The 143593-nt window shown below is 44.1% G+C and overlaps 5 protein-coding genes, 1 long non-coding RNA gene and 2 pseudogenes across 15 annotated transcripts; all 8 read left to right on the forward strand.

The window, feature by feature from the left end:
- The first annotated feature begins 3856 nt into the window (after window positions 1-3856).
- LOC139405782 (zinc-binding protein A33-like) lies at window positions 3857-9778 on the forward strand. Of its 2 annotated transcripts, none has more exons than XM_071148202.1 (6): window positions 3857-4794; window positions 6972-7067; window positions 7539-7769; window positions 7927-7949; window positions 8042-8160; window positions 8347-9778. In XM_071148202.1, the coding sequence occupies exons 1-6, from the start codon at window positions 4366-4368 to the stop codon at window positions 8883-8885; spliced, it is 1437 nt and encodes a 478-aa protein (XP_071004303.1). In that variant the 5' UTR covers window positions 3857-4365; the 3' UTR covers window positions 8886-9778. The 2 variants fall into 2 exon arrangements, with proteins under 2 accessions (XP_071004303.1, XP_071004304.1); XM_071148203.1 differs by having other exon boundaries at window positions 4239-4794; window positions 6972-6989; window positions 7650-7769; window positions 8347-9091.
- Window positions 9779-16575: 6797 nt separating this feature from the next.
- LOC139389757 (multiple epidermal growth factor-like domains protein 8) lies at window positions 16576-54476 on the forward strand. 5 transcript variants are annotated; one of them, XM_071136727.1, is made up of 43 exons: window positions 16576-17150; window positions 18272-18523; window positions 18718-18881; window positions 19150-19359; window positions 19713-19893; window positions 20321-20409; window positions 21376-21589; window positions 24362-24545; window positions 24825-24970; window positions 25147-25257; window positions 25354-25505; window positions 25941-26042; window positions 26187-26334; window positions 26995-27158; window positions 28163-28366; window positions 28495-28698; window positions 28850-29095; window positions 29210-29328; window positions 29446-29577; window positions 29757-29954; window positions 30191-30430; window positions 30586-30770; window positions 32955-33168; window positions 33421-33664; window positions 33782-33914; window positions 34043-34293; window positions 34461-34571; window positions 35675-35793; window positions 35993-36230; window positions 36408-36579; window positions 36857-37020; window positions 37198-37333; window positions 37429-37660; window positions 37836-37962; window positions 38043-38259; window positions 38384-38598; window positions 38745-38940; window positions 40759-40927; window positions 42024-42216; window positions 42422-42592; window positions 42938-43068; window positions 51515-51647; window positions 51840-54476. In XM_071136727.1, the coding sequence occupies exons 2-43, from the start codon at window positions 18349-18351 to the stop codon at window positions 53334-53336; spliced, it is 8631 nt and encodes a 2876-aa protein (XP_070992828.1). In that variant the 5' UTR covers window positions 16576-17150; window positions 18272-18348; the 3' UTR covers window positions 53337-54476. The 5 variants fall into 5 exon arrangements, with proteins under 5 accessions (XP_070992828.1, XP_070992805.1, XP_070992797.1 ...); XM_071136704.1 differs by having other exon boundaries at window positions 16958-17150; window positions 18337-18523; window positions 25354-25517; window positions 25941-26051; XM_071136696.1 differs by having other exon boundaries at window positions 16969-17150; window positions 25354-25517; window positions 25941-26051.
- Window positions 54477-57236: 2760 nt separating this feature from the next.
- On the forward strand, window positions 57237-58739 carry LOC139389800 (zinc finger protein 678-like; annotated as a pseudogene).
- Window positions 58740-64741: 6002 nt separating this feature from the next.
- On the forward strand, window positions 64742-67896 carry LOC139389788 (gastrula zinc finger protein XlCGF57.1-like; annotated as a pseudogene).
- Window positions 67897-69734: 1838 nt separating this feature from the next.
- On the forward strand, window positions 69735-73816 carry LOC139389795 (zinc finger protein 436-like). The gene is made up of 4 exons (XM_071136751.1): window positions 69735-69794; window positions 71465-71840; window positions 71948-72023; window positions 72282-73816. Exons 2-4 carry the CDS (start codon window positions 71535-71537, stop codon window positions 73664-73666), a joined length of 1767 nt encoding a protein of 588 aa, XP_070992852.1. The 5' UTR covers window positions 69735-69794; window positions 71465-71534; the 3' UTR covers window positions 73667-73816.
- Window positions 73817-80058: 6242 nt separating this feature from the next.
- On the forward strand, window positions 80059-83799 carry LOC139405783 (zinc finger protein 436-like). Of its 3 annotated transcripts, none has more exons than XM_071148205.1 (4): window positions 80059-80206; window positions 81462-81841; window positions 81949-82024; window positions 82264-83799. In XM_071148205.1, the coding sequence occupies exons 2-4, from the start codon at window positions 81494-81496 to the stop codon at window positions 83646-83648; spliced, it is 1809 nt and encodes a 602-aa protein (XP_071004306.1). In that variant the 5' UTR covers window positions 80059-80206; window positions 81462-81493; the 3' UTR covers window positions 83649-83799. The 3 variants fall into 3 exon arrangements, with proteins under 3 accessions (XP_071004306.1, XP_071004305.1, XP_071004307.1); XM_071148204.1 differs by having other exon boundaries at window positions 80110-80292; XM_071148206.1 differs by lacking the exon at window positions 80059-80206 and adding an exon at window positions 80353-80809.
- A 681-nt stretch (window positions 83800-84480) lies between these two features.
- LOC139389809 (uncharacterized) lies at window positions 84481-95904 on the forward strand. Its single transcript, XR_011629428.1, has 3 exons — window positions 84481-84769; window positions 92543-95205; window positions 95351-95904. It is a non-coding gene; the product is annotated as an uncharacterized lncRNA (long non-coding RNA).
- A 3786-nt stretch (window positions 95905-99690) lies between these two features.
- Window positions 99691-103561, forward strand: LOC139389816 (zinc finger protein 436-like). 3 transcript variants are annotated; one of them, XM_071136798.1, is made up of 3 exons: window positions 99691-99993; window positions 100356-100863; window positions 101273-103561. In XM_071136798.1, the coding sequence occupies exons 2-3, from the start codon at window positions 100410-100412 to the stop codon at window positions 102694-102696; spliced, it is 1878 nt and encodes a 625-aa protein (XP_070992899.1). In that variant the 5' UTR covers window positions 99691-99993; window positions 100356-100409; the 3' UTR covers window positions 102697-103561. The 3 variants fall into 3 exon arrangements, with proteins under 3 accessions (XP_070992899.1, XP_070992891.1, XP_070992884.1); XM_071136790.1 differs by having other exon boundaries at window positions 99836-99867; window positions 101273-103524; XM_071136783.1 differs by having other exon boundaries at window positions 99842-100021; window positions 101273-103524.
- Window positions 103562-143593: the final 40032 nt, after the last annotated feature.

Here is a 143593-nt window from a genome sequence, read left to right on the forward strand (position 1 = left end):
GTTAGGGTTTTTAAGGCAAAAAACAGTATAAATGTATAGCCCTCTATAGCCCTGTGGCCACTACATAACTCATTAGTGACACTTGCTAGGCTCATAATCTGAGGTGGGCAACTGCGTCAGATCTACAAATCAATGAGCTAGACCTATCCATTCAATTTTGCAATTCTGAACCTGCGCAGCATTCGCTCCATTCGATGCCCACTAACAGACTGACGCATATCAAAATACTCAGCAGCTATTTAGAAACAAAAGTTATTTTTTTAAATGAAGTAATTTCTCAATTAAAACATGTCTTACGGCTGTTTAGATCGGCAGCATCTTGCAAATAGGACAAGGGCATGCGTTTTGTTTAGGTGTACATTTTTTTTTGAAAGAAAAATATGGTTAACAATGACCAGAAAATGTTGAACGTTTGATGGCTATGCGCCCAGCCATCGTTAGCACTGTGGGTCACAACAACGTGTACCTAGGAGAACAGTTAGCTTATTGTTAATAATACATTACTTGAGGTAAGCCTATGTACAGTGCCTTGCGAAAGTATTCGGCCCCCTTGAACTTTGCAACCTTTTGCCACATTTCAGGCTTCAAACATAAAGATATAAAACTGTCGTTTTTTGTGAAGAATCAACAACAAGTAGGACACAATCATGAAGTGGAACGACATTTATTGGATATTTCAAACTTTTTTAACATATCAAAAACTGAAAAATTGGGCGTGCAAAATTATTCAGCCCCTTTACTTTCAGTGCAGCAAACTCTCTCCAGAAGTTCAGTGAGGATCTCTGAATGATCCAATGTTGACCTAAATGACTAATAATGATAAATACAATCCACCTGTGTGTAATCAAGTCTCCGTATAAATGCACCTGCACTGTGATAGTCTCAGAGGTCCGTTAAAAGTGCAGAGAGCATCATGAAGAACAAGGAACATACCAGGCAGGTCCGAGATACTGCTGTGAAGAAGTTTAAAGCCGGATTTGGATACAAAAAGATTTCTCAAGCTTTAAACATCCCAAGGAGCACTGTGCAAGCGATAATATTGAAATGGAAGGAGTATCAGACCACTGCAAATCTACCAAGACCTAGCCGTCCCTCTAAACTTTCAGCTCATACAAGGAGAAGACTGATCAGAGATGCAGCCAAGAGGCCCATGATCACTCTGGATGAACTGCAGAGATCTACAGCTGAGGTGGGAGACTCTGTCCATAGGACAACAATCAGTCGTATATTGCACAAATCTGGCCTTTATGGAAGAGTGGCAAGAAGAAAGCCATTTCTTAAAGATATCCATAAAAAGTGTTGGTTAAAGTTTGCCACAAGCCACCTGGGAGACACACCAAACATGTGGAAGAAGGTGCTCTGGTCAGATGAAACCAAAATTGAACTTTTTGGCACAAATCTGGCCTTTATGGAAGAGCGGCGTAAAAGCAACACACCATCCCCACTGTCAAACATGGTGGTGGCAGCATCATGGTTTGGGCCTGCTTTTCTTCAGCAGGGACAGGGAAGATGGTTAAAATTGATGGGAAGATGGATGGAGCCAAATACAGGACCATTCTGGAAGAAAACCTGATGGAGTCTGCAAAAGACCTGAGACTGGGACGGAGATTTGTCTTCCAACAAGACAATGATCCAAAACATAAAGCAAAATCTACAATGGAATGGTTCAAAAATAAACATATCCAGGTGTTAGAATGGCCAAGTCAAAGTCCAGACCTGAATCCAATCGAGAATCTGTGGAAAGAACTGAAAACTGCTGTTCACAAATGCTCTCCATCCAACCTCACTGAGCTCGAGCTGTTTTGCAAGGAGGAATGGGGGAAAAAATTCAGTCTCTCGATGTGCAAAACTGATAGAGACATACCCCAAGCGACTTACAGCTGTAATCGCAGCAAAAGGTGGCGCTACAAAGTATTAACTTAAGGGGGCTGAATAATTTTGCACGCCCAATTTTTCAGTTTTTGATTTGTTAAAAAAGTTTGAAATATCCAATAAATGTCGTTCCACTTCATGATTGTGTCCCACTTGTTGTTGATTCTTCACAAAAAAATACAGTTTTATATCTTTGTTTGAAGCCTGAAATGTGGCAAAAGGTCGCAAAGTTCAAGGGGGCCGAATACTTTCGCAAGGCACTGTATTTAATGTGGTCATGTCTGATTGCCAACAATAGCGAAGCAGGCATTGTGACGTGTAACAATGGACAGGGAATAAAACTTTCGGAAGGCGAGTTGGTGCTCAATAGAACTAATAGGAGCTGGCAGGGTGAAAAAATTAGTACAAAACTACCGCAAGTAGTTGAGACAGATGGTAATATTATGAAACTGGGCTCTACGGCGGATGCAATGAACTACTTATCAGAAAAAAAGCGTTAAAAATGTAATGTGTCCAGCCTACCTGGAGTAAACAAATAACGTTCTGTTCTCTCTCAGATGTGCGGTCCTGAAACGATTAGCTAGCTAAACTAGCTAGTTTACTGTTAGGGTTGCGTCAATTCGAATCTGGTATCAGAACAAGTTAAAACACTGAGTCACTGATTGTACTCTATGTACTTTTATTAGCTAAGCAATAAATGGCAAATGCAACTTTCCTATATACGGGCTCACTTTAATACCACGCAGGGCAGAACAGGGAACTGACAGGACGTAAGAAAACAGCTGTTCATATACTGTGATAGACATAGTTCCAACCCGTCTGTTGGCCTATCACAATAGAGTCTGAGCGTGGTTTAGACTTGCTCAGCCTATCGCAGGCGCTCAGTCTGGTCCCCGCCTCTTGGCGCTTCTTGGAGTCCACCCTCTGTCGATGTATCTCACTGTTCTGGTATCACCCCCTAGTTATAACAGTTGCTCAGTTCCTGCTATTGTGTTGTTCAGTATTTTTCCATCTCAGTAAACCTTGTGATGACCACCCCTCCCTATACCTAATTAACCACAACTTTGTAAGATACAGCAAGTCACACCATGTGCTCAATATTGTCACATCCAAACACAAGGACAAAGCATCTGCTGGGCTGTTATGCAACATGCAGCAGTCTCAGCATGTTGCTCAGTTCTTGTCACACACACAAACAGGCAAGTAGATGTAGCAAGCAGTTGTTTAATCTCATGATGATGCTCAAGTGCACAAAGGCAGATACTTCACACATCCAACATCAGATAATATTTAATCATATAATGGCTATAATGTAAAACACAGAATCCCACATTACTCTATTTCTGACACGTGCATAATCGGATTTATGGCGCTACAGTGTTAGCTGAGAAATATATAATAGTGTATATATCGCGCTAGCTACTAATGTTATTTCTCTCTTCTTGCCCATGTGAAATTATAAAATGTTTTAAGAGAAGAGTAACCGGTTAGCTATTAATAACCTCACTCAATTATATTTTACCAATAGTCTCCAGTATTGATTCGCAAAATGACAACTGTTAACCAGTCGTCAGTTTCTTGCATGTGCGGAGCCCAGCTAATTTAACGTTATTGATTTAGATAACTTACCATTACTGTTCCTCAGCATGTTTTAACGGAAAATATCTAGCCGAACAGTTAATGCCCACTACAAAACGTTTTAATATCTATTTTATATGTATAACATTAAACGATATATTTATAACTTACTTTTCTATCTCGGTGGCGTTATAAAAGTCTCAACAACAAATCTTTACTTAACGTTCGCTACATTAAAACAAGCGTTGAAGTCTCCAAATCACCTCCAGTCCAACGTCTGCATCTCATTTTAAACCTAATTTAAATATGATGACGATCTATTTTATTGACGTTACTAAGCCATCTGACAGACCAATAAACGCGACTTTGAAAAACCCATCTCGACACTTGATCCCACCTACTCGGCTCACTTGCCTGCCATTGGAAACGGCAGGATGTGGTCTATCTTAGTAGAACATCATTGGTTGTGTACCATATTAGTGAGTGTCGTTATTTATTACATTTTTCAAGCAAAGTATAAGGGAATTGTACTCCAGTCAGGTAGGTTGCGGTAATGCAACAAATTGGATACCAACCGCCGTTAAAACCTCAGAAGAAGGTTGCGCGCCATACACACACACACCCACTTAATTGAGGAAGGAAGGCAGGTTACAATCGAAACTGCAGTCAACGGCTCTACAAAAGCACATTTTACCTGTTTACAAACTAAAGTTTTGTGTTGGGGTCAACAAATCTAGAAAGAATACAGGTAAACCGTCAACCAGAAAGGAAGAATGTCTCTGGACAACTGTCAGCGTATAAAAAGGAGAATTTTGAAGAAAGCGAAAGTAAAAACTTGACGCGTTTTCTGAAGGGGCCTGCAGATTCGACAGCGACGCGTTTTCTGAAGGGGCCTGCAGATTCGACAGCGACACCATGGCTGAATGTGGTTGGGATGAGGAGATGTCAGAGGTTCCATCCCTCCTTCAGGAGGACCTGACCTGTCCGGTCTGTAAAGATCTCTACCGGGGGCCCGTTCTTCTTTCTTGCAGCCACAGCTTCTGCAAGGAGTGTTTGGAGAAATGCTGGAAGGGGCCGGGGCAGAACTGTCCCGTGTGCAGGAAGAGCTGTGACGGCGAGCAACCAATATCCAACCGGGCGCTGATGGATGCGACAGAGTCGTTTCAGAAGGAGAAGCGTTGGCGGGGACCGAACGCAATCAGTAACGTGCCTCTTTGTAACCTGCATCGTTTGGCGTTTCAACTTTACTGCGTAAAGGACGAGGAGCCCGTGTGCGTCGACTGTGTCCTTCTACATCGGGCTCACGAGCTGCTGCCGCTCAACGAGGGGACGCGGTTGTGTCAGGTGAGATTGAGGAGATTAGATTATCTGGGCCGGGTTTCCCAGGTGAGAGGAGTTTGTTCTGGTGAAAAGTGGTTGCATTCGTTCTGGAACCGGTTTGACTCCCTGGCTTGAGCCAGATGCCCCGCTTTTGCCGACGGCTAAATCGGCTCAAAACAAAAGTGGCAGGTTAAGTATGTGGAGTATTAATATAATGCAGTGTTTTGACATGCAAAGTGATTGCTTTTAATTAAAAAAACATTTTTCTGCCTTCCCAATTAAAACGGTATGTTTCTGAACGATGCACCATGCTGCCTTGTTGACATGACCAAGCGCTGCAGATTACTGTTCAGTTGAGAAGGGCACTTCTCCCTCACCGCTTTTGCACTTTATAGGTGGTTTGAAGTCAGATATACAAATCTGATTTCAGGCCTTGCGACTTGTCTGAACTGCTGTGGCTAGCCAAAAAGTTGGATCATGTTATACTTTGAGGCTTTAAGTGTTCTTACACTGATTTTGAACATTCAAAGCAACTAAACGTCCATGGCAGGCCTTTTTCTTGAAGACGTTTTTGGCGGACTACATCCAAAAGGTGTATTGTCACCACCTACTGGGTGGGGTAGAACGGAAATAAAATAACTTAATAATAATACAAAATAAAACACTCATATTATTCAAAAAAAAACTAAAAAAAAGTCAATGTACTCCTTCACTTAGTCAAATGTACTCAGATCCCTACACAGCTTCTGGGGCCTGAGAGTGGGAAGAATTTCAGACATTCCCTGGAATGTTTCAGATGTGAAATCCTGGAGTTCTAAGAACCTTAGCTGCTTTCACAATGATTTCCAGTTTCTTTTTTTTCCCTGTACAATTAATCACCTGCGCAATGAATGCAACAAAAATCAACATTCTCCACGATTAGTGTTTCAGGATCTTTCAACTGACTGACATCCAGACTGTTGGGCATACACTGCCATAGCTTCATCGTCTCTACTCGCTGCGTCAACAATTTTCACTGACTGCATAAGAGACCTTCTCAACAACCCTGATCCTTTCTACTTCAACCTCCTCCATCCGAACAGGGCACTCAGGGAACTGTGGAATGTGATTCCCATCACAATGGCAACATTGTGCATCCTCAGACTCTTCAACAATGATATTCCGTTTGCAAACACTTGACACATGGCCAAACCTTTTACATTTATGACATTGAAGTTGCTTTTGTACATAAACTCGCACCACATATCTCATATATCCCAGCTTTACATGGGTTGGGAGAAATTCTTCATCGAACATCAAAAACCCAAATGCTTTCCTCCTTTCCATTCACCGTGCGGGTTAAGCGACGTGAATCAACTGTTCCTGGCATGTTAATCTTAAACCATGACGCCTCGATATCCATAGAGACGCCAGATATGACACCTTTTATTGGTGACTTACTCCGATAATCATTCCACTAAATGTGTTGATAATTTGTGCATTATCCTTTTGTTCTTTTGACACACATGAAATCAACATCATACCACTCCTGGTCACTCTGACTCCACTTCTCCCAATGCATCCTTTGCCATCTTTGTGACCACAAACGGTTTTCCCCAAAAAACATCCTTGCTCGTGAATCGCAGTCCAACAACAAGTGAGGCAGTATCATAACGAGGCTTATCTTGATTTTAAAACTTTTGCCCTTTTTAGCTCCGTTCTTAGATGAAATGATTGGAATACTGAAATATCTATCTTCACTCGCACCAACAGAATCAAGCATTGCTTCTGGTTCCACCATTGCTCTCCCTCCCCAAGTTAGTGCTTACAACAATACCTTAGCTTGCTACATAACTTCTGAGTGAAAGGAACTACGAGCACCACCACCAATCAGCCAACACCATTGTGGACACACCCATCGTTACTACGACAACTAGCATAGTCAGCTAGTCAGCTAATGACTGCTGTCTGAACACACATGATTTGGTAATTTGTAACTTGCTGTTTGGACAGTCAGTATTCCTAAACATATTTGAGCATTAAGGCCTGCAGTGTGAACAAGGCTTTATTGCCCTGATTCCCTTAGTCATCACCCAATAGCTTAGGACCTGAAACAATACTGCAAATAAGTTGATGTATGTTTTTGAATGTTTTATTATCTGGTAGTCACTAGATCACAAACTATTATGCATATTAATTGTGTTTTATGTGTTCTATTGCAGGAAGAACTGACCATTAAAGTCAACATATTGGAGGAGAAAGTGGAGACCTTCAAGAGAATGAAAAATAAATACTCTAACACAGTTGATTTCATGAAGGTACTATAATACTGTATCTGCTTGACCTGCCTACATCTACACTGTAGGGCATATCAATGACCATGACTAATGTCATGTGGACAGATCGTGGTGACGGTTTTGTGTAAGATAATGGGATTTGTTAGAGCTCTTTGATGCCCTCACTAGTTCTATCTAGATGTGTGTAGCCTATCTAGCGCCCAACAGTTTGATGTTCATCATTGTTCTGTAATGAGATATGTGAACCAACCTGTTTGACTGGTTATGAGTAGGGACAGACTGAGATTCCTTGAGCCACCAGAAATAATTGGAAATAATAAAATAGTTGACTGTAGATCAAACCTAGGGCCTGGAGTCCTGACAAGGAAAGCCTCTAGAGGAAACTATAATTCTAGCCTATAGATGAGTAATGTTGTGTGAGATATGAATGACGAGAGGAATGTCAGTATCATTACAAAATGTCACTCTTCCTCCAACCTCTCTCGTACCCAGAGCCAGGCCGAGAAGGCAAATATGCAGATCAAGGCAGAGTTTGAGAGGCTCCGTCAGGTGCTGTGTGTAGAGGAGGCTGCCAGGCTGAAGGCCCTGGCAGATGAGGAGGAGGACAAGAGATCCGGTATGGAGGAAAGGATCAGCTCCTTGACCAGTGACATCGCTGCCCTCACTAAGCTGGTCCAAACAGTAAAGAGGGAGATGGGGGCGGAGGATTTAACCTTCTTGCAGGTAAGCAGGAGGGGTCTCCCTCATGGAGGGGGGGGGTCGCCCTCTCTCATCCTAACTGTACATTGTCATTATGCATGACAGTGAGACCTTTTTGAATGCATGCATTCGTCGATCTTATTCACAATGAACTAATGGGTTCATTTGCGTTGTTTTTCAGAACTTCCAAGCCTTAAAGAAAAAGTAAGTACAGTAACATCCTATCAGTTGCCCAACAGTTCGGGTACCCTCCCTCTAATATCATGGTCATCTTCTATGATGTCATGTTTTCACAGAGCCCAGTGGCCTCGTGAAGACCCCCAGAATCCCTCAGATGCTCTCCTGAACATGGCCAAACACGTGGGCTCTCTGGACTACAGCATTTGGAAGAGCATGCAGGTGCACGTCACATGCAGTGAGTACATGTACTGAAGGGTTAGGGTTCTAACTTGCTACATAAGTTATGACACACAATAAAATGGGTGTGGATGGCTATATAACATGTAAGGGATCAATGTTTTGAATGAAGGAGGAAACACTTTGAGCAACAGTTACACTTCAATCATAATGTGTCGTAACACGTCTCCCTCTCTCTCTCCAGTCCCAGTGGTGATGGACCCTAACACAGCCTCTCCCTGGCTTTCCATGTCCCCAGACCTGGCCAGCGTACGGGACAGCTCAGAGCGCCAGTCTCTCCCGGACAACCCTGAGCGCTTCGACCCCTGTGTCTTTGTCCTTGGAGCTGAGGGCTTCCGCTCCGGCAAGCACCGCTGGGAGGTCCATGTGGGAGACAACCCGAAGTGGATCCTGGGAATCTGTAAGGAGTCTGTGGCTCGCAAGAGGAAGTTCACCGTGTCCACAGACAGGGGCGTGTGGACCATCGGTCTGAGCAAAGGGGTGTACAATGCCCTGACTGGCGAACGCACAGTGCTGGTCGTGGAGAGTCGGCCAGAGAGGATCCGGGTAAAGCTAAACATGGATAAGGGGGAGGTGTCATTTTGGGACACAGGCAACGGTGGGAAGCACCTGTGCACCTTCAAACACAAGTTTACAGAGAGAGTGTTCCCCATATTTGGTCCTGGGCTCCACACCACCCCGATGGAGGTTAAGCCGGCCAAGGTGACCATTCATACTGCGTGACAGGGCAGTGTGACAGTCACTACAGCTTGCTAAGTGTCTGGTTCAATAGCCGATGGGCAGTAGTAGTACTCGCTTGGATAGAGATCACATGTTATGGTCAGAAGGTAGCCTAATACGTGCACTTGAATAGATGGGGCATTCCACTGTTTAAGCTATCAGGCTGGTGTGGTTGTATTCTAGTAGTTTTACTGTGGCTATAGGTTTGCGTTGAGGTTTGGATCAAGGCTTTTTGTATGGTCACAATCATCTTTGAAAATGTGCCATAGCAGTATTCATATGCTTTCCATAGGATGTACAGCATGAGGGATTTTTTTGACACTGATTTTCTTTAACTGGTATGTTTACATTGCTGAGCGATTATGCATAAATATTTTCTAGGACTAGAGGGGATCCGGGGCTAAGAATGTATTTTCTGTCAAATTTTGCTGCGTTCTGAGATTTATTGATATTTTTGCTGATTTAATTATGTATCGGTATGGAATTATGTGAAAAAAACTAATCAAATGTTATGTCACATGCGCCGAATACAACTGGTGTATACTTTACCGTGAAAAGCTTGCGTACCAGCCCTACCCAACAATGCAGAGTTTAAAAATCAAAATAAAATGGTTAAACAAGGAATAAATATATACATTGTACCAGATCAATGTGCACGGGTACGAAGTACTTGTGGTCGATATGTACATGAAGGCAGGGTAAAGTGACTGGGCATCAGGATAGATAATAAGAGTAAAATAAAGAACAGAGCAGCAACAGTAAATACCTGTAAAAGTGTGTGTGTTGTCGGTCTGTGTGTGCATATGTAGTGAATGTGTGGGAGTGTCAATGTAGTGTGTTTGTGTGAAAAATATACACTGCTCAAAAAAATAAAGGGAACACTTAAACAACACAATGTAACTCCAAGTCAATCACACTTCTGTGAAATCAAACTGTCCACTTAGGAAGCAACACTGATTGACAATAAATGTCACATGCTGTTGTGCAAATGGAATAGACACCAGGTGGAAATAATAGGCAATTAGCAAGACACCCCCAATAAAAGAGTGGTTCTGCAGGTGGGGACCACAGACCACTTCTCAGTTCCTATGCTTCCTGGCTGATGTTTTGGTCACTTTTGAATGCTGGCAGTGCTTTCACTCTAGTGGTAGCATGAGACGGAGTCTACAACCCACACAAGTGGCTCAGGTAGTGCAGCTCATCCAGGATGTCACATCAATGCGAGCTGTGGCAAGAAGGTTTGCTGTGTCTGTCAGCATAGTGTCCAGAGCATGGAGGCGCTACCAGGAGACAGGCCAGTACATCAGGAGACGTGGAGGAGGCCATAGGAGGGCAACAACCCAGCAGCAGGACCGCTACCTCCGCCTTTGTGCAAGGAGGAGCAGGAGGAGCACTGCCAGAGCCCTACAAAATGACCTCCAGCAGGCCACAAATGTGCATGTGTCTGCTCAAACGGTCAGAAACAGACTCCATGAGGGTGGTATGAGGGCCCGACGTCCACAGGTGCGGGTTGTGCTTACAGCCTAACACCGTGCAGGACGTTTGGCATTTGCCAGAGAACACCAAGATTGGCAAATTCGACACTGGCGCCCTGTGCTCTTCACAGATGAAAGCAGGTTCACACTGAGCACATGTGACAGACGTGACAGAGTCTGGAGACGCCGTGGGGAACGTTCTGCTGCCTGCAACATCCTCCAGCATGACCGGTTTGGCGGTGGGTCAGTCATGGTGTGGGGTGGCATTTCTTTGGGGGGCCGCACAGCTCTCCATGTGCTCGCCAGAGGTAGCCTGACTGCCATTAGGTACCGAGATGAGATCCTCAGACCCCTTGTGAGACCATATGCTGGTGCGGTTGGCCCTGGGTTCCTCCTAATGCAAGACAATGCTAGACCTCATGTAGCTGGAGTGTGTCAGCAGTTCCTGCAAGAGGAAGGCATTGATGCTATGGACTGGCCCGCCCGTTCCCCAGACCTGAATCCAATTGAGCACATCTGGGACATCATGTCTCGCTCCATCCACCAACGCCACATTGCACCACAGACTGTCCAGGAGTTGGAGGATGCTTTAGTCCAGGTCTGGGAGGAGATCCCTCAGGAGACCATCCGCCACCTCATCAGGAGCATGCCCAGGCGTTGTAGGGAGGTCATACAGGCACGTGGAGGCCACACACACTACTGAGCCTCATTTTGACTTGTTTTAAGGGCATTACATCAAAGTTGGATCAGCCTGTAGTGTGGTTTTCCACTTTAATTTTGAGTGTGACTCCAAATCCAGACCTCCATGGATTGATAAATTTGATTTCCATTGATAATTTTTGTGTGATTTTGTTGTCAGCACATTCAACTATGTAAAGAAAAAAGTATTTAATAAGAATATTTCATTCATTCAGATCTAGGATGTGTTATTTTAGTGTTCCCTTTATTTTTTTGAGCAGTGTATAGTAATATACAGTGCATTCGGAAAGTATCCAGACCCCTTTTTCCACAATTAGTTACGTTACAGCCTTATTCCAAATTTGATTAAATCACCCCCCCCCCACAAAGAAATAACAGGTCTGTAGACATTTTTGAAAAATGTATTAAAAATAAAAAACAATGACATTTACATAAGTATTCAGACCCTTTAGTCAGTACTTTGTTGAAGCTCCTTTCGTATGACGCTACAAGCTTGTATTTGGGGAGTTTCTCCCATTCTTCACTGCAGATCCTCCCAAGCTCTGGCAGGTTGGATGGGGAGCCGTCGCTGCACAGCTATGTTCAGGTCTCTCCAGAGATGTTCGATCGGGTTCAAGTCTGGGCTCTGGCTGGGCCACTCAAGGACATTGAGACTTGTCCCGAAGCCACTCCTGCGTTGTCTTGGTTGTGTGCTGTTGGAAAGTGAACCTTCAACCCCAGTCTGAGGTCCTGAGTGCTCTGGAGCAGGTTTTCATGAAGGATCTCGCTGTACTTTGCTCCGTTCATCTTTCCCTCGTACCTGAGTAGTCGCCCAGTCCCTTCTGCTGAAAAACATCCCCTTAGAATGATGCTGCCACCACCATGCTTCACCGTAGGGATGGTGCCAGGTTTTCTCCAGATGGGATGCTTGGCATTCAGGCCAAAGACTTCAATCTTAGTTTCATCAGACCAGAGAATGTTGTTTCTCATGGTTTAAGAGTCCTTTAGGTGCCTTTTGGCCAACTCCAAGCAGGCTATCATGTGCCTTTTACTGAGGAGTGGCTTCCGTCTGGCCACTCTACCATAAAGGCCTGATTGGTGGAGTGCTGCACAGATGGTTGTCCTTCTGTAAGGTTCTCCCAACTCTGGAGCTCTTTCAGACTGACCATCGGGTTCTTGGTCAACTCCCTGACCAAGGCCCTTCTCCCCCGATTGCTCATTTTGGCCGGGTGGCCAGCTCTAGGATGAGTCTTGCTGGTTCCAAAATTCTTCCATTTAAGAATTGTTGGAACCGGCTAAACTTTAAACATTGAGATATTAAATAAATGATAGAGAAGAAGATGCCTTGAGTAGGAAGAGTGAAAGAGAATGGGTTTTGTGTCAGAAGTTAAGGGTTCTCTGTAAAAAGCCAGAAGGCTTTGGAATGTGTTTGATGGAGGAGAGGAGAGGAGAGCGATGTGTTGATATAGAAGACGGATGGATATCTGTAGATTAGGTGAAGGAGGGGTTCAGGTCAGGAGGTGAGGGGTGAGGTCAGTTCCCCTTAAGGGAGTAATCAGAGTTAGTATCTGGTTACCTTCTTTCTCTTGGGCATAAACTAAGGATTGGAGAGAGGGAGTGTCTTAAGTAGGATGTATATAACCAATGGAGAGAAATGTTTTGCGGTCTGATTACAGCTGTACAAAACCTTTGGGAAGAATTAAACTTGGTTAAAGCTTCTCTAGTGTCTGTGGATTATTTACTCTGAAAAATAAGAACCTAACAGAATGATAGAGGCCAATGTGTTCTTGGGGACCTTCAATGCTGCAGAAATATTTCCTCAGATCTGTGCCTCAACACAGTCCTTTCTCGGAGCTCTACGGGCAGTTACTTCGACCTCACGGCTTGGATTTTGCTCTGACATGCACTGTCAACTGTGGGACATTATATAGACAGGTGTGTGCCTTTCCAAATTATGTCCAATCAATTGAATGTACCACAGGTGGACTCCAATCAATTTGTAGAAACAGCTCAAGGACGATCAATGGAAACAGGATGCACCTGTACTCAATTTTGAGTCTCATAGCAAAGGGTCGGAAGACTGATGTAAATCAGGTATTTCTGTTTTATTTTTTTAATAAATTTGCTAAAATAAAAAAAAACGTTTTGCTTTGTCCTGATGTGGTATCATGTGTAGATTGATGAGGACATTTAAAAAAACAAATCTATTATAGAATAAGGCTATAACGAAACAAAATGTGGGGTCTGAATACATTCCGAATGCACTGTGTGTATGTATGTGTCACGTTCTGACCTTAGTTCCTTTATTTTGTCTTTGTGTTAGTTTGGTCAGGGCGTGAGTTGGGGTAGGTAGTCTATGTTGTATTTCTGTGTTTGGCCTGGTATGGTTCTCAATCAGAGGCAGCTGTCGATTGTTTTCTCTGATTGAGAATCATACTTAGGTAGCCTGTTTTCCCCTTTTTAGTTGTGGGTGATTGATTTCTGTCTTCACCATACAGAACTGTTTCGTTTTCGTTTGTCTTTCACTTTGTTATTTTGTATTTTCGTGTTCAGTGTCTTTTCATAAAAAATGACGAACACTTACCACGCTGCACATTGGTCCGATCTGTCATACTCCTCGTCAGAGAAAGACGAATTTCGTTATAGGATCACCCACCACAACCGAACCAAGCAGCGTGGTAACCAGGAGCAGAGGGTTCTGGACTCCTGGACATGGGAAAAGATTTTGGACGGAAAGGGACCCTGGGCACAGGCTGGGGAATATCGCCGCCCCCGGGCAGAGCTGGAGGCAGCCAAAGCCGAGAGGCAGCATTATGAGGAGCTTGCACGGTGTCCCTAGTGCGCAGACATAGCCCGGTGAGCTACATCGCAGCGCCTCGTATCGGCCGGGCTAGAGTGGGCATCGAGCCAGGTGCTATGAAGCCGGCTCAGAGCATCTGGTCTCCAGTGCGTCTCCTCGGCCCAGGGTATATAGCACCAGCCCTACACACAGTATCCCCGGTTCGCCAGCACAGCCCAGTGCGGTCTGTTCCACCCAGCCGCACTGGCCGGGCTACGAGGAGTATCCAGCCAGGACAGGTTGTGCAGGCTCTGTGCTCGAGACCTCCAGTGCGCCTCCACGGTCCGATCCATCCGGTTCCTCCTCCACGCACCAGGCCTCCGGTGGCAGCCCCACGCACCAGGCTGTCTCTCCGTCTCCTCCCTCCAGGTGCTCCCTCCTGTCCAGCGCTTCTAGGTGCTCCCTCCTGTCCAGCGCTGCCAGAGTCTTCCTCTTGTCCAGCGCTGCCAGAGTCTTCCTCTTGTCCAGCGCTGCCAGAGTCTTCCTCCTGTCCAGCGCTGCCAGAGTCTTCCTCCTGTCCAGCGCTGCCAGAGTCGCCCGTCACTCAGGAGCTGCCAGAGTCACCCGTCACTCAGGAGCTGCCAGAGTCGCCCGTCAGTCAGGAGCTGCCAGAGTCGCCCGTCAGTCAGGAGCTGCCAGAGTCGCCCGTCAGTCAGGAGCTGCCAGAGTCGCCCGTCAGTCAGGAGCTGCCAGAGTCGCCCGTCAGTCAGGAGCTGCCAGAGTCGCCCGTCAGTCAGGAGCTGCCAGAGTCGCCCGTCAGTCAGGAGCTGCCAGAGTCGCCCGTCAGTCAGGAGCTGCCAGAGTCGCCCGTCAGTCAGGAGCTGCCAGAGCCGCCCGTCAGTCAGGAGCTGCCAGAGCCGCCCGTCAGTCAGGAGCTGCCAGAGCCGCCCGTCAGTCAGGAGCTGCCAGAGCCGCCCGTCAGTCAGGAGCTGCCAGAGCCGCCCGTCAGTCATGAGCTGCCAGAGCCGCCCGTCAGTCATGAGCTGCCAGAGCCGCCCGTCAGTCAGGAGCTGCCAGAGCCGCCCGTCAGTCAGGAGCTGCCAGAGCCGCCCATCAGTCAGGAGCTGCCAGAGCTGTCTTTTAATGGCAATGCTGATGTTTACAATTTTAGTGATGGAGTGATGACGAGGAGCCTTTTGAGGTTTTCGGTGGCCAGGGTCAGAATAGTGCAGAAGGTGTTGTATGTTGAGGCAGTGAAGAACGGCTCATAGTAATGGCTGGAATGGAGTCAATGGAATAGTATTAAGCACATCAAGCACATGGTTTCCATGTGGTGGAAGCCATTCTATTGACTCCATTCCAGCCATTATCTTGAGCCATCCTCCCCTCAGCAGCCTCCACTGATACCTATGGAACAGAAGGAGCATGCTCTGCGACTCAAGATCAAAGCAGATTGATTGGCATGTGGATCTTCGAATTATGTCGCCAATCAAGGGTGTTATCTGTGGGGTGGCGCTAGAAGTAAAAGCCAAGCGTATATAGGAAGAATTGGATCAAGTGGTTGGTGTGCACTGACTGACCAGCATGGTGGATGGAGTGAGGAAGCCCACTCCATCCATTCTACTGTTTTCTGATGAAGAGTCTCTCCCTTCTCACATGCATTTGGGTGTTATGAGATTCCCTGTGAGAGCCTTCGTGCCCAAACCCATGCAGTGTAATAAATGCAAATTATTTGGTCATGTGTCAAGTGTATGTAGATGGGAGGGGTATCATATGCCAGCTGAGCCTAAATGTGGCAATTGTGAACATGCCCCTGTATTTCTGAAGTGTCCTGTTAGGGTGAAGGAGGCCGGTGGCAAGACTAAGACATGTCTCCTATCTGGAGGTGGTGAGAAGAGTGAAGAAAGGAGTGAAGTTGATGAAGTAATGGTAGTAGGAGTAGAGACACCAGATAATATTCCTTGTCAACAATCCTGACATGTGGCATGTTAAAAATCTCTTAAGGGTCCGACCCTTTTTTCCAATTTTCTCCTAAAATGACTTACCCAAATCTAACTGCCTGTAGCTCAGGACCTGAAGTAAGGATATGCATATTCTTGATAACATTTTAAAGGAAACACTTTGAAGTTTGTGGAAATGTGAAATTTATGTAGGAGAATATAACACATTAGATCTGGTAAAAGATAATACAAAGTAAAAAACATGTTTTTTTTGTACCATCATCTTTGAAACGCAAGAGAAAGGCCATAATGTATTATTCCAGCCCAGGCACAATTTAGATTGTGGCCACTAGATGGCAGCAGTGTATGTGCATAGTTTTAGACTGATCCAATGATCCATTGAATATCTGTTAAAAATGTTGTATCAAGACTGCCCAAATGTGCCTAATTGGTTTATTAATACGTTTTCAAGTTCATAATTGTGCACTCTCCCCAAACAATAGCATGGCATTATTTCACTGTAATAGCTACTGTAAATTGGACAGTGCAGTTAGATTAAGAATAATTTAAACGTTCTGTCCATATCAGATATGTCTATGTCCTGGGAATTGTTTTTGTTTCTTACAACCTCATGCCAATCACATTAGCCTAGTTAGCTCAACCGTAGCTCAACCGGTTTTTTAATAAGGTGGACTTCGTAGCGTTTATTGCATTGGTTCTCAACTGCACAGCGCAAACAGAGAGGAAATCTGTGACTGGGATGTTTTTTTGTATTTCGCATGATATCGGTCCCCACTCCCCTTTTCCCGCAATGGAATGTGTTTTGTTTCAACACCCTATACACTAGGTGGCGGCAATACACTAATAGGTGTGGTCTGCAATAAAACCTTAAAAAATAAGAAGCAGTGAATACAATGGAATATTTTTTTGTTTCAATACCCTGTACAGAGGAAGTCTGCCATAACCCTTTGGAGAAAGAAGAGGAGCATTTTGTGTGAGAGGCTGCCATGTACAAAAACAACAAATATTAAGTAACATTTCACGCTGGCTAGTGTGCTAAGGCAAATTTATGAAGATGTGTCTGAAGCTGCGACAGATATATTTCATTAGTATTATGATTTAGCTAAACATCATTGAATAGATAGATGGCTGCGCTTTTGCATCTGGAAATAGCTTGCTCGCTAACTGGCTAGCAGCAGTCCAGTAAGCGCGAGCCCCTGCGGAGGGTGGTCTGGGATTCAGGACGGCGGGGACTGGAGTCCAGTGCTGGAGTCCGACGACCCTCTTTGGTAGCCACTGCTGGCTAACGTTAGCTATCTCACAATCAGTTTTGCGTTGTGTCGCTCATAACTCACTGACAATGTAGAATATCATAGGGACGGAGACACGGGAGCTGGTGAGTATTACGAATGCATGGGAAGGCTAAGCTAACGGTCCTCTGCTAGTGTGGTATTTATTTAACTAGGTAACGTTATCTCTTTCAAGATAGCTACCGTTAGCGTAGCGGAATTTGCTGTTAACGTTCAATACTCGCTTGCTAGCTGGTTATAACTAACTATATACTAGCAACATACAACTTTTGTATTTAGCTATTCTGTTTACGTTAGCCAACTAATGATATTACGTTAGCTAGCCTTAGCAATAACCGTTAACGTTAGCTAGCTAGTTATGGTGTGTCTGCGGAAAGTTAGCATTGTTTTGATACTGGCTAGCTACTAGTAACGTTGGCTAGCTACTAGTAACGTTAGCTAACTACTCGCTCACGGTTTCCTGGCATTTAGCTATAAGTTATATACGTTTATTTTTCTTTAAAATTATTTGCTAAACGTGGTTCAATTGAGATGTTTGCTAATCAGTAAACCAGAAACCGAGCAGCATCCATAGACAGAACAACTGCGATGATGATTAGCTATGAATATCTATATTGAAAACGTCTTAATGTTTTGAGAAGTGTAACTAGAAACTATTTGTACATGTCTGAAATTCAAATGAATGAGATTCTATCATATTGACAGAAGCTGAATCTTCTACAATGTGCGGGGGGGGGCACGTTGTCAGTTTACATCACCTCTGGCTCTGACTGTTGTGACTTTACAAAATGTGAATCATTAATTTACCTTTCTTAGAGACAGAAATAATTGGAACAGTAATAACACTAAGCTCATATGAAAAGCACATTCCTTAAGTTGTCACTCTGCCATCGACATAAATTAAATAATATGTTCTCTGCCTGCCAGCACAGATTTTTTTTACCCTGTTTGGTTACTTATGAATGTTACTGTAATATGTATGTATTTAGTTTGATTGGAAGTTATTGCCTAATGCCTATCTTGTGGAGTTTTAGATTTTTGACTCTGTAAATATGGTGCTGTAACCAGAATGCAGCACTGATGTGACATATAGGAGGAAATATGCTCTAGTTTTGCCTATATTGAAATGCAACTTCTTTGTAAAATATTTTTTTGCATATGTAGTCCATCTCACTGAAGCTGCATTGCTTGTTTGAACCATTTCTAGGTTCCCGGCTTGTGAGCGAGGTAATCGGACAACCCCATCTTCTTCACCTCCTCCATCTATTCCAGGTGGGGGAGAGGATGGCCTCCCTCCTCCATGTCCCCCTGCTGGGGTTGCTGCTGGTGGCTGTAGCCCCTGGGTGTTGGGCAGGAGACTGTAAGGGCCACAGACAGGTGCTCAGGGGCCCCCCAGGGTACGTCACAGACGGACCAGGGAACTACTCTGTAAACGGGAACTGCGAGTGGCTCGTCAAAGGTGAGTGAGACAGTAGTAGGAAAACTGAGTGCTGTGAGGACAGTGTGTGTTGATAGATTCGTTGTCTTAGTTGATTGTCAGTTTGATGTGAATACATGGGTCTCAAGATATGCCAAGGAAAATCCTGTGTCGAGCAAATTAAGTGTACTCTAAATTATATCAGACTGATGTTTCTTACCTGTATTCTCTCCAAGCCCCCAGCAGCAATTACCGTATCGTCCTGAACTTTACCTTCATGGAGACCGAATGCACGTATGATTACCTGTTCGTCTACGACGGAGACTCCTACCAGAACCCTCTACTGGCCAGTCTGAGTGGCAACACCCTGCCGCAGCCCGTAGAAGCCAAGTCTGGCAAGGTAACCGTATCATTATCTATGGAAGGCGGAACTAGACATGTTCTGAGATGTCAGATATCAACCTCAGACTGCTAGGGATTTGGGTGGGGAAACCTTTCATACCAGCATTAAATGGATAGATTTATTGACGGGTTTTCATGGCCTCAATTTGATTTCAGCACAAATTTGACTTTTCTGACTCGATGGGCTGAATGGATTACAATATCATGGAAAAAATGTAATCCAGTTGTCCATTGCCCCCTTCACATCCTTTCTCTCCTCCCTCCAGATGCTGCTCCACCTCTTCAGTGATGCCAACTACAACCTCCTGGGCTTCAATGCCACCTACTCGTTCTCTGTGTGCCCTGGGGCCTGCGGAGGTCACGGGCGCTGTGACACGGCCTCGTCCCTGTGCCAGTGCCATCTGGGCTGGGGAGGAGCCGACTGCAGCACCCCTCTATGTCCCCAGGCCTGCATCCTGCATGGCACCTGTGACAAGGTAAGAAGGGGAAGGGAGACTTTATTATCCACATTGGAAACGGCAGTCTTTAGACAACATACAGACAACGTATTGGTTTATTACAGTGCAATAAAACAAAGGTTGGATGAGTTAGTCGTGGATTGAAAGTGGACAGCCAACTGAGATGCTGGAGACAGCTAGCTGAGGGAACCTATGTACAAGACTGCCTAAGAAGTTAATTATTAAGCAGGGTATACGTTTGAGTTCAATCACATAAGGGGAAACCAGTGCAGCAACATAAATAAGGGTTGAATGACCCTCCTTTCCTTTACATGTTGTAATATCGTTGATTGCTGATTTCTCTCAAATTTTCTCCTTTCTCTTCCTCTCAGAGAGGAGAGCGTTGTCTCTGCAGCTCAGACTTCCTGGGCCAGAGCTGTCAGCTGGGTCTCCGTGATGACAGTGGAGCAGGGCAGTGGTGGCAGGTGAGTGGGGCCGACCCCTACATGCCCCCCCGGACCGGTTCTGCTGGGGTCTACCTGTCCTCCACTGGAGCCATGTACCTGTTTGGAGGTGAGATGGAACACTGAACAACTGTTTGTTTATTTTTTTATATAGTGGTGGATCCCATTTTACATAAAACAAGTATTATACATGCCCATGGTATACCAATAATGTATACCATTCTAATTCAGGTGTTGTTAGTTAGGGTTGTTAGTTAGCAGGGTGTTATAAGTCAGAATGTTAGGATTGTTTTGTTTTCACTTTATTTGCTGATTCATTGTCTAACTAGACCCGATATCGACCCAGTCAGGAGTATTGGTGGGCTTGGTTAACATTATCCCAGTTTAGATGAGTCGAGCACATGGCTTCACAGAAGACCTTGGCATTATTGCTGTTAGACAACTGCCTCTGCATAGTAATCATTGTGGCTTTCAATGTATGTCATGATGTAATTGGTAAACTGGTTCTGTATGGTTGGGGCTGTTTGATATTTCAGGGTTTGACTTGAACCAAGCTTTGGGGGACCTGGTTAAATACAACTTCAGCTTGAACCAATGGGAGAACAGATCTTATGGACACTCCCCAGTAAGTGCATGCCAGAAATGTCATCTTAATAAAATATGTCAAAGACTGTTCTCTTTAGTTATTCTTTCCTGTGTTTATCTTATACTTTGATATTTTATTCAAGATCCCAGCAAAAATCGGCTTTTCATTTATCTGACTTTCATGAAACTACATGTCCAGCACTTATTTAGCCTCACAATAAAGTGTTTTACCATTTTCTTTTCAAGACAACCAGGGCTACAAGTAGAACACAAAACAATTTGACATAAACAGTTACTTTCATGTGTTTTATTGACAAATGTCCATAAACAAATAAGGTCAGCCAAAGCAAAAACCTGATAAATGAATTTATATGAATGCTGTAAGTACAGAAATTGTCAGTGACAACTGTTTGGAGTTTGTGACAGCAACTACAGTATGTGAACTTATTACAGTATTATAGACACTATGTCCTGGGATTCACTATGATCTTCTATGTTGAATAACCCCTTCTGTTTTAACAACTCTCTTGTAGCTTGTGAGCTTAATAGAGCAAAACATGTTACATGTGCTTGTTCATGTGACTCTCACCTTTTAATAATTTGTAGCCCAAACCATTCGGACTCTACAGGGGTTTTTGTATAAAAGACCCGGCCCCAGGCCCCTTCGGGTTACACCTTGTCTCACAAATACCACTCTAGCTTCGCCCCCATTAATCACACAGACTAAAAGGGGTTAGTTCAAAATGCATCGTCGATGCAGTGGGACTCATTGGACTAAACCAATGCTCCTAAAAATCTCTCTTTCCCTCCCTCTCCTGTTAACCCATTTCTACAACACTCCCTATCTTACTGCTTCACTTTCACCCCCTCCCTTTTCTCTTTTTTCTTGTTCCCACTTCCGCTCATCCTTCCCTTCCTCCTGCCCACCCTATCCCAACTGCCATCTCACTTCTCATCACCCCCCTCTTCCTCTCTCCCTCCTTTCTTTCCCCCCTCCCTCTGTCAGGCGGCTCGTCACTCCCACACGGCAGTAGAGTGGAAGGGGAACATGGTTATCTTCGGAGGAGAGCTCGCGAGCGGCGCTTTAGCCAGTGACGTCTGGATGTACCGCCCAATCCAGGATGACTGGCAGCAGCTCGGCCAATCCCATTCGCCCGGTGCACCGAGGGTGGCCAACCATGCAGCAGCTGTAGTGGACAACTATCTCTACATATTTGGAGGTAAATAACTTATTGAAATACAATGTCGTTAACTGAATTTGTAGAATAGTTTTCACTGCAAATATTACCTTACAGGTGTGTGTGTGTGTATATGCAGTGAAAACTTCTTGCAGAATATGTTTCTAAACACTTCTCCGTTAATGTGGATGCTACCATGATTACGGAAAATCCTGAATTAATCGTGAATAATGATGAGTGAGAAAGTTAGAGTAAATGCTAACCTCCCCTGTTATTGTAATGGTAAGATGTTAGCATGTCTTGGGGGTATGATATTTGCGTCTAACTTTCTCTTTTACGCTGTACTGTTAGATTTCAGATTCCAAAAAGCAAGTCGTGCAGGCTCTAGTTTTGTCTTCTCTTGATTATTGTCCAGTCATGTGGTCAAGTGCTGCAAAGAAAGACCTAGTTAAACTGCAGCTGGCCCAGAACAGAGTGCCACGTCTTGCTCTTCATTGTAATCAGAGAGATAATATACAGTGCATTCGGAAAGTATTCAGACCCCTTGACTTTTTCCACATTTTGTTATGTTACAGCCTTATTGTAAAATTGATTAAATAAATAATGTTCCTCATCAATCTACACACCCCGTAATGACAAAGTGAAAACAGGTTTGGAGAATTTTTTGCTAATATATTAAAAACAGAAATACCTTCTTGACATAAGTATTCAGACCTTTTGCTATTAGACTCTAAATTGAGCTCAGCTGCATCCTGTTTTCATTGATCATCCTTGAGATGTTTCTACAACTTGATTGGAGTCCACCTGTGGTACATTCAATTGATTGGACATGATTCGGGCTCCCGAGTGGCGCGGCGGTCTAAGGCACTGCATCTCAGTGCTAGAGGCGTCACTACAGACACCCTGGTTCGAATCCAGGCTGTAACACAACCGGCTGTATTTGGGAGTCCCATAGGGCGGCGCACAATTGGCCCAGCGTTGTCCAGGTTTGGCTGGTATAGGCCGTCATTGTAAATAAGCGTTTGTTTTAAAATGTCTTGCCTAGTTAAACTAAAAAACATGTATTTTCTGTCTATATAAGGTCCCACATTTGACAGTCCATGTCAGAGCAAAAACCAAGCCATGAGGTCGAAGGAATTGTCCGTAGAGCTCCAAGACAGGATTGTGCCGAGGCACAGATCTGGGGAAGGGTACCAAAAAATGTAAACAGCATTGAAGATACCCAAGAACACAGTGGCCTCCATCATTCTTAAATGGAAGAAGTTGGGCATCACCAAGACTCTTCCTAGAGCTGGCCAACCTGAGCAATCGGGGGAGAAGTGCCTTGGTCAGGGAAGTGACCAAGAACCCGATGGTCACTCTGACAGAGCTCCCGAGTTCCTCTGTGGAGAAAATACATTCCTCAGTAAAAGGCACATGACAGCCCGCTTAGAGTTTGCCTAGGCACCTAAAGACTCTCAGACCATGAGAAACAAGATTCTCTGGCCTGAATGCCAAGTGTCACGTCTGGAAGAAACCTGGTACCATCCCAATGGTGAAGCATGGTGGTGGCAGCATCATTCTGTGGGGATGTTTTTCAGTGGCAGTGACTGGGAGAATAGTCAGGATTGAGGGAAAGATGAACAGAGCAAAGTACAAAGAGATCCTTGATGAAAACCTGCTCCAGAGCGCTCAGGACCTCAGACTGGGGCAAAGGTTCACGTTCCAGCAGGACAACGACCCTAAGCACGCAGCCAAGATAACACATGAGTGGCTTCGGAACAAGTCTCTGAATGTCCTTGAGTGGCCCAGCCAGAGCCTGGACTTGAACCTAATCAAAAATCTCTGGACAGACCTGAAAATAGCTGTGCAGTGACGCTCCCCATTCAACCTGACAGAGCGTGAGAGGATCTGCAGAGAAGAATGGGAGAAACTCCCCAAATACAGGTGTGGCAAGCTTGTTGCGTCATACCCAAGAAGACTCAAGGCTGTAATCGCTGCCAAAGGTGTTTCAACAAAGTACTGAGGAAAGGGTCTGAATACTTATGAAAATGTAATATTTCAGTTTTTTTTTTTTAATACATTTGCAAACCTTTATAAAAACCTGTTTTGGCTTTTTCATTATGGGGTATTGTGTGTAGATTGATGAGGGGGCAAAAACGATTTAATCCGTTTTAGAATAGGGGGGTCTGAATACTTTCCGAATGCACTGTATGTCGTGTTTTGTGTTGACGCCCGGAAGAGTAGATCCTGCTTTTGCAACAGCTAATGGGGATCTAAATAAAACACCACATTATTTGCGATTCATTCAGGACTTTGAGTAATCATGGTAGCATCCACGTTCATGTAGAAGTGTTTTTAAGAAACATTATATTCTTATTTTACAATCAAGTTAACTCCAAAATGACACTACATTATTTACCATTCATTTAATTTGGACGCACAATCTGAAACACAACCGAAACAAACAGCAAATGCATCCAACAAGTTTATAAAGCCACAAGCTCGATGTAATCAATGTGTACTAGGAATATTGGACCATATACTAAACTTTTGACGTCTTTAATACACACATAATGGAATTATGTACAAAAAGTGCTGTTCTATCTAAACAGTTCACCCAATATGGATTAAAATACCCTCATTAAAGCTGGCAGTCTGTACTTTAACCTCGTAGCCCATTGTATCATTTGAAATCCAAAGTGCTGGAGTACTGCACCCAAACAACAACAACAAATGTGTCACTGTCTCAATACTTCACTCTATCCTAAGATTGTGCCTATCCGCTGTGAATACGTGCTCTTGTAATCTTTCTCTCCTCCTCTCCCCCTGCAGGTCGTACGGAAGAGGATATGTTCTCGTCATCTCTGTATCGGTTTGGTCTGCGGGGGTCTGGGGTGTGGGAAGCGGTGCAGCCCACTGGGGGGAAGCCCCCTGCCACAGCAGGCCACTCCATGGTGTTCCACCCCCCGTCCCGGGCCCTGCTGGTCTACGGGGGCCACAGGCCTACCACTGCCAGGTACAGTTGGAGGAGCTGATGTGGGGCTGATGGTGATGTGTGTTTATTATCAAAGTTGAAGTACACACTGAGGGTACACTGTGTCGTGTGTGTTTGATGCTATTTGGTAATGCAAGAACAGGTTCTCGCTAGGTTCTTGGCTTCTCCAAGTGTCAGTGTCCGTGGGATTCCCAGTAGTGTTGGTATCTATTTGTGTCTCAGCAGGTGTCTGTGTTAACGTTGGACTGTTTCTATTGTATCAAATAATCTGCCTCCTTCCTGCCTCTCTCTCCCCCTCAGGTTCAGTGTACGTGTGAACTCCACAGATGTATTCCACGTGGACCGGAGGTTCTGGACCTCTTTCCGTTCCCGTTTCCCAGCCACAGGCCCCAGGGAGAGAGCCTTCCACTCAGCCACCGTCATCGGAAACTACATGGTGGTCTATGGTGAGGGGGACGTATGGTAGAGATGGAGATGGTGATCACAGAGAATATAGGATAGGGATGGAGACCTCTTGAATGGATTCATACAATTGTTTGCTGTCCAGCCCCTTTTCCCTCTAATATTGCTCTTATTCTCCCTATTCTCTTTCTCACTCACTCACTCACTTGCTCACTCTCAGGGGGAAATGTGCACATCCACTACCAGGAGGAGAAGTGTTATGATGAGGAAATCTTCTTCTACCACCTGGGGTGTCACCAGTGGGTGTCAGCTGGGTCGAGCCTCCAACACAGTGAGTCCCTACACACACACACACATTCTCACTCGCTCATACACAGACATATTCATGTTGCTTTATGTTGAATCATCTCTCTCTCTTTTCGTACAGGAGGAGAGGCTGTGAGAGGGCGGTACTCCCATGTAGCTGCTGTGATGGAGGGCAGGGTGCTGCTGGTTGCCGGGGGTTACAGTGGTATTGCCCGTGGAGACCTGGTGGCGTACAAAGTTCCACTGTTCGTGAGCAGCGACCCAGGCGACCGGGTGAGTCAAGAAGTAAGGAAGGGGGAGGGATGGAGAGTTTATTATTGCATGGTGGACAGGGGCATAGGGAATGGGGGAGAGGAGGATGGTTGAAACTGCAATTCTCTCATCTCCTGAAGCATAATGTTTTTCAGTGATAATGTTTTTTGGGGATTGAACGCAGGACTTGTTAACATTGTATTTCTTGTGCACAATTTTGTGGTAGTTCACAGTATAGTGTGGTGCAGGGCTCTCCAACCCTGTTCCTGGAGAGATACCCTCCTGTAGGTTTTCACACCAACTCCAGTTGTAACTAACCTGATTCATCTTATCAACCAGCAAATTATTAGGGTTGGAGCGAAAACCTACAGGACAGTAGCTCTCCAGGAACATGGTTGGAGAGCTCTGCTGTGGTGTGTGTATCTTTGTTTGAATGTCCGTTTCTGTGTGTGTCAGGACGCTGTGTGTGCCGAGGCACCAGACGAGAGCATGTGTCTGAAGAACCCAGAATGCAGCTGGTGTGAGGGCCGCTGTCGGGAGTACCAACCCACCAACCCGGTAACACACGTATCCAACACCCTGCTTTTTCCATCCCTTTTTCTCGATCTTCAACCCAAACCTCCTCAATCTGTCCTCCCCAGTCACCTTCTAAGAATCTAACTTGACCATGGATAAAAACAATGTTCAACTGTCTCTCTCCAGTGTGGCAGCACAGGGTGCCTGGGCCTGGCCCGCTTTCTGTCTGACTGCCAGTCCTGCCTGGTGTTCAGTGGGGCTCCAGGTTCCCTGCCCCGTGCCTCCGGTGACTTTGGCTGGTGTGTCCAGAACGAGTCCTGCCTACCTGTGTCAGGTGAGATGCACAGAGGGAGGAGGGGAAATACAAATATCAAAAGCTAAAATGCATAGGAGAAAAAATACATGAGGGACCATGAATTGGGGCTCCCCACTAGATATCTACTGCAGCGCTCATCCTCCACACACAACACCCATCTGCCAGTCACATTCTGTTAAAGGTCCCTAAAGCACACACATCCCTGGGTCGCTCCTCTTTTCAGTTCGCTGCGTTTAATCTCCATCTCGTCATTCAAAGAATCAATCATGGACGTTCTTACTTACAGTTGTGGCTGCTTCGTGTGATGTATTGCTGTCTCTACCTTCTTGCCCAATAATGTTTGTACCATGTTTTGTGCTGCTGCCATGTTGTCATGTTGTGTTGCTACCATGCTGTGTTTTTATGTGTTGCTGCCATGCTATGTTGTCATTTTAGGTCTCTCTTTATGTAGTGTTGTGGTGTCTCTTGTTGTGTGTGTTTTGTCCTATATTTGTTATTTATTTTTAATCCTAGCCCCCTGTCTCCGCAGGAGGCAATTTGCCTTCTGGTAGGCCGTCATTGTAAATAAGAATTTGTTCTTAACTGACTTGCCTAGTTAAATAAAAATGAAAAGTATTGTAAGATTAAGGTCTGGTACTGTGTGTGTTGTTTAATGAGCTCTCCCTCTCGGTATTGCAGATCAAAGTGCTTGCCGTGTGGACCAGATCTCAGGGGCGTACGGCTGGTGGGGGGAGCGTACCCGTTTCCTCACCTCACTCCTTTCCTGTCGCACTGAGAACTATGTCCCGGGACTGCACCTGCTCACCTTCCAGCACCCCCGCAATGACTCCCAGCCTGACAAGGTACAGAGGCCACGCCAAGTAAGGTTGTCACGTTTCCAACATCGCAATACTACTATAACTGATTTTCCATGGCAAAAAGGAAAACACAAAGCAGACATAACTCTTTGGTCTTTTAAAAAACCTACTGTATGTAGGTTGTATGTTATAGCTTGGAAAATAAACTGAATTCTGGGTGACATCAGACTGCTTGTTTCCAACATTAGGACTGTTTCCTCAGAACATTTACTCCGCTCCATGTTTTGTGTCATGCCACAATACCTCTGAGTATCAGTATACTGGTACTACTCGTGACAACCCTACCGCCAAGTATTATGGTCCTGTGTGGCTCGTGGGTTCAATTCCCTCACAAACACAACCAATCAAACAATCACTTCAAAGGGCTCCTTTTACTAGGTTATCCAGGCACATTCATCCACTCTCAACATAGTTCCAGCCTCCAAGCAGTGGTGAATGGAAAGCGACATCTTTTACACAAAACACCAAAAAGTGTAATGACATTTGGCGATTATCATTAGGCAATAATTTATGCGTCCACTGCTGTCCTCGCGTCCTGGTGTCGGCCACTTAACTCTGGCTTGTCAAAATGTCAGTGTTCTGGTCGAACCATCACATTTTGGAGTGTAGGCTAATACCACCCATTTATTTTCAAGTCCATTCGCAAATGTTTCATGCCTCTGACATGCGGTAATGAAAAATAATGGAGTAGTAGCCTACAGTTTTCTTGACATTTTGTTTTAATTATTATGATAGGCCCGTGTTTTACCGGTATGGCGTACCCCCACTTTCTTTTGCAGGGACACTGTACCACCTTACCTCTACTTCTAGCTATACTGTGTCTCTAAAGCCCCTCTAAATACTTACCCTCCTCCCACCCTGCTTAAGATACTGTGGGCTTCCCAAACTCTTATCTGACTGAATGTAATGCTGCTGACTTCTAACATGTTGTACCTTGCTGTCTGTTGTAACACCTCCATCCAATCCCTCTTGAACCTCCACGCCTTCAGGTGTCCATCCTGCGCAGCACCTCCATCATCCTCAGCCCCACCACAGAGATGGACGTCACCTTGCAGTTCCGGGGCTTCATCCACCCTCTGTGGGGTGCCCCTCCACCTGCACCCCCTCCCACTGAGACAGTTTCCATGTGGGCCCGGATACAGAGGCTACACTTTGAGGCCCGCATGGCTGCTGGACCCAACTCCCTGCAACTGGTGAGAGGGAGAGAGTGAGGGAGCGGGATGTGGGCGCTTACATTACACATTTTTTGAGAGATACGAGTAGATCCAGCCTGTAATTTGTTTTACTGAACTCTCTCACTCCCTCTTCCTCCTCCACTCAGAAGGAGGTGGTAGGTCGCTGGGCAGCTCACCAGGAGAAGGAGACGAAGCTGCTGTCCCGTCCTGACATGGGTCGTCTGTTTCCCAACCTGACCCGGGGGAACCGCTACCTGGTCCAGGCCGAGGGATACCTCAACAACTCAGGCTCTGGACAGACCAGTGAGATGGCCTTGACCTGGAACAGAACCGCTCTGCCCGGCGGAAGTGTGAGTACCAGCTGACAATTACACATTTTATAAACAAAAGGTTTTCACAGTAATACTGAGGCTCAATATCCTTAACATCAATATTGAAGATGTTTGTTTCTCCCACTGTCTCTCGATCTCTTTTTTTTGTTGATCTCCTTTCTCTCTGTAGGAGATTTCCTTCCTGTTCTTGGAGCCGTACCGTTCTGGCTCTTGCTCGGGGTACCAGTCTTGCTTGGCATGTCTGTCAGACCAGTCCTGTGGCTGGTGCCCATCTCTGGGCCGCTGTCTGTTCCGTGCACTGCCTGACCTGGAGCCCTGCCCGGAGGACCAGGGGGGAGGGGAACGCCACCTGCTACTGGCCCCGCCACAATGCACCCTCTGTGAGGAGTACAGGGACTGCTCCGCCTGCACTCAGGTATTTAACATACAGAACACCTCACTGCCATTAGCTTCATAAAACATTTAATATTTTTTATACTCCCCTTATAGATCTTATAGACCTTTGACTTTTATGATCTTTGGCCGACAGGACCACTACTGTGAGTGGCAGATCAACTCCAGCAAGAAGGGTGACTACCAATGCAGCCGACGGGGAAGACTGGATGGATCCATTCGCGACCCAGAGGGGTGCCCTAAAGTCTGCAACCAGTGAGTACCCACTGTCAGGCTCATCGTAATATAATGTTGCTTGGGGCAATTACTTCTAGGTTATGTAACTCTCTCCACCTCTCTCTCTCTCTCCCCCTTCCCCACCTCTGTAAACAGGAGGAGGACGTGTGGAGAGTGTCTGTCTAACTCCAGTCAGTGTGCGTGGTGTGAGTCGGCCCAGGCCTGCTTCTACTTCGCTGCCTACCTCACCAAGTATCCCTACGGAGAGTGCAGGGACTGGTATGACAGGTAAACCATTAGAACCAATGAGCTGAACTCCTGTAGTCAGCAGTTTAAAATGGAAGTTTAATCTTATTTCTCTTTCCTATTTAGAATCTATTATGTACCAACAACGTTCAATAACCTTTTCTCTCTCCCTCTCCCTCCTTCCCCCAATCCTCCCTCCATCCCTCTCTCCCCCACTCCAGTGTTCACTCAGTGCCCCAGTGTAAGCAATGCTCAGCTCTGGTCACCTGTACAGACTGTCTCCAGACGTTTCAGTGCGGCTGGTGTGGAGACTACAACAACCCCACCATCGGCAGGTGTCTACGAGGAGACTGGGGAGGGATGGACGACCCCTCTGTGTATAACTGCAGTGTGGCTGTGGATGAAGTACGGGCTACCAGGTATGATGACCAGCAAACTACCACACTTCAAAATGCTTACTTACCCAGGTTTGACTTCAACTGAGGACAAGCCCACAAAACGGGCTGTGGTGATGGAAAAAATCATTATCTGAGCAGGTCCAGTGTAACTAATGCCTACGTACACTGGACCTGCCTGTGAAGTTACCATGTCAATACCAGACCACCTCTGCATTAGGATGTAATGCTGAACCTTGTTATTCCTCCTCCCCCTCTAGTCCTGAGCCCCAGACCTTGGCCCCCCCGCGGCCCATGGAGATGGAGATGGAGCTGGAGCACATGGAGGAGGGGGAGAGGGACCCAGTCTGGTCCTACCCCAGCTGTCCTGATGTGGAGGAATGCAGGCTGGGCCTCCACAGCTGCCACCCCTTCGCCACCTGTGTCAACACCCCCACCTCCTTTGAGTGCCACTGTGAGAGGGGCTACACCGGGGATGGCACCCTGCACTGCAACCAGACGTGAGCCTCTCTCTCTCACTCCCTGCCGCTCTTTCTTTTTCTCTCCCTCTCATCCTCCCTATCATGACAAGCCCTTTTCCCTTCCACTAGCTTTTATGTCTCGTTCTCTGAATAACTCTATTCTCCTAAAGCCGACCTCTCTCTTTCTGCTCCAGTTGTTATAATGAGTGTCGTGAGGGCCAGTGCAGCGGCAGCCCGCGGTTCGAGTGTGAGTGTTCCCTGGGCTGGACATCTGACCCAGCCACACTGGTGCTGAGCGGGGTGGAGTGTGACGTGGACTGTGGCTGTAACTTCCACAGCACCTGTATCACTGCCCCAGGCATCTGTGACCACTGCCAGGGTGAGACAGACATAAATATCAGCCCATTCTAAGCCTTCCAAAAAAGGAAAAATTACAGCAACACTCCAAGATGACCAGAAAAACTAAATATACAGTCGTGGCCAAACGTTTTGAGAATGTTAAGAGAATTATGTTCTCAATATTCATAAACTGAACTTCAATTAAACTACTCGGTCTGCTACCAAGAATTTGTAAGATTCTTGTTGAAATTAAACAGACAGAGGCCAGTCTACAATAGTCAGCAACGTTTATTTACGAGAGCTCTACCAATCATCATGTACATTGGTTTATATATCTCCCATTTCGTCATAAATGTCCCTCCTCTCAGACAATGACAATATAGTTTACAAGTCTTCTCCTACGCATACATCGCTTATCACATCCTGCTTGGAATCATGTTACACAATCTACTGCAAGTCCAAGGTTTCTCCCCTCCCTAGGTGGGGAGACTTCCTTCCCTGTTATTAGTTTCACAGTGGTCACAAGTTGTCTGCCACAGTTCCTTGCCTGCTAACAGTCCCTCTTTTCTTATGGACAAACATTCTTCATCATTATACAGAGACAGGGTAGAATTCTGTTAGACATAGTCCTATCATTACTTTAAATGTATACATCATTTAGTCATTATACATCAAATTCATAACAGAGAATGACACAAATATTAATTTCCACAAAGTTTGCTGCGTCAGTGTCTTTAGATATTTTGATCAGATGTTACTATGAAATACTGAAGTATAATTACAAGCATTTCATAAGTGTCAAAGGCTTTTATTGACAATTACATGAAGTTGATGCAAAGACTCAATATTTGCAGTGTTGACCCTTCTTTTTCAAGACCCCTGCAATCCACCCTGGCGTCCTGTCAATTAACTTCTGGGCCTCATCCTGACTGATGGCAGCCAATTCTTGCATAATCAATGCTTGGAGTTTGTCAGAATTTGTGGGTTTTTGTTTGTCCTTCCGCCCCTTGAGGATTGACCACAAGTTCTCAATGGGATTAAGGTCTGGGGAGTTTCCTGGCCATGGACCCAAAATATCGATGTTTTGTTCCCCGAGCCACTTCGTTATCACTTTTACCTTATGGCAAGGTGCTCCATCATGCTGGAAAAGGCATTGTTCGTCGCCATAATGTTCCTGGATGGTTGGGAGAAGTTGCTCTAGGAGGATGTGTTGGTACCATTCTTTATTCATGGCTGTGTTCTTAAGCAAAATTGGAAGTGAGCCAATTGGCTGAGAAGCAACCCCACACATGAATGGTCTCAGGATGCTTTACTGTTGGCATGACACGGGACTGTTGGTAGCGCTCACCTTGTCTTCTCCGGACAAGCTTTTTTTCCGGATGCCCCAAACGATAAGAAAGTGGATTCATCAGAGAAAATGACTTCACCCCAGCCCTCAGCAGTCCAATCCCTATACCTTTGCAGAATATCAGTCTGTCCCTGATGTTTTTCCTGGAGAGAAGTGGCTCCAAAAGTCTTCTGCCTGCTGCCGTTCCTGAGCAAGCTCTGTACTGGTGGTGCCCAGCTGAATCAACTTTAGGAGAAGGTCCTGGCGCTTGCTGGACTTTCTTGGGCGCCCTGAAGCCTTCGTCACAACAATTGAACCGCTCTCCTTGAAGTTCTTGATGATCTGATAAATGGTAGATTTGGGTGCAATCTTACTGGCAGCAATATCCTTGCCTGTGAACTCCTTTTTGTGCAAAGCAATGATGACAGCACGTGTTTCCTTGCAGGTAACCATGATTGGCAGAAGAAGAACAATGATTCCAAGCACCACCCTCCTTTTGAAGCTTCCAGTCTGTTATTCGAACTCAATCAGCATGACAGAGTGATCTCCAGCCTTGTCCTCGTCAACACTCACACCTGTGTTAACGAGAGAATCACTGACATGATGTCAGCTGGTCCTTTTGTGGCAGGGCTGAAATGCAGTGGAATTTTTTGGGGGGGATTCAGTTCATTTGCATGGCAAAGAGGGACTTTGCAGTTAATTGCAATTCCTCTGATCAGTCTTCATAACATTCTGAGGTATATGCAAATTGCCATCATACAAACTGAGGCAGCATACTTTGACACATTTAAATTTTCACATTCTCAAAACTTTTGGCCACGACTGTAGTTTATTAATTTCAAAAGTTATAACTTTCTCTAATTAGTTAATGTGCTCTCCGTTCTCCCTTCTCCTCAGATTGGACAATGGGTCTCCAGTGTGAGCACTGTCGACCAGGGAGTTTTGGTTCTGCGCTGGCCGGGGGCGGGGGCTGTGTGCCTTGCCAGTGTAACGGCCATGGAGGCCCCCTCCTGGGCTACTGCCACAATCAGACAGGCCAATGCTACTGCACACACCACACCCAGGGACCACACTGTGAATCCTGCTTGCCTGGATATTACGGAGACCCCAGGTGAGTGGGACAGACAATGGACTCTGGATGGATGGATTTATTATCCCCAGTGAGGAAATTAGTTTTGCAGCATTACAAGGGGAAAATAATAGGCATTCTGTAACTGATCTGTTTTATAGAACAGTATGTGTACTGTGCATCAGCAACTAGTTGCTATGTGCTCTGTAATTAAGAACCTGCTTCACTATACATTTGAATGTTTGAATTTCTCTCACTTAATGCATATCACTTATACAACTCTCTCTTCCTCAGGAATAATGGCACCTGTTTCCGTCAGTGTCAGGGGCGCTCTGTGATCCTGTCCCACCAGTCACCCCTCTCTGAACTCCCCATCTCGTCCTCCCTGGGGTGGCGAGGGGGCGTCGGCGGGAAGGGGGGACTCTCCCACTGTCTGTGGGTCCTGTCTGTCTCTGAGCACTTGGTCCCCTGTGAGCCGGGCGAGCTGTGCCCTCCTGTGGCTCTCACCCTGCACCCAGACTCCTACACACAGTGCGCTGTGAGTACTAACTACACACTAACTCCTACAACACAGACTGATGTTTATTGTGCTGTAGTGAACAGAGCCACCAGCATTCCCATGGCCTGAGATGTATTTTCTGTCTCTCACACACAGAGCTCCTACGTTTACGTGTTTGATGGCCTGCCTCGTTTCTTGAGCAACGGGGTGGTGCACTCGGACCACAACCTGATTGGCGCGTTCTGTGGGACGACCCGGACTCAGCCAATTACAGTAGAGGCCACTTCAGGTTAAAACTTCTAGTCATTTTTTTAAAAGTTTTAAAATAAAGTTTTTCTCCTACTTATTTTCTGACTGTAAATATCATGAGTAGTATTGAAAGATTCCCTCTCTGATCCCTCTGTTTTTCTCTCCCAGGTGTGATTTCTGTGTACTTTGAGGCCAACGTCTCGTCCGACCGCCCTCAGGGTTTCAACGCCTCCTTCTGGGTGCGGCGTTGTCGCCAGGTTTCTGAGGCGGGGGAGGATGGGTCACCCGTATGCCAGGGAGGGGCGCAGTGCAGCGAGGGGCTGTGCCAGTGTACTCAGGGGTATGGGGGACCGTACTGCGACAGGCCCCTCTGTCCCGAGGGCTGTGGGCTAGCAGAGGGCCGAGGCTCCTGTAACTTGGTGAGAGGGACTGAACACTAGCACTGTTACTGCAAGACAGTTTGAATGCTCATTGTTGTTTTGTTGGTGTTTTGATGTTTTCCTCTTTGTTTATCCTGTTCCTATATATTGCAGTCTCTTGTGTGTCTCTAATGTTAACCCTCTCTCTCTCTATGTGTACGTTTTAGTCTCTGGGAGTGTGTGTGTGTGCAGACGGTTGGGGCGGCTCTGACTGCTCCACCCCTCTGGACTCCAGCAGCCTAGTTTGGGAAACCCTACTGGACACACAGCTCACAGCGGTAAGAACCAGGACACACATATATAAAAACACTCCCACCACAGTGTCACAGTGTTAACTTCTTGGCGCACCCATCCTGTTAGCGGGATCATTTTCGTCAACATCCTCTGAATTGCATGGCGTCAAATTAAATTACTGAAAATATTTAATTTTCATGAAATCACAAGTGCAATATAGCAAAACACAGCTTAGCTTGTTGTTAATCCACCTGGCGTGTCAGATTTCAAAAAAGCTTTTCGGCGAAAGCTATCCAAGGACATCTCTCTCAGCAGACAAAACATTACAAACAGCTAGCACCAAAGTAGATTGGTCACGAAAGTCCGAAAAGCAATAAAATTAATCGCTTACCTTTGATCTTCGGGTTTTTTGCACTCACGAGACTTCCAGTTACACAAAAAATGTTATTTTTGTTCCATAAAGATTATTTTAAAATCCGAAATACCTCCATTTGGTTGGCGTGTTATGTTCAGAAATCCACAGGCTCGAGCGGTCACGACAGGGCAGACACAAATTCCAAATAGTATCCGTAAAGTTCGTAGAAACATGTCAAACATTTTTTATAATCAATCCTCAGGTTGTTTTTACAATAAATAATCGATCATATTTCAACCGGACCGTAGCTTTTTCTATAGGAGTGAGAGAGAAAATATCTGCTCCAAGCTGCTCATGCATGCAAAACTCTGCTGGCACCCAGCCATCCAATGACGCGAAGTGATCTTTTTCGCTAATTTTTCTGAATAAAAGCCTGAAACCATGTCTAAAGACTGTTCACACCATGTGGAAGCCATAGGAAAATGAATCTGGCTGATATCCATTTAAATGGAGGGAAGGCATGCAATGGATCAGAGAGGTTTCAGGAAAAACATCACTTCCTGGGTGGAATTTCCTCAGGTTTTCGCCTGCAATATCAGTTCTGTTATACTCACAGACAATATTTTGACAGTTTTGGAAACTTTAGAGTGTTTTCTATCCTAATCTGACAATTATTTGCATATTCTAGATTCTGGGCCTGAGAAATAGGGTATGTTTGGGTATGTTTTTCATCCAAACATCAAAATACTGCCCCCTACACTCAAGAGGTTAAACTTCCCCCTCCCTCCACAGAACCAGGCCCACAGGTTTCTCCACCGGATGGGCCATTCTCTAGTGTCTGGGCCCCAGGGGAACCTCTGGATGTATGGAGGCCTCTCTCTCTCAGAGGGCATCCTGGGAAACGTCTACAGGTGGGGGGGATGACTTTTTAATGGCTGTGTTTTTATTAGCGTTCATTTAAAGATGCCTTTTATGAAACAGCATTTTTTTTGTTGTTGTAATTGTTTGAAATGACCAGTAACTCAAATCAGTTAGTTTCTCTGTCTTTCTTCCCTCTCTGTGTTGATTGGTGGGTTCATGTCATTTCTCTGTGTTGATTGGTGGGTTCAGGTACTCTGTGTTGGAGCGGCGCTGGACTCAGATGCTGACCAGTTCAGTGGAGGAAGGCTCCACCCCCAGCCCCCGCTACCACCACGCCTCTGCCCTCCTGGCCAGTCATGAGCCTCTCTCTGACGCCCAGGGAGCCACTCACAACCTCATGCTGGTGGTGGGCGGTGTCACGCAGAAGGGCGTCGCCATGGACACGTGGAGCCTCAACCTCAGCAGTCTGGTGTGGAGACAGCACAAGGTCAGAGTTGGTTTGTTTAGTTTTAGTTATCCACCATCTTGCATTACTTGGGAAAATATAGGAACAAAAAAACACTAAACATAAAATATTGGTAGTTAACTGTCAGCCTACACCGCACAATTCAATTTACTATAGACTTCTATGTAACCAATTAGTCTGTGTCCTCTTCCCCCACAGAGCTCAGTGCTGCCACCGGTGGCAGGTCATACTCTAACGGTGCGTCGGGACTCCTCTATGCTGCTCATCGGAGGTTACTCTCCAGAGAACGGCTTCAACCATCACCTGCTGGAGTTCAACATCCACTCTGGCAACTGGACCGTCGCCCCCCACACTGGCACACCTCCTACAGGTCAGAAGGACCTCCACCTGCACTCATTAACTCACTTAGTACCTGCCAATCTGGAAAGTCCCTACTCAGCTTTCGTGGAACCCCTCCCACTAAGTAGGCATAGAGTATAAAGATTGAGGTGCATCCATTATGGTTGGAGCAAAGAGTTATTTCTGACACCATGAACTGTAAACTGCTGTCCCTTATGATGTTGCATAATTTACCAGTCTGTTGATTAACCCTTAACCCTCCCGTGTTGTCTCTTGACTGACTCCTGTGTGTCCTACCCTCTCTTCAGGTCTGTATGGCCACTCGGCTGTGTACCACGAGCAGACGGACGCCGTGTACGTGTTCGGAGGCTACCGCTTCCATGTGGAGACAGTGGAGCCCTCAGGAGAGCTCTACAGTCTCTATTATGCCAACCTCACCTGGTCCCTACTGGTCCCCTCACAGGGGAATAAGGTAGGTACAACCACGGCTTAACTAGCTAACCGGTATTTAAACAGCTTTTACATGTTCCCAGGCTGGTCTTAATTGATGACATCATCATTATATCTTAACAATTTTTCTTATATTAACACGTTATTTTTTCTTTCTCCCTCTCTCACTTTCTTTCTCTTTCTCCCTCTCTCTCCCCAGCCCCTGTCCCGTTTCTTCCACGCTGCAGCCCTGATAAAAGACACCATGGTGATCGTGGGAGGGAGGACAGGAGTGGAGGACTACAGCAACACAGTGTCTCTGTACCAGATCAACTGTAACACCTGGATACAGCCAGGTAACTGTGTGACTGACACTACATGTGGCTAGCCAAAACACTGCGTATATGCTCAGTTTGATGATGATGTGGAGATTATCCTTCCTCTCGCTCAGACTCGGCGGTGGGCGAGCCGGTTAACCGTTCAGTGTCTCTGGCCATGGTGGGCTGGGGTGGGCGGCTGTTCCTCTCTGGGGGGTTCAACGGGGTCACTCTGGGGCGTCTTCTCACCCTGACCCTTCCCTCTGACCCCTGTGCCTTGCTGCCCACGCCCGAGGCCTGCAACACCACCACAGGCAGCTGTGTCTGGTGCAGGGGTACCTGCGCCGCCTCTGATACTGCTGAGAGGTAAAACTATGGTTATCATGGGAATTATGTTGTTTCCAAGTTGTGACTGTCTTTTATTTTGGAGGTGTTTCTTGGGGTTGTCACTTTGTGTAATCATGTTTATTCTTTCCTCTCAGAATTAGTGACAAACTATCCCTTCTCTCCCTCTTTATGGTGTGTTGTCCCTGTCTCTCAGACTGGGCTGTTCCATTGGTCAGTCTCCCTGCTCCCCCACCCCTCGTCTACCAGACCAGTGTCGCAGACTGAAGACCTGCAGCGAGTGTCTGGCACGCCACCCCAGGACCTTCTCTAGCCCCTCACAGGTAATACACACATGCAAATGCACACAAACATCAGCTCAGACAGTACACACACACACACACTAACCTCCCTTCTCTGTCAGTCCCAGTCTGCTCTGCAGTGTAAGTGGTGCACCAACTGTCCAGAGGGAGCATGCATCAGCAGTACAGTCAGCTGCACCTCAGAACACGACTGCAGGATCAACCAGAGAGAGATCTTCCTGTCCAGCAACTGTACTGAGACCAGCTGTGAGGCCTCCGACTGCCCCAAGTGCACCGCCTCAGGGAAGTGCATGTGGACACGCCAGTTCAAACGCACCGGTGAGAGACACCTCCATTCACCTTCTATTGCTAGGGACAGGAGTCTATGGTAGACCACTAGACTAAGTTGTGGCTGGAATAACTGAGAACTACTCTCTTACAACTTGTGTTGCGGTTCCCCCAGGCGAGACCAGGCGCATCCTGAGTGTGAACCCCACCTACGACTGGACGTGCTTCAGCTACGCCCTGCTCAACGTGTCCCCCATGCAGGTGGAGTCCTCCCCTCCTCTGCCCTGCCCGCCCCCCTGCCACCACCTCAGCACCTGCAACCTCTGCCTGGGCTCCCGGGGCTCAGACGGGGGCTGGCAGCACTGTGTGTGGAGCATGGCACTGCAGCAGGTAAGACGGAGACAGACTGTGTGTGGGTGGCGGGGTAGGGCCATATCTGTGTCAATGTTTTGCAAAAAATATATTTCTACATTGTAGCTTAAAAAAATGAACAATACTATATTTCTGGCCTCCTTTCCCCCTCTCCTCTCATCCAGTGTGTGAGTCCGTCCTTCGTGCCTCTTCGCTGTGAGGCGGGTCAGTGTGGTCGTCTGCTGTCTGGTGGGGACTCCTGCTCCCCCCAGTGCGCTCAGCTCACCCAGTGCTCTCAATGCATCGCCTGGCCCCAGTGTGGCTGGTGTGCTGCCCGGGGGGGCAACGGGGCTGGACTCTGCCAGCAGGGAGGCCTCGACGGTGAGGGGAACAGAATTAAGTAGATATTGAGAATATCCTTTTATAGGATAGAATAATAGATCCTCATCCTGTGTGTGTGTGTGTGTGTGTGTATATATATACAGTGCCTTGCGAAAGTATTCGGCCCCCTTGAACTTTGCGACCTTTTGCCACATTTCAGGCTTCAAACATAAAGATATAAAACTGTATTTTTTTGTGAAGAATCAACAACAAGTGGGGCACAATCATGAAGTGGAACGACATTTATTGGATATTTTTAACAAATCAAAAACTGAAAAATTGGGCGTGCAAAATTATTTAGCCCCTTTACTTTCAGTGCAGCAAACTCTCTCCAGAAGTTCAGTGAGGATCTCTGAATGATCCAATGTTGACCTAAATGACTAATGATGATAAATACAATCCACCTGTGTGTAATCAAGTCTCCGTATAAATGCACCTGCACTGTGATAGTCTCAGAGGTCCGTTAAAAGTGCAGAGAGCATCATGAAGAACAAGGAACATACCAGGCAGGTCCGAGATACTGTTGTGAAGAAGTTTAAAGCCGGATTTGGATACAAAAATATTTCCCAAGCTTTAAACATCCCAAGGTGCACTGTGCAAGTGATAATATTGAAATGGAAGGAGTATCAGACCACTGCAAATCTACCAAGACCTGGCCGTCCCTCTAAACTTTCAGCTCATACAAGGAGAAGACTGATCAGAGATGCAGCCAAGAGGCCCATGATCACTCTGGATGAACTGCAGAGATCTACAGCTGAGGTGGGAGACTCTGTCCATAGGACAACAATCAGTCGTATATTGCACAAATCTGGCCTTTATGGAAGAGTGGCAAGAAGAAAGCCATTTCTTAAAGATATCCATAAAAAGTGTTGTTTAAAGTTTGCCACAAGCCACCTGGGAGACACACCAAACATGTGGAAGAAGGTGCTCTGGTCAGATGAAACCAAAATTGAATTTTTTGGCAACAATGCAAAACGTTATGTTTAGCGTGAAAGCAACACAGCTGAACACACCATCCCCACTGTCAAACATGGTGGTGGCAGCATCATGGTTTGGGCCTGCTTTTCTTCAGCAGGGACAGGGAAGATGGTTAAAATTGATGGGAAGATGGATGGAGCCAAATACAGGACCATTCTGGAAGAAAACCTGATGGAGTCTGCAAAAGACCTGAGACTGGGACGGAGATTTGTCTTCCAACAAGACAATGATCCAAAACATAAAGCAAAATCTACAATGGAATGGTTCAAAAATAAACATATCCAGGTGTTAGAATGGCCAAGTCAAAGTCCAGACCTGAATCCAATCGAGAATCTGTGGAAAGAACTGAAAACTGCTGTTCACAAATGCTCTCCATCCAACCTCACTGAGCTCGAGCTGTTTTGCAAGGAGGAATGGGGAAAAAAATTCAGTCTCTCGATGTGCAAAACTGATAGAGACATACCCCAAGCGACTTACAGCTGTAATCGCAGCAAAAGGTGGCGCTACAAAGTATTAACTTAAGGGGGCTGAATAATTTTGCACGCCCAATTTTTCAGTTTTTGATTTGTTAAAAAAGTTTGAAATATCCAATAAATGTCGTTCCACTTCATGATTGTGTCCCACTTGTTGTTGATTCTTCACAAAAAAATACAGTTTTATATCTTTATGTTTGAAGCCTGAAATGTGGCAAAAGGTCGCAAAGTTCAAGGGGGCCGAATACTTTCGCAAGGCACTGTGTGTGTGTATGTATATATATATATATATATGAGAGAGAGAGAATAAAATATGAGCTTTATAGAATACAACTTTATTGTCCGACATTCCCCCCGTGTGTGTCAGGTGTGAGTGAGGGAGTGTGTCCCCAGGGAAACAGCAGCTGGTCCTTTCTCCACTGCCCAGAGGAGGATGAGTGTGCCAACGGCCACCACCACTGTAACATCACCCAGGACTGCCATGACCTGACCCAGGGATACCACTGCACCTGCAAGCAGGGCTACGTTCTCAGCCGGTAGGAAGCCACACGTCACAATCATCATTAACGGCAGAAGTAGCAGCACTTGGATACCTCCACAGCTATACACACACAACCTCATCATCATCACAATCATCAGTACTATCACTCCACCTGTCCTGCAAACACAGCTACATATTCAGTTGGTATACATACATAGTATCCTGAGAAGGTTCTACAGCTGTATCATTGAGAGCATCTTGACTGGCTGCATCACTGCTTGGTATGGCAATAGCACCGACCTTGATCGTATGGCACTACAAAGGGTTGTGCGGACAGCCCAATACATCACTGGGACCGAGCTCCCTGCCATCCAGGACATCTTTATCAGGAGGTGTGGAAGGAAGGCCCGAAAAATTGTTAGACTCCAACCATAGACTATTCTCTCTGCTTCCGCACAGCAAGTGGTACCGATGCATCAAGTCTGACACCAACAGGCTCTTAAACAGCTTCTATCCCCAAACAATAAGCCTGATAATTAGCTAACAGAATAGCTACACAGACTGAGTTTGTCTTGTATCTTTATTGACATTCTATTTCAATATTTGCACTGTCTCTAAGCACACTCGCAGGGACCTACACACTCACACTGTCACTCCAACACACACACACACACACACACCATCATCTGCCTTCTCACACATAAAATGCACATACATTTATACTGACTCTACACACCCTCCCACTCACTCACATACAAGCTGCTGCTACTCTGTTTATCTTATATCCTTTTGCCTAGTCAGTCACCTTATCCCTATACATATCTACCTCCATCACTCCAGTATCCCTGCACATGTAAATATGGTATTGGAACAGACTTTCTAAATATTTCTTGTATATAGTATCCTTAGTGCTTACTTTGTGTATTTCATATTTCTTATTTCTCGTCTTTTTTTCTAGTAATACATTGATTATTGCATTGTTGGGTTTTGAGTTTGCAAGAAAGTTATTTCACTGTACTTGTGCATGTGACATTAAAACTTGGAAACAAACAGAGCTACAAATTCAGTAGACATACACATACATACATACATACATACATACATAGTATCTGTTTAAGTTTCTCCTCTTTCTCTCTACTCCCTCTCTGCAGTGCGTCAGGCCAGTGTGAGCCAGTCTGTGCTCAGGGCTGTGCCAACGGGACCTGTGTGTCCCCGGGAGTGTGTCAGTGTCACTTTGGCTTTGTGGGGGACAACTGCTCGTCTCAGTGTCGCTGTAACAAACACAGCAACTGTAAAGGAGTGTCTGAGCCTGACAAGTGTCTGGAGTGTAAAAACAACACTATGGTGAGTGGGGCAGACACACACACATATATACACACACACCCAGTATTTCAGCACATCAACTGTAAGATTATGTATGTCACAGCCCAGTGTGTATCTTGAGTGCCAAAACACTAGTGACACACTGGTGCTGGTCCCAGGTCAGATTCTCAGTTCATTCAGTGTATCATATACGGATGTTTGTGGCTCTCTCTCTCTCCTGTTCCAGGGTGATCACTGTGAGAAGTGTAAGCCCCTGTATGTGGGGTTGGCGGTGGGCGGGGGGACGTGCCGCCCCTGTCGGGAGTTCTGCAGGGGTAACAGCGCAGTGTGTCTGTCCCGGGACGAACACAAGAGGGCGTTAGACCACCCCCAAGACCACCCTCTGGACCCAGACAGAGTAAGTGACTCACTGTCTGTTTTACTTCTTTATATGTTCTTTCCAACTTGCTTCGAGTTTATTCATGGATTACTTTGGATCTGATCAACAACATCTTTTGTGGTCATATCAAATTTTATTAGTCACATGTGCCGAATACAACAGGTGTGGACCTTACAGTGAAATGCTTACTTACGAGCCCCTAAACAACAATGCAGTTTAAAAAAAATATGGATAAGAAATAAAAGTAACAAGTAATTAAAGAGATTTATGTGCAAGCCAGAAACTCACTGTGTAGGAACGGGTATACCACCTTGGATGTCATTTAACTGCAATTCTCTTGTTGAACTCCCTCTCCTTTATCAGATTGTTCAGTGGGTGTCGGAGGGTCCTACAGAGGACTCAGCGGTTTGTGTGAGCTGCCAGAACAACAGCGTGGGGGACAAGTGTGAGAGCTGCCTCAGCGGCTACTTCCTATTGCAGGGGAACTGTGACAAGTGAGTAGTGATTCCTTTAAAATGAACTAGCCACATCTAATTCACTTGTAATCAGTGGTGGAAAAAGTACAAAAATCTCATACTTGAGTAAAAGTATAGATATCTTAATAGAAAATGACTCGAGTAAAAGTGAAAGTCGCCCAGTAAAATACTACTTGAGTAAAAGTATTTGGTTTTAAATATACTTAAGTATCAACAGTAAATGTGCTTGCTAAAATATACTTGATTATCAAAAGTATGAATAAGTTAACATTTCTTATATTAAGCAAACCAGGTGGCACAATTTTCTTTTTTTCTTTTATTTACGGATAGCCAGGTTCACACTCCAACACTGACATCATTTAAAAAAGCATTTGTGTTTAGTGAGTCTGTCCGATCAGAGGCAGTAGGGATGATCAGAGATGTTCTCTGTTTAGTGAGTCTGTCCGATCAGAGGCAGTAGGGATGACCAGAGATGTTCTCTGTTTAGTGAGTCTGTCCGATCAGAGGCAGTAGGGATGATCAGAGATGTTCTCTGTTTAGTGAGTCTGTCCGATCAGAGGCAGTAGGGATGACCAGAGATGTTCTCTGTTTAGTGAGTCTGTCCGATCAGAGGCAGTAGGGATGATCAGAGATGTTCTCTGTATAGTGAGTCTGTCCGATCAGAGGCAGTAGGGATGACCAGAGATGTTCTCTGTTTAGTGAGTCTGTCCGATCAGAGGCAGTAGGGATGATCAGAGATGTTCTCTGTTTAGTGAGTCTGTCCGATCAGAGGCAGTAGGGATGACCAGAGATGTTCTCTGTTTAGTGAGTCTGTCCGATCAGAGGCAGTAGGGATGACCAGAGATGTTCTCTGTTTAGTGAGTCTGTCCGATCAGAGGCAGTAGGGATGATCAGAGATGTTCTCTGTATAGTGAGTCTGTCCGATCAGAGGCAGTAGGGATGACCAGAGATGTTCTCTGTTTAGTGAGTCTGTCCGATCAGAGGCAGTAGGGATGATCAGAGATGTTCTCTGTTTAGTGAGTCTGTCCGATCAGAGGCAGTAGGGATGACCAGAGATGTTCTCTGTTTAGTGAGTCTGTCCGATCAGAGGCAGTAGGGATGATCAGAGATGTTCTCTGTATAGTGAGTCTGTCCGATCAGAGGCAGTAGGGATGACCAGAGATGTTCTCTGTTTAGTGAGTCTGTCCGATCAGAGGCAGTAGGGATGATCAGAGATGTTCTCTGTTTAGTGAGTCTGTCCGATCAGAGGCAGTAGGGATGACCAGAGATGTTCTCTGTTTAGTGAGTCTGTCCGATCAGAGGCAGTAGGGATGACCAGAGATGTTCTCTGTTTAGTGAGTCTGTCCGATCAGAGGCAGTAGGGATGATCAGAGATGTTCTCTGTTTAGTGAGTCTGTCCGATCAGAGGCAGTAGGGATGACCAGAGATGTTCTCTGTTTAGTGAGTCTGTCCGATCAGAGGCAGTAGGGATGATCAGAGATGTTCTCTGTTTAGTGAGTCTGTCCGATCAGAGGCAGTAGGGATGACCAGAGATGTTCTCTGTTTAGTGAGTCTGTCCGATCAGAGGCAGTAGGGATGACCAGAGATGTTCTCTGTATAGTGAGTCTGTTCGATCAGAGGCAGTAGGGATGACCAGGGATGTTCTCTGTTTAGTGAGTCTGTCCGATCAGAGGCAGTAGGGATGACCAGAGATGTTCTCTGTTTAGTGTGCGAAATTTGACCATTTTTGTGTACTGCTAAGCATTCAAAATGTAACGAGTACTTTTGAGTGTCGGGGAAAATGTAAGGTGTAAAAGTACATTTTCTTTAGGAATGTAAAAGTTGTCAAAAATATAAATAGTAAAGAAAAATACAGATGCCACAAAAAAATACTTAAGTAGTACTTCAGTACTTTACACCACTGCTTAATGGATGAAAGGGACATGGAGCCATATTTTGGTGTTCACACCCATCCGAATCAAATCAGTTTATTTGTCACATGCACCGAATACAACAGGTATTACAGTGAAATGCTTACTTACAGGCTCTAAACAACAATGCAATTTCTAAGTAAAAAAAGGTATTAGGTGAACAATAGATAAGTGAAGAAATAAAAACAACGGTAAAAAAAACAGTGAAAAATAATAGTAGCAAGGCTATAATAGCAGCAAGGCTATATACAGGCACCGGTTAGTCGGGCTGATTGAGGTAGTATGTACAGTGGGGCAAAAAAGTATTTAGTCAGCCACCAATTGTGCAAGTTCTCCCACTTAAAAAAAATGAGAGGCCTGTAATTTTCATCATAGGTACTCTTCAACTATGACAGACAAAATGAGAAGAAAAAATCCAGAAAATCACATTGTAGGATTTTTAATGAATGTTTTTGCAAATTATGGTGGAAAATAAGTATTTGGTCAATAACAAAAGTTTATCTCAATACTTTGTTATATACCCTTTGTTGGCAATGACAGAGGTCAAATGTTTTCTGTAAGTCTTCACAAGGTTTTCACACACTGTTGCTGGTATTTTGGCCCATTCCTCCATGCAGTTCTCCTCTAGAGCAGTGATGTTTTGGGGCTGTTGCTGGGCAACACGGACTTTCAACTCCCTCCAAAGATTTTCTATGGGGTTGAGATCTGGAGACTGGCTAGGCCACTCCAGGACCTTGAAATGCTTCTTACGAAGCCACTCCTTCGTTGCCCGGGCGGTGTGTTTGGGATCATTGTCATGCTGAAAGACCCAGCCACGTTTCATCTTCAATGCCCTTGCTGATGGATACACGATACATGGCCCCATTCCTTCTTTCCTTTACACGGATCAGTCGTCCTGGTCCCCTTGCAGAAAAACAGCCCCAAAGCATGATGTTTCCACCCCCATGCTTCACAGTAGGTATGGTGTTCTTTGGATGCAACTCAGCATTCTTTGTCCTTCAAACACGACGATTTGAGTTTTTACCAAAAAGTTATATTTTGGTTTCATCTGAGCATATGACATTCTCCCAATCTTCTTCTGGATCATCCAAATGCTTTCTAGCAAACTTCAGACGGGCCTGGACATGTACTGGCTGGTCCCAGCTCTCTGCAGGTCATTCACTAGGTCCCCCCGTGTGGTTCTGGGATTTTTGCTCACCGTTCTTGTGATCATTTTGACCCCACGGGGTGAGATCTTGCGTGGAGCCCCAGATCGAGGGAGATTATCAGTGGTCTTGTATGTCTTCCATTTCCTAATAATTGCTCCCACAGTTGATTTCTTCAAACCAAGCTGCTTACCTATTGCAGATTCAGTCTTCCCAGCCTGTTGCAGGTCTACAATTTTGTTTCTGGTGTCCTTTGACAGCTCTTTGGTCTTGGCCATAGTGGAGTTTGGAGTGTGACTGTTTGAGGTTGTGGACAGGTGTCTTTTATACTGATAACAAGTTCAAACAGGTACCATTCATACAGGTAACGAGTGGAGGACAGAGGAGACTCTTAAAGAAGAGGTTACAGGTCTGTGAGAGACAGAAATCTTGCTTGTTTGTAGGTGACCAAATACTTCTTTTCCACCATAATTTGCAAATAAATTCATTAAAAATCCTACAATGAATTTTTCTGGATTTTTTTTTCTCATTTTGTCTGTCATATTTGAAGTGTACCTATGATGAAAATTACAGGCCTCATCTTTTTAAGTGGGAGAACTTGCACAATTGGTGGCTGACTAAATACTTTTTTGCCCCACTGTACATGTAGGTATGGTTAAAGTGACTGCATATATGATAAACAGAGAGTAGCAGTAGCGTAAAAGAGGGGTTGGCGGGTGGTGGGACACAAATCAGATAGTCCGGGTAGCCAATGTGCGGGGGCACCGGTTAGTCGGGCTGATTTGAGGTAGTATGTACATGAATGAATGTATAGTTAAAGTGACTATGCATATATGATAGCAGCAGCGTAAAAGAGGGGCTGGGGAGGGGCACAATATGCAAATAGTCCAGGTAGCCATTTGATTACCTTTTCAGGAGTCTTATGGCTTGGGGGTAAAAACTGTTGGGAAGTCTTTTGGTCCTAGACTTGGCACTTTGGTACAGCTTGCCTTACAGTAGTAGAGAGAACAGTGTGTCTATGGCTGGGGTCTTTTACAATTTTTAGGGCCTTCCTCTGATACTGCCTGCTGTAGAGGTCCTGGACAGCAGGCAGCTTAGCCCCAGTGATGCACTGGGCCGTACGCACTACCCTCTGTAGTACCTTGCGGTCGGAGGCCGAGCAGTTGCATTACCAGGCAGTGATGCAACCAATCAGGATGCTCTCGATGTTGAAGCTGTAGAACCTTTTGAGGATTTCAGGACCCATGACAAATCTTTTTAGTTTCCTGAGGGCAAATAGGCTTTGTTGTGCCCTCTTCACGATTGTCTTGGTGTGTTTGGACTAGAGGTCGACCGACTATGATTTTTCAATGCCGATACCGATAATTGGAGGACCAAAAAAGCCGATGCCGATTTAAATGTTATTTATTTTAATTGTATTTTTTATATATATTTGTAATAATGACAATTACAACAATACTGAATGAACACTTTTATTTTACCTTAATATAATACATCAATAAAATCAATTTAGTCTCAAATAAATAATGAAACATGTTCAATTTGGTTTAAAACAGGCAAAAACAAAGTGTTGGAGAAGAAAGTAAAAGTGCAATATGTGCCATGTAAAAAAGCTAACGTTTATGTTCCTTGCTCAGAACATGAGAACATATGAAAGCTGGTGGTTCCTTTTAACATGAATCTTCAATATTCCCAGGTAAGAAGTTTTAGGCTGTCGTTATTATAGGAATTATAGGACTATTTCTCTCTATACCATTTGTATTTCATATACCTTTGACTATTGGATGTTCTTATAGGCACTATGGTATTGCCAGCCTAATCTCGGGAGTTGATAGACTCGAAGTCATAAACAGAGCAATGCTTGAAGCACAGCGAAGAGCTGCTGGCAAATGCAGGAAAGTGCTGTTTGAATGAATGCTTAAAGCCTGCTCCTGCCTACCACCGCTCAGTCAGACTGCTCTATCAAATATCAAATCATAGATTTAATTATAATATAATAACACACAGAAATACGAGCCTTAGGTCATTAATATGGTCAAATCCGGAAACTATCATTTCGAAAAACAAAATGTTTATTCTTTCAGTGAAATACGGAACCGTTCCGTATTTTATCTAACGGGTGGCATCCATAAGTCTAAATATTGCTGTTACATTGCACAACCGTCAATGTTATGTCATAATTATGTACAATTCTGGCAAATTAATTACGGTCTTTGTTAGGAAGAAATGGTCTTCACACAGTTCGCCAGGCGGCCCAAACTGCTGCATTATACCCTGACTCTGCTTGCACAGAACACAAAAGAAGGGACACAATTTCCCTAGTTAAAATAAATTCATGTTAGCAGGCAATATTAACTAAATATGCAGGTTTAAAAATATATACTTGTGTATTGATTTTAAGAAAGGCATTGATGTTTATGGTTAGGTACACATTGGTGCAACGACAGTGCTTTTTTCGCGAATGCGCTTGTTAAATCATCACCCATTTGGCGACGTAGGCTGTGATTCGATGATAAATGAACAAGCACCACATCACACCATATGCAACGCAGGTCAAGCTAGTTAACCACACATGGTTGATGATATTACTAGTTTAACTAGTGATTATGTTAAGATTGATTGATTGTTTTTTATAAGATAGGTTTAATGCTAGCTAGCAACTTACCGTGGCTCCTTGCTGCACTCGCTTAACAGGTAGTCAGCCTGCCACGCAGTCTCCTCATGGAGTGCAATGTAATCGGCCATAATCTGTGTCCAAAAATGCCGATTACCGATTGTTATGAAAACTTGAAATCGGCCCTAATTAATCGCTCGACCTCTAGTTTGGACCATTTTAGTTTGTTGGTGTTGTGGACACCAAGGAACTTGAAGCTCTCAACCTGCTCCACTACAGCCCCGTCGATGAGAATGGGGGCGTGCTCGGTCTTCCTTTTCCTGTAGTCCACAATCATCTCCTTAGTCTTGGTTACATGGAAGGATAGGTTGTTATTCTGGCACCACCCGGCCAGGTCTCTGACCTCCTCCCTATAGGCTGTCTCATAGGGATCTCATAGGTTGTCTCTTGTCGGTGATCAGGCCTACCGCTGTTGTGTTGTCTGCAAACGTAATGATGGTGTTGGAGTCGTGCCTGGCCACACAGTCGTGGGTGAACAGGGAGTACAGGAGGGGACTGAGCACGCACCCCTGGGGGGCTCCAGTGTTGAGGATCAGCATGGCAGATGTGTTGCTACCTACCCTCACCACCTGGGGGCGGCCCGTCAGGAAGTCCAGGATCCAGTTGCAGAGGGAGGTATTTAGTCCCAGGATCCTTAGCTTAGTGATGAGCTTTGAGGGCACTGTGGTGTTGAACGCTGAGCTATAGTGAATGAATAGCATTCTCACATAGTTGTTCCTTTTGTCCAGGTTGGAAAAGGCAGTGTGGAGTGAAATAAAGATTGCATCATCTGTGGATCTGTTTGGGCAGTATGGAAATTGGAGTGGGTCTAGGGTTTCTGGGATAATGGTGTTGATGTGAGCCATTTCCAGCCTTTCAAAGCACTTCATGCTATGGACTTGAGTGCTACGGGTCTGTAGTCATTTAGGCATGTTACCTTAGTGCTCTTGGGCACAAGGACTATGGTGGTCTGCTTGAAACATGTTGGTATTACAGACTCAATCAGGGACATGTTGAAAATGTCAGTGAAGACACCTGCCAGTTGGTCAACACATGCCCAGAGCACACGTCCTGGTAATCCGTCTGGCCCCGCAGCCTTGTGTATGTTGACCTGTTTAAAGGTCTTACTCACGTCGGCTACGAAGAGCGTGATCACACAGTCGTCCGGAACAGCTGATGCTGTCATGCATGCCTTAGTGTTGCTTGCCTCAATGCAAACATAGAAGTGATTTAGCTCATCTGATAGGCTCGTGTCACTGGGCAGCTCGCGGCTGTGCTTCCCTTTGTAGTCTGTAATAGTTTGCCAGCCCTGCCACACAAGACAAACGTCTGAGCCGGTGTAGTACGATTCAATCTTAGCCCTGTATTGACGCTTTGCCTATTTGATGGTTCGTCGGAGGGCATAGCAGGATTTCTTATAAGCTTCTGGGTTAGAGTCCCGCTCCTTGAAAGCGGCAGCTCTACCCTTTAGCTCAGTGCGAATATTGCCTGTTATCCATGGCTTCTGTTTGGGGTATGTACGTACAGTCACTTTGGGGACGACGTCCTCGATGCACTTATTGATAAAGCCAGTGACTGATGTGGTGTACTCCTCAATGGAAGAATTCCGGAACATGTTCCAGTCTGTGATAGCAAAACAGTCCTGTAGTTTAGCATCTGCTTCATCTGACCACTTTTTTTATAGACCGAGTCAGTGGTGCTTCCTGCTTTAATTTTTGCTTGTAAGCAGGAATCAGGAGGATAGAGTTGTGGTCGGATTTACCAAATGGAGGGCGGTGGAGAGCTTTGTATGCTTCTCTGTGTGTGGAGTACAGGTGATCTAGATTTTTTTTTTTCCTCTGGTTGCACATTTAACATGTTGATAGAAATTAGGTGGAACTGATTTAATTTCCCTGCATTAAAGTTGCCGGCCACTAGGAGCGCCGCCTCTGGGTGAGCGGTTTCCTGTTTGCTTATTTCCTTATACAGCTCATTGAGTGCGGTCTTAGTGCCAGCATCTGTCTGTGGTGGTAAATAAACAGCCACGAAAAGTAGAGCTGAAAACTCTCTTGGCAAATAGTGTGGTCTGCAATTTATCATAAGATACTCTACTTCAGGGGAGCAAAATCTAGAGACTTCCTTAGATTTCGTGCACCAGCTGTTGTTCACAAATATTCACAGATCCCCCCCCCCCCCCTCGTGTGCTAGCTGAATGTCCATGTCATCATTCAGCCACGATTCCGTGAAACATAAGATATTATAGTTTTTGATGTCCTGTTGGTAGGATATTTGTGATCGTACCTCGTATAATTTTTTGTCCAATGATTGCACGTTGGCGAGTAATATTGATGGTAACGGCTGCTTTCCCACTCGCTTTCTGCGGATCCTTACGAGGCACCCCGCTCTGTGTCCTCTGTACCTGCGTCTCTTCCTCTTGCCAATAACTGGGATGTTGGCCTTGTCAGGTGTTCGGAGTATGTCCTGTCTTTGTCTAATCCAATGTGAGTGATCGCTGTCCTGATATCCAGACGCTCTTTTTTGCCGTACGATACGGTGGCAGAAACATTATGTACAAAATAAGTTACACATAACGAAACACTTAATTGCACAATTGGTTGGGCTGCCATTTCTTCCGCCGCCATTTTCCTTCCGGCGCCCATTTCCAAACTGTGCACTTCAGAAGAGTGTTCTTGATGAAGGTGTGATTCTGTAAAAAGCACTTTGGAGGGCTGAATCCCACAGAAAACTGAAATGCTCTTTGTTCCTCCCACCTGCAGGTGTCAGTGTAATGGCCATGCGGACACGTGTAATGAACATGACGGCACAGGCTGCCCATGTCAGAACAACACAGAGACCTCTTCCTGCCTCAGCAGCCCGCAGAGCGACAGGAAGGACTGCTACAGAACACAGGTATGGATAGGATGGTGCAGGCACTAGACACAGTTTACAAGCAGGTATACTGATACAGCAGGGGGAGTTCTGAATAAGGATGCCTTGATATTCCTGGTTGTAAAGATCACATCCATATACAGACAATAAGCACAGTACTTACATGCACTTGTATTTCTTGTTTCTTCTCCCTATCTGGAATCCTCCACGCAGTGCGCCAAGTGCAAAGACTCCTTCAATGGCACACCGGTAAACGGCCGTCAGTGCTACCGGCAGTTCAACGTGGACAATGAGTGCTGCTTCGACCCCACCTCTCAGACAAATTGCTTCCACGACCCCACCATCCGCAATCTGCCCAAGGGACGCACCGTCTTCTTCGCTGCCCAGCCAAAGTTCACCAACGTGGACATCCGGGTCACCATCGACGTGACCTTCGGGGAGGTGGAGGTGTACGTGTCCAACTCCCACGACACCTTCATCGTAGAAGTGGACCGCCACACAGGCATCCACGCCATCAAGATCGAGGACGAGTCGGCGGCCCGAGGTGGGGCGGGCGGGGGGGATAAGGAGACGCCTCCATCACCTTTGAAGGTCTATGCCAACTCCTCATCCAGCCTGGCTGGGCCCATGCTCCCCAACACCCCCCTGCAGCTCCACGCCAAGCCCCAGGGGGCGGACAGGGAGGTACGGGAGGCCAAGACGGAGGGGCTCATCTCCTACATCACGGTGTGGAAGCCCCAGACGGTACTGATTGTTCGAGGTGTTCGTGACCGCGTGGTCATCACCTTCCCCCATGAGGTCCACTCCCTGAAGTCCAGCCGCTTCTACATCGCCCTGCGCGGTGTAGGCACCGAGGAGAGACGGGGCGAGTCCCAGGGCCTGCTCTTCCTCCGCCAAGACCAGGCTCACATCGACCTGTTCGTCTTCTTTTCTGTTTTCTTCTCCTGCTTCTTCCTCTTCCTCTCTGTCTGCGTCCTCCTCTGGAAGATCAAGCAGTTCATGGACTTCCGCCGAGAGCAGAGGCGTCATATCCAGGAAATGACGAAGATGGCGTCCAGGCCCTTTGCCAAGCTCACTGTCTATTTGGAGCCAGAGGAGCCCCAGCTCATCTACCTGCCCTCCACAGGGGGCGGAGGGGTGGGGGGCAATGCCGTGTCCCTGGCCCATGCACGTACAGGCAAGCTGGGGGGCATTGTAGTTGGCCAGAGGGGGCGAGCTGGAGCCATCTCCTACAAACACGAGCCAGGCTCCGGCCCCACCGTCCACCACCACCTTACCCTGGGTGGAGGGGGCAACAGTGGGCAGCACCTGCCCCTGCATTACCTCAACACCCACCACTATGTCCCCACCACCGCCAACACCACGGCCTCGCACCACCACCACCCGTCCTCCCACAGTGGCTACCAGCACTTCTGCCGCTCCGACCCCTTCTTGTCCCAGCTCATGGGCTTCTCCTACTCCACCTTCAAGGTGGGGCCCATCACTCTGGAGCCCACAGATGACGGCATGGCCGGGGTGGCCACCGTCCTCATCCAGCTCCCGGGGGGCATCCTGGCCCCTAACCGCGCCTGCCTAGGGTCCGCCCTGGTCACACTACGGCAGAATCTCCAGGAGTACTGTGGTCACGGCAATGGAGGGGGACACCCCGGGGTGGGAGGGGGGCGCAAAGGCCTGCTAGGGCATCAGCACCTCACCACCATGGCTATGTAGAGAAGAGGGGGAGAAAGGAAAAAAGAAAGTGGGTAAGAGAGAGAGGGGTATGTGGTGGGGTGGTAGTAACATGTTAAGAGGTTAGAAGAGAGATGGGGAGTAACGTGAAAAAGGCAAAACAGGAGAAAGTTATATAAGAGCCTGTTGAAGTTGATAGGATCATACCTGTATTTACACTGTTTCAATATTGATGGTCTTTTATTCCGTTATGTATCGCTATATTTCAAACGCTTCACGTGACCAAGCCAGCTATCTCTAAAATGCACTACAACTACACGTTATATCAGCTCAACCATTCAGTTGCATCCTGACTGCGTCCGCTATCGAGGTATGAGTGCAGTCGACAACAAGAGACTTTTACTGCACTGTCGTTTTTTGGAATGACCAATAAAAGTAGGGATGATAACTACTGGCGTTGGAACCAACATGTGCTTTATACCCCAAAAGGTGACAATCAAACATTACCATTAAAAACAAGAGACAGAAGGTGCAACATTGAATTGACATGATGGGAAAAATTCAAAAGTGATGCTTGTTGTCAATGTTTTTTATATCATGGTAGTAATGAGGAGTAATATTAATTGTAACTTAATATATGGCTGGCTTTTAAGCTACGTGTCTGATATTAACTCATAACCCTAAGTATATATTTGTGCATGTTCATTCACAGGACCTGTTACATAGTTCTTTATCGGTTGTTGTATTTGTTTCTCTGCTCATCTGCCTCCGGTTCTTCTGCCTTTGAACTCCCAGGCCTACAACTAACAATCCTGTTGTGTATTTTCCTATTGTGAGGCTTATGGAGAACATATTAAGCAAAGCAACACTTTTGACACATTTCATATGTTTAAATTGATTTTGTTTCAAATGAAGGATTTAACTTGGTTGTTATAACAAATAACAGCTTTCTTGTTTAGTAGCATTGCACCTAATTAAGGCAAATTGTAACACTATCTTCAGCTACGCTTGAGTCTGGTCACAAGCATTATTAGACTGTTTACATTGTGCTTGTCTTGTATTTGTTTATGTGTTTAACACTTGTTTTTTTTTTTACATTTTTAATTTGCTCTTGTTATTTTTTTAAGGGAACACTGCCCTGGTGAGGAGTAAGTGCCAATATTAAAAGTGCAAGAAAGATGACACACCTCTTCTTGTGCATGTTTTATTTTTAGTGGAAGGGAGGCGACAGTTGAGATAGACTAGTTATATTCTCTTTTATTATTTAACTAGGCAAGTCAGTTAAGAACAAATTCGTATTTGCAATGACGGCCTAGGAACAGCGCCTTGTTCAGATCGGGAATTCGATCAATCAACAAGACTATAGGCGTTCGTAAATTCGCTCTGGCTATCGGGTGCAATGATTGAATAACATGTATGTGTACATGTATTTTGCGAGGCGAGCGGTGTGTGTGCCAGAGCGCAGAATAACTGATGCATTTACGAACGCTCAACACCCGTTGTGTCGGTAAACATCAGCAAAAACATTTAATTAAATTGTTTCCAGCAGCACAGTTACAGTCGCCAACGCTCTGGATAACATGAAAACCGCCTAACCAGCTCTGCTAGGTCAAGTAAAATGGTCAGAGTGCGGTGTTCTCTCATTTATGTCTGGAAGTAACTAGCAAGCTAGCTAACTTTAGGCAGTTAGCTTGGGTGTTTGACTGTCGTTGTGAGTTCAGAAGGCTCGGATCAACCCTACTCCTCGGCCAGAGCGTCCACATGTCAGGTCTAAATTAGTTTAAGTGGTTAAAATGAATTGTTTTACTTAGTTTAATGTTTGATTTGGTACTTTTAAATTATTCAGTATTGACTTGTTTTTATCGCCAGTAAGAAACTGCTAGTTGCGAAAGTAATAATCGCCGAAAATGTATTTTCAAATAATTATTTGTCGAAGAATTTTAAAAATGTTAAGAGGCATATTAAGACTAAAATGTTAGTGTGTAAGTGATAACACTAGTTCAGGAAATGAAGAAATTTATAAAAATTCTGCAATTAAACAACTATGCAAAGCTGTGTGCATTAAGAAAATACCACATTTTCAAAGATTTTACTGAGTTAAGGAAATCAGTCATTTGAAATAAATTCATTGGGCCCTAATCTATGAATTTCACATGACTGGGAATACAGAATTGTCTGTTCACATATACATACAAAAGAAAAAGGTAAGGGCGTGGATCAGAAAACCAGTCTGTATTTGGTGTGACCACCATTTGCATCATGCAGTGTGACATTTTCATATAGAGGTGATCAGGCTGTTGATTGTGGCCTGTGGAATGTTGTCCCACTCCTCTTCAATGTCTGTGCGAAGTTGCTGGATCTTGGCGGAAACTGGAACACCCTGTTGTGCACAACGATCCAGAGCATTCCAAACATGCTCAATTGGTGACATATCTAGTGCATATGCAGGCTATGGAAGAACTGGGACATTTTCGACTTCTAGGAATTGTGTACCGATCCTTACGTCGTGGGGCTGTGCGGAAACATGAGGTGAAGGTGGCGGATGAATGGCACGACAATGGGCCTCAGGATTTCGTCACGGTATCCTTGTGCATTCAAATTGCCATTGATAAAATGCAATTATGTTCGTTGTCTGTAGTTTATGCCTGTCCATACCATAACCCCACCGCCACCATGGGGCATGTTGACACAAGCACACTTCTCCAGCGTGCCAGTAGCCATCGAAGGTGAGCATTTGCCCACAGAAGTCGGTTACGATGCCCAACTGCGGTCAGGTCGAGACCCTGATGAGGACGACAAGCAAGCAGATGCACTTCCCTGAGACGGTTTCTGACAGTTTGTGCAGAATTTCTTTGGTTGCGCAAACCCATAGTTTCATCAGCTGTCCAGTAGCTTGTCTCAGACAATCCCGCAGCTGGATGTGGATGTTCTGGGCTGGTGTGGTTACACATGGTCTGCGGTTGTGAGACTGGTTGGATGAGGCAGATTAAATTAACATTCCTGCAGTCAGCATGCCAATTGCAAGCTCCCTCAACTTGAGACACCTGTGGCATTGTTGTATGACACACCTTTTAGTGGCCTTTTATTGTCCCCAGCTCAAGGTGCAACTGTGTAATGATGTGTATGGTCCGTGTGTCTCAGTTGGTTGAGCAGGGTGCTTTCAACACCAGGGTTGTGGGCTCAATTCCCACGGAGAAATAAACTATGGGATAAGAGTGTCTGCTAAATGACTAAAATGTAAATATATTCATGCTGTTTAATCAGCTTCCTGATGTGCTACACCTGTCAGGTGGATGGGTTATCTTGGCAACGGAGAAATGCTCACTAACAGGGATGTAAAACAAATTTGTGCAACCTTTTTTTGAGAATCTTTTTCTACATATGGAAAATTTGATCTATTATTTCAGCTCATGAAACATAGGACCAACATTTTTGCGTTTATTTTTGTTCAGTGTAGATTACTTGCTCAAATAGAAGCCTGTCTCTAATAATGGCCTATTATGTAGAGTGATTTAATAAAATAAATGCCTGGGACATTAATTTATGGTAATTTAAGACTACTAGCCTTGTTAGTTGAATGATTCCACTTTTGGCTAATTATCCATAATTGTGTGTTATCATCATTGCCTAGCAGCCTAAGTCTGCAGTGTTGGGTGTATAGGCTGTAATGGTCCTGGGATACACTGTATCAAAGTGCCATGAAAAGAAAGTGATTTTCGTAGCCGGTAAGGAGAGCATTTTTCTAACCTTAACCAGTCTCCTAACCTGCTACGAAAAAGTCACTAAAATATTGAAGTGCCTTGAGAAGAGTTTTCCTTGTGGTCCCTGACCTAGTCTAGCTCGTCTTGGTAAGGCTGATGCTCACTGACACTCTGCTTCTCTTTTCACTCAGAATGCCAGTAAGGAGGATATTAGAGGCATTTTAGTCAACAAGATGAAGATGAAACAACGTGCAAAAACTAAACCACTGTACAAAAAATCAAGGGGACTAAACACCATGGAAAACTGGGTATAACATAAACTGAACATGACCCACAGTCCGGTGATGACTCCACCGGCAGAGATGAATCCGATTGTACCCAAGCCCTCTCAAATAGCACCAGTTCAACTCATCATTCAGATTCTAGTCCACTCCACAAGGATCCTGTGGTAGTGCTAACCAGGTTGGCTGAGGTAAGTAGGATTAGTGTTTTCTAATGTTCCTAGTATTGTGGCAAGATCATTAAGTTTGTTAATGCATACTTGTAGTTTCTGTATCTTTCTGATCCATAAGGTGGTGGTTAAGACACTTCTGAGAGACATTAAAGTGTGTTTGGTGAAGGAGGTGACAGATGACAGGAAGGATAAAGACAACCATGGAGGCAGGACATACTGTTTAACATACTCCAGTCTACTCCCAACAGTGCAGTTTAAATGGGTGATGATTACTGGAACATTCATATTAATATCGGCAAGGACTATTGATTGAGGAAAATTACATTTACCATTATGGTCTCCCCTTTTCCCTCCTCTTATCATACCCATCTCTTCTATCCCTCACTCTCAGGTAATTCTCCTCAGTTCTTTCCTTGTCCACACTGCACCATCTCCTTTACTGATTGTTATTTCCTAGAGAATCACATCAAGACCAAACACCAGAAGCAGTACCTGGCCATGTTGAAAAGCCAAGTCTCAAAGAGTAAAAGAGTGTACGGCCCCACACACAGCTGTCTCCACTGTAACTGCATGTTCCATACACCACGACAGCTAGACATCCACACCCGCCAGGCCCACCCCTCTGCCCGTCCCCAGAAACCTGCCCCTCCCCGGAGAACTGGCCGTCCCCACGGTTCAGGAGAAATTCCACACCTGCCCACAGTGTTCCCGCAGATTCAAGTACCTGGGCAGCCTGCTGAAGCACTGCAAGAGTTTGCACAACATGTCCATTGTTCTCACCGATGGACACATCAGTTGCGCGGACTGTGAGAAGAGCTTTGAGAATTTCTGGAGCCTGGGGCCTTACCGGTGTCACGAACCGGAGGGTTCTAGACCTAAGGACACTAAACGGGTGATCTGTCTGGAAGTCGGCTTCCAATGCTTAGATTGTGGCAAGATCCTCACTACTCTTACAAGCTTGAACAGTCACATGCGCATCCACACTGGTGAGAAACCTTATGTCTGCAAGGAGTGCGGCAAGTGCTTCTCAGATACCAGCGCTTACCGTTATCACTTGTTAATACACAATGGGGTCAAGCCATTCAAATGCCAGGACTGAGGGAAGGATTTCAAACAGAAGTCGCTCCTCAGGAAGCACATGACTGTTCACGCTGGTGAGAGGAAGTACTCCTGCTTCCAATGCGACAGGCAATTTTCCTGAAGTCTGAAACTTCACCTGCGCACACACTCAGGGGAGAGACCTTTCACATGTACTGTGTGTGGTAAAGACTTTGCTGACAAATGTTATCTGAAAACACACCTGAATAACCAAAAAAACTACCATTGTGGGGTTTGTGGGCAGAAGTTCATAAGGATTGGGGTGCTGAACATACACCTGCGCTCACACACCGGTGAGAGGCCTTACCATTGCACAGTGTGTGACAAGCAATTTGCCGGACTCGACCACCCGAAGAACCATCATCTCACTCACACAGGTGAGAAACCATACACCTGTACAGAGTGCGGTAAAAGCTTCACTCAGTCTGGAGATCTGGCTAAACACAAGCGCCACCACACTGAGGAGAGGCCATTTGAATGTTCTGAATGCCACAAACTGTTTATCTGCTCAGGTTCTCTGACCCTGCACATGAGGACCCACACTCACCGAAAATCCACAATGGGAAACGTTATTCCTGTCCCCTCTACTTTATCAGCTTTGCTCGCAAGTCCAACCTCTCCAAATACCTGCTTAGATGTCATAAACCTAAATGATAATGATCTATGTTTTTAACATAACACATTTTATGAAGCTGTTACTCTTATGAATTAATAGGAGTGGAGTCCGATCTCTTGTCAGGGATGGATGTGTGACCACAAATGCTAACGAAATGTTGCTCCCCTGTTTATGATAATGCCACAATGGTTTAGCAGTCCTCCAGTTGGGTCACCCAGTGAGCTCCATGTATTGGGACAGTGACATGTTTTGGCTCTGTACTTCATCACTTAGGATTTGAAGTGATACAATGACTGAGGTTATAGTGCAGACTGTCAGCTTTAATTTGATGGTATTTTCATCTATATCAGGTGAACCGTTTAGAAAGAACAGCACTTTTTGTACATATTCCCTGCTCGTTTTAAGGGAAACGTTAAATTATTTGGTCCCATATTCCTAGCACGCAATGCTTACATCAAGCTTGTGACTGGATGCATTTGCTGTTTGTTTGGGTGTGTTTCAGAGTATTTTGTGCCCAATAGAAATGAATGGTAAATCATGTATTGTCACTTTTATTAAAAATAAGAATAGAATATATATATTATATTCTATATTAGTGGCTACCATGATTTACGGATGATCCTGAATGAATCGTGATTAATGAGTGAGAAAGTTAGAGGCATAAATATCATACCCCCCGACAATATCTTAACCTCCCATGTTATTGTAATGGTAAGAGGTTAGCATGGGGTATAATATGTGTGTGTCTGTACTCTTAACTTTCTCACTCGATATTCACAATGTATTCAGGACTATTAGTTATCATGGTAGCATCCAACAAGTTTGTTACTCTACTATCTTGATGTAATCATTTGGTCCCTAGGAATATGGGACCAAATACTAAACTTTTGACTACTTCACTACACAAGTGAATTTGTCCCAATACTTTTGCTCCACTAAAATTGAGGGACTATGTTCAAAAAGTGGTGTAATTTCTAAACAGTTCATATGGATAAAAATACTCAAATATTAAAGCTGACAATCTGCACTTTAACCTCATAGTCATTGTATCATTTAAAATCCAAAGTGCTGGAGGTACAGAGCCAAAGGAACAAAACAAAAATTCACTGTCCCAATACTTTTGGAGCTCAGTGTATATTAGGTTGTTACTTTTGTTTTATGGTTATTTGTTATTAACCAGTAAAATTGTATCTACATAATCCCCAAAAGTAATTATCATGAGGGCCATGAACAATAACTAGTAATGCTGTATACTCAAAGAAGGAGTTTTATCTAACTTTTCTGGTTAAAAAAAAAAGTTAAATTACTGAGATGGTCACTTTGAGGACACAAGCTCAAGTACACAGTACAAATATGATGCAGAAAGTTTCATTGTATTTCCTATTCAACAGAATTGTATGAATAAGGCTTGAAATGACTTGCTTTCTGAATATAGCATAAATAAATTATAAAATGACAAAGATTTCATGTTCCTTATAACTTTAAATGACATATTTGTATGTTTACTGTCAATGTTTGCCCCCATTGCTGTGAACGTCTCACAGAGCTCTACATTGGCTTCATGAACTCATTAGGAACTCTCATTTCATATTAATATTTTTTGTTTAAAATCTATGAATTTATTTTAGATTATTGGCTATAAATCAATCTCTGAATGTGCAACTGTGATGAAACCACTCCTGATGCGCTATGATGCAAGCATTTCAGGCATGTCAGTGGCTGTGATGTTGGGTTCAGTCAGGAGCTGGAGAGTTGGAAGAGCAATTGAAATGGTAGAAGGGACATCCCAGCTTCAAGTGGTCTAAGATTTCATATCCTACGTTAGAGGGTCTGAACCTGTACCAGAACAACAGAGGTCTCCCGAACGGGACCTTAAGTCTAAGAGGTTTTAAACACTAGTTGTTTTTGTATTTTTTTATTTTCTCTTTAAACAACAAATAAAAAAACTGATGTACAGAATATGGTTTTATGACTGATTGTCCTGGTGATCCGTAGGTGATAATACATTCTGAAAGATCTTCAGTTTTTTTTGCTTTGTGTTTTTAGTGTATTCCTTGATTTGGAAAAATAATTTATGAATTGGTCTAGTATTCTTAGATAAATATGTTTATAAGTTAATTAGTTAGACCACATGATTTGTTTCAGTCCATACACCGTCATTGGCCGTTTTCTTTGTTTATTAAACCTTTATTTAACTAGGGACGTCAGTTAAGAACAAGTTTTTATTTACATTGACGGCCTAATCCGGACGACGCTGGCCAATTGTGCGCCACCCTATGGGATTCCTGCTCACGGCTGGTTGTGATACAGCCCGGGATCGAACCAGGGTCTGTAGTGACGCCTCTAGCACTGAGATGCTGTGCCACTCGAGAACCCTGCACTGGTTGTGATTTATTGCATTACCAAACATTTGAACATGGCTGACAAGCAAATAGTATTATTTATCTCTCTCTGTGTATGTTTGTGTGTGTATATACAGTGCATTCGGGAAAGTATTCAGACTCCCTTCACTTTTTCCACATTGTTATGTTACAACCTTATTCTAAAATGGATTAAATAATTTTTCCTCAGTTTAAACACAATACCCCTTAACGACAAAGCAAAAACAGGTTTTTAGAGTTGAAAAAATGAAATTATATTTACGTAAGTATTCAGACCCTTTACTCAGTACTTTTGTTGAAGCACCTTTGGCAGCGATTACAGCCTTGAGTCTTCTTGGGTATGACGCTACAAGCTTGGTACACCTGTATCGGGGGAGTTTCTCCCATTCTTCTCTGCAGATCCTCTCAAGCTTTGTCAGATTGGTTGGGAAGCATCATTGCACAGTTATTTTTAGGTCTCCAGAGACGTTCGATCGGGTTCAAGTCCAGGCTTCTGCTGGGTCACTTAAGGACATTCAGAGACTTGTCCTGAAGTCACTCCTGCGTTAGCTTGGCTGCGTGCTTAGGGTTGCTGCAGACATTTTTTTGGTACCCTTCCCCAGATCTGTGCCTTGACCAAATCCTGTCTTGGAGCTCTACGGACAATTCCTTTAACATCATGGCTTGGTTTTTGCTCTGACATGCACTATCAACTGTGGGACCTTATATAAATTAAATTAAATTGTATTGGTCACATACACATGGTATGTAAGCAATAAAGTGGAGCGAAATGCTTGTGCTTCTAGTTCTGACAGTGCAAAAATATTTAACAAGTGATCTAACAATTCCACAACAACTACCTAATACACACACATCTAAGTACAGGGATGGAATAAGAATATGTACATATAAATATATGTATGGGCCATGACTGACCGGCATAGACGAGATGCAATAAATAGTATAAAATACAGTATATACATCTGGGATGAGTAGTATAAAATACAGTATATACATCTGGGATGAGTAGTGAAAGATATGTAAACATTATTAAAGTGGCCTTGAGGTATAAGCTATTTTTCAGTCTTTCAGTCTCAGCTTTGACGCACCTGTACTGACCTTTCCAAATCATGTTCAATCAGTTGAGTTTGCCACAGGTGAACTCCAATTAAGTTGCAGAAACATCTCAAGGACGATCGATGCACCTGAGCTCAATTTTGAGTCTCGTAGCAAAGGGTCTGAATACTAATACTAATATAAATGTGATATTTCAGTTTTTTATTTGTAATACATTCCCAAAGGTCTAAAAACCTGTTTTCGCTTTGTCATTATGGGGTATTGTGTGTAGATTGATGAGGGGGAAAAACAATTTAATACATTTTAGAATAGGACTGTAAACATAAAATGTGGAAACGGGCCTGAATAGTTTACGAATGCACTGTATATATTGTGTTTTTATTTTATTTAACTTGGCAAGTTAGTTAAGAACTAATTATTATTTACAATGAAGGCCTACACAAGCCAAACCCAGACCACGCTGTGCCAGTGGTGCGCCGCCCTATGGAACTCCCAATCACGGCCGGTTGTGCTACAGCCTGGATTCAAACCAGGATGTCTGTAGTGACACATCTAGCACTGAGATGCAGTGCCTTAGACCGCTGCGCCACTCGGGAGCAATATAGTGCAGACATCGGTCTACGGTGCAGACTAGTAGCTAGCTTGCTACAGCATTAACAAAGAGGCCAGTGCCATAAAAGGCACTTTCTGACATGGTAGCAACCCGCAACATTATGATCATGTTGGGAATAGATCACTGATATTGCTGGTGGTTTGTTCATAAATAGACGAGCTAGCTATTTACAATGATGGCCTACCAAAAGGCCTCCTGCTGGGATGGGGGCTGGGATTAAAATATAGGACAAAACACATATCGGGACAAGAGAGACAACACCACATAATGAGAGGCCTAAGACAACAACATAGCATGGTAGCAACATGACAACATGGTAGCAGCATGACAACATGGTAGCAACATGACAACATGGTAGCAGCATGACAACATGGTAGCAACATGACAACATGGTAGCAACATGACAACATGGTAGCAGCACAAAACATGATATAAATATTATTGGGCACAGACAACAGCACAAAGGGAAAGAACACACTGTATATAGATTTTTCTATTGTGTTATTGACTGTCTCTTTGTTCAACCAATGTGTAACTCTGTGTTGTTTGTGTCGACCTGCTTTGCTTTATCTTGGCCAGGTCACAGTTGTAAATGAGAACTTGTTCTCAACTGGCCTACCTGGTTAAATAAAGTTGAAATAAAAAATATATATATAAAAAAGAAGGTAATACATCACGCAAATCAGCCACAACTGTCAGTAAGGTGTCCATGTTTGAGTCTTTGAATGAATAGATGGAGATAACTGTCCAGTGAGTATGTATATAAACTCTATATCTATCTATATTGTATATCTATGGTAGTATCATTCCTACATTTTGACTACCATTTATTATGTACATGATTCCACGGGAATGTTCCTTTAAGGATACACACCCAATCAACAGCCTCTTAATCTTTGGATATTACCTGATTGGCCAGTTGTCCCCGCTAAAGTAAATTGTTTTCTGGTTTTAATCTCGGCCAGTACGAAATCCATGCTGTTTTATCCGTGAAGATTAACGAGAAATAAAAACTGTTCCTGGTGAATTTGGTAATTGTTGGGTGAGACGGGTTAAAAGTTGTCTAACGTTAGCGTTCTTGCTTGCCAGTTTATAGCGTTGAATTGCAGGTGGTGGTTTGCTATTTTAGCTCGCTCTGTTCTCATCAACAAAGATCATTATTAGCTAGCTACCTAGCGCTAGCACAAGTCAATTTAGTGCAGACACAGGTCTACGGTGCAGACTAGTAGCTAACTTGCTACATCATTAGCAAAGAGGCTAGTGCCATAAAATACCATAAAATGCACGTTCTGACATGGTAGCAACCCGCAACATTATGGTAATGTTAATAGATCGCCGCTGTTGGTTTGTTTATAAGTAGTCCTGTTAGCTAGTTCCGAAAAATGTGATAATGTAGCCTAATGTTACATTTTTGTGTTGGACGTGTGATGGCCTGGTCTAGCTCTCGAGTTAAGTCAGCTTGGTCTTTTGCCCACAGAATTCAAAGAAAGATGAATGTTAACCAGGCTGAGGTACTCAAATCAACTAGATGGAGAACAAACCTGGAGAAAGTTAACATAACCAAGAGGACTAAACATTCCAAAACGAATGGGGTTACTTTGAACTCCATACAAGTAAAACAGGAACCAAGAAACTTTGAGCAGAAGGAAATTGGGGACGGTGACCGTTCCAAACTTTCCTTGCTGAAGAAGCATGTCAAGCAACAACAAACTACATCCAACCAACCGACCATTGGTAGTCAGATATCATGGAGTCCTCTAGTGCTGTTAACAAGATTGTCTAAGGTCAGAAGAGTTAGTCTTTCCAAACATGTGACAGTTAATAACTAGTCAAGTATTTAGATTGTTGGTTAATGCATGCTGTTTTCTCATCAATATAATCCATAAGGTGGTGGTTAAGACTCTTCTGAGAGATACTAAAGTGTGTTTGGTGAAGGAAGAGACAGATGCCAGGAGGGATGAAGACAACAAGGGAGGTAGGATATAGTGTTCATACATCAGTCTACTCCCAATACTGCAGTTTAACCCTGTAAGAGCCTTAACTCATGTCAAATACTACATAGCACTATATCTGGGTCACAGGAGATGAACTAAGTGATTAGTGCTTTTTGAGGTCTGTTCAGTTTCAATTAAAATAATAAGAGGTTCATGGTTTTCAGTTTGGATCAGTTTTTAAAACCTTAAATGCACCATGCATTATGTGGGTTGAATGCTGTAACATGGAATATAACAATTAATTAAATAAATTTGATGCCCATTACTGCTTATCAGTTATTAACCATAGTTTATTCCCATTACTTTACTTAAAATATTTGTGTATTACACTTATGACTTTATTATTACATTCCAAGTCATCATTTCCTCTCTATAGAGCTGCTGTCTATTTTCTGACAAAATCACTGTTTTAGTAGTTCAATGTAAATAAGGCATACTTTTATGACTGAATGATTACAAACTATCAATCACTTAGATCGTGTATTTTCAGGTAAAGATACCTCTCGAAGCAACTGCTCTCGATCGTGCATTCGAATGTCTCTTACATAGCAGGCGTAAAAGAAACGGACCGGACAAGTAGGCACGCAATTGATTATGGTCATTGTAGTTAATTACTATGTTTTCTTTGCAAAACTATGTAGACTATTTGGAAACTACAACTCCATACTACATTGCAGAGTTCGGGCTTGATCTGATTAATCTCTAGAGAAACTGTGCATTGAGCTCGCATAAAAATAAATTGAATTTTAATAATAGAACCGACGTCGGTAATTTAGTTGAATTATTTTTTTAAATAACCAACATTTCGGTTAATCGCTCAGCACTACCCAGATGTATCTCTTAGAAGCATTTGTCCTATAGTCTCTAATATGTAGTGATTATGTAGAAAACAAGTTTTGCAAAAATCCTTGGGTCTCACAGGATTAAATGGGTGAATTAAATGTCAGCAAGGATTTTAAACTTTTTTTATGAGGAAAATAACATTTCTGTCCCCTTTCTCTCCTCTTATCATACCTTTCTTTTTTACCTTCCTTCCTTCCACCCATCTCTGTACTCCCTCAGTCTTGTCTCCTCAGTTCTTTCCTTGTCCACACTGCACCATCTCCTTTACTGACTGTTACTTCCTGGAGAACCACATCAAGAACAAACACCAGAAGCAGTACCTGGCCATGTTGAAAAGCCAAGTCTCAAAGAGTAAAAGAGTGTACGGCCCCACACACAGCTGTCTCCACTGTAGCTGCATGTTCCATACACCACGACAGCTAGACATTCATACCCGCCAGGCCCACCCCTCTGCCCGTCCCCAGAAACCTGCCCATCCCCGCAGGGTTCCGGGGAAACTCCACCCCTGCCCGCAGTGTGCCCGCAGATTCCCTTACCTGGGCACCCTGCTGAAGCACTGCAAGAATTTGCACAAAATGGCCGTTGTTCGCATCGATGGACACCTCAGTTGCGCGGAGTGTGGGAAGAGCTTTGAGAATTGTTGGGGACTGGGGCCTCACCGGTGTCACGAACCAGAGGGCACTAAACCTAAGGACACTAAGCCTGTGATATGTCTGGAAGTCGGCTTCCATTGCTCCGAGTGTGGCAAGATCCTCACTACTCCTACAAGCCTGAACACTCACATGCGCATCCACACTGGAGAGAAGCCTTATGAATGCAAGGAGTGCGGCAAAAGATTCTCGAATAGCAGCAGTTTAGGCAAACACCTGCTGATACACAAGGGGTTCAAAGAATTCAAATGCCAGGATTGTGGGAAGGCTTTCGCCCAGGCAAATCTTCTCAGGAATCACATGACTGTTCACTCTGGTGAGAGAAAGTTCTCCTGCTCCCATTGCGACAAGCGGTATGCATACAGGGGTAGTCTGGAGCTTCACCTGCGCACACACTCAGGGGAGAGACCTTTCAAATGTACTGTGTGTGGTAAAGACTTTGCTGACAAATGTTATCTGAAAACACACCTGAATATCCACAACAACCAGAAAAACTACCATTGTGGGGTTTGTGGGCGGAAGTTCATAAGGCTTGGGTTGTTGAAGTTACACATGCGCTCACACACCGGGGAGAGGCCCTACCACTGCACAGTGTGCGACAAGAAGTTTTTTAGACTCTCACACCTGAAGAACCATCATCTCACTCACACAGGTGAGAAACCATACACCTGTACAGAGTGCGGTAAAAGCTTCACTCAGTCTGGAGATCTGGCTAAACACAAGCGCCACCACACTGGGGAGAGGCCATTTGAATGTTCTGAATGCCCCAGCCGTTTTATCTGTTCAGGTTCTCTGACCCTGCACATGAGGACCCACACTCACCGTGATGTAAAGCCATTCTCCTGCCAAGAGTGTGGGAAGAGCTTTTATGAACAGAGTCATGTAAAAGTCCACATGAAAATCCACAATGGGAAACCGTATTCCTGCCCCCACTGCTTTTTCTGCTTTGCTCGCAAGAGCAACCTTTCCAATCACCTGTCTAGATGTCCTCAACTTAAATGAGTTAAACCTATGAATGGGGGGGGGGGTTTGTTCCCTTCAGTGATCCATGCTGGACAACAGATGCGAACCGTACCCCCTGTATGGTAACTCCACAATGTCTTTAGCAATACTCCCATATGTTCATATACATTAGATTGTTAGTTACGTTTTTGTCTGTTTTTAACCTGTATTTTATATTTGAAAAAATATGTACTGAAGGGACAGTGATGTACAGAAGATTGTTTGACTGATTGTCCTAGTGATTAGTAGGTGATGATGTTTCGAAAAGATGATGGGATGTTTATTTTCCTTTGTGTTTGTGGTGTATACCTTGATTTGGAAGAAGAGGAGCATTTATGTAAAGGTCACACCCCTAGTATTGTTATAAACATGACATTAGATTCATGGGGCTCCCGAGTGGCGCAGCGGTCTAAGGCACTGCATCTCAGTGCTGGAGGCACTATAGACACCTGGTTCGAATCCAGGCTGTATCACAACCGGCTGTGATTGGGAGTCCCATAGGGCGGCGCGCAATTGGCCCAGCGTCGTCCGGGATAGGCCGGAGATAGGCCATCAGTGTAAATAAAAAACTTGTTCTTAACTGACTTGCCTAAAAATGAAAGGTAATTACATAAAGACCACTTGAACAGTTGGAACACATGATTTGTTTCAGTCCATAAGCCATCGTCCTAAACTTATGAAGCCATACTTCTGCCAAGAATGTGGGAAAAGCTTCTATGAACTGAAACACTTTAGATGCCACATGAGGACACATGGGGGAGAGATCATACCCCTTCCCACTTGCTTCTCCAGCTTCACTCACAAACCAAATCTCTTGAAACACCTGCCTAATGTTGTAAATGATCATGATTTGCCTTTTTTATAACACCATATATAATGAAACGCATTGTATTCATCGGTATCACTTGGAGATGACTCTGCCACTGTGAAATTCTAACGTTATTATGGATCGTCATTAGGTTAATGTTTAATGAACTATGTTTTGTACTTTTTCTGTATTTGTTTCTTAATTTCTTCGCTTTTTAAATGATATACACGAGATTTGTATGCCGACTACTGGTGATGACTGACAATAAAGATGCCATATTTCACAAACTGTCACGTCTGTTTTGTGCTTAAAGGTAGACTCAGTGAAATGAAGTTGCCACGAGCAGCACCACAGATAATGCGATGAGGGAGATGCAAGACTGCTCTCACGTGGTATCTGTGCCAGTGGAGGCTGGTGGGAGGAGCTATAGGAGGATAGGCTCGTTGGAATGTCTGGAATGGAACAGAGTCAAATGTGGTTTCCATGTTTTTGTTTTATACTGTTCCAATCCAGCCATTACAAAGATTCTGGCCTCCAATAGCTCCTCCCACCAGCCTCCTCTGATCTACGCTATGTGCATGCTATTACAGCGTGATAGCACCAGGCCCAAAACCGCAGAGAGATTTAGCCTCGCACTTCAATGCACTTAGTTCTTGTGGAAATTGACCTGCTATGTTGTTTACTTTGTGCATGTACGTCATATCGTTGAGTCTACCTTTAACGTAAATCCACATCACTCCCAGAGTAATGTCAATTCAGTTAAGTTGGGTTAACAGGGTTACCACTTGAACAGAGAACCGCCCATCCTGTCATTAACTGATTTGGACCAGTCCATAAGCTAAGAGCCATCATTGGCTTGTAGTGGTGTTGATATTCCCTTGTCCTGTAAAGTATTGGTTCCCAATTAAGGGTACAAGTCTAGGACCCCTGGGGGTACTTGAGAAGACTCATGAGACTATAGGCCTACTGGTAAAATGTACATTATGGTATACTTCAAGGGTACTCCAGGCAAAGCAACATTTAGTTGGTGGTACAGTATTGTTCCCACATTTTGACAGAAGAGGCCTGTTATTATTGCAATAAAATAACTTTTTATTATCATAAACATAACACATTTCCAATATAATTTATTTTGAGGAATATTTCTTTAAGAATCCACACCAATAAACCGCCTCCAAATCGTTGCATATCGAGGAGCCATTACCTGATTGGTCAAGGCCACGTGTAGTAGGCACTTTAAGGACATAAACTAGGATGTGCAGCGTTTTTATGGCGTCGACAAAGGTAGGCGAGGCTGTGTTGGCCCTTCTATCATTGAGCATTTACGAGATATACAATAATACGTTAGCCTTTGCTGTATTATTCTCATCAACAAAAACGAGACTACTCGTTAACGACTAAGGTGAAACTCCATATGATTATTCATTTTCGTGTTCGTGTGTTGCACCAAAGATACTGGATATACGAGATGCTTGTCTCTGCCCTAACAATGGGGATTCGTTGTCTACAGAGAATAACGGCGGGCTCCCCCCTAATTCCTTTCTTTAGATAGGTGGATACGTCTCGTTTTGAATATTCTATGAGGGGTCGGCCGCTTGTAAAACAGTCTCGAATTTCAACAGGGACAACTCTTGTATAAAGTGTTTTTTCTTAAATCTGCCTGGATGTCAGTGCGTCACACATATCAGTATACTCGTAACAACCCAAGCATTACCGAACTTCTATTATATCAAATAAGCCACACGTATAAAAATATAATTTCCTTTTTATCTTGACTAAATTCGACACTCATTGCCCCGACCCCATACAAAAACTCCTCACATAAATAATGATCTGCTTAACGTGGACAGATTTTGGGCAGAGACACGCTCTCGCTTTGCCTCTTCCTATCTGGTTGCACTTGCATTCAGTAGCATCTATGGATCACACGATTACATAGAATAGACGTAAACGGAAGAATCAAGGACAGGACGGTTCCAGGGGCTATTTATTACTCTGATGCTGTTGCAAAAGGAACGAAACGGGGAGGGACTTATCTGAATTTGTCCAATAGAAACTCGTGGTTGGACATGATTACACCCCTGATGTTCTGAGATTCTCTCTGGTGTTTACAAAACCACTTCTGCTGTGAGATTATTATATCATGAGAATGCTGCTAGATTCGCATATCAGGACCTGTTTAAAGGCGTTACGTGGTCAATCTGATGTTTGCATTGGCCGTTCAGCATTTACGACGATAAGCCTCTGCAGAAGTCAGGGCATGTATACTTATTGCGCTTTGCGGAGCAGCGCAGATCTGTTGTCAAGGAATGAGTTTGTGTTTATACAGGACCTCCCATCCCCACCTACCGTCACCCAACCATGTCAATGCGAATGAGCTATATGGAGCCCTCCACATTGTTACAACATTTGGGAGTCGCACGGCGGTGCTGTATGGAGCTCAATTTGGCCTCTGCATGCCACCAGAGGCTCCGGGATTGCTTTACACCATCCATATAGAGTATCTGACCACATTTTCGGATCAAGCATTAATCGGCTTTTAGACAAACGCTATTTTTAACGGTAGAGCAAAGGATGGCTCTATATGGGAAATTAATTGCCGCAGTATTGCCGTTATAATGACTACAGTATGCATGGAATGCCAAGGCATAATTGTATAAAAGTGTGTATTCTAATTTAAAATGTATGTTGTTCTGTACCTATCTATTAATGTTATGTAGGAGTAGCTGCTGCTTTAGCAATAGCTAAAGGGGAGCCTAATAAAATACTAATACTAGCAGCTCAAGACATTAGCTAGTTAGACTGCTGCACCATTTGAGATCCCTAAACTAAGGTACTGCATCTCAGAGCTAGAGGCGTTACTACAGACCCTGGTTCGATATATTAGTATGATCCCTGCCTGATATTGCTGTCTAAGGGATGATGCTCAATAAAACCTGGTCTTTTCCCCACAGAATTCAAATGAAGAAGCACTCCAGCAAGATGAAGAGCAAACCTGGGTAAAAGCAACACAACAAAACTAAGATGTCTAAACACCATCAAGACCCCATCAAAACAGAGTGTGGAACACAGTCAGATGATGTTGACTGCAATAGAGAAGAACTAGACATTAGCCAATCACCCTACATTACTAAAGGGGTATGTATCAGCTCCATCCAAATCAAAGAGGAACCAACAGACTTTGAGCAGCAGGGAATGGGAGAGGAACCAAACCGTTCTGTTCCTTCCTTCCAGAAGAAGCACATCAAACATCAAAATACATCCAATCCAATGACCGGATGTAGCAAGATATCATGGAGTCCTGTGGTGACGCTAACAAGATTGTCTAATGTAAGAAGAGTTAGTGGTCTTTCCCAACATGTGACAGTAACTGGACAATAGTATTTAGACTTTTGCTTCATGCATACTGTGGTTTCTTCATCTTTCTAATCCATAAGGTGGTGGTTAAGACTCTTCTGCGAGACACTAAAGTGTGTTTGGTGAAGGAGGAAAACCCAGACGAGACAGATGGAGGTAGGGCATAGTTCATACATCCAGTCCATCCTCCACACTGCATTTGAAATGGATGATGGGATTACTTGAACATCATTTGAACATTAATTTACCAAACTTTGAAATTAATTTTCAGCAAAGATATTTACTCAAGCATTTTATTGTTGAATGAGGAAATGTAGGAAATCACAACTATGTTCTGTTTCCTCTCTCCTCCCATTGCTCTCTTCTCACTCTTTCTACCATCCTTCCACTGCTCTGTCCCTCCCTCTTCCTCAGTCTCTACTTCTCAGTTCTTTCCTTGTCCACACTGCACCATTTCCTTCACTGATTGTTACTTCCTGGAGAATCACATCAAGACCAAACACCCGAAGCAGTACCTGGCCATGCTGAAAAGCCACGTCTCAAAGAGTAAAACCGTGTATGCCCCCACACACAGCTGTCCCCACTGTAGCTGCATGTTCCATACCCCACGGCAGCTACACGTCCACACCCGTCAGGCCCACCCCTCTGCCCCGCTAAGGAAACTCCACCCCTGCCCTTATTGTGCCCGGAGCTTCCAGTACATAGCCAGACTGCATACTCACTGCAAGGTTTGGCACAAAATGTCTGTCGCTTTCATCGATGGATACCTCAGTTGCGCTGACTGTGGAAAAAGCTTCAAGAATTCCTGGGGACTGGGGCCTCACCAGTGTCACAAACCTGAGGACACTAAGCCCGAGGATGGCCCTGTCTATATGAACATTGGCATGCCATGCTCAGAGTGTGGCAAAAACTGCTCTAGTCCTCGGAATCTGCGCATTCACATGCGCACACACACCGGCGAGAAGCCCTACGTCTGTAAGGAGTGTGGCAAGAGCTTCTCAGAAGACAGCAGTTACCGCAAACACATGATGATACACTCAGGGGTCAAGCCATTCAAATGCCAGGATTGTGGAAAGGGTTTTGCCCGGATGGGGCGACTCCGAGTTCACATGACTATTCACTCTGGCGAGAAGTCTTTCTCCTGCTCCAAATGTGACAAGCGGTTTGCATACAAGGACTGTCTGAATCTTCACCTGCGCACACACTCAGGGGAGAGACCTTTCAAATGTACTGTGTGTGGTAAAGACTTTGCTTACAGAAATTATCTGAAGTTGCATCTGAAGATCCACAACAATGAAAGGAACTACCATTGTGGGGTTTGTGGGCTGAAGTTCATAAACAGTGCAGCATTGAAAACCCACCAGCGCACACACACTGGGGAGAGGCCTTTCCATTGTACAGTGTGTGACAAGACATTTTTTCGACATGAACACCTGAAGAACCACCAGCGCACTCACACAGGTGAGAAACCATACACCTGTACCGAGTGCGGTAAAAGCTTCACTCAGTCTGGAGATCTGGCTAAACACAAGCGCATCCACACTGGGGAGAGGCCATTTGAATGTTCTGAATGCCACCGACGGTTTATCTGTTCTGCTGATCTGACCAGACACACGAGGATCCACAATAACTCACGGCCATATCCCTGCCAAGAGTGTGACAAGAGATTCCGCTTGGCCAACCACCTTAAAATTCACATGAGGACCCACACTGGGGAGAGACCATACTCCTGCCCCCGCTGCCATCGCACCTTTTCTCGCACCCACCACCTCACCGGTCACCTGCCTAGATGTCGCTGAATGATGAAATTGGACTATATAAATCAACTTTTTTACTCTTATTGTAGTTATTTAATAAGGGAACAGTGGGGTACAGAAGATGATTTTGTGCCCGACTCTGACCTTGTAATGCTAATAAATGTTAATGACAATAAAGGCCCCTATATTCTGTTGTGTAGTTTCTGGTGTTTTTGTGTATGCCAACTTGATTGAGTTGGAGGCGTGCGTAGCCAATAAGGGAGTCATACAACATACATTTCAGTCTCCCAGTATTCATTGGACTGCACTGGCTGGTTTTGATATTGCAGGATGTCTGACTCTGCATATTACAATATGCAAGCTATTGAAGAGGAATGATTCAAGCTCTTAAAGTCTGCATGGTCAATCCGCCATCTGCAGTGGCAGTATAGCATTTACTAAAATGCAGCCACCGCAGTAGTCAGAGGAAACAAACCTTTTAAGTAAGTAGGTTTGTGTTTATACAGGACCTTCTGCCCCCACCTACCGTCAACCAATCATGTCAATGCTGAGCTATAAAGAGCCCTCCACATTGTTACAAAATGTGAGAGGAGCACAGCGATGTGGTACAGAGCTTGATTTGACCTCTGCATGCCTCCGGAGGCTCACACCCGCCATACAAAGCCTCCGACCACATATGCAGATCAAGCATAAATAGGTTTTTATGCTACATTATCATTCCCACATTTTGATAGTCAAATGAGGACATAGGGGCATTCTCAATTGGTTAGCTAACTCTTCCATCCTCTCCTTGCCTCCTTTTGAAAAAGGTCAAAGGTGATCAAGGAAATTTGCCACCTGTAGCTCTAACTCCAAAAAGTTTTGGGACACTAAAGCCCATGGAGAATAAGAGCCCCTCCTCCCAGCTGCCCATTGCACAGAGGCTAGGTAACACTGTCACCACCGATAAATCCACGATAATCGAGAATTTCAATAAGCATTTCTCTACGGCTGGCCACACTTTCCTCCTGGCTAACCCAACCCCAGCCAACAGCTCCACACCCCCCCAGCTACTTTCCCAAGCCTTCCCAGCTTCTCCTTCACCCAAATCCAGATAGCAGATGTTCTGAAAGAGCTGCAAATCCTGGACCCGTACAAATCAGCTGGGCTAGACAATCTGGACCCTCTCTTTCTAAAATTATCCACCGCCATTGTTGCAACCCCTATTACCAGTCAGTTCAACCTCTCTTTCGTATCTCCCTAGATCCCTAAAGATTGGAAAGCTGCCGCAGTCATCCCCCTCTTCAAAGGGGGTGACACTCTAGACCCAAACTGTTATAGACCTATATCCATCCTGCCCTGCCTTTCTAAAGTTTTCGAAAGCCAAGTTAATAAACAGATCACTGACCATTTTGAATTCCACCTTCTCTGCTGTGCAATCCGGTTTTCGAGCTGGTCACAGGTGCACCTCAGCCATGCTCAAGGTACTAAACGATATCATAACGCGCCATCGATAAACGACAGTACTGTGCAGCCGTCTTCATCGACCTGGCCAAGGCTTTCTGCTCTGGCCATCACCGTATTCTTATCGACAGTCTCAACAGCCCTGGTTTCTCAAATGACTGCCTCGCCTGGTTCACCAACTACTTCTCAGACAGAGTTCAGCGTGTCAAATTGGAGGGCCTGTTGTCCAGACCTCTGGCAGACTCTATGGGGTACCACAGGGTTCAATTCTCGGGCCGACTCTTTTCTCTGTATATATCCACGATGTCGGTCTTGCTGCGGGTGATTCCCTGATCCACCTCTACGCAGATGACACCATTCTGGATGTATCTGGCCCTTCTTTGGACACTGTGTTAACTAACCTCCAAACGAGCTGCAATGCCATAGAACACTCCTTCCATGGCCTCCAACTGCTCATAAATGCTAGTAAAACCAAATGCATGCTTTGCAACCGTTCGCTGCCCATACCCGCCCGCCCGACTAGCATCACTACTCTGTACGGTTCTGACTTGTGTGGATATGTGGACAACTACAAATACCTAGGTGTCTGGCTAGACTGTAAACTCTCCTTCGACTCACATTAAACATCTCCAATCTAAAATTACATATAGAATCAGCTTCCTATTTCGCAACAAAGCCTCCTTCACTCACCCCGCCAAACATACCCTCGTAAAACTGAGTTTTTGTATGGAGGTCAATGAGAGTGTAGAAATTGGTCAACATAAAAATGTATGGCTTATTTGCTACGTGATATTTATTTGATCAAATAGAAGTCGTGTAATGCTGAAGTGTTTAAAAGTGTACTGATATAAGTAGGACACCTGACATACTGGTAAAAAGATGGCTATGCATATTCTTGTTATGAGGCTTGTCGCGTAGCATCTCTCAGCTAAATACGGGTGGTTGACGCAAACAACCCTCGTCGAATATTCAAAAAGGATTACAATTATGAGACGCATTCACCATTCAAAAGAAAGTATAGGCGGGAGCTAGACAGCCCGCTGTGCTGATTTGTGGACATCGACTCCCATTGTTCGGGCGAAGAGATATGTATCTTGTCAGTATATCTATAATCTTTGGGTATAATAATAACTGGAGACTGTGTCCAAGATTTCCGCCTAATGTTTTCAAGGTCATCTACTCACATTCGCATACGCTGATTCATGGACCGTCTATATCTGGTTTATATGGACCAACATCACATAGCGCACTAGCATTCAGTGTGCACAGGGAGCAGTGACGACATCAGACGTCATCCCTAAACATGGCAGACATTGGATGAATATAAAATGTTAATATTTCGGCTGTGAGTGATAAAAAAATAATCGGCCTCAACAACAATTATTTGAATAATTAAATGTATGTTTTGTGCACAAAGGCTATGACTAAAGTGTCTTATTAGGAATTTTAAAATCTGACTTCTCGATGTGGTCATGTTTCGAAATGTTATTTCTGGGCCGAGCGTCAGGTAAACTGTAGTACCGAAGCTAATCTCTAGGAGCAGTCGAAACGGTGCATCTCCGTGGCCCCTTGATTCTGCCCCATTCAGAAATGGGTAGTTCTACTTGTGATCCTTGGGACGTCCCTGCCCTAACGCTAACTGTAACCTTAACCCCTACCCTTCCCCTACCTTAACCATAACCCTTACCTAACCCTTTCCTTAATTAACCATTTTACATTTCAACTTCAATGGGGTAAAGTCAGAGTTGGGATGTCCCAATGAACCCGGATAGCATGGATTTTTAGCAATATCGAAGATTTTTATAACTAACCCAAGATAGACCACAGCCTGTCATTTCCAATGGGAACAAATAAGTCATAGTGGGCAGAACAAGCAAGGACGTGGGCATAGCCAAGCACAAGCTAGTGAGATCCTATTGGCCGTTCTAGCAAGTATTTGCATTTTTCCGTTAGGAACCACCTACTCTGTGCGGGTGTGCATACAAACATATATTTAACAGATGTTATTGTGGGTGTAGCGAAATACTTGTGTTCCTAGCTCCAACAGTGAAGTAACATCTAACAATTCACAACAATACACAAATCTAAAAGTAAAAGAATGGAATTAAAAAATATATTAATATTTAACACAAGCAATGTCGGAGTGGCAAAAATACAAAATATAGTAGAATAGAATACAGTATGTACATGAGTAAACAGATGAGATGAGTAAACATTATTAAAGTGACTAGTAAGCATTAAGGTCTACAGGTCTACCTACACATGTTATATTCGGCGCATGCGACTAATAAAATTTGATTTAAATTAGTGTTCTATTATTAAAGTGGCCAGTGATTCCATGTCTATGTATATAGTGCTGCAGCCTCGAAGGTGCAGGGTTGAGTAGCCGGGTGGTAGCTGGCTAGTGATGGCTTTTTAACAGTCTGATGGCCTTGAGATAGAAGCTGTTTTTCAGCCTCTCTGCCCTAGCTTTGGTACACCTGTACTGACTTCTCCTTCTGGATGATAGCGGGGTGAACAGGCCGTGGCTCAGGTGGTTGATGTCATTTGATCTTTTTGGCCTTCCTGTGACATCGGGTGTTGTAGGTGTCCTGGAGGGCAGGCAAATGGGCAGACCGCACCACCCTCTGGATAGCCCTGCGGATTTGGGCGGTGCAGGTGCCGCACCAGGCGGTGATACAGCCTGACAGGATGCTCTCAATTGTACATCTGTAAAAGTTTCTAAGGGTCTTAGGGGCCAAGCCAAATTTCTTTAGCCTCCTGAGTTTGAAGAGGCACTGTTGCACCTTCTTCATCACACTGTCTGCATTGGTGGACCATTTCAGATTGTCAGTGATGTCTACACCGAGGAACTTGAAGTTTTCCACCTCCACTGCAGTCCAGTCGATGTGGATAGGGGTGTGCTCCTGTAACGGATGTGAAACGGCTAGCTTAGTTAGCGGTTGTGCGCGCTAAATAGCGTTTCAATCGGTGACGTCACTTGCTCTGAGACCTTGAAGTAGTGGTTCCCCTTGCTCTGCAAGGGCCGCGGCTTTTGTGGAGCGATGCTTCGAGGGTGACTTGTTGATATGTGCAGAGGGTCCCTGGTTCGCGCCCGGGTATGGGCGAGGGGACGGTCTAAAGTTATACTGTTACATTGATGCTGTTGACCCGGATCACTGGTTGCTACGAAAAAGGAGGAGGTGAAAAGGGGGGTGAGTGAAACGGTTAGTGGTGGTGCGCACTAAATAGCGTTTCAATCGGTGACGTTACTTGCTCTGAGACCTTGAAGTAGTGGTTCCCCTTGCTCTGCAAGGGCCGCGGCTTTTGTGGAGCGATGGGTAACGATGCTTCGTGGGTGACTGTTGTTAATGTGTGCAGAGGGTTCCTGGTTCGCTCCCGGGTATGGGCGAGGGGACGGTCTAAAGTTATACTGTTACACTCCCTCTGCTGTTTCCTGTAGTATACAATCAGTTTTTTCATTTTGTTGACTTTGAGGGAGAGGTTATTTTCCTGGAACCACTCCACCAGGACCCTCACCTCCTCTCTGTAGGCTGTCTCGTCATTGTTGGTAATCAGGCCTACTACGTTTGTGTCGTAACTTGATGATTGAGTTGGAGGCGTGCGTAGCCATGCAGTCATAGGTGAACAGGGAGTACAGAAGGGGGCTGAGCACGCACCCTTGTGGGACCCCTGTGTTGGTGATCAGCAAAGTGGAGGTGTTGTTTCCTACATTCACCACCTGGCCTGTCAGGAAGTTCCACAACCCATTTGCACAGGGCGGTGTTCAGACCCAGGGCCCCAAGCATTAATGATGAGCTTGGACGGTACCATTGTGTTGAAGGCTGAGCTATAGACAATGAACAGCATTCTGCCGTAGGTATTCATCTTGTCCAAATGGGATAGGGCAGTATTCAGTGCGATGGCAATTGCATCCTCTGTGGCTCTATTGGAGCAGTAAGCAAATTGAAGTCGGTCTAGGATGTCAGGTAAGGTAGAGGTGATATGATCCTTAACTAGCCTCTCAAAGCACTTCATGATGACAGAAGTGAGTTCTACGGGTGATAGTCATTTAGTTCAGTTACCTTTGCTTTCTTGGGTGCAGGAACAATGGTGAACATGTTGAAGCAAGTGGGGACAGCAGGCTGCGATAGGGAGAGATTGATGTCTGTAAACACTCCAGCAACCCAATTCGCCCTTCCACTCCTTCTAAACAACTTTCTTTTTTTTTTTACTTTGGTAAAGGGTAAAATCAACTAAAATTAGTCCACTCTGTTCGTAACAGATTCTAGTTTTGGGAACAGAAAACTGTATTGAGATCAAACGTTTCGTCAATGAGAACATTAGCATAATGTTCCAAAATCCATCTCACTACATCTTCAAATTCGCCATTGGGAGGTGGATGACGTCAGCGCTATCACCGTCTAGTGATTTTAACGCTGTCTATGCTTCAATGAGATGTGGCAGGCTTTCTCCCTGGGTAAAGCGGTGGTTTGAAAATATGTTGTTGTCTTTGATACTCGTGCCCCTCTTCACAACAAACCCCCTCAATTATGGGAGTCTCGGACTAAAGTATGTAGCGAACGACAGAGCAGCGGAAGAATTTAGTGCAAGTTATCAGGCTCATTCTTATTATACTTCAGTGGCCAGGCTAGAACACTGGCCTTCTTCTCATCATATACGTTGTGAAGTGGGAATTCCTACTGGATGCTTCAGATTTATACATCCGGTAAAACATCTGGTACCTTGTTCAATGGTTTCCACTAGTTACCAAAGCCACAAAATCAAAATTGGTTTCGACATAAGGTTAGCAGTGTGGTAAGGTTAAACCCACATTTCTGAGAAATTGTAGAAATAGGTTCCGTGTGGCTCAGTTGGTAGAGCATGGCGCTTGTAACGTCAGGGTTGTGCATTCGATTCCCACGGGGGAACCGTACAAAAATGTATGCATTCACTACGGTATATGAGTGTCTGCTAAATGAGGTAGAATGTACAAAAGAGGCGGGGTTTATGACTTTGTAGCTTTTGTAACTAGTGACGACCTTGTTCTATCTGTGGTGGAACGTTGCGGACATAGACCAGAAAGTGCAGCGTTTTATGACGTCAACAAAGGAAGCGAAGCTGTGTGCCATTCTATCATTGAGAATTTCAAGATACAAAGTAATTGGCCTTTGCTATGTTGTTCTCATTTACAAAGACTAGGCTACTAGCAGCTCAAAACAGTAGCTAGCGAGTTGGTTGCAACAGTAAGTAGAGTTTGCTGCCTGTAATATAATCCTATAACGAGCTATGCTTATGTCTTGAGCGGGTTGGGAGCAACATGAATGCTAATGTCATATTGAAGGGTTAGCTGACAACGTCACGAAAACTTTGCTTTAATGGGGCAGAACTCCTTGTGTTTTGATTCTGGATGTCCAACTAGCTAACAATGACTAGAAGCTGCCGTGTGGGGAATCGTTTCATATCGTTTTATTCGTTTCTTGATAGAATGTCGTTTTTTGAGGTGTTTTAACTGTTGCCACGTCATCTATGCTATAATGGCTAAATTCTGCTAGCTAGCTAACCAACAACTGTAACGATGTATTTGAGAGACAGGTTCTCATTTTGCAGCAAATGTATTTATGTATTCAATAGACATTGGAGACGAAATATAGTTTTACATGTTATCAACAATTTAAGACACCCCGGTTTGTTTTGCCCTGGTTGTGTGCGCGTCGGTTTTGTTACTAAACAACCAACCCGTATATAGGCCAATTATTACTGGTAGGTTGACTGTTAGAAACGTATGCAGTTACATTTATTGTTCATGCAGACCTGTGGTTTCTTCAATTACCCGATGATTGGTCAAATCAAATTGGATTGGTCATATACACATGGTTGGCAGATGTTATTGCGAGTGTAGCGAAATCTAACAAGTAATATCTAACAATTACAAAACAAAAGCCTAATACCCACACATCTAACTAAAGGAATGGAATAAGAATGTATACACATATGGATGAGTAATGTCAGATCGGCATAGGCTAAGATGCAATAGATGAGTAATGCAAGATATGTAAACATTGTTAAAGTGGCATTATTAAAGTGACTAGTGTTCCATTTATTATAGTGGCCAATGATTTCAAGTCTGTATATAGGCAGCAGCCTCTCTGTGCTAGTGATGGCTGTTTAACAGTCTGATGGCCTTGAGATGGAAGCTGTTTTTCAGTCCCGGTCCCGGCTTTGATACACCTGTACTGACCTCGCCTTCTGGATGATAGCGGGGTGAACAGGCAGTGGCTCGGGTGGTTCTTGTCCTTGATGATCTTTTTGGCCTTCCTGTGACTTATAATGTTGCATGGTTTATTAATATGATCACTGCTTGGTATAGCTCTCTAAGGGTGATGCTCAATAAAACCTGCTCTTTTCCCCACAGAATTCAAATGAAGAAGCACTCTAATCAACAAGATGAAGAGCACACCTGGGGAAAAGCAACACAATAAAACCAAGCGGACTAAACACCATCCAGATCCCATCAAAACAGAGTGTGGAACACAGTCAGATGATGTTGACTGCAATAGAGAAGAACCAGACATTAGCCAATCACCCTACATTACTAAAGGGGTATGTATCAGCTCCATCCAAATCAAAGAGGAACCAACAGACTTTGAGCAGCAGGGAATGGGAGAGGAACCAAACCGTTCAGTTCCTTCCTTCCAGAAGAAGCACATCAAACATCAAAATACATCCAATCCAATGACCGGGTGTAGCAAGATATCAAGGAGTCCTATGGTGATGCTAACAAGATTGTCTAATGTAAGAAGAGTTAGTGGTCTTTCCCAACATGTGACAGTAACTAGACAATAGTATTTAGACTTTTGCTTCATGCATACTGTGGTTTCTTCATCTTTCTAATCCATAAGGTGGTGGTTAAGACTCTTCTGCGAGACACTAAAGTGTGTTTGGTGAAGGAGGAAAACCCAGACGAGACAGATGGAGGTAGGGCATAGTTCATACATCCAGTCCACCCTCAACGCTGCATTTGAAATGGATGATGGGATTACTTGAACATCATTTGAACATTAATTTACCAAACTTTGAAATTAATATTGAGCAGAGATATTTACTCAAGCATTTTTTTTGTTGAATGAGGAAATGTAGGAAATCATAACTATGTTCTGTTCCCTCTCATCTTTCTCTTTCTACCTTCTTTCCACTGCTCTGTCCCTCTCCCTCAGTCTCTTCTCCTCAATTTTTTCCTTGTCCACACTGCACCATCTCCTTCACAGACTGTTACTTCCTGGAGAACCACATAAAGACCAAACACCAGAAGCAGTACCTGGCTTTGTTCAAAAGCTATGTCTCAACAAGTAAAACTGTGTATGCCCCAACACACAGCTGTCCCCACTGTAGCTGCATGTTCCATACCCCACGACAGCTACACGTCCACATCTGTCAGGCCCACCCCTCTCCCTATCTAAGGAAACTCCACCCCTGCCCCTATTGTGAACGCAGCTTCCAGTACATAGCCAGACTGCATACTCACTGCAAGGTTTGGCACAAAATGGCTGTTACTTTCATCGATGGATACCTCAGTTGCACTGACTGTGGAAAGAGCTTCAGGAATTGCTGGGGACTGGGGCCTCACCAGTGTCACAAACCTGAGGACACTAAGCCTAAGGATGGCCCTGTCTGTCTGAACATCGGCATGCCATGCTCAGAGTGTGGCAAAAGCTGCTCTAGTCCTCAGAATCTGCGCATTCACATGCGCACACACACCGGCGAGAAGCCTTATGTCTGCAAGGAGTGTGGCAAGAGCTTCTCAGAAGCCAGCAGTCATTGCAAACACATGATGATACACTCAGGGGTCAAGCCATTCAAATGCCAAGACTGCGGAAAGGATTTTGCCCGGATGTGGCACCTCCGAGTTCACATGACCGTTCACTCTGGCGAGAAGCCTTTATCCTGCCCCAAATGTGACAGGCGGTTTGCATACAGTTATTCTTTGAAGCTTCACCTGCGCACACACTCAGGGGAGAAACCTTTCAAATGTACTGTGTGTGGTAAAGACTTTGCGGACAACGGTTATCTGAAGACGCATCTGAAGATCCACAACAATGAAAGGGACTACCATTGTGGGGTTTGTGGGCTGAAGTTCATAAACAGTGCTGCGTTGAAAACCCACCAGCGCGCACACACTGGGGAGAGGCCTTTCCATTGCACAGTGTGTGACAAGACATTTTTCCGACACGCACACCTGAAGAACCACCAGCGCACTCACACAGGTGAGAAACCATACACCTGTACTGAGTGCAGCAAAAGCTTCACTCAGTCTGGAGATCTCACAAAACACATACGCACCCACACTGGAGAGAAGCCGTATGAATGTTCTGTCTGCCACGGCTGCTATACCTCTTCAGGGGATCTGGGCAAACACATGAGGATCCACAATAACTCACGGCCATATCACTGCCAGGAGTGTGACAAAAGCTTCCGCATGGTCGGTCACCTTAAAACTCACATGAGGACCCACACTGGGGAGAGACCGTACTCCTGCCCCCGCTGCCATCGTACTTTTGCTCGCGCCCACCACCTCTCTGGTCACCTGCCTAGATGTTGCTGAATGATTAGATTATTTATATACAGTCAACTCTTTTACTCTTGTAGTTATTTAATAAAGAACAGTGATGTACAGAAGATGGTTTTGTGCCCGACTTTGTTGTGTTAATAACAATAAATGGTAATGTCATTAAAGGCCGCTATAATCTGTGAAAGATGCCATGCCTGTTGTGTGGTTCTGGTGTTTTTTGTATGTTTTCTTTGAGCTGAAATAAGAGAGTCATATCACATACATTTCAGTCTCCCAGTTTTCTATTGGTAAACCATCATTGGCCTGCACTGGCTGGTTTTGATATTACAGTAAGTTGTACATTTCATATTACAATTTGAAAGCTTTTGAAGAGGATTGATTCACCAATTTAGTCTATTTGTTTCTGAAATCCCAGACCTAGGGCAACATTGTTAGTGTGGGAGTCAACCTGTCTGCCTATGGAGAATCAGGACAGTAAATAAAAGGGTATGCTCCATCTTCTTTACAACAGGTGCTTTAGCCTTACAATAACTATCTTCTTGCTATTACAATGATCACAATTCGTCCTTGATTAATAAGATTAGAGTCCAGAACTGGCATAGTGACAAAAAATTGCTGATACAAAACTGATACTTTTGGCGAAAATTTATATTTATTTAAGATTACACACCAATCAACAGCCTCTATTTGTTTTTGCATATCATCGAGGGGCCTTTGTTTGATTGGTCAGGTACCGTGACGTTTTAACTGCCGAAAAGCAAAGCTTGTCTATTATGTTGACAAGATAGTCAAGTGACCGCTCAAGCAATGGAAATACATGTCCTCCCTCAATGAAGGAAGACAGGCGGGACCATTCTAGCCAATCAGGGGGCAGATAAACTTGGGCACAACAGGCAGTACTAAGTCGTTTTTCTCCTTGCTGCCGCAATGCCACGTGCAACCACTTATATCCGTACATTTGTAACAACCTAAACATTACGAAACTTATATTTGATTAAAAAAAGCCTCACGCAATTCGACACTCATAGACCTCCATACAACAAAACATTTATCTCGCGGATAGATTTTAATGAGAGTAAAGCCTCTCGCTTCGCTTCTTCCTCTGTAAGGAAACGCATAATTCTTCCGGAGTATCGAAACTTTATTTTCTATTCGTGAGTATTTTTTACGAGAAACAAACTTGTTCCTCTCATGGTTAATATCTTTACAATCAGTATTTGGTGGGTGATATTTAGTCGTCAAGAGTAGTAAAGTCGCTTACATTATCTATAATCGAGCTAATCTTGCTAGCTAACGTTAGCTAACGTTAGCCAGGCGAAGAGAGTCCATTTCTGACCCAGAAAGATATGCAACCTAGCTAACTTAACTAACCTCCCAATTATATGGTAAAAATGTATGATGTTTTCAAATGCTCTCCTCTGCATGTTAAACCTATGATTTGCGACGGTACAGAAACTCGGTGCTACTGTCTTTGATAGTAGTATGTCCAGGTGACCGTTGTTGTCAAGGTGTCCTAACACCAATAGAACCTAGCGGTCAAACTGGGAAATGGTTCAAATCGTTTTTCCACCATACATTTTTCCCATAGGGAATTGAAGAAACACTTAAAATAAGGGCTGTGTTTCGTGGAAGCTTACCCTGGCATGACATTTTGATAACCATGTAAATCTATTTTGGACAAGGTGACCTTTATCAATATATTCAGCTCTATTTACTATCAGATCCAAAAATGGCTAATTAGAGTCCAAGTAGATATGCAAGACTGCACATTTAATTTTGGAGGGGGTAAATATAGGTGAATATATTGGTAAAAGTCACCTTGTCCAAGAGAGATTCACATGGTTATCAAAATGTCACGCCAGGGTTAACCTACACGAAACAAAGCCTATATATGAAATTTCTAAAATCCCCAATGGGGAAAAATGTATGGTGGAAAAATAATTGGAACCATTTCCTTGTTTGACTGCTAGGTTTTATGGGTATTATGACTCGTACTGTGATGATAATGTTGTGCAATTAAGGTATGTTGAAAACAAAACCATAAGTCTGTTTACTAAGGCAGAATTGTGTTTCCACCAGCCTAGTATTTTGTTTACTCTGTAGTATCTACAGTTGAAGTCAGAAGTTTACATACACCTTGTAAGCCAAATACATTTAAACTCAGTTTTTCACAATTCCTGACATTTAATCCTAGTAAAAATTCCCTGTCATAGGTCAGTTATGATCACCACTTTCTTTTAAGAATGTGAAATGTCAGAATAATAGTAGAGCAAATTATGTCTTTCAGCTTTCATTTCTTTCATCACATTCCCAGTGGGGCAGAAGTTTAAATATACTCAGTTAGTATTTGGTAGCATTGCCTTTACATTGTTTAACTTTGGTCAAACTGTTCGGGTAGCCTTCCACAAGCTTCCCACAGTCAGGTTTGTTGGTCTCCTTGCTTGCACACACTTTTTCAGTTCTGCCCACAGATTTTCTATAGGATTGAGGTCAGGGCTTTGTGATGGCCACTCCAATACCTTGACTTTGTTGTCCTTAAGCCATTTTGCCACAACTTTGGAAGTATGCTTGGGGTCATTGTCCATTTGGAAGACCCATTTGCGACCAAGCTTTAACTTGATGTCTTGAGATGCTGCTTCAATATATCCACACAATTTTCCTCCGTCATGATTTCATCTCTTTTGTGAAGTGCACTAGTTCCTACTGCACAAAGCACCCCCATTATTGCCAAACAGTTCTATTTTTGTTACATCAGACCAGAGGACATTTTTCCAAAAAGTACAATCTTTGTCCCCATGTGCAGTTGCAATCCGTAGTCTGGCTTTTTTTATGGCGGTTTTGGAGTATTGGCTCCTTCCTTGCTGAGCGGCCTTTCAGGTTAGGTCGATATTGGACTCATTTTACTGTGGATATAGATACTTTTGTACCTGTTTCCTCCAGCATCTTCAAATCAAAGTTTATTTGTCATGTGCACCGAATACAACAGGTGTTAGACCTTACAGTGAAATGCTTACTTACAGGCTCTAACCAATAGTGCAAAAAAGGTATTAGGTGAACAATAGGTAAGTAAAGAAATAAAACAACAGTAAAAAGACAGGCTATATACAGTAGCGAGGCTACATACAGACACTGGTTAGTCAGGCTGATTGAGGTAGTATATACATATAGATATGGTTAAAGTGACTATGCATATATGATGAACAGAGGGTAGCAGTAGCGTAAAAGAGGGGTGGGTGGCAGGACACAATGCAGATAGCCCAGTTAGCCAATGTGCGGGAGCACTGGTTGGTCAGCCCAATTGAGGTAGTATGTACATGAATGTATAGTTAAAGTGACTATGCATATATGATAAACAGAGAGTAGCAGCAGCGTAAAATAGGGGTTGGGGTTCACACAATGCAAGTAGTCCGGGTAGCCATTTGATTAACTGTTCAGGAGTCTTATGGCTTGGGGGTAAAAACGTTTGAGAATTCCTTTTGTCCTAGACTTGGTACTCCAGTACCACTTGCCATGTAGTAGTAGAGAGAACAGACTGGGGTGTCTGGGGTCTTTGACAATTTCTAGGGCCTTCCTCTGACACCCCCTGGTGTAGAGGTCCTAGATGGCAGGCAGCTTAGCCCCAGTGATGTACTGGGCCGTACGCACTACCCTCTGTAGTGCCTTGCTGTCAGAGACCGAGCAATTGGCGTACCAGGCAGTGAATCAACCATGCTCTCGATGTTGCAGCTGTAGAACCTTTTGAGGATCTCAGGACCCATGCCAAATATTTTTAGTTTCCTGAGGGGGAATAGACATTGTCGTGCCCCCTTCACGACTGTCTTGGTGTGTTTGGACCATTCTAGTTTGTTGTTGATGTGGACACCAAGGAACTTGAAGCTCTCAACCTGCTCCACTACAGCCCCATCAATGAGAATGGCGGCGTGCTCGGTCCTCCTCTTCCTGTAGTGCACAATCATCTCCTTAGTCTTGGTTACGTTGAGGGATAGGTTGTTATTCTGGCACCACCCGGCCAGGTCTCTGACCTCCTCCCTATAGGCTGTCTCGTCATTGTCTTTGATCAGGCCTACTTCTGTTGTGTCATCTGCAAACTTAATGATGGTGTTGGAGTCATGCCTGGCCACGCAGTCGTGGGTGAACAGGGAGTACAGGAGGGGACTGAGCACGCACCCCTGGGGAGCTCCAGTTTTGAGGATCAGCATGGCAGATGTGTTGCTACCTACCCTCACCACCTGGGGGTGGCCCGTCAGGAAGTCCAGGATCCAGGTGCAGAGGGAGGTGTTTAGTCCCAGGATCCTTAGTTTAGTGATGAGCTTTGAGGGTACTATGGTGTTGAATGCTGAGCTGTAGTCTGTGCATTCTGTGTGCACAGCTGTGCATTCTCACATAAGTGTTCCTTTTGTCCTGGTGGGAAAGGGCAGTGTGGAGTGCAATAGAGAGCATCATCTGTGGATCTGTTTGGGCGGTATGCAAATTGGAGTGGGTCTAGGGTTTCTGGGATAATGGTGTTGATGTGCGCCATTACCAACCTTTCAAAGCACTCCATTGCTACGGATGTGAGTGCTACGGGTTTGTAGTCATTTAGGCAGGTTGCCTTTGTGTTCTTGGGCACAGGGACTATGGTGGTCTGCTTGAAACATGTTGGTATTACAGACTCAATCAGGGACATGTTGAAAATGTCAGTGAAGACACCTGCCAGTTGGCCAGCACATGCACGGAGCACACGTCCTGGTAATCCGTCTGGCGCCGCAGCCTTGTGTTTCAACCTGTTTAAAGGTCTTACTCACGTCGGCTACGGAGAGCGTGGTCACACAGTCGTCAGGAACAGCTGATGCTCTCATGCATGCCTCAGTGTTGCTTGCCTTGAAACAAGCATAGAAGTGATTTAGCTCGTCTGGTAGGCTCGTGTCACTGGGCAGCTCGCGTCTGTACTTCCCTTTTGTAGTATGTAATAGTTTGCAAGCCCTGCCACACAAGATGAGCGTCAGAGCCGGTGTAGTTTGATTCAATCTTAGCCCTGTATTGATGCTTTGCCTGTTTGATGGTTCGTCGCAGGGCATAGTAGGATTTCTTGTAAGCTTCCAGGTTAGAGTCCCACACCTTGAAAGCAGCAGCTCTACCCTTTAGCTCAGTGTGAATGTTGCCTGTTATCCATGGCTTCTGGTTGGGGTATGTACAGTGAGGGGGGGGGAGTATTTGATCCCCTGCTGATTTTGTACGTTTGCCCACTGACAAAGAAATGATCAGTCAATAATTGTAATGGTAGGTTTATTTGAACAGTGAGAGACAGAATAACAACAAAAAATCCAGAAAAACGCATGTCAAAAATGTTATAAATTGATTTGCATTTTAATGAGGGAATTAAGTATTTGACCCCCTCTCAATCAGAAAGATTTTTATACAGGGAACGAGCTGAGATTAGGAGCACACTATCTTAAAGGGAGTTCTCCTAATCTCAGTTTGTTACCTGTATAAAAGACACCTGTCCACAGAAGCAATCAATCAATCAGATTCCAAACTCTCCACCATGGCCAAGACCAAAGTGCTCTCCAATGATGTCAGGGACAAGATTGTATACCTACACAAGGCTGGAATGGGCTACAAGACCATCGCCAAGCAGCTTGGTGAGAAGGTGACAACAGTTGGTGCGATTGTTCGCAAATGGAAGAAACACAAAAGAACTGTCAATCTCCCTCGGCCTGGGGCTCCATATGCAAGATCTCACCTCGTGGAGTTGCAATGGTCATGAGAACGGTAAGGAATCAGCCCAGAACTACACGGGAGGATCTTGTCAATGATCTCAAGGCAGCTGGGACCATAGTCACCAAGAAAACAATTGGTAACACACTACGCCGTGAAGGACTGAAATCCTGCAAAGCCCCCAAGGTCACCCTGCTCAAGAAAGCACATATACATGCCCGTCTGAAGTTTGCCAATGAACATCTGAATGATTCAGAAGACAACTGGGTGAAAGTGTTGTGGTCAGATGAGACCAAAATGGAGCTCTTTGGCCTCAACTATCTGTGTTTGGAGGAGGTGGAATGCTGCCTATGACCCCAAGAACACCATCCCCACCGTCAAACATGGAGGTGGAAACATTATGATTTGGGGGTGTTTTTCTGCTAAAGGAACAGGACAACTTCACCGCATCAAAGGGATGATGGACGGGGCCATGTACCGTCAAATCTTGGGTGAGAACCTCCTTCCCTCAGCCAGAGCATTGAAAATTGGTCGTGGATGGGAATTCCAGCATGACAATGACCCAAAACACACGGCCAAGGCAACAAAGGAGTGGCTCAAGAAGAAGCACATTAAGGTCCTGGAGTGGCCTAGCCAGTCTCCAGACCTTAATCCCATAGAAAATCTGTGGAGGAAGCTGAAGGTTCGAGTTGCCAAACGTCAGCCTCGAAACCTTAATGACTTGGAGAAGATCCCTCCTGAGATGTGTGCAAACCTGGTGGCCAACTACAAGAAACGTCTGACTTCTGCGAATGCCAACAAGGGTTTTGCCTCCAAGTACTAAGTCATGTTCTGCAGAGGGGTCAAATACAGTGGGGCAAAAAAGTATTTAGTCAGCCACCAATTGTGCAAGTTCTCCCACTTAAAAAGATGAGAGGCCTGTAATTTTCATCATAGGTACACTTCAACTATGACAGACAAAATGAGAAAAAAAATCACATTGTAGGATTTTTAATGAATTTATTTGCAAATTATGGTGGAAAATAAGTATTTGGTCATCTACAAACAAGCAAGATTTCTGGCTCTCACAGACCTGTAACTTCTTTAAGAGGCTCCTCTGTTCTCCACTCATTACCTGTATTAATGGCACATTGTTGCCGGTGATGTCTGGTGAGGACCTGCCTTACAACTGGCCTACAAGCCCTCAGTCCAGCCTCTGTCCGCAATAGCCTGAGAATCTGAGCACTGATGGAGGGATTGTGTGTTCCTGGTGTAACTCGGGCAGTTGTTGTTGCTATCCTGTATCTGTCCCCCAGGTGTGATGTTCGGATGTACGAATCCTGTGCAGGTGTTGTTATACGTGGTCTGCCACTGCGAGGACGTTCAGCTATCCGTCCTGTCTCCCTGTTGCGCTGTCTTAGGCGTCTCACAGTACGGACATGGCAATTTATTGTCCTGGCAACATCTGCAGTCCTCATGCCTCCTTGCAGCATGCCTAAGGCACGTTTACGCAGATGAGCAGGGACCCTGGGCATCTTTTTTTTGGTGTTTATCAGAGTCAGTAGAAAGGCCTCTTTAGTGTCCTAAGTTTCATAACTGTGACCTTAATTGCCTACCGTCTGTAAGCTGTTAGTGTCTTAACGATCGTTCCACTGGTGCATGTTCATTAATTGTTTATGGTTAATTGAAAAAGCATGGGAATCAGTGTTTGAACTATTATCTTTGAAAGACAGGGTCCTGAAAAAGGGATGTTTATTTTTTTTGCTGAGTTTATAATGCTTTCTATTCAGGACAAAAAGTATATTTCTTTGTCATATTTTTTGCAGTATTACTTAAGTATTACTTGCAAACAGGGTGCATGTTTTGGAATATTTTTAATCTGTACAGGCTTCATTCCTTTCACTCTGTCATTTAGGTTAGTATTGTGGAGTAACTACAATGTTGTTGATCCATCCATTAAACTCAGTAGCTGTTTTAAAGTCATTGGCCTCATGGTGAAATTCCTGAGCAGCTTCCTTCCTCTCTGGCAACTGAGTTTGAAAGGACTCCTGAATCTTTGTATTGATACACCTTCCAAAGCCTAATTAATAACTTCACCATGCTCAAAGGGATATTCCTTTGAGCAATTTACACCTACCAATTGGTGCACTTCTTTGCGAGGCATTGGAAAACCTTGCTGGTCGTTGTGGTTGAATTTGTGCTTGAAATTCATTACTCGATTGAGGGACCTTACAGGCAACTGTATGTGTGGGGTACAGAGATGGAGTAGTTATTCAAAAATCATGTTAACTACTATTATTGAACATGGAATGAGTCCATGCAACTTATTATGTGATTTGTTAAGCATATTTTTACTCTTAAACTTATTTAGGCTTGCAATAACAAAGGGGTTGAATATTTATTGACTCAAGACATTTCAGCTTTTTTTTATTAATAATTTAAATCTACAAAACAAAATCCACTTTGACATTATGGGGTAGTGTGTGTAGATTGACACAATCTCAATTGAATCAATAAAAATGTAGTCTGTAACACAACAAAATGTGGCATAGGTAAAGGAGTGTGAGTACTTTCTGAATGCACTGTGTATGACTGCATTACACAAAAATAGTCATTTGACTAAGGTGTCTTCTGTAGTGGGTAGTTTTTGTTAAGAGCAGTGACGCTCGGCCTGAACATTTTTGACACGCATCACTTGCGGTACGGTTTTGGAAGCATAAGGACCTTATCTTTCATATTGGTGAGAAATATTTTTTTTTAAACAGGTTAAATTGATACACACCTTTTTATAGGGTTAGGGTTCCCCACACGGACTTATTTCCATGTTACAGCACTTGTTTACGAAAGACAGTCGACTACCTGTGCTAATTAGCTTACAGTAAGTGTATATTTTGCATTTGTGAAATTATTTTGATGTGAGATGAAAGTAGAGGGATTTATGTTTCTAGAACCGTACTGCAATTTAAGAATCAATTCACATTTATGAGTATTTGACAGTTTTAAATTCCAGAGCCAATTCACCCTTGAAACAACATGTAAGGTCCATCGACTAAAGAGTAACATTGCTAGCTATTTATTCACCCATGGATTAGCTATGTAAAAATGCATGTTGTAACCAAATGCTCTCCTTAGAATGTACCAGCCTGTTTGTTTTACTTTGTGGTGTTGGATAAGATGATTGTCATGCTGATTCCTAACCTGGTGTCTCTGCAAGGGTGATGTTTATTCAAATCAAGTCTTTTTTTCCACAGAATGCAAATGAAGAGGAAGGTGTAGACAATAACCAATCGACAAGATTAAGATCAAACCTGGGAAAAAGCAACGCAATAAAACCAAGATGACTAGAAGTCATCGTGACCACATCAAAACGGATTGTGAAACACAGTCAGATGATGTTGACTCCAGTAGAGAAGATTCAGACATTGGCCAAGCCCACTCTCTCAGCAGTAATGGGTTTACTTTCAACATCATCCAAATCAAAGAGGAGGAAACAGACTTTGACGTGCATGAAACAAGTGAGGAACATAACGGAATCAGATCAAATTGCCACTTGGATTCTAGAGCACTCCACCAGGATTCTGGAACCATCAAAACCAAGACTGAAACAGATTCTGTTTACATTAGCCAGGGAACGACAGAAATTAAGACTGAGCATGATTCTGAAATCAGAGTGGTTAAGACAGAAACTACAGTGTACGCCCCCTCACATAGCTGCCCCCACTGCAGTTGCATGTTCCACACACCACAGCAGCTACTTGTCCACACCTGCCAGGTTGCGAATTCTGACAACATAGTCGATTTTTTGTTGAAGACCCCGTTTCATTCTTTGGAGTCCACAGAAAAGGTGCGAATTAAAACAGAGGGTCGACCTTTGCCTGAAATCAAGTACATAAGGAAGGATGACAAAGTGAGGAGGGCGTTCAATACCAACTGGTATAAAAAGTATCAATGGCTAACAGGTAGTCTTTCATCAAGCCGCTTGTATTGCTGGCCTTGTCTGCTCTTTGGAACGTTTGAGCCTTGGGCTAAAGGGGGGTTCAGTGACCTAAAGAACATTGACCGTTCAGCTAAACGGCATGACGAAAGCCGGGAGCATCTCAACTCCTACGCGAAACTCAAGCTTTTGGGACAGCCGAGTCATTGTGCCAATCACTCACTCAATGAAGGCCTGCGTATTCAAGCTGCGCAACACAACGAAAAGGTCAGAAGAAACAGGGATGTTCTCAAACGCCTCATTGATAGCATTGCATTCTTAGGCATGCAAGAGTTGGCTTTTAGGGGGCACGATGAGACGGAAAGTTCCGCTAACAAAGGCAACTTCAGGGAATTGGCAGAGGTAATCGCGCGGTATGATGCTTTACTTGCTCAGCATATGGAATCTTCAACTGTGTTCACTGGAATGTCAAGAACTATTCAGAATGACTTGATAACTGCTATCGCATCATCAATTAGAAGTGAGATTAAAAGCGAGGTTGACGCTGCTCCATTTTTCTCCTGGCAAATGGATGAAACTACAGACCATTCGCAGTTGTCTGTCATTGTCAGGTATGTGGATGATCGGGGGTGTGTCCAGGAGCGTTTCTTGGGCTACTTTGACGTGTCAGCTGGGCGAGATGCACAGTCTGTGTTTGATCTAGTGAATTCGGAGATGTCAGAGTTTAACTTTGTGGAGAAACTAGTCGCTCAAACATATGATGGCGCTGCTGTAATGGCTTCTGATTTAAATGGTCTGCAAGCAAAAGTAAGAGCTGTAGCTCCGAGCGCCACCTTTGTGCATTGCTATGCACATCCCCTCAACTCCGTATTAAGCCAGAGCGTGAAGTCTATGCCCAAGACCAAGGTTTTCTTTGCCACACTGGGTGGCTTCGCAACTTTTTTTTGTAAGTCCACCAATAGAGTGCTGCTAGAAAAGGCCACTTGTGCAAGTTTGCCAAAAAACGCACCAACACATTGGAATTTCACATCCAGAGTCGTTAACACAGTGGCAAAAAACTTTGAGCATCTGTTGGACACATTCACAGATATCACAGAGCATCCTAACATGGATGATGACACGATTTTCGATGCAAATGGGTTCAAGACACAGCTGGAAGATTTTCATTTTATTTTTTTACTTCTCACTTTTGAATATATATTTGCTTGCACAGATGTGGTTTTTGACAGTGTGCAACAGAATGCCATGGATGTAGAATTTTGTAAGAGGAGGATTGAGAATCTTTTACTCAAGATAGAGGAGCACAAATCTGAAGAAGAATTTAGTGCTATATATCAGAAGGCTTCGAACATGACAGATGATCCAGAGTTGATGCACAGAAGGAAGCGAAGGCAGGGCACTCAGGATGTACTGCAGACGTACAAATCACTGTACGATTCAATCCATGACAACATCAAGACACAAATATCACAGAGGTTCCAAAGCCTGGACAGCAGGAGATACATGGAGTTGTTAGATGATGAGAAATTTGAGTCATTCCGGAGTGAATTCCCTGCAAATGCAATGGAAAGCCTGTCCCAGAGCTATGGATGTTTTTTTAACATGGAAAAACTGAAAAATGAACTGCAAGTGTTCTACTGTGGTGAGGAGCTTCAAGGGAACAGTCGTAAACTGTGTGACAGAATCTTGCATTTCAAGGGATGTGGATTGAATGAAGTGATGCCTGAGGTGTACCGGCTCATGTGCCTAGTTGCAACTATAGGGGCAACGTCAGCGGGCGTGGAGAGCAGATTCTCTCGTCTGAAGAGGCTGAAAAGCTACACAAAGAACACCATGGGACAAGAGCGACTCAGGAACCTGGCAATCCTATCCATAGAAAGGAGAATTCTTAAATCATTGCAGAAGAATCCTCACTGGTATGAGAGGGTAATTGACCAGTTTGCCAATCAGACTATGAGAAGAATGGACTTTATATTCAAGGTAACATTAATTTAAACATTTTTTAAAATTGTGTTCTTTTTTTATTGCATTTTTTTATTGCATGTAATAGATTGTATATTTCTGTAAATAGTTTATTTTTCTTTTTTCGGCCCAACTGTGTTTTGAATTGGTTTGTTTCCAACAGTGATTGAGACCGGATGGTGGAAACTCCCTGAACTACTGAGAGGGAGTAAAAAGTCCCATGATGCCAGTAATGTATTAAAAGCAGCATGTAGCTCCTGTTTGTAAGCATGTGCACATGTCCACATCCTCTCATTCTTCCTCTGGAGACCTCAACCCTTCTCATGCACTGCAGTCAGCGTTGACTAAAGCTGTCAGTGTCATCGAAAGATGTCAAACAAACTGACCGCTGCTGCTGCTACTAAAGAACATTCAAACTATTTTGCTGAATGCCTGTTTTCCTTTTCTAGTTTATATGCCTTTTGGACCCTGCACCCAAATACTTATTTGAACTGTTGAGTTGAGCATGTCAATTCTTGTTTTTGTGTTGTATTTTATAGTTATTATGGATCCCCATTAGCTACTCTTCCTGGAGTCCAGCAAAATTAAGGCAGTTATAACATTTTTGTAGTTGATTAACAAGGGAAAAGTGATGCACAGATGGTTGTATATGCCTGACTTACTGCCAGGGGATGACAAAAGTGACAATGATTGCTGTGAATAAAGTATGTGAAAGAGGACACGTTTGGTAATTGCACATTAGACATGACTTTAAAATCAATTATACAGTAATCACTTAAACAGCCTGTCATAACTGATTTGTGTCAATCCATATGCCATCAATGGCCTGCACTGGTTTTGATATTGCACCATGTCTCAGTTGCTAATAATCATACACATTAATTCTATTGAAGATGATTGGGCCAAGCATGAAGGCCACATTGTCATTCCCACATCTTGACAGTGATGGTCTCTACCAATTAGATTAGGGTTCCTATGCTATTTTCTCCAGTCCAGCCATTACAATGAGCCCGTCCTCCAATAGCTCCTCCCACCAGCCTCCGCTGTAGTTTAGATATTGGTTACAATAACCGTCATCTTGCTAATTCAATGGACACATTTAATCTTTGACAACACTATTACAGTAAGTACTGCTTTGATAAAGCTGTAAAATGAGAAGGGTGCAACGAGACGGCCTACAGGGAGGAGGTGAGGGCCCTCGGAGTGTGGTGTCAGGAAAATAACCTCACACTCAACGTCAACAAAACTAAGGAGATGATTGTGGACTTCAGGAAACAGCAGAGGGAACACCCCCCTATCCACATCGATGGAACAGTAGTGGAGAGGGTAGCAAGTTTTAAGTTCCTCGGCATACACATCACAGACAAACTGAATTGGTCCACTCACACAGACAGCATCGTGAAGAAGGCGCAGCAGCGCCTCTTCAACCTCAGGAGGCTGAAGAAATTCGGCTTGTCACCAAAAGCACTCACAAACTTCTACAGATGCACAATCGAGAGCATCCTGGCGGGCTGTATCACCGCCTGGTATGGCAACTGCACCGCCCTCAACCGTAAGGCTCTCCAGAGGGTAGTGAGGTCTGCACAACGCATCACCGGGGGCAAACTACCTGCCCTCCAGGACACCTACACCACCCGATGTCACAGGAAGGCCATAAAGATCATCAAGGACATCAACAACCCGAGCCACTGCCTGTTCACCCCGCTATCATCCAGAAGGCGAGGTCAGTACAGGTGCATCAAAGCTGGGACCGAGAGACTGAAAAACAGCTTCTATCTCAAGGCCATCAGACTGTTAAACAGCCACCACTAACACTGAGTGGCTGCTGCCAACACACTGACACTGACTCAACTCCAGCCACTTTAATAATGGGAATTGATGGGAAATGATGTAAATATATCACTAGCCACTTTAAACAATGCTACCTTATATAATGTTACTTACCCTACATTATTCATCTCATATGCATACGTATATACTGTACTCTATATCATCGACTGTATCCTTATGTAATACATGTATCACTAGCCACTTTAAACTATGCCACTTTGTTTACATACTCATCTCATTTGTACATACTGTACTCGATACCATCTACTGTATCTTGCCTATGCTGCTCTGTACCATCACTCATTCATATATCCTTATGTACATATTCTTTATCCCCTTACACTGTGTACAAGACAGTAGTTTTGGAATTGTTAGTTAGATTACTTGTTATTACTGCATTGTCGGAACTAGAAGCACAAGCATTTCGCTACACTCGCATTAACATCTGCTAACCATGTGTATGTGACAAATAAAATTTGATTTGATTTGATACCAAAAGATACACCAAAAGTATGTGGTCACCCCTTCAAATTAGTGGATTTGACTATTTCAGCCACACCCGTTGCTGACAGGTGTATAAATATCAAGAACACATCCATGCAATCTCCATAGACAAACATTGGTAGTACAATGGCCCGAACTGAAGAGCTCAGTGACTTTCAACGTGGCACCATCATAGAATGTCACCTTTCCAACAAGTCAGTTCGTCAAATTTCTGTCCTGCTAGAGTTGCCCCAGTCAACTAAGTGCTGTTATTGTGAAGTGGAAACGTCTAGGAGCAACCACAAAGTGGTAGGCCACACAAGCTCACAGAACGGGACTGCTGAGTGCTGAAGCACGTAGTGCGTAAAAATCGCCTATCCTCTGTTGCAGCACTCATTACCGAGTTACAAACTGCCTCTGGAAGCAACCTCGGCACAATAACTGTCGGGAGCTTCATGAAATGGGTTTCCATGGCCTAACAGCCTGGAGTGGTGTAAAACTCGCCGCCATTGGACTCTGAAGCAGTGGATATGCGTTCACTGGAGTGATGAATCACGCTGGCAGTCCAATCAACGAATCTGGTTTTGGCGGATGCCAAGAGAACGCTACCTGCCCGAATGCATAGTGCTAACTTTAAGGTTTGTTGGAGGAGGAATAATGACCTAGGGCTGTTTTTCATTGTTTGTGCTAGGCCCTCTAGTTCCATTGAAGGGAAAGCTTAATGCTACTGCATACAATGACATTCTAGACGATTGTGTGCTTCCAACTTCGTGGCAACAGTTTGGGGAAGGCCCTTTCTTTTTTTAGCATGACAATGCCGTGCACAAAGTGTGGTCCAAACAGAAATTATTTGTCGAGATCGGCGTGGAAGAACTTGACTTGCCTGCACAGAGTCCTGACCTCAACCCCATTGAAGACCTTTGGGATGAATTGGAACGCCAACTGCGAGCCAGGCCTAATCGCCCAACATCAGTGCCGACTTCACTAATGCTCTTGTGGCTGAATGGAAGCAAGTCCCAGCAGCAATGTTTCAACATCTAGTGAGTGGGAAGACACCAGAAGAGTGGGAAAGCATTCCACTAGATGTTGCTCTTATAGCAGCAAAAGGGGAACCAACTCCATATTAATGCCCATGATTTTGTAATGAGATGTTTGACGAGCAGATGTCCACATACTTTTGGTCATGTAGTGTACTTTTAACTGTTTCATTTCTGTGCTGATAACATAGAGATAGAAGACTCATCTTTGTATATGTGCTATTACAGCAAATGTTTTTTTATAACTAACCCAAGATCGACCAGAGCCTGTCGTTTCCAATGGGAGCAAATTCATCATAGTGGGCAGAACAAGCAAGGAGGTGGGCAGAGCTAAGCGCGAGCTAGTGAGATCCTATTGGCACGTTCTAGCATTTATTTGCATATTTCCATTAGGGAACGCCTACCTTGTGAAGTGTGCGTGTGTAATAACTCAATTTGCCCTTGCACTCCTAAACAACACAATTTTTGTAAAACTTTGGCAAAGGGTCAAGTCTACAAAATGCAGTCCACTGTTACGGATTCTAGTTTTGGAAACAGAAAACTGTATGGAGATAAAATGTTTCATTGATTAGAACATTTGCAGAATGTTGGACAATATCCATCTCGCTCCATCTTCTCCTACTGCTGGCCACTGGTCTTCATCTCTTCACCATATTTTGTAGTGCGTAGAAACGCCAACCGGATGCTTCACGTTTACATCCAGTAAAATATCTGGCTCATTGCTCTATCTGTGATTATAGTGTCTGTGACAGCATGGGCAGGGACATTGCGGTAATCTCCATTTTGAGGTGGTCAATTTTCTTCTTCACAATTGGCTGATCCCTCCTGATGGCCTGGTTGGACATGACTGCAACAGAGTCTCCAGGAGTGATCAGCCAATGAAGTTGTAAATGCCACCCAGTTGGCTACATTAAAATGGTGGAATCCCTCAATTGTGCTGGCCATGCTAATTCAGCCTGTTGGCCACTAGAGGCCTCTATCGTTCTCTATGGCAGATACTTTTTGGCGAGAATGAATCAGTCGCTTCATCTTTGCACATGACCCAGGGACCTTTGCCTGATTGGTCAGGTTTCGTGACATTAACAATCCAGGAAATGCAGCGTCTTTTCGGTCAAAGATGGTGGATAAATAAAGATGTCCCACTCAGGCCGTTGATCATTGAAATAAAATGTTCAGTTCCGGTCTGCTTAACGTGGTGGCTTTCCAATGCATTAGCAGTTTGGTCTGGTCTGCTTGGTTCATTGACTGTAGATGAACCAGAACAATTAGGGAGTGGGATGTCTCGCTTCCTCTTCCGTCTCTGTTTCAGATGACAACAATCAGAAATAAGGTAGCTAGCAAAGCTATTTTCAAAACTTTGCTAGCTTGCTTTTTTTTTTTTGTCCGTGAGCATTTATACGAGAAACACAACTTTTTCCTCTCGTGGTTGTCTTCATAATCAAGATAGCTACATTTGGTGGGTGACAATCTTACAAAGTAGCAAGGTAACGTTAGCTTAAAGACACGCTAGGCTATCTTGCTACAACTATGCAATTGTATAAAGGTTACCAACGACGGCGTAAAAATATAGCTAGCTCGGTTGTAACCAAAAGTTACACTGCATGCTAGCAGGATGTCCATTTGACCGTGGTAATGATGATAATGCGGTGTAATGAAGGGCTATGAAGTAGTAGGCTATTGAGTGTTACTAAACCAGACTTCAGCATAGCTAATGCAGAATTTGGGTTTCTTACTTTTTACATGTTGGCTGGGTTATTATGATACCTGGTAGCTCTCTGTAAGGGTGATGTTCAATCAAACCTGGTCTTTTCTCCACAGAATGTAAGGTAATGGGAAGGTGTTGACCTTAGCAGGGACACACTAGTCAACAAGATGAAGAACAAATCTGCGAAAAAACAACACAAAATCAGGTCTAAACACCATCGAGACCCCATCAAAACGGAGTGTGAAACACAGTCAGATGATGTTAACTGCAAAAGAGAAGAACCAGACATTAGCCAAGCTCCCTCTCCCAACACTAAAGGGGTAACTTCCAACTCCATCCAAATTAAAGAGGAACCAGCAGACTTTGAAGTACAGAGTCATTGCTTCGATTCTAGAGCACTCCACACGGATTCTGGAACCGTCATAACCAAGACTGAAACAGATTCCGTTAACATTAGCCAAGGAACAGTAGAGGTAAAAGCGGAGTATGATTCTGATACTGAAATACATAAGGTGGTGGTTAAGAGAGAAACTCAAGTGTGTTTCATGAAGGAGGAGAATGTGGGTGAAGAAGACACAGATGAGGACACCGAAGACAGGAGGGATACAGACAGCAACAGAGGTATGCATACACACCCATCTTTAAAAATCTATGTAATCTTTAAATTTGCTTGAATATTTGATATTGACTGACTAGGCTAAATGGCTATTTGATATCGACTTTGAATTTAAGATTCATCATGAAAATATAGGACTACTCTCGTTTACTTTTGAAATTATATTCTTTCTTATTTTAGTTTTCATGTCCCTCTTCTGTAAATCAAATCACATTTTATTCGTCACATACACAGTTTACAGCAGGTATAAAAGGTGCAGTGAAATGCTTATGCGCTAGCGCCCTCAACTATGCAGTGCATCAGTCAATAGCAATAATAACAATAAAAAGAGTCAGGTCAAAGATACTCTTATTATAACCATCTAGTATTCTCCCTTTGTCTTTTTCAACCCTTGCTTCTACCACTCTCCCTCAGTCTCTTCTCCTCAGTTCTTTCCTTGCACATACTGCACCATCTCCTTCACCGACCATTCCTTCCTGGAGAAGCACATCAAGTGGAACCACCAGAAGGAGTATCTGGCCATGTTGAGAAACAGTTTTTCAAAGAGCAGTGGAACAGAGACGGTCCCAACACACAGCTGCCTTCACTGTAGCCTCATGTTCCAAACCCCACGACTGCTTAGCATCCACACCCTTCAGATCCACCCTTCAGCCACTCCCCGGAAACCTGCCCGTCCCCACAGGGTTTCGGTGAAACTCTACACCTGCCCACAGTGTGCCCGCAGATTCAGGTACCTGGGCAGTCTGCAAAACCACTGTGAGCTTTCACACAAAATGGCTGTTGTCAGCACCAATGGACACCTCAGTTGTGCCGATTGTGGGAAGAGCTTCAAGAATTGTTGGGGACTGGGACCTCACCAGTGTCACGAACCAGAGGGCACTGAACCTCAGGACATTAAGCCTGTGGTTTGTCTGGATGTCGGCTTCCATTGCTCAGAGTGTGGCAAGATCCTCTGTAGTCCTCAGAGCCTGAACATTCACATGCGCATTCACACCGGAGAGAAGCCTTATGCCTGCAAGGAGTGTGGCAAAAGATTTTCTGAGAGCGGCAGTTTACGCAAACACCTGCTGATACACTCTGGAGTCAAGGCATTCAAATGCCAGGAATGCGGGAAGGATTTTGCCCGTATGAAGGGTCTCAGGAGTCACATGACCACTCATTCTGGCAAAAAGCAGTACTCCTGCTCCCACTGTGACCGGCAGTTTGGATACAAGTCTAGTCTGACCATTCACCTACGCTCTCACACAGGGGAGAAACCCTTTCACTGCACAGAGTGTGGTAAAGACTTCTCTATCAAGAGAAACCTGAGGCTTCACCTAAAGATCCACAACAATGAGAAAGGCCACCAGTGTGGGGAGTGTGGCCTGAAGGTGATAGACATTGGGGCGTTGAAGACACACATGCGCTCACACACCGGCGAGAGGCCTTACCACTGCACAGTGTGCAGCAAGCAGTTCATTCGACTGGAACATCTGAAGAACCACCAGCGCACTCACACAGGTGAGAGACCATACGTCTGTTCGGAGTGCAGCAAGAGCTTTGCTCAGTCTGGAGATCTCACAAAACACATACGCACCCACACTGGAGAGAAGCCGTATGAATGTTCTGTCTGCCACGGCTGTTATACCTCTTCAGGGGATCTGGGCAAACACATGAGGATCCACAATGGCTCACGGCCCTTTCCCTGCCAGCAGTGTGACAAGAGTTTCCGCTTGGTCGGCCACCTTAAAACTCACATGAGGACCCACACCGGTGAGAGACCGTACTCCTGCCCCCGCTGCCTCCGGACCTTCGCTCGCACCCACCACCTCTCTGTTCACCTGGCTCAGTGTCGCTGATTGATGATAATGATTTGCCTGGTTGTGTTGCGCCTTTCTCAAACTCATTGCATTATGCTTTATGGGGGTAACTCACCCTTTCCACTACTCCCAATGTGTAGCCCTTACCTGGGGGATCAGCCATATTTCACCAAAACACTGAGGTGGTGGGGGAGGGGGGTATTTGGCTGACTATTACAGCGGACAAACAAGCTGTAGGAAGCATCAATTCGAAGGTCTAAGAGCTCCAGACATTGACACTCCACTAGATACAGCTAGATGTTGGGCAGAGTTTTTAGTTGGCATGCAGTTTCAGATTTGTTTTCTGGACATTTAAGGGATAGTTTACTACAAAACACAAATGTATATACTTTCCCAATTACCATGGCGTTAGGTGTAGATGATTCATCAAAACGTCAAGATGTGATTATAGCGCAATAAAGTAAGGTAGACGTCTATCATGTCAGTTACTATTTTGAGTGAATTATCTCTGTTTTGTACTATATCTAAAAGTCTTGACACTATTTTACTGAATGTATGATGACAATGTCTTTCTTATGAAGGTGAGCAGATTGGGTCTCTGCAGTACATACAAGAAACAAGTACTCTTTATACAGCCTGTGTACTGAACCTATAACCTACTTTAACTGATATTGTTGTCTTGGTGTGTGTGATAAATAGTAGTGTTATCTTGGTGTCTGATAAATAGTGTTATAACTGATTAATTACATTGTATTTATTCTAAATGATTAGGCAACTGTTATTATAAGAATGTGTCAATGACTTGATATCTACTAAGTCATTACATTGACTAATAAATATGAACAACGTTAAGGCTGTTTAACCAAACCTTGCACAATGCAATAAATTATTTCAAAAAATGGTATTTTGATATATTATTTTATTAGGTAGATGTGTTTTGTTTTGAAGCTTACCATTTCTGTACAATGTAAGCCTAATAGATGCTAGGAATTAATATAGCACGTACAGTGCCTTCATAAAGTATTCATACCCCTTGACTTATTCCACATGTTGTGTTAAGGCCTGAATTCAACATTGATTTAAAAATATATATATATAATAATCTCACTCATGTACACACAGTACCCCATAGTGACAACGTGAAATAGGATTTTAGAACTTTTTGCAAATGTATTGAAAATTAAATACAGGAATATCTCATTTACATAAGTATTCACACCCCTAAGTCAGTACACACCCCTGAGTCAGTACACGCCCCTGAGTCAGTACACACCCCTGAGTCAGTACACACCCCTGAGTCAGTACACACCCCTGAGTCAGTACACGCCCCTGAGTCAGTATTGCAACTGTGAGTCTTTCTGGGTAAGTCTCTAAGAGCTTTCCACACCTGTGATTGTGCAACATTTGCCTCAGCTCTGTCAAATTGTTTGTTGGTCATCGCTAGACAACCATAGATTTAAGTGAAAGATCTGTATATAATGATGAGATGTCTCAGCCCGGAGTAGTTTCCCAAAGGCGGGAAGGTAGCCCACGGGAAGGTAGCTTAAGCCCATAGAAATGCATTGGCTTATTTTGGACAGATTTTTGTGAGAGTGAACCCTCTCGCTTTGCCTCTTCCTTTCTGCTGATATACACTAATATTGAGTTGCACCCCCTTTTGCCCTCAGAACAGCCTCAATTCGTCAGGGCATGGACTCTACAAGGTGTCGAAAGCGTTCCACAGGGATGCTGGCCCATGTTGATTCCAATGCTTCCCACAGTTGTAGGCTTGATGTCCTTTGGGTGGTGGACCATTATTGATACATACAGGAAACTGTTGTGTGAGAAAATCCCAGCAGCGTTGTAGTTGTTGACACAAATCGGTGCGTCTGGCACCTACTACCATATCCCGTTCAAAGGCACTAAGCTATTTGCTGCTGTGCATTCTTGAAATCACTTGCATCGTTTGAACTTGTGTTAAATCCACTCCTCAGGTCATTGAGGACCACAAACACTTTTGTCCCTAATAGTATCCTAAAGTAAGCCAGAAAGTCATCACCTGGGAACCTTACTCACACATTCATTTACAGCCTGAATATGCATCACTTGGACTAGGGTCCCAAACAAGCTTGTCTGTGTCAATTCAAAGGGAATTGCTCTATTATTTTTACGTCTGTGATTACGAGGACGTAGCTGTAACTACCACTCGGGCACAGATAACAAAGATGTATTTAGAGCTAAATAATATTGAGTGTACCTTTGTTTAAAGCTGGAATCAATATGTTTTAAACCGTGTCCATTTTTCATTTAGCCGCGTCATGTCTGTGCAGAGGAGGAGCCGGGAGATAAATGGGCTGGATCTTCTAATTCCCCTGTTGCCGTTATCATAATTGTTGAACAACCACGTTTTTTAAAGATCGGGCGTTAGGGGAGGCAGGCCACACAAAGAAAGTTAATAGATTTAGAAAATTGAGATGGATTGTGCAGCAGACATATTTAGAATGTTCCATTGGTTTGGCAGGAAGATGGACAAATATGATCAGGGGTTGTGGTGGGGGAATAAAACAGAGTACACACACAGGGCAGCAGCAGAGAATGCATCCTGCCTCACAGATAAAGGTGTTAGTGTGAAGATATGTTGAGTGAGTGTGTGTCTCTGTTATGGTTAGTACTGTAATGGCCGGATGTGTCATAGTTTGAAGTCCAGAACTGCCGTAATGCAGATGAGTTCACCCGTGAATTGTCACTGAAGGGTCCTAATTGACAAGCAGTTCCTTTCTCGGGGCAGCAGGGGGAAACCGCTAGCTGTCGATGGATGCTTCAGCCAGAGAATACAGGAGGAAATCTTTCTGTCTCTGAGTTGGGGGCAGGCAGGAGGAAGAGCTTGAGTGCTGTTAAATGGCACAAGCTAGAGACGGCAGTTAACAGACTTAGCACATTGTTTCAGATAAGCACAGAATGTCCGAATCAGAAGGTCTCTATTCCATTTGATAATGTATTATTTTATCTATAATGTTGATCAGTGTTACATGTATTCTTGTATCTATCATGTTGATCAGTGTTACATGTATTCTTGTATCTATACTGTTGATCAGTGTTACATGTATTCTTGTATCTATCATGTTGATCAGTGTTACATGTATTCTTGTATCTATAATGTTGATCAGTGTTACATGTATTATTGTATCTATAATGTTGATCAGTGTTACATGTATTCTTGTATCTATCATGTTGATCAGTGTTACATGTATTCTTGTATCTATCATGTTGATCAGTGTTACATGTATTCTTGTATCTATCATGTTGATCAGTGTTACATGTATTCTTGTATCTATAATGTTGAGCAGTGTTACATGTATTCTTGTATCTATAATGTTGAGCAGTGTTACATGTATTCTTGTATCTATAATGTTGAGCAGTGTTACATGTATTCTTGTATCTATAATGTTGATCAGTGTTACATGTATTCTTGTATCTATAATGTTGATCAGTGTTACATGTATTCTTGTATCTATCATGTTGATCAGTGTTACATGTATTCTTGTATCTATAATGTTGATCAGTGTTACATGCCACAAGTGGAATACACCCCTTTTATTTTGCACTGTGTTTTTTTCCGTCTAAAACTGCTCTTAGAACCTGTAGAGAGAGACAACACAGCCAACGCTTTTGTGTTTCCTATTTTGGAACCAGTCATTGTGTCCAATGACAAACATCTCTCTCCTACATTCTGTCTTATTTTCTATAATATTCACATAATTATGGCATGATGCATCTCTTCCCTCCCTTCAATAATGTATTTTTCTCTCTATGGCTCTTATTTTCCATCCATTATCTTTCCCCAGCCTCAGATACATTGTATTTATGGTGCTCCAGTATACTCTGTGAATGTCTGACTCTGCAATGACATTATATTTCATCAGTACAATATAGATGGTACTATTGCGGATACTACTGCAAATCATCAACAAATCGAAACATGAAACCAAACATTTATTTAGCCTTCGACATCCCAAAGACAAATGGCAAAAGCATTTTCAATCTGTCCCCCTGACAGACAGTTGGTAGTCTTTTAGGTTGCAGTCTGAAAATTGAATTACCTCATATTGGATCCTATAAAAGTCCAGTTGGGGGGATTTTCTTTCTGTGATGTAATTTGAGATATCCAATTTTCCTCGTATTTACTGTCTATATTTTTGTCAATTTGGCAGAGGAACACATTGTACGCGTTGGTGCTTCGATGTCACTGGTGTCGTCGTGGTACTGTGGTTTTGCTCTCGTCGGCCCTGGAGGTCAGTGTGTGGGAAGAGAGGGTGGCTCTATGGGGGCTTTGGAGCCGCTCTCGGCCTGCCCCTTTGGGCTCCACCAGGTCCGCATCCACTCCTCTCATTCATGAAGGGGTCAAAATACGGGTCAAAACATCCCGTTAGACTCTGGAGAGACGCGCTGGTGTGTAGGCGTAGATGAAACTGGGTATTTTGGGGGGGCTTTGGTATAGGCTGCAGCTGGTAATAGTTATTTCGCTTCACTCTCTCACAAGTCCAAAGACGCCTAAAACTATTGGTTTACACAAAAGAAGAAGGAAAAAAACAACTCAATTGTTTGGTAAAGAGTGCTATGAGGAGGCTGGTGAACAACGTGGGTATGTAAGTGGGGTCGCGACCCAAAGTGGACCACTGATATGTTAATGGACGATCGCGACATGTCAGAGTGAAATATATATATATAGCCTATATATTTTTACATTTATTAGGAACTCCCTCTGGGCTCTCAACTTACGGTTGAGAGTTAGAATAGTACACAAGGTGCAATTTTGAAATTTGGTTGTGCCTCAGCAGTTTTCGTCTTGTTATGTCAATCACTGACAGTCACTCAATTAGTCATGTCATCGAACAATTTTTACATGGTCAATTAATCTAGCCAGTTTACCTAAAGTTGAAGTAATCAAGGCTGAATATCATCTGGGCATGGAGGGCACACAGACCCACAATGCTGTTTACTTTCTGCATCTACGTCATATCTCTGAGTCTACCTTTAAAACTGAAAAGATTTCACTCCATCCCATGGCAAAATGAGTAGAATTGCTGAAAATTGTTATAAAATTGCAAAAAAGGGGGCATGTTTTTATGAGCTTGGGCCCTTGGAAAACACTGAATTTCTCATTTAGGTCCCAGAACATTCCCATTAAGTTCAAGTTATGGTTTTATTTAATGTTAGGATGATAACAAAATGTTTTTTGTTTTTTTTAATTACCCAAAACATTATTATGGGAACTTTTAAAGAACAGATGAAATGTATTCTGGGAACATTCTGGTAACATCAGGTGAATGTTTTTTGCACCATAAAATAATCAAACACACAACTGGTAGAATCAACCACACAACTGGTAGAATCAAACACACAACTGGTAGAATCAAACACACAACTGGTAGAATCAAACACACAACTGGTAGAATCAAACACACAACTGGTAGAATCAACCACACAACTGGTAGAATCAACCACACAACTGGTAGAATCAACCACACAACTGGTAGAATCAACCACACAACTGGTAGAATCAACCACACAACTGGACAGTTTTTGTATTTTGAGAACATATATTTTGTGATATCCCCATAATGTTCTCACCAGACTGTTTCTATAGACCTAATGAAACATTCTGTGAACCTTTTAAAGAACAGATTAAATGTGTTCTAGGAATATTTTTGCAACATCAGGTGAATGTTTTATACAAACATTCTATAGTCATCAGCACGACTGGACAGTTTTTATGTTATAAGAACATTTGCCACATTTGCCAGAACGAATGTTCTGGGAACTTTCACAGAAACAGTTTTGGTTTGCTGGGCAGGCTGAAAAAGTATAACAACCTCTGTCCTAGACAATTTCTGCCAATGATTTGTTTCACACAGTCTGGCATGTAGGCCTATAGATAGGGCCTGTGTTTTGAAGATCTGACCTAGAAAAACTCAGGGCCTTAGTTATATAGCCTATATGGTTCCAGAGGTTTTCCTAGTCAGGACATGTAGTGTATGTAGTGAGGACTTCCAGGGCTATCGCTAACAGGAACTGCTAACCACTTTCTCTTTGCTTGATTATGGGCTTGTCCAGCTGTACCATCCAGCTAGCATCTGTCGCGGCGGCTGCTGTCGTGGCTCTCTGACCGTGGCCTCCCTCCTCCTCCATCCCGATGTAACCTTTTGCTCCCTCTGTCTGTGTAGGGAGGGATAGAGATGTGGATGGTGAGAGAGACTGACAGTGTGCGCTCCCCTGCTCAGTAAATATGAACTGCACCCAGCAGACAGACTCATTCATCACAGGGGAAAGGGAGAGAGGGAGGAGGGGGACAGAGAGGGGCAGAATGGAGGGTAGAGGAAAGGAGCAAGTAGGAGTGGCAACAGAGAACTGACCACCGTATAGCCAAAGAAGAAGGGAGAAAGAGGGAGGGTGGAAGTTGGAGGAGGCAGATGGGAGAGGATGAGAGGATTGAGGGATAAATAGAGGATAGTGGATGTATTTGGGGCAGCATGGGAAACAGGAAGACTGATGAAATATAGAGGGACAGAGAACGTATTCTATATTGTTTGAGCTCTGACAAGTGTAATTCCTGACAATGTGTAGATCCTGATGTCATTCTAACTCTGAAGACAGACCGGCTTCGGATCTCAATTTTAGAGACTTGTTGAACCTCAGACCTTGGCCTTCAATCACTTCATTTCTTAAAGGGAAGTGTCTTGTAAGGGATTTCCACATCAACCAAACAAAACATATATTTACTGCGTTGTGGTTATTTTCCTTCCATGCTTTTTACACTATTAACCCTAGTTTGGATGCCATTAGCATTATGTTGAGGCCTTTCCTATTGAATTACAGTGGGGAGAACAAGTATTTGATACACTGCCGATTTTGCAGGTTTTCAAAAATCCAGAAAATCCCATTGTATGATTTTTAAGTAATTAATTAGCATTTTATTGCATGACATAAGTATTTGATACATCAGAAAAGCAGAACTTAATATTTGGTACAGAAACCTTTGTTTGCAATTACAGAGATCATACGTTTCCTGTAGTTCTTGACCAGGTTTGCACACACTGCAGCAGGGATTTTGGCCCACTCCTCCATACAGACCTTCTCCAGATCCTTCAGGTTTCGGGGCTGTCACTGGGCAATACGGACTTTCAGCTCCCTCCAAAGATTTTCTATTGGGTTCAGGTCTGGAGACTGGCTAGGCCACTCCAGCACCTTGAGGTGCTTCTTACGGAGCCACTCCTTAGTTGCCCTGGCTGTGTGTTTCGGGTCGTTGTCATGCTGGAAGACCCAGCCACGACCGATCTTCAATTCTCTTACTGAGGGAAGGAGGTTGTTGGCCAAGATCTCGCGATACATGGCCCCATCCATCCTCCCCTTAATATGGTGCAGTCGTCCTGTCCCCTTTGCAGAAAAGCATCCCCAAATAATGATGTTTCCACCTCCATGCTTCACGGTTGGGATGGTGTTCTTGGGGTTCTTCTTCCTCCAAACACGGCGAGTGGAGTTTAGACCAAAAAGCTCTATTTTTGTCTCATCAGACCACATGACCTTCTCCCATTCCTCCTCTGGATCATCCAGATGGTCATTGGCAAACTTCAGACGGGCCTGGACATGCGCTGGCTTGAGCAGGGGGACCTTGCGTGCGCTGCAGGATTTTAATTCATGACGGCGTAGTGTGTTACTAATGGTTTTCTTTGAGACTGTGGTCCCAGCTCTCTTCAGGTCATTGACCAGGTCCTGCCATGTAGTTCTGGGCTGATCCCTTACCTTCCTCATGATCATTGATGCCCCACGAGGTGAGATCTTGCATGGAGCCCCAGACCGGGGGTGATTGACCGTCATCTTGAACTTCTTCCATTTTCTAATAATTGCATCAACAGTTGTTGCCTTCTCACCAAGCTGCTTGCCTATTGTCCTGTAGCCCATCCCAGCCTTGTGCAGGTCTACAATTTTATCCCCGATGTCCTTACACACCTCTCTGGTCCTGGCCATTGTGGAGAGGTTGGAGTCTGTTTGATTGAGTGTGTGGACAGGTGTCTTTTATACAAGTAACGAGTTCAAACAGGTGCAGTTAATACAGGTAATGAGTGGAGAACAGGAGGGCTTCTTAAAGAAAAACTAACAGGTCTGTGAGAGCCGGAATTCTTACTGGTTGGTAGGTGATCAAATACTTATGTCATGCAATAAAATGAAAATTAATTACTTAAAAATCATACAATGTGATAAACTGGATTTTTGTTTTAGATTCCGTCTCTCACAGTTGAAGTTTTTTTTTTTATTTATTTTTTATTTCACCTTTATTTAACCAGGTAGGCTAGTTGAGAACAAGTTCTCATTTGCAACTGCGACCTGGCCAAGATAAGGCATAGCAGTGTGAACAGACAACACAGAGTTACACATGGAGTAAACAATTAACAAGTCAATAACACAGTAGAAAAAAGGGGAGTCTATATATACATTGTGTGCAAAAGGCATGAGAAGGTAGGCAAATAATTACAATTATGCAGATTAACACTGGAGTGATAAATGATCAGATGGTTATGTACAGGTAGAGATATTGGTGTGCAAAAGAGCAGAAAAATAAATAAATAAAAACAGTATGGGGATGAGGTAGGTGAAAATGGGTGGGCTATTTACCAATAGACTATGTACAGCTGCAGCGATCGGTTAGCTGCTCAGATAGCAGATGTTTGAAGTTGGTGAGGGAGATAAAAGTCTCCAACTTCAGCGATTTTTGCAATTCGTTCCAGTCACAGGCAGCAGAGAACTGGAACGAAAGGCGGCCAAATGAGGTGTTGGCTTTAGGGATGATCAGTGAGATACACCTGCTGGAGCGCGTGCTACGGATGGGTGTTGCCATCGTAACCAGTGAACTGAGATAAGGCGGAGCTTTACCTAGCATGGACTTGTAGATGACCTGGAGCCAGTGGGTCTGGCGACGAATATGTAGCGAGGGCCAGCCGACTAGAGCATACAAGTCGCAGTGGTGGGTGGTATAAGGTGCTTTAGTGACAAAACGGATGGCACTGTGAAAGTGTACCTATGATAAAAAATTACAGACCTCTACATGCTTTGTAAGTAGAAAAGCCTGCAAAATCAGCAGTGTATCAAATACTTGTTCTCCCCACTGTAACTCAAACTAGCACATTAAACATTACCAAGGCAACTAGACCATTTATACATCATTAGGCCTATACCTCATATACCTTCACTTTCAAATTCCCCTCTTCTCCACTGACCCTCCAACTCCTCCATTGAAAGCACCTTCCCGTTCCTCTCTCACCCCAAACCTCCCCCTCTCTGCCTTTCCCTCCATCTCTCCTTCCTCCACAAAGAAAGACAGGAGAGAGGGAAGATGGCGTGTGGCAGATGCCATATTTCGACTTTCTGTCAGTATGATTAATATTGACACGGTGTGTTTCTTACCAGAGGGTTGTTGACTGTGTGTGTTGTGTTTTGATTTCATTATTCTGTGCTCAGGCAGTTTTTCTTAAAGATCATACAATAACAGATGTGGGGTCTGAAATAGAGACACAGATATTGAGATGGGTTGAGTGCACTGGTCATATCACTAGTAGAGACATTGGTCATCAGTCCTCCTATCCCGACATGTCTTACCCCCTCAGGGTGGGCTAAGCAGAGGCCTTATCAACTGTGACCCCTATGTACCCCTATGTATGTCTATGCCTGTGTTCATATTTCTAAAGAACTTCCCCTCTGGACTCGAGAGGGATTTAGGCTAATCATTCATTTCAGTGTGAACAGTTGAGAAGGAGGAAGAATCAAATCAATATCTAAATGTTGACTGCTGAGGAGAATAAATGAAGCAATGTGATGGAAAGGGAAAGGTTGAGAGACAGGAGAGAGAAAGAGGACGGGAAGGAAACAAGGAGAAACAAAGATAAACTTACGAATAAACAAATAAAAGGCGAAGCCGGGAAGAGAGTGCTAGATACGCTAGAGGCCGATGGGGGGGAAACAGTTGTCGCTGGAGACTTGTATTGACTTTTCCCCCTCCTCAATCGCACGTGACTGGAGCCTGTGTGGGGGCTGAGAGAGAGACTGAGGGAGAGAGACTGAAGGAGAAATGAGAAAATAAATTACTCTGGAAAGATATGACGATAGGCTACACGCAGCTTTAAATCTGAAAGGGAATTCGCGACACACTCGACCAATTTGTCACTGCGCTCTTTACCTTTTTTCATTTATTTTTTTGTACTTTTCCCCCTATTATTTTCGCCGCTTCAACACCCCGATGCCCCTAATATACCCCACCATCCTGTTCCATCCATTCTCTTTACACATTTCCCACTTTGTTTTTGTCTTGGTTAGGCTACTATTCGCCTATCATTTGCCTAAAATTGTATCCGTTTGTATTTTTCTTTTTTGCATTAGGCTATTATGTATTATTAATAATAAGCTACCTGCCTACATTTAACCGAAGATCAACCCATTTCATGATGCTACTCTCAGTGTGGGATCATGCTACTTACCCCATAGGCTACCCAAAACGAGTGTCTTTATTTGTGTCCGTTTATAATTGATGACAAATCCATAAATCTATCAACCTAAACTACTTGTCTTTCAATAGGTCTGCCTTCATCTGTAACTACACCCAAGAATCTGTGCTCACTCTCCCTCCTTCTCCTCCTCCCCAAACATATCAAAATCTAAGAGAGAGGTGGGAAATGAGATGCATCGGGGGGAAAAAAGAATGCGGGGAACCAACAGTAAAGGATGGTTGGAAAAATGGGTGGAAGAATGAAATGGAAAAGAGAAAAGCAAGAAAACGCAGACTTAAAGTATACCCCCCCTCTTTTATTTAATTTAGACGCGAGGCGAAAATCGATCCTGCCATTCGATACGCAATCCGAATCAAGGCGAATTAAGCGGGCGGAAATTAACTCTGAAAATATTTTTGATGGAGTGGCTTGTAGTCTCTCGGCCAAATGGACTGCAAAGTGGAACAAATGACAGGGGCCTAGTGGTGGAGACAGCGCCGCTCCATCTTCCATTAGGCCGTAATGGGATAGGTCCAGCCCCCTAGCTCGACTCGGCTGCATTAATCAAAACAGCCGCTATATGAAGATTTATGGTTCTCCCCTCGTCTCCGCTCCACTCCAGCGCCGCCGAAGCCAAAGCCAGTTCTCGGTGTGTGTGTGTTTGAAGAAAAGGGGGGGGGGGGGTGATCTCTCTCTCTCCACATACCTTGCATACACACTAACAGACTCGCGTGTCTCGCTATGTGCACATGCTCCTTTATTCCGGGACTGTGTAATCGTATCTTGTCATTTTTGTCTACATGCATGTCGTAGGACCTGTTTCTTCGATTGGTGCCTCTTATGGAGCTAGGTGATAGTCTATACTTCATGTAATACAGGGTAACAGGATGCTTTGGTTCTGGGTTTCTACAGACTACATTCATAGTTTTAATATGTACTGTATGTCTGTGACGCTGTAAGGCATTTGCCTTCTTTCCATCTGTTTTTATTTTATTACTGTTTATGACTGAACTGACTGAACAGACTGTTTTTTTTCCGAACCACAAACTTTCCATGAACAAATAAATCCTTAGGATATCACTGGCCAACAGTCCTTACTCTCAGGCATTCAAAAGTGAGACTTTAATGATAGTTCAGCCTAGTTGCTGTACTGAACCATCCTTCCAGGTGGTTGATCTGTGGCCCAGTGAGAGATAGAGAGGTAGGGCCACTGCTGTGCTGGGGCAGGGGGAGACAATCTGACTGACTAGCATCATGTCCTGGGAACAAGCCAAAAAACTTAAGCCACTTTTGATGAAATTAGACTGATCGGCCCACCACTGAGAGACCCTGTTTGAATGTGTGTGTGGTTGAAACAGGGAGCAGGATTGGAGGTCACCCAATGGATGACCTCATGCCGTTGTCCCTTATTTCCCAATCTCTCTCACGCACACATGCACACACAGTGAGTTCTCTCCATAACGCCTAACTTTTCCCAGCTCTCTCCTCTTCTCTTTCCCCTACCTCTTTACTTCCTGTATCTTCTCTGTTTTCCTTTCTCTTTGGGACACATTATTTCTACCTGTCCCACCTCTTTCCCCTCTATATACCTCCCTATCTTTTTCCACTTTAGCCTATTCCCTTCGACCCCCGTCCCCCGCCCCTAGCTCTCCCATGCGAATAACCAAACCAACATGGAGACATCTCTATATCCATCTATCTATCTCTCCTTTCCTTTTGCCATCCCTCTTTTCCCTTTTCCCTTCTTCTCTTTCTTTCACTGGCGCGTGGAGGGGAAGCTTGCTGCCAGTTTCAGTCTGCCGAAGGGTTTATTTAAATTAGAATTGCTTCAATCTCCTCCCCCTCTTTCTCTCATTCTCTTTCTCTCTCTCCCCTTCTTTCCCTCTCCCCCACCGTCCTGTTGAAGCCTCCAGAGTCCAGTCAACACTGGGCAACTTTGTTTGTAGATGGAAGGGAATGAGTGGAGGACGGACGGGGAGGAAGGAAGTGAGGAAATGAAGGGGGGAAAGTAGAGGTGGGAGAGAGGGAGTTAGAGAGAGGTCAGGGGAGACCTGCTAGTCAGTGTTCGTTAGTTCCTCCCTCCTCTCATGGCTCATTCCGCTCCGATTAGGCCCTTTAAAATGTCCTCTTCACTTGACTCTGTCTGTAGGCTACCGCTCTGCCTCCTAGACATCCTCCTAGACATAGCACCCCTACCCTGTAGGCTACTGCTCTGCCCACTAGACATCCTGTCAGAGCACCCCTACCTTGTTCTCTTTTCCTCTCACTCTTTTTGTTTCTGTCTACTCTCTTCATATTTTCTTCTGTTCTCTTTTGGCCTCCCTATCTGTCTGCAGTCTCCCTGTTTCACAAGCTTGTTCTCTTACTAAGTCTCTAATTCCTCCCGCTCTATCTCTTTATCTCTGGTCCGTCTATCTGTCCATCATTTGACTCCGGTGAGTGAGATGCAGGGCATGGGTCAGTCAAGGCACCTAATCATCCCTGTAAATAATGACCCTGCCTTTTAAACCCTTCTTTCCCTCTCTCCCCCTCCTCCCCCTCTCCTCACCCCCACCACTCTTTGCCTATTAACGCACAATTATGTGAACGGGCCTCTTGGCCGTTGCCGACACCGACATAAAGGAAACGAGGTGTGGAGAACATAGAGGCAAGTCTCTAATGGCTGACTGACATCAGACAAGCTCATAGATCATAGGATTATTAATAACACTGTTAACCGGCCCAGTCAGGACCACCATCATCAACACAGACAAGTCTTAATGCACACTCTGATCATCTCTCATTCCCAGCACACAGCTCTGTGGTCTGTCATGTAGGCTCTTGCAGGTGGCACCCATTTCATTTGACTCACTTAGATGATGCCTCTACAGATATAGGATCTTAATTTGATCACGCTGTTGCAGGACATTTAAAACTTGTAATTTATGTGAGGTTCAAAAAGGCTTCTGAAGTTTGTAAATTTCACTTAGAAATTTCAGACTTGATTTCCCCTCATGAAAAATATGTCAAACGTCCATTAATTCTAATCCACATAATAATTCACATTTCCTGTTGGTGCAGGATTATTTTCCTGCAGTAGCAAACTGGCTCAAATTAAGATCCTACATCTGTAGCCCACTGGTGTTGGTATAGAGATGCTGATTGGGTTATGATGATTCCGACTGTGTTGATTGGGCTATAATGATTACAATGGTGTTGATTGGGTTATCATTCTGCAGTGCGCTGAGATATTCCCTGTGACTTGTAGATAATGGGCAGGGAAATGTGGCCTTTAAGGCAGTGAGGGCCCATCTAGGGAGGGGAGATTGAAAGGCAGCAGGGAATGAATGACCTGTCCATTTAACCAGCCGGGCTCAGAGAGATGGCAGGGGAGCGGGGCGTCTCTGGAGAGCAGGGTCTGGGGAAATCACACTCGCACTTCCACCAAACAACTGGATCCTATAGGACTGAGCTGAGGGAGCTATAAACAGGTCAAGTTGATCCATTCTCCATCCACTATCATGGTTTGTTTCTATACTGTAAAAGAGAATCACATTTGTGTTGTATGATTGAATGTGTGTGAATAATTTGAAATCACAGTCTAAAGCCAGTGACTCACGGTCAATGCTTCCTAGGCTTCTAATAAGGGACCTACAACAACTGACATAAATTAGTATACTTTATTCACCTCATGTTTAATCATAGTGTGTTATTTCTCCATTGGTCTGTCCAGAAGTCTCAGATAGCCCTTAGGTGGTGTCGACTATTTACAATTCTAAAGGGAAAAATATAATATAATATGGCTGATGGTCCCAGTCCATTGCCCTGTAGTGCTAAAGGTTGGAAACTGAATACAGCTATAATAGCTGTCCATGGTTCTGAAATGTTAACATGAGGTATTCTGCAGGTGACAAAGCCACCACAGATCTCTTAGGAGATGGTTGGCCAACAATAGTGTTGCTAATGCCAGCTCATTGATCCTTCAAGTGATTATACTAATGAAATGCCTTCTATGAACTAGCATTGCATTAGAACATGCATTAATTTATTCACCATTAGGTCTTAGGTCTGATGCCAAACTAATACAGAGTTAGAGCTTTCCTCTTTGTCTGGAATATAGGTTAGCTTCAGCACATCACCCAGACCTTGACCCCTGTGACCTTTGACTCATTCCACTGACCCTAAAACAACGGAAGTGGCAATTTTATCTAAAATTGTCGATGCATCATGTTTGATTATCTTTACAGATCCAATGAGCGGGAGGAATGGGACTCTACTGCACCACAGACAAAGTCAGTACTTTCATATCAAAGGTGCTTTATACTCGCCCAATGACAGATCTACTGATGTTTGAAATGATTTGTTTGGCTTTGGGAGATAAATAGTGTTCTGTTGGCCTGTCATTGTTTATTGTGCCCTTTTGATAGAATATTTAGCAATAGGCAATTTAATTGGCATTTGTGAAGAGGCAGTACTAAACTACATTATGACTGTATCCTCATTATTCCAGTCTAAAACATTTAAACGGTTGTAAAGGCATGAAATAATTAAATAATATTGCTAAAGAATAATATTTTATCTCTAGCTGCCTTATTTTGATGGATGTCTGTTTATGATTCGTTCCGCCAAGAAATTCCTACAACATTTCCTGATAATATATCAATTTATCAGCCGAGATTTCTATGTTCATTTTCACCCCTCCCCCTAAAATAAAGCGTCTTACTCCTAAACGATCTCGAACTAATTAAGCAAGCGTTAATTAAAAATTCGAGAGAGTATAAACGTAGAGAATTGTTGTGGAAACGTTGAAGTTAATCAAGCTTTGAAATTATTGATAACATCCTTAGAACAGTGATCGATCGGTAAGACATTAACTGATAAAAATAAAGCAGGGATTGTGATGTGTGTGTGTATGTGTGTGTGTGTGTGTGTGTGTGTGTGTGTCATCAGGAAAGCACATCATCTATCTCTGGATGTAACTCTCTAACAGTAAAAGTCCATAAGGCTTGTTTTCAATCCATATGTTATAGTACGTTATAATGTACTTACTTACAATGGCCAAATGTCATCACTGATGTTGTACTAGCTAAATCCCCTTTACATAAAAAAACACAAGCTGTGACCTCATATGTAGTTAGTTATCCGTGTATCGATACTCAATTGATGTGTGCTGATGCCAATGCTTCCTCTCTTTGCACGCGTTATACAAAACATCAGGTTTTCACATGTTTACATGTTATGTCCCCTGTGTGTCTGTTTACGCCTGTGTCAATGCCTGTGTGGCATGTACTTACAAGGCGCTTCATCATTCCGCCAGCTATAGGAGCAATTCACCCATAAAGTGAGCCTTTCGCCCATAAATAATATTCAAGTCGCTCTATTGTTAAGTGAAAAGTTGACTGGTGTTTGATTTTTTCTTCTTATTTTTTTTCCTTCTTCTTTTCCGCGGCGACCTCGGGTTAGGACTCATACATCACGGGATGACAGGTATAGAAAGGCCCTAAATTAGCAACTAAATCGAATATTGATCAGCTATGTGCGGCCCTGCGAGTCGCGGCTGCTTGCCGTTTTTTTACAGGGAAAGAGAGGAGAGAGAGAGCGAGAGATAGAGGAAGGATGGAGGGGTGGGGGTGAGAGGTGCCACTGTGTGGGTCTCTCACTCTCTCTCCCCCTTCTCTCTCCTTATCCTTCTCTCTGTTTGAGTTTGAGTGCTTGTGAGAGTGTCTTGTGTTGTATATTGCTTTGCAATAAGAGCCAGTGACACCGTTTTTATCTTCATCCGATTGAGTTTACTCGTCTGTGCGTATCATTTTTTGTACCCTTCCGACTAAATATATGCAAAACGATTGATGTATACGCCTCCGTATTAACTCTCCCCATTCTCTTTGGTTGAAGTGTTGTTAAATTGCCGTGCCGTTATTAATGATACAATGATGACAAACGTAGACTCCCATTAAGATCATTGTTAGCTGCTGAGACATTATAGCCTACCCCCTTCCCTTATCACATCTGTCTTCAGAGGGAGAGAAAAAACTTTCCATACATCCATCCATAAATCAACAATAGCCATATGCAAAATCCTCTCCCACTTATTTAGTTTATTTTAGTTTTCATCGCATGCTTCTGAAGTTTAAATAAAGTATCTCATTACCCATTTGACTATTGGCCTGCGCTGTTTATAGATCATTTGCTTGATCGCGGTGCCCCCTCCCCCATGTTAGAATGAGAGAGAAGTCGACGGCGCACACTGTTTGATGAAACGATCAAGGGCTTTCCCTGGGAAACGTTGTTTGTCCGTGGCGGTGACGAACCAAACCCAAGGCCGGGGAGTGGGTGGTCAAGGTTCCACCGGGTCACTGAGATTAGTCCCGGCGAAGTCTTTAACAAAGGGCCGGAGCGTCAGGCCCGCTAAATCCAGATCAAAGTATCGGGTGTTGGACAAGCGGGGCGTAAAACAGGGATGAGCTGTGGATTACAACGGGCTAATTGGAAATGAGTCTGTAAATCCATTAAAAGAGGTGGTTCCAACATTCTGCTTCTCGTTTAGGCCTCTGTCGTTCCACTACTCCCTCATAGGCCAAATCGAAACTGTTGGATACGGTTCTCATATAGTCATAGCCTAGGCCTATGGGATTCAAAATGTGCAGCCTACAATATCCTATTCATATTAGGCCTATAGCCAATGTTGCTATATATGAGTTTCATTGAACGCGGAATGACCGTGCCAGGCGTTAGCTATTTCAGCACCATGGACAGCGTCATGTCAGCACCTCGCTTTTGGTCAGCGCCAGATCGAGTTCACGTTGCAGATTCCTTAAATACTCAAGACTGCATCACTTTTTGAACTTTGTAGGCAGTTCTTGTCATTCTAACATTTTCCTATGACATATGTGGGCCACGTATATTCCATCGTAGAGATAAATAGCCTATAGCACCGAATAGGCCTACTTTTTCTTCCGTCTCATTTGTCTGTTTTGCACTTACACTTCAAGATATATTTTAACGACTGTTATCAGTTTTTCATGCGAAGAGGACGACGATAGAAAATAGCAGAAGTTGTCAGAGATGCGCGCACCCCTTGTCACGCGCCTCTTGGCTAGCAAGTTGTGTAGAACTTTGCTCGAGGACATTCCGGCAACCATCTGTTTCCGGAAGATCTCTGAGCGCAGGGTAGGAAGCGGAGTTCGCAAATTTACGGGGAAAGGTGGTTGTCTGCCAATACGCCTGTTACTCTGAAAATGCTTCGTTTGATTTATTTTCTCTCTCCACTCAACTTTTCTAAAGACCTAACAGGAGGTAAGAAAATACATGCTATCTTCCTTTTCCTTTTTTTCCTTGGCAGAACCAGAAATAAACAAACCTCCTTCCTACTGCCACACACTAGCCCAGTCTATAAACACCCACATCTTCCCATCAGATTAACGGTCTTCTTTTAGGCTGAAAATCGTAATTCAAAGGATATCTTCAACATACTGAGTTCATATAGGGTTCATATGAAAGTGACCAAACACTTGCGTCACAGGCTTATTCCTATATCACTAACCTATTACCTATCTTACATTACTTAATTGTATCGAGTTACATTGCATTAAATGTATATACTGTAAGTGTACTTCTCATAAACAGAATCTGAGCTATGTGTATTCTTTCATTTCAGAAGAGATCAAAAACTTGCACATTAGAGAGACAGAGAGAGAGAGAGAGCGACAGAGAGTGAGAGAAACAGAGAGAGGGAGAGAAACAGAGAGAAAGAGAGATGGATAGAGGAAGATTGAGCAAGATGGAAGGAAGAGAGACCAGGGAAAGTACAGGTGGGTTGAAGGTTGTCAACAAATTAACACTGTTCCCATTCTGTTCATTAAGAGAACGTCTGGCGCAGAACAAGGTGTGCGTGTGTGTTATCAAGGTGAACTGGCAGAGAGACAAAGCACCTCTTCGAGGGGAAGTGCCCAAGGCAGTCAATGGCTTATACAGTACATGTGATTATATACAGTGCATAGTTTAGAGGAGTGGAGTGCTTCCCAACTGTGGGCACTGGAGACACACACACAGCTGATTCCTTCTGGGGTGTATCTTAAGGCTGTGTCCTAGCCTGTGGTGTTGGTTTTGTTTACAGTATAGGTCCCAAAATTGGTTTGCTACATTTCAGCCCACAGGTTGAGGACCACATATTAGAAGGTTTTCTGTTTCTGACTGGTGGTTGTTATTGTATGTCTAACTACATCTTATGGTCAGCTAAATAGCTGGTCCCAGGCCTGTCATCTTGTTCTGCTCATAAATGTTAAGATTAAAGCTAAGGGAGGGAGAGCTGATCTTAGATCTGATCTGTTGTTGTTTACTCCAACAGCGTCCAATGATTTGGGCCAGATCCAGAGAGGCTATAGAGCAGGTGGATGCTCCACTGTGCATTTGCTTGAAAATGATAATTGAATTCCGTTCATAAAGGTTAGACGTAATTGACATTTATATTTACCATAGCAAAGTTCCTTTAGGATTTGGAGAGTGACATACATGGATGAGTGATATTTTGTTTCACTCTTTGAGGGTGTAAATTGATCAGAACAAAAGAGCAGAAGGTGAGAACCAACAAAAGAAGAAACAACAAGAGAAGCTTTAGATAAAGGAAGAAGAGGAGTCAGTTGTTTGAGATGGAAACTAAAGATGCAGCAAAAGGCCATTGCCATCCAAGCAAAGAGTACAAATGATAGAGGGATGAAGTAACCATAAAACAAGAGGTAAAGAGAAGGAGAGAGGAAGAGATGAATGATGGATAATTGCATTAGAAAGAAGAGAGGGCCAGAAGGAAGGAAATGATTAGAGGAGGAGGGACTGATATCCGATAGAGAGGGAGAGATGAGGCTTGTTTACCGCTGCCGTTCAATACACACTGACACTCTCCCTCTGTGTCAACACATACTGTGTGTGTGTGTGTGTGTGCATCCTAATCCTAGTCCAGTGGCATACCCACTCTTGTCCACTCCTCGCTACATTTCAGTCCATCTCTCTCATTCGCTTTGTCTCAGTCCATCTCTCTCATTCTCTTTGTCTCAGTCAATCTCTCTCATTCTCTTTGTCTCAGTCAATCTCTCTCATTCGCTTTGTCTCAGTCAATCTCTCTCATCCGCTTTGTCTCAGTCAATCTCTCTCATTCTCTTTGTCTCAGTCAATCTCTCTCATTCGCTTTGTCTCAGTCCATCTCTCTCATTCGCTTTGTCTCAGTCCATCTCTCATTCGCTTTGTCTCAGTCCATCTCTCTCATCCGCTTTGTCTCAGTCCATCTCTCTCATCCGCTTTGTCTCAGTCCATCTCTCTCATTCGCTTTGTCTCAGTCCATCTCTCTCAATGCTTCCTCTCAATTTGAGATTACAATCCACATTATTTGATAGTGTGAAAGTTCTATATATAATGAGTACCTCTAATCCACTGATTTGTATAGGTGTCAGAAACGGATTGTCTTATTCCTCTGAGATGGGCTCATATTGACACGTCAGTACTTGTTCTGTGTATTTTGTTGTCCATTGCTTTTCAACCATACACACACTCTGACTCTCTCTTTCCCTCTCTTCATTCCTTTCCTTTTGCTCTCCCTTTTCTATCCATCCCACCCCCTCTTCTATCCAGGCAAGGCCACCTACAGTTGAAGTCGGAAGTTTGAATACACCTTAGCCAAATACATTTAAACTCAATTTTTCACAATTCCTGACATTTAATCCTAGTAAAAATTCCCTGTCTTGGGTCAGTTAGCATCACCACTTTATTTTAAGAATGTGAAATGTCAGGATAATAGTAGAGAGAATGATTTATTTCAGCTTTTATATCTTTCATCACATTCCCAGTGGGTCAGAAGTTTACATACACTCAATTAGTATTTGGTAGCATTGCCTTTAAATTGTTTAACTTGGGTCAAATGTTTCAGGTAGCCTTCCACAAGCTTCCCACAATAAATTGGGTGAATTTTGGCCCATTCCTCCTGACAGAGCTGGTGTAACTGAGTCAGGTTTGTAGGCCTCCTTGCTCGCGCACGCTTTTCTAGTTCTCCCCACATATTTTCTATAGGATTGAGTTCAGGGCTTTGTGATGGCCACTCCAAAACCTTGACTTTGGGAGTATGCTAGGCGTCATTGTCCATTTGGAAGGTCCATTTGGAAGACCCATTTGCGACCAAGATTTAACTTCCTGACTGATGTCTTGAGATGTTCCTTCAATATATCTGCATAATTTTTCTCCCTCATGATGCCATCTATTTTGTGAAGTGCACCAGTCCCTCCTGCAGCAAAGCACCCCCAGTACATGATGCTGCAACCCCCACGCTTCACGGTTGGGATGGTGTTCTTCGGCTTGCAAGCCTCACCCTTTTTCCTTCAAACATAACAATGGTCATTATGGCCAAACAGTTATATTTTGTGTTTCATCAGACCAGAGGACATTTCTCCAAAAAGTACAATCTTTGTCACCATGTGCAGTTGCAAACCATAGTCTGTCTTTTTTATGGCGGTTTTGGAGCAGTGGCTTCTTCCTTGCTGAGCGGCCTTTCTGGTTATGTCGATATAGGACTTGCTTCACTGTGGATATAGATACTTTTGTACCTGTTTCCTCAAGCATCTTCACAGGGTCCTTTGCTGTTGTTCTGGGATTGATTTGCACTTTTCGCACCAAAGTACGTTCATCTCTAGGAGACAGAACGCGTCTCCTTCCTGAGCAGTATGACGGCTGCGTGGTCCCATGGTATTTATACTTGCGTACTATTGTTTGTACAGATGATCGTGGTACCTTGTGGTGTTTGACAATTGTTCCCAAGGATGAACCAGACTTGTGGAGGTCTACAATGTTTTTTTCTGAAGTCTTGGCTGATTTTTTTGATTTTCCCATGATGTCAAGCAAAGAGGCACTGAGTTTGAAGGTAGGCCTTGAAATTCATCCACAGGTACACCTCCAATTGACTCAAATGATGTCAATAAGCCTATCAGAAGCTTCTAAAGTTATGACATCATTTTCTGGAATTTCCCAAGCTGTTGGAAATCAACTTAGTGTATGTAAACTTCTGACCCACTGGAATTATGATACAGTGAATTATAAGTGAAATAATCTGTCTGTAAACAATTGTTGGAAAAATTACTTTGTCATGCACAAAGTAGATGTCCTAACCGACTTGCCAAAACCATAGTTTATTAACAAGAAATATGTGGAGTGGTTGATAAACGAGTTTTAATGTCTCCAACCTAAGTGTATGTAAACTTCCGACTTCAACTGTACCTTTTGTCATTGACCCCTGACCTATGTGCCTGGGCATTGACTGTCTCTTCTCTCCTCGTGTCTCCGGAGCTCCCTGTCAATACTTATCTGGTTTAGACACCCTCCCTCAGCGCTGTGGTCAGAGAGTGGGGGAGACCAGACGCACTGGAGCATAAAAGTGATGAAGATCGACATGTTTAAAAAAGGAGTGAAAATGATATAGCTGTTGCAATGACATCTGTAAGCAGATGTCCATTGACACAGACATTCATACTCATTCATAAAAAAAACATACAATTAACAGAAATGAAAAGTTGAAAATGTTTTTTTGACAATACACTTCATAACTCTGGCTGCATCTACAGTAGAACTGGATGTTCCATCTAGAGTGTGTTTCATGTTATTCCTAACGTGCATGTCTCTATCAGCCCTATTTTCCAGTCTACTCCACCTCCACCACGCTCTGCAACCCTTTCCTTCTCTCCCTCTTTCCTCTTTCCTCTTTCCATTTCCTCTAATCTTTTACTCCCTTGCTCTACATCCGTGTCACTTTGATTTCCCTGTCCACTGGCCTGCAGGATGTGTATGTGTGTGTGACTATCGTCTGTTAAGAGAGTGTGACTTAATTGTGTAAAGCAGTTTTGCCATCCTAAGTGAATCACCACGTGTCCTTTAGCACATCAAGATACTGAACGTACTGCTGAAACACACACACACACACACACACACACACACACACACACACACACACACACACACACACACACACACACACACACACACACACACACACACACACACGGTATGTGTTGACACATCTATATTCCATCTGTAGGGGTGTGTCTGAGCACATTTGACACTTTGCCTAAGCTATATATTTATATGTATATCAGCGTGAACTGTGTGTGTGCGTGCGTGTGTGTGTGTGTGTGTGTGTGTGTGTGTGTGTACACTGCTGTGTCTAGGCTTGGTGCTGGATGGGCCAGCCTGAATGAGAGTAGACAGTGGGCGCGTGGAGAGTAGGGGAGTGAGAAGGACGTAGCGCGGGTGGAGGGGGGAGAGAGGAGAAAGCGCTAGGCCGAGGGGGCCCCCTCTCCTAGACAGTTTGACTGATGACATGCATTAAACAGTTAATCTGTCTGATTGAATGTTTGCTTCCTTCAAATTGAAACATTAAACAACAAGGCGAGAGAGAGGGAGGGGAGAGACGGAGGAGGAGAGAGGGATATGGCTTCATCTATTGCCCAAATCATGCAAAGCATGGGACTGGAATATTTAATACTGCCCTGTGAGCCAGAGAAGAGGGAGAGAGAAGAAGAGGGAGATTGGAAGGGACAGAAAGGGGCTGTGAACGAGAGGAAAGAGAGGACAGGTGGGAGAGGGAGGGATGGATGAGAATGGAAAGGCCTTGGGTGGGTGGAGGGGGGAGAGTGAAAGGGTTAGAGAGAGTCAAAGTTATGAAGACAAAAAGAGAGGGATGGGAGAGAGAGAGAGAGAGAGACAGAGAGAGAGACAGAGAGAGAGAGAGAGAGAGAGAGAGAGAGAGAGAGAGAGAGAGAGAGAGAGAGAGAGAGAGAGAGAGAGAGAGAGAGAGAGAGAGAGAGAGAGAGAGAAGAATGGGCCTAACGAGAGGTATTGAGGTGAAGTTTTTGTACGGTTATCCATGTAAGTGTAAATAAGAACAAACTTACCATCACAGTGATAGGGAAAAGGAGGGTAATCGATGACATTAATCAATCAATTAACTACCAGGGAGTAAAGAAAACCAGCAGTATTCTGGACCGCAGGGCCTGGATTTGAAGTCCCCTCTCCTCATGTCATTAAAAGGACCCTCCTTTCCATAATGATGTCTTTTAACACAGAATTAAGAATGAGAACATTTAATATGATCTCTATGTTCTAACATTTGTTCAGATTACTTGTCCTACCATGCTTCTCAACGTGTTATTATGTTCACTACCATGTCAGATTACCCCTTCCCCTCCATCCTCCAGTAGGCTTGTCCTACCATGCTTCTCAACGTGTTATTATGTTCACTACCATGTCAGATTACCCCTTCCCCTCCATCCTCCAGTAGGCTTGTCCTACCATGCTTCTCAACGTGTTATTATGTTCACTACCATGTCGGTCTTCTTAGTTTTTATTATAGCCTAACTAGATTATACTTCCTCAGGTTGTGACCTCTCTCAGAAAGAAGCCCAGCCCCAGTCAGCCATCTCTCTGTGAAACCAACATGGAGACGACAGAGTCTGTCTGTCTATCTATTTGTACTGTTGTTTACACTTGAGCATGTCTGACCATATGACATGTCTATAAAGGTGATTCTAGGTATGATAGCAAAATCAGAAAGGCAAGATCTTCAAACTTGTTATTAATATACATTTGTTGAGATTGAATATAAATACTGAGAGTAACAATTGTAATGCCTGCCAATAAATGGTCCTCTCATACTAGAAAACAGTCATTTTACTAATGAGTGGTTGCTGTCAAGTGCTGAAACATGGCTATAGTCTGACAGTGCCTACCGGGGTTGCTGTCCAAGGTCCTGAAACATTTGCTGCTGCTAGGAGTCCCGGACATTAGCTTTAATGTTTACAATACTGTTAACAGACAGATGCATAGACGGACTGACAGATGGACGGAACAAGACAGAAAGAGCTGTTACTGTGGTGAGGATGGTGAACGATTGGGAGGAATTGGGTGACCCCCTCTAGGTAATGTGATATGTAATTTACCCTCAGCCTGACCTTGCTCTTCCCTGTATCCCACCATCACAACCCTCACAATATATTTCCCTCTGTCTCAAGTGCATATTCTCAACAATGACCTGTCATTTTCTTCCCCGGCTGATTTTGGCCCCCCTTTAGGACCAGGGCATATAATTGCACAAACAGACAGAGATAATGGCTTGATGAACATGAGTCTTTATCGTCAACAGGCGCCAGAAACCCAGAAGCAATATGAAAACATGAATAGGTAGGTAGCAGGATGGACAGATAAATGGATAGATCTCTTAGAGAAGGTCAAACTCCTGTGGCCAAGCGCTAAGACCATCATGAAGAGAAGAGAGAATTGATTCCAAAGGGGCTAAAACAACAAATAAATATTTTTTGCGGCGAGGAACATTCTATTGGGAAGGAAGGAGCAAGGAAGGGAAGAAAAAAACAACCCTTTCTTTGACTGTACATAATGACTCAGGTAAACTGCTGTCAAGAAAAGCTCCTGGATCTTCAACCGGATTGTTTGGGTTTAGAACCCGGAGTTGTAGAAGGTCCATGCACCTCTCTCTCACCTCCCTGAAATAATGTATTGGTGGATAGTTGTATGTTCTCTCTTGTTCTTCTTAATGTCAGCATTAAGCCCTTTTGGCATAGGCCTTTGATTATTGACATCACCAACAAACCCCTCTTCCCCCACTTCCTTGATGATTGATGATTCCATCCATCCCTCTCTTTGCCAGTAAGGAGTCCCAAAATGATCCCCTCATCACAAGATGGTGTCTCCTGTTAGTGCCCCAAAAATGTATGATCCTCTCCTCGCATGGCGCCTGTGTGCAACCCCATAACACATCCCCCACTTGATGAGTGATAATAAGTAATTCCTTCAGCATTTAAGGCTTTATTCTATACACCCCCCCCCCCACCACCACCACCACTACCAACTCTTAAAATACGCACTCCAGCTATTTTATTCGTGTTCTGTTGAAAAACAATGGCCCAAGTACAAATACAGTAATGTACACACACTTGTGCCATGTCATGTCATACCTGGACCACCTAGTGAGTGATCCCTCAGTGTGATGACGGCTCTGGTTCCTCCCCAGCCTGCATCAGTCTCTGCTTGGCTAATGACGCTCAGATGGATGGAGCGAGACACAGCCAATGGCCCTCCGTCACTAACAGAGGGATGGAGGGGCACGAAGAACACTGGTGGATATGCAGATTGGGGAGGAGATGAGTGTGTGTGAAGACAGAGACAGATAGAGAGATCCACGAACGGGTAAACAGAATGAGGTTGATTGCTAGCACAGAGAGAGGCCATTACAGCGAATCCGCAAACTAATCATAATGAATCACTTACTTATTAAGTGTTAATTACAGTGCGCAAATACATCCCAGGCAGGGAGGCATGGGCGTAGCTAGGCCTGGGTGGGTGCTACTTTCTGGAGGGTGCAGGCCATATTAATTTTTTCCTATGTATTAATTTCCCTAATTAAAACAACAAGGCTGAGATAATAAGTGTTTTCTTTGTGAGAAACAAATGAAGGCTGAGAAAAGCAATATGAAGCAGAACGTGGCTCAATGTAAACACTAAATCATATAAAGTGATGGTGCTTGTTCAGCTGTTCATTGTTAAAATGGCTTTATATCCATTGGGTTGGGTTTGGCTCCCCCTCCCCATTTAATTATTGTTATTACCTCAAACCACCCCCGCCACACTAAAGTAAAGAAAACATACTCATCCCCCCTCTCTCTTTCTCTCTTGTGTTACACACACACACACACACACACACACACACACACACACACACACACACACACACACACATTTATTGAGAGAATCTTTTCAACCGTTGCCATTGAGAATATGGATATTTTTGAATGCATCCAGGTTTAGGTGGCAAGTTAATCTGCTCACTAAATGGCCTACAATACTAGGGCCTACAGTACTAGGGCCTACAATACTAGGGCCTACAATACTAGGGCCTACAATACTAGGGCCTACAATACTATGGCCTACAATACTAGGGCCTACAGTACTAGGGCCTACAATACTAGGGCCTACAATACTAGGGCCTACAATACTATGGCCTACAATACTAGGGCCTACAATACTATGGTCTACAATACATTGGCCTACAATACTAGGGCCTACAATACTATGGTCTACAATACTAGGGCCTACAATACTATGGTCTACAATACTAGGGCCTGCAATACTATGGTCTACAATACTAGGGCCTACAATACTAGGGCCTACAATACTAGGGTCTACAATACTAGGGCCTACAGTACTAGGGCCTACAATACTAGGACCTACAGCACTAGGGCCTACAGCACTAGGGCCTACAGCACTAGGGCCTACAGTACTAGGGCCTACAATACTAGAGCCTACAGCACTAGGGCCTACAGCACTAGGGCCTACAATACTAGGGCCTACAATACTAGGGCCTACAATACTAGAGCCTACAGCACTAGGGCCTACAGCACTAGGGCCTACAATACTAGGGCCCACATCACTAGGGCCTACAGTACTAGGGCCTACAGTACTAGGGCCTACAATACTAGGACCTACAGCACTAGGGCCTACAATACTAGGGCCTACAGCATTAGGGCCTACAGCACTAGGGCCTACAATACTAGGGCCCACATCACTAGGGCCTACAGCACTAGGGCCTACAGGACTAGGGCCCACAGGACTAGGGCCTACAGTACTAGGGCCGACAATACTAGGGCCTACAGTACTAGGGCCCACAGGACTAGGGCCTACAGTACTAGGGCCTACAGTACTAGGGCCTACAGTACTAGGGCCCACAGGACTAGGGCCTACAGTTCTAGGGCCTGCAATACTAGGGCCTACAGTACTAGGGCCTACAGTACTAGGACCTACAGCACTAGGGCCTGCAGTACTAGGGCCTACAATACTAGGGCATACAGCACTAGGGCCTACAGTACTAGGGCCTACAGTACTAGGGCCTACAGCACTAGGGCCTACAGTACTAGGGCCTACAATACTAGGGCCTACAGTACTAGGGTCTACAACACTAGGGCCTACAGTACTAGGGCCTACAATACTAGGGCCTACAGTACTAGGGCCTACAGTACTAGGGCCTACAATACTAGGGCTTACAGTACTAGGGCCTACAATACTAGGACCTACAGTACTAGGGCCTACAGTACTAGGGCCTACAATACTAGGACCTACAGTACTAGGGCCTACAGTCCAGGCCCCTTCAAACAGTAACCCCTCTGAAAACCATAAAATCAACCAAAACTCTTTCCCAGTTAATTGTCAAATGTTGACATTCTCTTCCAGAATCACCAAAATACTATTCTAATAGGGAACTAAACTGATTTGACAATTTCTGTTTTCGTTTTTTTCCCCGTTTTTTTCCTCCTCCCTCTTTCCTCAATGCATTTTCTCAATTTCCTCATCTTTCTCTCTCTCAGCCCGAGTGGCCCACCTGAGCGTCTTTGGTGAGGGCGGGGAGCAGTAATGGCGTTAATGCTCAGTAATATGGGCCAGATATTATAATCTAAACACTGTCACATTGCGTTAGCCGCGGGAGACTGACGTGTCAATGCCGCGTTGCGCAGGTGAAGCATAGGGCTCAGGAAGCGTGGCCCGGTAATCGTCGAAAACAGACACGTTTATTTCAGGGTGGGTTCTTGTTTGTAGAATTTATTTCAGCCTATGGTTTGTGCGAGGTACAGGGAGTGAAATGCTCATGCCTGTGTGTGTGTTCGCGCTGAGTGCGCGCTTGGCTGGTGATTTATGCGCGTGTGTAATTGAGTGTTAATAAAGGTTTGTCCGGAGCGCGTGTAATTGTGTGTTCAGGACCCACCATGTGCGAGCGTGTGTGTAATTGGGTGTTATCGATGCTGTGAGTGTTTGTGTGAGTCTCAAAGTGCGTTTGGACAGATCACGGGTTGAGTGGAGGCCTCGTTGTGAGGTAATGCTCTGGAAAGTTCTCCTTGTTTGTTATCAGGATTCAGACATTCCCCTAAAAGATGGCCAGTTTTTTTGTGGATCGCTGTCTGTAAATTGCCTGGATTTACTGAAATCCTTATAGTGCTTGTAGTGTTTTTATTTCTTGTCGTCAATCATACAAGGATAAAGAATACTGAAAAAAAAACATGTACAGATGATTGTGGGTTTTAAAACCTTAAAGCCACAGTCTGTAAGATGTTCAGTGGTTTAAATTGCCATTCTCATTTAACATGTACCATTTCATATTACTGCATCTGGTCTATATCCTATGTGTGTGGTGTCCTATATTAATGTACTGTATTTCTCTGGATGTATGGTGTATTATAGTGGTGTATGTATTCAGATGTTCTATAGTGTCTATTGTTTAATACTAGTATGTAGTGTATTTGCTTGTGGTCTGTGAGCATACACACACACACATATATATACACACACACAGTTGAAGTCGGAAGTTTGCATACACCTTAGCCAAATACATTTCAACTCAGTTTTTCACAATTCCTGACATTTAATCCTAGTAAAAATTCCCTGTCTTGGGTCAGTTAGCATCACCACTTTATTTTAAGAATGTGAAATGTCAGAATAATAGCTGAGAGAATGATTTATTTCTGCTTTTATTTCTTTCATCACATTCCCAGTGGGTCAGAAGTTTACATACACTCAAATAGTATGTGGTAGCATTGCCTTTAAATAGTTTAACTTGGGTCAAATGTTTAGGGTAGCTTTCCACAAGCTTCCCACAATATGTTGGGTGAATTTTGGCCCATTCCTCCTGACAGAGCTGGTGTAACTGAGTCAGGTTTGTGGGCCTCCTTGCTCGCACACTCTTTTTCAGTTCTCTGCACTCCAAAACCTTGACTTTGTTGTCCTTAAGCCATTTTGCCACAACTTTGGAAGTATGCTTGGGGTCATTGTCCATTTGGAAGACCCATTTGCGACCAAGCTTTAACTTCCTGACTGATGTCTTGAGATGTCCTGCAGCAAAGCACCCCCACAACATGACGCTGCCACCCCCGTGCTTCACGGTTGGGATTGTGTTCTTCGGCTTGCAAGGCTCCCCCTTTTTTCTCCAAACATAACAATGGTCATTATGGCCAAAAAGTTATATTTTTGTTTCATCAGACCAGAGGACATTTCTCCAAAAAGTACAATCTTTGTCACCATGTGCAGTTGCAAACCATAGTCTGGCTTTTTTATGGCGGTTTTGGAGCAGTGGCTTCTTCATTGCTGAGCGGCCTTTCTGGTTATGTCGATATAGGACTCGTTTTACTGTGGATATAGATAATTTTGTACCTGTTTCCTCAAGCATCTTCACACGGTCCTTTGCTGTTGTTCTGGGATTGATTTGCACATCATTTTCTGGAATGATGTTGGAAATCAACTTAGTGTATGTAAACTTCTGACCCACTGGAATTATGATACAGTGAATTATAAGTGAAATAATCTGTCTGTAAACAATTGTTTGAAAAATTACTTGTGTCATGCACAAAGTAGATGTCCTAACCGACTTGCCAAAACTATAGTTTGTTAACAAGAAATGTGTGGAGTGGTTGAAAAACGAGTTTTAATGACAGCAACCTAAGTGTATGTTAACTTCCGACTTCAACTGTATATATAATATGCTTAGTATTGTGTGTATATTGTGTTGTAGTTGTGTGTAGCATGTGTGTTGTGTCTGTACTGTTGTTTAATGTTTGTAGAATTGTGTAGTTTGTGTAGCGAAGGTGTGTGTATAGCCTGAAGGTGTCTGTAGTGTTGCGTAGCGTAGTTGTTTGTTGCATTGTGTAAGGAAGGCATGTGTCTTGAGTTGTGTGGTGTAGGTATGTGGGTGTGTTAAGCGTTGTGTAACCTAGGTGTGTGTGGTGTGGGTCCTGTTTAATTGATGCAGGCTGCCCATCGATCCCTCCCGCCCGGCCTAATGAAGGCCTGATTGGTTTGTGAGGGCTGGCTGGTTCTGCTCAGCTGCCTGCTGCCGGCCCCGCCCCCGCCGCACACACTAATCCACACACACCCTCAATTCACCATCACTCTTTTCTCTTGGTCTCACGCTTTGTCTCTGCCTGTCTCTCTCCTCTGTATCTCACTCTCCGTGCTCTGTCTCGTTCTACCACTGTCTCCCTCTGTGGCTCTCTTCTATTTTTCTGTTCTACCTCATCTATCATAGACATTTGACCCCAACAACACAGTGTAACAAGTCTGACACCTAGATTTAGTCACACCCTTCTGTAAATGTGGACACATAAATGTGGACACACCAGTGGCTGTCCTCTGGTATCTTCCATATATTTCTATATCTGTGTCTCCCCTTCAGTGGCGCCCCGTCTCTCTCCTCTGTATCTCACTCTCCGTGCTCTGTCTCGTTCTACCACTGTCTCCCTCTGTGGCTCTCTTCTATTTTTCTGTTCTACCTCATCTATCATAGACATTTGACCCCAACAACACAGTGTAACAAGTCTGACACCTAGATTTAGTCACACCCTTCTGTAAATGTGGACACATAAATGTGGACACACCAGTGGCTGTCCTCTGGTATCTTCCATATATTTCTATATCTGTGTCTCCCCTTCAGTGGCGCCCCGTCATTCAGGGCAGGTTGGGCAGAGACAAAAAAAGACTTGCCTGTTTTGCATGTTATTTTGGCATTAATACGATGCAAACAATGTAAAAAATATATATATATCATTGAGTTAATAAAGCTGAATACAAACAAAACGTTTTTGTTTTCTTGAGTAAGTCAGCTCCAAAATGCAGGTGTTTCAGCCTAGTCTAGTGCTTTCTGTGGTGGTGGTGGGGCGAGCCAGAGTTACATTAGAAGTACCCATCCAAGAAGGCTCAAGGTCATTGGCCACAGATAAAATGACGTCAAATCACAATATATATATACAGTAGCTTTGATTGGACTACTTTCAAAATCTTAGCTAGCAGTCATCATCATGAATCAAGTCAACAATCTACTGGCAAATCATTTTTAATCCTTGTTATATGAAGATAAATAATGGAGAGAAATTATAGATGAAATGTATTGGTTATCTCTCGAGTGGCGCAGTGGTCTAAGGCAACTAGAGATCCTGGTTCAATTCCAGGCTCTGTCGCAGCCGGCCATGACCGGGAGACCCATGGGGCGGTGCACAATTGGCCTATGTCATACAGGTTAGGGGAGGGTTTGGCTGGCAGGGATGTCCTTGTCTCACTGCTCTCTAGCGACTCCTGTGGCGGGCTGGGCGCAATGCCAGCTGACAAGGTCGTCAGATGTACGGTGTTTCCGCCGATACATTGGTGCGGCTGGCTTCCGGGTTAAGTGGGCATTGTGTCAAGAAGCAGTGCGGCTTGGCTGTGTTTCGGAGGACACACGGCTCTCGACCTTCGGCTCTCCCGTGTCCATACAGGAGTTGCAGCGATGAGACAAGACTTGAACTACCAACTGGATATCACAAAATTGGGGAGAAAAAGTGATAAAAGTACAAATATATATATGTATTTTTTAAATGTTAACAACGGCCGGTGGACATAAACATTACACAACAAGTTGGAAATCGCAATTTCAATAATGAGTGGTTTGGAAGGAATCAGTGGCTAACTGCAAGTGTTGCAAAGCAATCATTAGCCTGCTATTCAGTGGCTGGCTTCTGGGTTAAGTGGGCATTGTGGCTGTGTGGTCCTAAATTTAAGATTAAGGGTCTCTTATCCTAGTTTAAAAGTATAAACATTCAACATTGGCTATGCTGTCAATGAAGCATGATTTGTGCTGCGCTCAAAATAACTGTTAACTTGGAACTACAACATCTGACTTTAGTGAGTTCAAAACAACTGGGAAGTCGTGAAAAACGAGCTGCGACTGGGAAAATACGTTTTGAACTTTCATCCAACTCGGAATTATAAATCAGGAACTCGGGCCTCTTTTTAGAGCTACGACCTGAAGATCACTGACGTCATCACGATTCAACCTTTTTTTCCCTGAGTTGTCTTGAAAGCACCATAATTCCACAAATGACCACTGCGCCATCTTCCATCTTCGTTCAAGTGAGCACAGCACAACAAGTTCAGCCCAAAAAATGTATTGTATGCTTCTGCATAAATTATGTAATATGCCAGGGAGATATGTATACTGTAGCCTAGAAAGTAATACTAAGTGTATGTTGTGTAGTAAGCTGTTAGTAGCCTATGGACCTCACCCTAATGATTGTCTATTTTCACCTCTTAATTTCACCTACTGTTCTGACTTGGTGGTGCACATGTAGCCTATATCCTGTTTTTGAGAAATGTAATCATTGAATATTTGTCACGCCCTGACCTTAGATATCTCTGTTTTCTATATATTTTGGTTAGGTCAGGGTGTGACTAGGGTGGGTACTCTAGTTTTTGTATGTCTAGGGTTGTTGTATGTCTAGGGTTTTTGTAGGTCTAGGGGGTTTTGAATATCTATGTTGGCCTGATATGGTTCACAATCAGAGACAGCTGTTTATCGTTGTCTCTGATTGGGGATCATATTTAGGCAGGCCTTTTTTCCCCACTTTCTGGTGTGGGATCTTGACTATGTGATGTTGCCTGTCAGCACTATTTTGTATAGCTTCACGTTTCGGTTGTTCTTTATTGTTTTGTTTAGTGAGTTTCAGTTTATAAAAATATGTGGAACTCTACACGCCTTGGTCTCATTCATACGACGAAAGTGACAATATTGTAAGAACTTTCATTGTCTGCTTATATTCCCACTTTATTTATCCTACAGTTCTGACTTGGTGTACAGGGAGAACACTGTAAGAATGGCCCATGTTCTGAATTCTGTCACTGTACATTTCAAAAGTGCTAAATAAATAGTTAAATTGACTACGTCCATCCTAGCTCGCTCATTAATGTCTTAATCGAAATTACAGATTGCCTCTTATCCACTTGTCGTCCCCTTATGCCATAGTTTGTACATCTAAATTGTCAGTAGAAACCACATTTGTTGAAGAAAGTCAGCCATAGCTATATTTTTTTGAAAGGCAGTAAATGAGGCTGAATGAACTGTTTCGCTGCCAGACAAGGCTCCGCTGATAGCCAGGTGTAGCCATGGTATAGTGCAATTTAATGTATTGTGTAGTGTTATGTAGTGGCTTTGCTGGCATGCATCCCACATACACATATATATCTATGTATTTGTCTTGCTCCACCAAGATTTAAAATGGCCACTGCTCCCCTTACTGACACAAGACAGAGATATCGGGAGAGGAACCATCCCAGACCATCACGTGGAGTCACTGTGTGTCCTCTTGTCTCTGTATCTCTATGTGTCTGAGGGCTTCTCTCTTGGTGTCAGTGTCTCAGTGTCTCTTTTCAGCACAGTCTCAGTCACGTCATTTAGATGTGGTGAGTCAGTCATCACAGCGACTATAAGTCTTCCTGTACCAGTCACTACAGACACACATACCAAGGTATTACACTGCCGTCTCCTTAATTGGTTTGTCAAACACTCCTTCACAGAGACAGTCACTACGACAGGCAGGAGAATGCTATCAGTCTCTCTCTCTCTCTCTCTCGCTCTCTCCGTGTGTGTGTGTGTGTGTGTTTGTCTCATTCACCAGTGTCAATCTCAGAGGGGGAAATAAAAGGCCATCCAAGTATCCGCCTGAGTCATGTATCAGCCAAAACTCTCCCAAATCAAATTTTATTGGTCACATACACATGGTTAGCAGATGTTAATGCGAGTGTAGCGAAATGCTTGTGCTTCTAGTTCCGACAATGCAGTAATAATCAACAAGTAATCTACTGCCTTATACACACAAGTGTAAAGGGATAAAAAATATGTACATAAAGATATATGAATGAGTGATGGTACAGAATGGCATAGGCAAGATGCAGTAGATGGTATCGAGTACAGTATATACATATGAGATGAGCAATGTAGGGTATGTAAACATAAAAGTGGCATAGTTTAAAGTGGCTAGTGATACATGTATTACATAAAGATGGCAAGATGCAGTAGATGATATAGAGTACAGTATATACATATACATATGAGATGAGTAATGTAGAGTATGTAAATATTATATTAAGTGGCATAGTTTAAAGTGGCTAGTGATACATTTTTTCCATCAATTTCCATCAATTTTCATTATTAAAGTGAGCTGGAGTTGAGTCAGTATGTTGGCAGGAGCCACTCAATGTTAGTGGTGGCTGTTTAACAGTCTAATGGCCTTGAGATAGAAGCTGTTTTTCAGTCTCTCGGTCCCTGCTTTGATGCACCTGTACTGACCTCGCCTTCTGGATGATAGTGGGGTGAACAGGCAGTGGCTCGGTTGGTTGTTGTCCTTGATGATCTTTATGGCCTTCCTGTGACATCGGGTGGTGTAGGTGTCCTGGAGGTCAGGTAGTTTGCCCCCGGTGATGCGTTGTGCAGACCTCACTACTCTCTGGAGAGCCTTACGGTTGTGGGCCGAGCAGTTGCCGTACCAGACGGTGATACAGCCCGAAAAGGATACTCTCAATTGTGCATCTGTAGAAGTTTGTGAGTGCTTTTGGTGACAAGCCGAATTTCTTCAGCCTCCTGAGGTTGAAGAGGCGCTGCTAGGCCTTCTTCACAACGCTGTCTGTGTGGGTGGACCAATTCAGTTGGTCAGTGATGTGTACGCCGAGGAACTTAAAGTTTACTACCCTCTCCACTACTGTCCCGTCGATGTGGATAGGGGGGTGCTCCCTCTGCTGTTTCCTGAAGTCCACAATCATCTCCTTTGTTTTGTTGACATTGAGTGTGAGGTTATTTTCCTGACACCACACTCCGGGGGCCCTCACCTCCTCCCTGTAGGCCGCCTCGTCGTTGTTGGTAATCAAGCCTACCACCGCAAACTTGATGATTGAGTTGGAGGCGTGCATGGCTACGCAGTCGTGGGTGAACAGGGAGTACAGGAGAGGGCTCAGAATGCACCCTTGTGGGGCCCCAGTGTTGAGGATCAGCGGGGTGGAGATGTTGTTACCTACCCTGGGGGGCGGCCCGGGGGCGGCCCGTCAGGAAGTCCAGTACTCAGTTGCACAAGACAGGGTCGAGACCCAAGGTCTCGAGCTTGATGATGAATTTGGAGGGTACTATGGTGTTAAATGCTGAGCTGTAGTCGATGAACAGCATTCTCACATAGGTATTCCTCTTGTCCAGATAGGTTAGGACAGTGTGCGGTGTGGTTGCGAATGCGTCCTCTGTGGACCTATTGGGGTGGTAAGCAAATTGGAGTTGGTCAAGGGTGTCAGGTAGGGTGGAGGTGATATGGTCCTTGATTAGTCTCTCAAAGCACTTCATGATGACGGAAGTGAGTGCTACGGGGCGGTAGTCGTTTAGCTCAGTTACCTTAGCTTTATTGGGAACAGGAACAATGGTGGCCCTCTTGAAGCATGTGGGAACAGCAGACTGGGATAAGGATTGATTGAATATGTCCGTAAACACACCAGCCAGCTGGTCTGCAAATGCTCTGAGAACGCGGCTGGGGATGCTGTCTGGGCCTGCAGCCTTGCGAGGGTTAACACGTTTAAATGTTTCACTCACGTCGGCTGCAGTGAAGGAGAGTCCACAGGTTTTGGTAGCGGGCCGTGTCAGTGGCACTGTATTGTCCTCAAAGCGAGCAAAGAAGTTGTTCAGTCTGTCCGGGAGCAAGACATCCTGGTCCGTGACGGTGCTGGTTTTCTTTTTGTAATCCGTGATTGACTGTAGACCCTGCCACATGCCTCTTGTGTCTGAGCCGTTGAATTGTAACTCTACTTTGTCTCTATACTTAGCTTGTTTGATTGCCTTGCGGAGGGAATAGCTACACTGTTTGTGTTCAGTCATGTTTCCGGTCACCTTGCCCTGGTTAAAAGCAGTGGTTCACGCTTTCAGTTTCGTGCGAATGCTGCCATCAAGCCATCAATGGTTTGGGAATGTTTTAATAGTTGCTATGGGTACGACATCTCCGATGCACTTTCTAATGAACTCGCTCACCGAATCAGAGTATTCGTCAATGTTGTTGTTGGACGCAATGCGGAACATATCCCAATCCACGTGATCGGAGCAGTCTTGAAGCGTGGAATCAGATTGGTCGGACCAGCGTTGAACAGACCTGAGCTCGGGAGCTTCTTGTTTTAGTTTCTTTCTGTAGGCTGGAAGCAACAAAATGGAGTCGTGATCAGCTTTTCCGAAAGGAGTGCGGGGGAGGGCCTTATATGCGTCGCAGAAGTTAGAATAACAATGATCCAGGGTTTTACCAGCCCTGGTTGCACAATCGATATGCTGATAGAATTTAGGGAGTCTTTTTTTCAGATTAGCCTTGTTAAAATCCCCAGCTACAATGAATGCAGCCTCATGATGTGTGGTTTCCAGTTTACATAGAGTCAAATAAAGTTTGTTCAGTCTGGCATTGCAGCGGGCAGCCCCATCTCTCACTGTCTGTCAGAGAGGCTGGAGCTGGCATCATACAGTACTCAAACTGTCATTGAAGTCTCTAGCTAGCAGAGTTCAAATTATAGGGTTGCACCCTCACATCCATGTTGAAAATATGACTCTTTGTCCAGACCTTTTTTTAGGTTATCCCCGTGGTTTCACATGAATAATAATGTAAACGAACAAGCAAATAGCGCAGATAGCAGAGATGCATATTCAACACCACAGACAGCGTGATCAGAATCCTTGCAATCTGCCGTTCAGAACCAAATAACGGTGGAGAGAAGCTGTGTCAAGTGAAGCTGCAGAAACGTCAATGGCCACTAGGGCAATCCTGAACATCAAATCAAATGTTATTTGTCACATGCGCCGAATACAACACCTTACCGTGAAATGCTTACTTACAAGCCCTTAACCTACAATGCCGTTATAGAAATAGAGTTTAGAAAATATTTACTAAATAAACTAAAAAGTATCACAATAAAATAACAATATCGAGGCTGTATACAGGGGGTACCGGTACCAAGTCAATGTGTGGGGGTACAGGTTAGTAGAGGCAATCTGTACATGTTGGTGGGGGTAAAGTGACTATGCATAGATAATAAATAATTGTTCATCAGTCTTATGGCTTGGGGGTAGAAGCAGTTAAGGAGCTTTTTGGACCTAGACTTGGCGCTCCGGTACCGCTTGTCATGCAGTAGCAGAGAAAACAGTCTATGACTAGGGTGACTGGAGTCTTTGACAATTTTTGGGGCCTTCCTCTGACATCTCCTAGTATATAGGTCCTGAATGGCAGGAAGCTTGGCCCCAGTGATGTACAGGGCCGTACGCATTACCCTCTGTAGCGCCTTACGGTCAGATATCGAGCAGTTACCATACCAGGCGGTGATGCAACCGGTCAGGATGCTCTCGATGGTGCAGCTGTGGAACTTTTTTAGGATCTGGGAACCATTGCCAAATATTTTCAGTCTCCTGAGGGGTAAAGGTGTTGTCGTGCCCTCTTCACGACTGTCTTGGTGTGTTTGGACCATGATAGTTTGTTGGTGATGTGGACACCAAGGAACTTGAAACTCTCGACCCGCTCCACTACAGCCCCGTCAATGTGAATGGGGGCATGTTTGGCCTACCTTTTCCTATTGTCCACGATCATCTCCTTTGTCTTGCTCACATTGAGGGAGAGATTATTGTCCTGGCACCACACTGCCAGGTCTCTGACCTCCTCCCTATTGGCTGTGTCATTGTTATAGTTGATTAGACTGTTGTGACGTCAGCAAACTTAATGATGGTGTTGGAGTCGTGCTTGGCCACGTATTCGTGGGTGAACAGGGAGTACAGGAGGGGACTACACACGCACTCCTGAGGGGCCCCCGAGTTGAGGATCATCATGGCAGATTTATTGTTGCCTACCCTTACCACCTGTGGGTGGCCCGTCAGGAAGTCCAGGGTCCAGTTACAGAGGGTGGTGTTTAGTCCCAGGGTCCTTAGCATAGTTATTAGCTTCATGGGCACTATGGTGATGAACGCTGAGCTATAGTCAATGAACAGCATTCTCACATAGGTGTTCCTTTTGACCAGGTGGGAAAGGGCAATGTGAAGTGCGATTGAGATTGCGTCATCTGTGAATCTGTTGGGGCAGTATGTGAATTGGAGTGGGTCTAGGGTTTCCGGGATGATTGTGTTGATGAGAGCCATGATCAACCTTTCAAAGCACTTCGTGGCTACCGACGTGAATATAAATCGGCCTCACTGCTGTCCAAGGTGCTGAATCTGAATATGCAATCCTGCTACAGGAAGGCCTACACAGGAAGTACCTATTAAGAAGCCTAATAGACTGCTTCCACCATACTTTATTTCAAACAGTTAGCTTTAGTTTTGTAAATAATAAGTCATGAATCTGCAAAAAACTAGAAGAAACTTTTTCAGTGATTCCTTGAAACGACAACCCCAAGGGGTTGATGTATCAGGGTGGGGGTCAATTCAGTTTTCAAATCAGAAAGAGAATTCAAAGCCATTATTGTGTAAGTTCATTTTTTAATGAATACATGGAATTTTAATTAACTTACAAATGTACTGCATTCTATGATCAGATCTCTGGTAACCTACAGAGTAGACTGGGTCCTGGTCAAGATGTTAACCTACAGAGTAGACTGGGTCCTGGTCAAGATGTTAACCTACAGAGTAGACTGGGTCCTGGTCAAGATGTTAACCTACAGAGTAGACTGGGTCCTGGTCAAGATGTTAACCTACAGAGTAGACTGGGTCCTGGTCAAGATGTTAACCTACAGAGTAGACTGGGTCCTGGTCACGATGTTAACCTACAGAGTAGACTGGGTCCTGGTCAAGATGTTAACCTACAGAGTAGACTGGGTCCTGGTCACGATGTTAACCTACAGAGTAGACTGGGTCCTCATCAAGATGTTGGTTTTCCTAAAGAAGGCCAAGCTCTTCACTGCTGTCAATCATATTAAAGTCAGTTTGTGTACCTGTGGTCTGTCTGTCTCTGTCTGTCTGTGTGTGTATGGCTCCCTATACCCTAACCCTCCACCTATTCCTATAGCCAACACTACCCCCACAAACACACAATAGCACACACTCCCGATAAGTGGTGTGTGTTTACAGCTTGTTCATTTCCACTCTGCAACTCTCAGCTGAGAAAAGAGTGAGGGAGAGAGAGCAGGAAAGAGAGAGGGATAGAGAAAAGGAGAGCAGGAGAGAGGGTGATCGGAAGAGAGAGGGAGGGTTTACGGGTAGTGTTTTTGTCCTGGAGAGAAATAGCCCTCTAGATTGTAATTGGAGGCAGAGAAAGAGAGAAGGAGGAGGGAGGGAGAGACAGCAGAAATTGCTTGGCTGGGGCTGTGTGGGATGATAGTGTTTTTGACAGGTAAATAAGGCTGTGATTGTGGACAGTTACACTGCACCTCGCTGACCCTCACACACGCTGGCCTCCTCCATCTATATTTCACTCTGACACGCATGCTGACTCCCTCTCTCTACTACACACACCCTCGCACACAACCTCACATACTGTACACACTGATACATATACACTCACACACAACCTCACAGACTGTACACACTGATACATATACACTCACACACAACCTCACATACTGTACACATTGAAACATATACACTCTCACACACAACCTCACATACTGTATAGCATATGCTAACATGACAGTGGGCTAAATACATCATCCCAATAGACCTATACTGCCCTACCAACCAAAAAAGCAGTAACTGCTCATAGCACGGAACTGAAAAAAAAAAGGCTTTTCTTTACCTTGGTTTCACAGTAACTTTATACAGTTACTGCTAACATGACCCCCATTTTCTGCAAAACACAATAGAGGCAGGATTCTTGTCTGCATAATTAAGAATGCATTTTTAATATAGCAAAATTATATTAGCTCATTTTCGACCAAATGAGCAGTATACTGTATTATTGCTTGGTAGGGCAGTATACTGCTTAAACATTCACTGACCACCATTACTTTATTAACCCTATTTATTTATTACTGTCCCTCTCAAACGATGTATTTTATTTTTTAATTTTTATTTTTGAAGATAGATATTCTCTATAGGACTATAGTGGTATCTCTTCTTCCTACACGTTTTCCCCTTCCTTCCATCTTCCCATCCTCTTTTATCAAGTCAACAACCGTCCCCCCCTCCCCGCCTGCCTGCCCTTGCCTCCCTCGCTCCCTCCCTCTCTCACTTCAATCTCAAGTGTTTTCAATTTTATTCTAGAGTGGAATTAACTACCCCCGATGTCAAATTGCCGACGAAATCGATAATAATATCTTTACAAAAGAGGATATTCCAGTCTCTCGCGTCGGCTTTTGAAAAATGGAAAATTTAGCCGAGATTGATTCATTAGTTGACACGTTATAGGACGGTATAAGTATTGATCGCGGCCTGTCATGTCCCATCTCGGCTAATCGAAGCTGAGGCGCTCTGTCGATGGGCGCATTTTTCATAATTCCAACGCCGGGGAGAGAGACTAGCCGGCGCAGGCGACTGCTAGGCTCTGAGAGAAAAGGGGAGAGTGTAAGGGGGGGGGGGGGGCAGACGAAAGATAGACGGAGAGAGATGACTGGGGGGAAATAGGTAGGGGGCA

The sequence above is a fragment of the Oncorhynchus clarkii genome, chromosome 3 (genome assembly GCF_045791955.1).
Source record: "Oncorhynchus clarkii lewisi isolate Uvic-CL-2024 chromosome 3, UVic_Ocla_1.0, whole genome shotgun sequence".
Taxonomy (NCBI): domain Eukaryota; kingdom Metazoa; phylum Chordata; class Actinopteri; order Salmoniformes; family Salmonidae; genus Oncorhynchus; species Oncorhynchus clarkii.

Excerpts from the sequence above, each read along its gene's own strand:
- LOC139389757 (XM_071136704.1), top strand. The coding sequence starts at position 18,349 with ATGGCCTCCCTCCTCCATGTCCCCCTGCTGGGGTTGCTGCTGGTGGCT. Across the intron at positions 25,518-25,940 it reads GCGACCGGGTGAGTCAAGAA|GACGCTGTGTGTGCCGAGGC; the intron begins GTAAGGAAGGGG and ends TGTGTGTGTCAG. Across the intron at positions 43,069-51,514 it reads TTGCAGGGGAACTGTGACAA|GTGTCAGTGTAATGGCCATG; the intron begins GTGAGTAGTGAT and ends TCCCACCTGCAG.
- LOC139405782 (XM_071148202.1), top strand. The coding sequence starts at position 4,366 with ATGGCTGAATGTGGTTGGGATGAGGAGATGTCAGAGGTTCCATCCCTC. Across the intron at positions 7,770-7,926 it reads AGGATTTAACCTTCTTGCAG|AACTTCCAAGCCTTAAAGAA; the intron begins GTAAGCAGGAGG and ends GTTGTTTTTCAG. Across the intron at positions 8,161-8,346 it reads GCAGGTGCACGTCACATGCA|TCCCAGTGGTGATGGACCCT; the intron begins GTGAGTACATGT and ends CTCTCTCTCCAG.
- LOC139405783 (XM_071148205.1), top strand. The coding sequence starts at position 81,494 with ATGAAGAGCACACCTGGGGAAAAGCAACACAATAAAACCAAGCGGACT. Across the intron at positions 81,842-81,948 it reads TGCTAACAAGATTGTCTAAT|GTGGTGGTTAAGACTCTTCT; the intron begins GTAAGAAGAGTT and ends CTAATCCATAAG. Across the intron at positions 82,025-82,263 it reads CCCAGACGAGACAGATGGAG|TCTCTTCTCCTCAATTTTTT; the intron begins GTAGGGCATAGT and ends CCTCTCCCTCAG.
- LOC139389816 (XM_071136798.1), top strand. The coding sequence starts at position 100,410 with ATGAAGAACAAATCTGCGAAAAAACAACACAAAATCAGGTCTAAACAC. Across the intron at positions 100,864-101,272 it reads GGATACAGACAGCAACAGAG|TCTCTTCTCCTCAGTTCTTT; the intron begins GTATGCATACAC and ends ACTCTCCCTCAG.
- LOC139389795 (XM_071136751.1), top strand. The coding sequence starts at position 71,535 with ATGTCTAAACACCATCAAGACCCCATCAAAACAGAGTGTGGAACACAG. Across the intron at positions 71,841-71,947 it reads CGCTAACAAGATTGTCTAAT|GTGGTGGTTAAGACTCTTCT; the intron begins GTAAGAAGAGTT and ends CTAATCCATAAG. Across the intron at positions 72,024-72,281 it reads CCCAGACGAGACAGATGGAG|TCTCTACTTCTCAGTTCTTT; the intron begins GTAGGGCATAGT and ends CCTCTTCCTCAG.